This window comes from Ornithorhynchus anatinus, chromosome X5, assembly GCF_004115215.2.
Source record: "Ornithorhynchus anatinus isolate Pmale09 chromosome X5, mOrnAna1.pri.v4, whole genome shotgun sequence".
NCBI lineage: Eukaryota > Metazoa > Chordata > Mammalia > Monotremata > Ornithorhynchidae > Ornithorhynchus > Ornithorhynchus anatinus.
This window is the reverse complement of record NC_041753.1, coordinates 11,574,766-11,718,944: the sequence shown is the minus strand read 5'-3', so window position 1 is coordinate 11,718,944 and position 144,179 is coordinate 11,574,766. Positions and strand designations below refer to the sequence as shown.

General features: G+C 44.2%; 3 protein-coding genes and 1 non-coding gene across 6 annotated transcripts in view; 2 read left to right on the top strand and 2 right to left on the bottom strand.

Moving 5' to 3' along the window:
• Positions 1–12,149: 12,149 nt before the first annotated feature.
• ALDH1B1 (aldehyde dehydrogenase 1 family member B1) lies at positions 12,150–18,577 on the top strand. 2 transcript variants are annotated; one of them, XM_001519372.6, is made up of 2 exons: positions 12,150–12,267; positions 16,569–18,577. In XM_001519372.6, exon 2 carries the CDS (start codon positions 16,574–16,576, stop codon positions 18,125–18,127), a length of 1,554 nt encoding a protein of 517 aa, XP_001519422.1. In that variant the 5' UTR covers positions 12,150–12,267; positions 16,569–16,573; the 3' UTR covers positions 18,128–18,577. The 2 variants fall into 2 exon arrangements, with proteins under 2 accessions (XP_001519422.1, XP_028911832.1); XM_029055999.2 differs by lacking the exon at positions 12,150–12,267 and adding an exon at positions 15,954–16,024.
• A 16,343-nt stretch (positions 18,578–34,920) lies between these two features.
• Positions 34,921–91,092, bottom strand: IGFBPL1 (insulin like growth factor binding protein like 1). 2 transcript variants are annotated; one of them, XM_029055745.2, is made up of 5 exons: positions 90,328–91,088; positions 52,352–52,461; positions 50,300–50,416; positions 40,429–40,582; positions 34,921–38,318 (listed from the first exon to the last, which is right to left on the bottom strand). In XM_029055745.2, the coding sequence occupies exons 1-4, from the start codon at positions 90,806–90,808 to the stop codon at positions 40,433–40,435; spliced, it is 858 nt and encodes a 285-aa protein (XP_028911578.1). In that variant the 5' UTR covers positions 90,809–91,088; the 3' UTR covers positions 34,921–38,318; positions 40,429–40,432. The 2 variants fall into 2 exon arrangements, with proteins under 2 accessions (XP_028911578.1, XP_039766834.1); XM_039910900.1 differs by lacking the exon at positions 50,300–50,416 and having other exon boundaries at positions 90,328–91,092.
• On the top strand, positions 52,917–53,053 carry LOC114808332. Its single transcript, XR_003756178.1, has one exon. It is a non-coding gene; the product is annotated as a small nucleolar RNA SNORA7 (small nucleolar RNA).
• Positions 91,093–142,296: 51,204 nt separating the features above from the next.
• Positions 142,297–144,179, bottom strand: part of LOC114808130 (perilipin-3-like) — a 12,648-nt gene continuing 10,765 nt past the window's right edge. Inside the window, exon 5 of the mRNA XM_029055746.1 lies at positions 142,297–142,834. Coding sequence (XP_028911579.1) covers positions 142,505–142,834 — 330 coding nt within the window. The 3' untranslated portion in view covers positions 142,297–142,504. The remainder of the gene's footprint in view (positions 142,835–144,179) is intronic.

Genomic DNA, 144,179 nt, shown 5'->3' with positions numbered 1-144,179 from the left:
TGATCATTGAGAGTGGGAAGAGAGGATAGGGAGGCAAGGTGGGGAGAGATGCTTTTGGAGAGACGAATGGGATCAAGAGAGTGGAGATCTCTGTGGGGAAGTAATACAGATTTGCAGGGGAGAAAGTGTGAGAGAGGAGGCAGGTGAGAAGGGTATGGTCTGAGAGAGGGATTTTAGAGTTGGTGAGGGTGGAGGTGATGATGAGATCTAGGGTGTGACCTAGTTGGTGAGTGGATGAGGTGTGGTGGAGCAGGAGGTTGGCAGAGTTAAGGAGTGTTAGGTGGGTGGCAGAGGGGTCACCGGGTACATCCATGTGGATGTTGAAGTCTCCGTGGATCAGAGTGGACAGAGAGAAGGAGAGAAGGAAGGTGAGAAACGGGTCAAGGTTGTTAAAGAAGTTGGAGGTGGGACCAGGGCGGCGGTAGATGACTGCTACAAATTTTGCTCTGCCGTCTGTCTCTCCCAATTAGACTGTGAGCCTGTCACTGGGCAGGGATTGTCTCTATCTGTTGCCAAATTGTACATTCCAAGCGCTTAGTACAGTGCTCTGCGCGTAGTAAGCGCTCAATAAATACTATTGAATGAATGAATGAGTGAATATTAGGTACTGAAAGTACTATTTACAAGTTGTGAAATGACACTTGTAGCAGCCTGTACTCATATTGCAGCCATAGATTTCATTTTCTGAACGTGCATTTATATTACTCTTGCATATAAATATAGTTTTCAACATTCTGTGGATTGCTCAAATGTTAGCTACTGAAATTAAAATTACATAGATGGGTTGCAGTCCATTTTTTGGTCAATTCAGGGGAAAAGCACCCAGTTGAAGTTATGATTAACTTTGCAAGAAAGAGCAAACACTTCATCCTTAAGCATAATAGAAATAAAATCTGAAAATATAATTTTGGTAATGGATAATAGCCAAACTTTCATGGGTGGAAATCATATACTTTTACAGTGGAAAAAAAAACACTACTTTAAAACCTTTGCATGTTAAATTGCAATTAAAATTGAAAATAAAATTTAAAATCACTTTTCCCCTCCCTGAGACAGCCTAACAAGCTTCTGTTTTAGAAGTTGAACATTAGACTAAAAGAGATGATTTAGATTAGATTTATAGGCTGGCCTGTAGCTGAACTTTCCCATTTTTGATTGAGGCTTGGTCTCAGCATCTTTCAGGTAGCAAAAAAGTGGCTCCTGAGGGCCTTCTCAATCTTGCCCAAATCAAACCTTTGTCCATTCTGATAACTATTCTGTATCTACCCCAATGCTTAGAATAGTGCTTAGAACATAGTAAATGCTTAACAAATACCATAAAAAAGCACACAGAACCTAGGTGACTTGCCCAAGGTCACACAACAGACAAGATATTTATTATATCTATTATTTATTTATATTAACATCTGTCTCCCCCACTAGACTATAAGCTCACTGTGGGCAGGGAATGTGCCTGTTATATTTTTATATTATACTCTCCCAAGAGCTTAGTACAGTGTTCTGCATATAGTAAGTGCTCAATAAATATAATAAATGATAATGATGGCATTCGTTAAGGGCTTACTACGTGCAAAGCACTATTCTAAGTGCTAGGGAGGATACAAGGTGATCAGGTTGTCCCACATGGGGCTCACAGTCTTAATCCCCATTTTACAGTTGAGGGAACTGCGGCACAGAGAAGTTGTGACTTGCCCAAAGTCACACAGCTGACAAGCAGCGGAGCCAGGATTAGAACCCATGACCTCTGAGTCCTCAGCCCATGCTCTTTCCACTGAATATGATTGACTGACTAACTGGTGGAGACAGAATTAGAATACCCATCCTCTGACTCCCAGGTCTGGGCTATTTGCAACTAGGCCATGCTGCTTCTCCAAGTAACTTTAGAAATTAGACCTGGTATAAGGGGTGACTGCTCTCTTGTGGTGAGTTGACTTGACTGAGCCCTTTCTCAGAATCAATCAAACAATGGTATTTATTGAGCACTTAAATATGTGCAGACCACTGCACTAAACGTTTGGGAGAGTACAGTGTAGCAGAGTTGGTAGACACATTCCCTTTTCACAAGGAGCTTACAGTCTAAAGATAATCTATGGCCTATCTATTTCTAATTTGCGCTATTGGCCAAAATATAATCTCTCAGATTCCCCATTCAAAAAATATAATTAAAAAATATTAAAAAATTGGAGAAGCTTCAGAAGAAAGCAGAGAAAATGCTGGATAGATTGATAAATTGGCTTTATGGGGAACTGGGAATTGATTTTAGAGAACTGTTTCTTTATTTGGTGTTATGAAATTCTTCCATTAAAAAGAGTTCATACCAACAAGATTAGATTAATAAACTGTTGAAAGCCTTAACAATGCTCCTTTATTCTCCTGTCTTCTTTGCTAACTTGTTATTGCCCTCTTTGTCACCTGCTGTACATCCTCAGGCCTGCCTTGAAAAAATGTCTTTATTTCTACTCTACCATAAACTAGAAGGACAAGGAAGGGACTTAATAATAGTCTTCATGAATTCAAAAAGCTATTATATGGGTGGATGAGTTGGTATTCTCTGGTTCCCTTTAGAACAGAACAAAAATAATTAAATTACAATCCCCTCAACCACCTCAGAAACCATTCATTTTCTTCTGTAAATAACCGTTGAATATTTTAAAGACACACAATGAAACACAACCTCAAACTAGGATATATAGCTGTAACTGGTTGGAGACAGTGGTAGAAGCACAGGCTTGGGAGTCAGAGGACGTGGGTTCTAATCCCAGCTCTGCCACTTGTCTGCTGTGTGACCTTGGGCAAGGCACTTAACTTCTCTGTGCCTCAGTAACCTCATCTATAAAATGAGAATTAAGACTGTGAGCCCCATGTGGGACAACCTGATTACCTTGTATCTACCCCTGCACTTAGAACAGTGCTTGGCACATAGTAAGTGCTTAACAAATACTATCATCATCATCATCATCATCATCATGAGACAGGCCAGCTGAAAACTGAACAGCTTGGTATATAAATGCAATAGTGAGGACAATCTTTACCTGCTCACACAGCTAGATTGAAGGAAAATTATGTAGTGTCTTTTCCCACAAATCTCAAGTTTAGACCTTCCCTTTCACCTTGTATCCCCACCCCACGTCTCACTCTTATTCCAAGGACTTTAATAATCTTGCCTATTTTCTAATCACCTTATTTTTTTATTGCTTTTCATTTTTCTCCTACATGCCTGCAGTATATTTCCCCCTACTCTTCTGTTGTTAACCATGACATTCCTTCCCACTACTCTAACTTTTTACATGCTAAGTACAACACACATTTGGCCCCTAGAAATGGGGAACTTGGGAGATTGATATTTTATCAAAAAAGTTAAATGAACCTATGAAAATTCATCAAAATCCACTGACACACTGAAAACAACTCACATAGGAGAAACGGGGATGATGGCTGGAGGAGGCCCTTGATATTTCCCTGAAAAGCAGACATCTTCATGAAGGCCATCACACAAACATGGTTCATTCATTAAATTGTATTTATTGAGTGTTTACTTTGAACAAAGCATTGTACTAAGCGCTTGAGAGAGTACAGTATAACAACATACAGACACATTCCTGTCCACAACGAGCTCACAGTCTAGAGGGGGAGACAAACACTAATATAAATAAATACGTAAATAAATAAATTACAAATGTATACAGATACATACATATGTGCTGTTGGGATGGGAGGGAGGATGAACAAAGAAGCAAGTAGAAGCGGTGCAGAAAGAAGTAGGAGAAGAGGAGAGGAGGGCTTAGCCCAGGAAGGTTTCTTGGAGGAGATGTGCCTTCAATAAGGTTTTGAAGTGGGGGAGAGCAACTATCTGTCTGATATGAGTAGGGAGGGCATTCCAGGCCAGAGGTAGGATGTGGGGGAGAGGTCAGTGGTGAGATAGACAAGATTGAAGTACAGTGAGAGGTTAGCATTAAAGAAACAAAATGTGCAGGCTGGGTTGTAGTAGAAGAGTAGTCAGGTGAGGTAGGAGAGGGCAAGGTGATTAAGTGCTTTAAAGCCAATGGTGAGGAGGTTTTGTTTGATGCGGAGGTGGATGGGCAACCACTGGAGTTTCTTAAGGAGTGGGGAAACACTGAACACTTTTGAAGGAAAACGATTTGGGCAGAAGTGTGGAGTATGGACTGGAGTGGGGAGAGACAGGAGGCAGGGAGATCAGCAAGGAGGCTAATACAATGATCAAGGCAGGTTAGGACAAGTGCTTGCATTAATGTGGTAGCAGTATGGATGAAGAGGAAGGGACAGATTTTGGCGATGTTGTGAAGGTAGAATTGAGAGGATTTAGTGATGGCTTGAATATGTGGGTGGAACAAAAGAGAGGAGTCAAGGACAATGCCAGGATTCTGGGCTTGTGGGACAGGAAGAATGGTGGAGCCATAGACAGCGATAGGAAAGTGAGTGGCAGGACAGGATTTGGGTGGGAAGATAAGAACTTCAGTTTTAGCCATATTAAATTTGAGGAGATGGGAGGACATCCAAGTACAGATGTCTTGAAGGCAGGAGGAAATGTGAGACTGCAGAGAGGGAGAAAGATCGGGGCTGAAGATGGAGATTTGGGTGTCATCAGCGTTGAGGTGGAAGCTGAAGCCATGTGAGCCAATGAGTTTTCCAAGGGAGTGGGTGTAGATGGAGAAAAGAAGGGGACCCAGAACTGAACCTTGAGGGACACTCACAGTTAAGGGATGGGAGGCGAAGGAGGAGCCTATGAAAGAGACTGAGAACGAGTGGCCAGAGAGATAGCAGGAGAACCAGGAGAGGACAGTGTCAATTAAGCCAAGCTTGGATAATGTTTCCAGGAGAAGGGAGTGGTTAACAGTGTCAAAGGCAGTGTCAAGGAGGATTAGGATGGAGTATAGACCTTTGAGGGGATGGTTACTGTGGAGTGAAGAGGATGGAAGCCAAAGTGGAGGGGGTCAAGGAAATCTGCCTGATTTCCTGATTTCTAGATTTCCTGATTTCTAGATTTCGGCCAGCAACACTCTGCACACAGAAGCGAAGGAGGTGGACTGCAGAGGTGATCCAGGGCTGTAGGTTAGTGGTACAAGAGTGACGAAGGGATAGGGGAGCGAGTGAGTTGAGTTCAGTAGAGAGAATCAATCTGGTCATCAAGAGAAGGGAGTGTGGGTATGGAGGATAAATGGGGCATGATGACTTGAGAAAATTGGATGGGGTCAAAAGATTGGAGGTCTCTGTGGGAGAATAGCACAGATTTATGGAGAGGAGGTCTGTGGTAGAGAAAGCAGGTAAGGAGGTTGTGGTCAGATAGAGGGATTTCAGAGCTCTTGAGGGTAGAGATTGTGCAGTGGCTAGAGATGATATCTAGCGTGTGTCCAAGTTGGTGAGTGGGTGAGGTGGGGTGGAGCAGGAGGTCAGTGAAGTTGAGGAGTGATCGAATGCGGGCAGAGGAAGGACTATCAGGAATATCTATGTTGTTACTACAAAATTATATCATCTGATCTAAGAATGCAAAAAATGTCATTACCGGATCAGACCAATGTTCATCGATTACCAACTGAACACTATAAGAATCACAGTGTGCCTTCAGTTGACAATGTGACACAGTGGACATGATCTTTACTGCATGTCTGATATGGGAGAAAAGAAGGAAATACCACCAAGACGACGTTACTAGGTTTTCTTGGACCTTACAAAGGCATTTGATACCATCAGGAGATTTGGGCCCTGGAAATTCCATAACAAATTTAGCGCTCCTAAAAAGTTAATCAAGGTTCTGAGATGACTTCATGATGGCATGGCTGGCCATGTCAGAACCAAGGGTGCCCAGTCCAATCCACTATCAGTAGAATAAAGCAGGGATGCAGCGTGGCTCAGTGGAAAGAGTGCGGGCTTGGGAGTCAGAGGTCACGGTTTGTAATACCCGCTCTGCCGCTAGTCAGCTGTGTGACCTTGGGCAAGTCACTTAACTTCTTTGTGCCTCAGTGACCTCATCTGCCAAATGGGGATTAAAAACGGTGAGCCCCACGTGGGACAACCTGATCACCTTGTATCCCCCAGCGCTTAGAAAAGTGCTTTGCAAATAGTAAGCGCTTAACAAATACCACAATTTATTTATTTTTTTTATTTATAATAGGCCCAGCCATGTTCATTTTCTTCTACATAGTCAGGATGGAAGCTGCAACAAGAGATCTAAATTGTCTTGGAGACCCAGTGTCCAATTTCAGCTCATGTTTCGGCAGATGATTGGGTAGCCTACTGCCATCTATTCTCCCCAGATGCCCCACCCAATATATGGGGTTTCTACTGTGTACTGAGCTCTGTAATAAGCACTTGAGAGAGTACACTAGAATTAGAAGACACCATCCCTGCCCTCAAGGAATTTACAATCTCTAGCAGGAGAATCAAGCAATCAACCACTCAATCAGTGGTGCTTATTGAGCACTGAATGTGAGACAGATACTAAAATAAATTATGCATAGATAAATTATAAGAAGAAAATGGAAAGATAGATATGTAGATAAGTAAGTGCTTAAATAGTAGAGAATGTAAGTCAATAGTTCCCCAGGTCCTATGGATGGTTGTAAGATTGACTGATGGATCCGATTGTGGATGACCAGAAGAAGGTTGCCAAAGGGCAGCTTGACACCCCAGCTGACCCACAAATAAAAGGTGCCTTGTTATTGTGCTTCCCTTATTCGGATTGGAATACTTGTCTAATATATCTTTAAAATTGTTACTAAAGAATGTCTCCAGAAAAAAAAAAGTACAGATTCATAAACTTCTTCTGTAGAAGCATCAAGTCTATGCAACTAAACTAAAACAAATTAAAATTAACCTCCTCCCAATATAAAATTAACTTTTAAAGTAATCGGTATGTTTGGATAGAATTTTTGTATGTACCATGTGTCACACGACCTTAAGAACATAAGATATGACATTCCTGAGTCAGAACAATGGTCCATCCAATCCAACATTCTTTCTCCATTAGTGGCAAGAAAGTATACTTCCTTAAGTGTGTTAACTTCCTTGGACGGCAGGAAAAAAAACCTTGACATGCCACTCTAATGTGAGTGATAGGGGCTGTGCCCACTAAGAAGCAGCGTGGCCAAGTGGATAGAGCATGGGTCTGAGAGTCAGAATGGCCTGGGTTCTAATCCCAGCTCTGCCACTTTTCTGCTGTGTGACCTTGGGCAAGTCACTTAACCTTTCTCTGCCTCAGTTACCTCATCTGCAAAGTGGGGATTAAAGCTGTGAGCCCCATGTGGGACATGGACTGTGTCCATCCAGGTTAGCTTGTATCAACCCCCCGTGCTTAGTACAATGCCTGGCACATAGTAAGAGCTTAACAGATACTATTAAAAAAATAAATAAATAACAAAAAAAGATTCCTCTCCTCTCCCCCTTCCCATAATGTGCAGCCACTGACCAAGGTACTGTCAGAAATCCTCTTTGTTTTGAGATTGCTTCTGCAGCTACATCCCTTCGACACTGTCTAGCCTCCTATTATCAAGTGATTCTCTCCAGTTGGATGTAAATCCAGCTTAAGAGGAGCTGGGAAGAAGTGAAAGGTTCTCGGGAGAGTATAATCCCCATCTCCCCCTGTAGACTGTAAGCTCCTTGTGGGCAGGGTTCACAACTATCAACTCTACTGTACTGTATTTTCCCAAGTAATTAGTCCAGTGCTCTGCACACAGTAAACTCAATAAATACCATTGATCGATTATTGTATGGATGGCACCTTTTCCTCAAGGGGCTTACAATCTAATGGAAGAGAGGAAGAGATACGAATGTATGTTCAAAATTATCTACAAATAATGGGAGCAGGGGGAAAAACAGTAATAGATTTTGAAAACATTAATAAATATGAAAATGGTTAGGCCACTCCCAAGGTCACACCTGGAGAGTTTCCAGTACCCTGCCAGTCACGACGACAGGAAGCAGACTCAAACAGAGGCAGACCCATTCCATTTCCAGCTTGGGCAGTGGCTAGTGAGTGGAAGGCAAGCTGCTACAAGTCAAAACTCATCCGTGCTGGGCAGCAGGGGCAAGGGAGAGAGTCGAGGACAGAGACTCGTTTACTTCACGGAAGGAGACAGTGGTATACCATAATTTTACCAAGAAAACTCTATGGATACGCCACCGGAACAATTGCAGATGGAAGTGGGGTGTTCTGGGAGAGATGTGTCTATGGCATCACTATAGGTCAGACACAACGGTATAAAATGACAACAACAACAAATGGTTAGGTAAGTACAATGTGTGAATCACTACCTAAATAAGTGCTAAGGGAGGCTGTGGGAATGACCCAATTTGGGACGGGTGGAAATCAAATCAGAGACTGCTTCCTGAAGGATGTGGGAAGAGCTCCTGACTCCAGGCACCTTGGGTGGAAATGTCTGAACCCTCTTCCTTAAAGTGTTTTCGTACTTCCACTTGAACTTCTGATAAAAGGCAAACATTTTAAAAAGAATTATTAACAATGTTTTCAAACATTAAAGAAAGTTTGAGTTTAGGGCAAAGGTTCAGGTCAGTTTTGTTTTGTTCTTAGTTCAACACTTCAATCCTTTGATTTATCCCCTTTCCCAAAAGGTGTGTTTGTAAATGTTTTTCCCTGAGACTATCTTTGATTTCTTATTTTTTGGTTGAAGTTTGTTTATAGAACCGAAGTAGTAACCTTAACATTGTTAGGGAAATGCATGATTTTTACCTGACAATTTGTGTGAGCTGATTGATGCCATCTAAATTTAGTCTTTCTCCTTGTCTTTGCAGTTTTCTAAGACTCAAAAATGGTGATAGAGGAAAAGTAAACCTTGAGATCATCAGCAATAGTTAGTTAACATTCACTATAAACCCGAGTGCCTGACATATCCTTCTGTCCATTCTTTAAAAAGTCCAAAGTTATCTCATTGTTTTCTCTCTCAGTCATTTTAATCCAAACATTTGCAGAGGCTATTCACCGATTTTGATAACACAAACCAGGTGTTTCTTACAGATTAAAGTGTATTTCTCAAAATACAAAAAGGCCAACCTATAAAAAGGATTACTGAATAGCTTAATTCATCATGCAGTAAATATATCCTTGTCTTCTAATTTCAAGGTTTGCTTTTTTTAGATGCATGCATAAAGGCCTTAAACACATTACTCTGGTATCAATCAGTCGATCAATGGCATTTATTGAGTGCTTACTATGTGCAGAGCACTGTACTAAGCACTTGGGAGAGTACAACAGAATTAGCAGACATGTTTCTTCCCATAATGAGTTTACAATCTAGAGGGCAGTAGTATTACTATTACTCAAGGTTTATGCATTGAGCAGAGCATAGCTTTACCCACTGCATTTAATCTGATTTATTTTGTTTCTAAAGGTCAGAATTAGAGCTTATTTTTGGAGAAGCATGCATTACTCCGAGAGTATTACAACATTTGCCCAATCTTCTCTTTATTCCTTTGTCATCTTGCTCTCCTGGATTCAATATTTCATTTCCTTCTTCCTCAGACTGCCATTCCTTTACTCTGAAACTGCTTTTTTTTCTTTGAGTTTGTTCATTCTGTATTCCCTGGTGATTGATGCTGCAGTTTTTGAGAATTGATACTTTGTATTCTTTTAATTCTAGGCTGACTATATTGTCTCTGAACACTGATACATTGTGAATTGGGCAAGTCACTTAACTTCTCTGTGCCTCAGTTCCCTCAACTGTAAACTGGGGATTAAGACTGTGAGCCCCATGTGGGACAACCTGATTACCTTGTATCTACCCCAGTGCTTAGAACAGTGCTTGGCACATAGTAAGCACTTAACAAATGCCACCATTATTATTATTATTGTTATTACTTTGTGCCAGTCACTCTACTAAGCACTGGGGTGGATACAAGCAAATTGGGTTGGACCCAGTCCCTGTCCCACATGGGGCTCACAGACTCAAATCCCCATTTTACAGATGAGGGAGCTGAAACAGAGAGAATAATAATAATTATGGTATTTGCTATGTGCTCACGATGTGCCAGGCACTGTTCTAAGCAATGGAGAAGATACGAAGTAAACAGATTGCTCCACATGGAGCTCACAGTCTTAATGCCCATTTTACAGATGAGAGAACTGAGGCACAGAGAAGTTAAGTGGCTTGCCCAAGGTCACACAGCAAACAAGTGATAGAGCTGGCATTAGAAAACACATCCTCTGACTCCCAAGCCTGTGCCCTTTCCACTAAGCCAAGCTGCTTTTCTTTGCCCATCACGCAGCAGACAAGTAACAGAGCCGGGACAAGAACCCAGGTTATTCTGACTCCCAGGTCTTTGCTCTATCCACTAGGCTCTGCTGCCTCTAATTTAAGAACTCAGTTATTGAGTTTTTGCTGTGTGCCAAACACTGTACTAAGCACTTGGGAGAATATAATACACTTGGTAGACACAATCCCTCTCTGCAAGGAGATTACAATCTAGTAGGGGAGATAAGACATTGAAATAAATTATAAGTAGGGGAAGGAACCTAGTATAAGGATAGGCACATGGGGGTGGGGTGAGTCTCTCTTCCCCTTTTCAAAGCCCTTCTGAGAGCTCACCTCCTCCAAGAGGCCTTCCCAGACTGAGCCCCCCTTTTCCTCTGCTCCTCCTCCCCTCCCCATCACCCCAACACCCTCCCTCTGCTCTACCCCTTTCCCCTCTCCTCAGCACTTGTGTATATTTGTATATATTATGACTATTTTATTGATGATGTGTATATATCTATGATTCTATTTATCTTGATGGTATTCATGCCTGACTACTTATTTTGTTCCACTGTCTGTCTCCCCCTTTTAGACTGTGAGCCCGTTGTCGGGCAGAGGTGATCTCTATCTGCTGCCGAATTGTACATTCCAAGGGTGTAGTACAGTGCTCTGCACAGGGTAAGTGCTCAGTAAATACGATTGAATGAAAGAATGAAAGTGCTTAGGGGAGACAGAGTCAAGTACATAGTCGGCAGAGAAGGGAGGGGAAATAGGGTAGGGAGATGAGAGGGGTTAGTCAGGGAAGGCTCTGTGGAGATGAGATTTTACTGGGGCTTTGAAGGTGGAAACTGTGGTCATTGTACTCTCCAAGTGCTCAGTACAGTGCTCAGGCACACAGTAAGCACTCAATAAATAGGATTGAATGAATCTGTCAGACATGCAAGGCGGAGAGAAGACGTGAGCAAAGGGGTCGACAGAGAGAAAGACGAGATGGAGACCTATATAGTGTATTCTTTTCTTTCCAGCTCTTTTCTTCTGGACCCAACTGCACAACTCTGTGGGCTCAAAGGGAGGATTTCGTTGGTGTTGGCATCAGTTTTGGTGGTAACAATTTAATGCTATTTCTCCCGTCTCGATCCGATTCTTTAGGGAAAGGAGAATGCCCTCGGGAATGGTTCTGGCTTATCACAGACTTTAATATTAATAATAATAATGGTGGTATTTTTTAAGGGCTTACTAGGTGCCGAGCACCGTTCTATGCGCTGGGGGAGATACAAGGTAATCGGGTTGTCCCATGTGGGGCTCAAGTCTTCATCCCCATTTTCATTCATTCATTCAATCGAATTTATTGAGCGCTTACTGTGTGCAGAGCACTGTGCTGAGCGCTTGGAATGTACAATTCGGCAACAGAGACAGTCCCTGCCCAACAACGGGATGAGGGATCTGAGGGTCAGAGAAGTGAAGTGACTCGCCCAAGGTCACCCAGCAGACAAGCGGCGGGGTCGGGATTAGAACCCAAGACCTCTGACTCCCCACCCCGAGCTCTTTCTGCTCCACGCTGCTTCGCTACTTCTTTCATTCGTTTGTTCAATCGTATTTATTGAGCGCTTACTATGTGCAAGCGCTTACTACAGTGCTCAAGCGCTTAGTACAGTGCTCTGTACATAGTAAGCGCTCAATAAATACTATTGAATGAATAAATGAATGTGCACAACATTGTACTAAGCGCTTGAGCACTGTACTACTTGTTGCCCTTAGTGGGAGGGTGGGAGGGGAGGAGGGGAGGAGGGACGCCGTGACTTGGATGTGACGATAAGGCACCAGGAAAACGTTCCGGACTTCCCTGTTCCGGGGGAGGGGAGGGAAAGAGAGGGAGAATCCATTAAACGCGGAGTCCAGGGGGAGGGAAGAGATGGGGGTTGGAGGAATTGACGATAAGGGGAGGAGATCCAAGGAGATACGCTCATTGACCGCGCTATAAAAGGCTTGGGGCGGAGCCGAAGCCGTTGATTGCTGGTGCTGCTCGAGCCGATCCAGCCCATCTCTGGCCTCGCTCCGGTGGAAGGTAACGTCCCTTTGCCCGGCCATTCCCCCTTCCTCCGCTCCCCGCGGCGCTCACCCTTATCTGCCAGCGCACGCTGCTAATTATGGCATTTGTCAAGCGCGTACTACGTGCTAGGCACTGTTCTAAGCGCTGCAAAGTAATCCTAACACTATAGCTGCTGCTTCGATTCCCCGCCCAAACCCGCTGGGGGCGGGGGAGGGGCAGCGCAGCTGGAAAGGGAATGTTGGACCTTAGCCGAGAGTCCCTGCCCTCGCTTGGAGGAGGGGAGGGAGATGAGCTGGAGGAGGAATAGCCGAGGCGCAAGTGTCCTGTCCTGAAACCAGAAAAAAGAAAAAAAAAACTCAATAATAATGCTGGTATTTGTTAAGTGCTTACTATGTGCCAAGCACTGTTCTAAGCGCTGGGGTAGATACAAGGTAAATCAGGTTGTCCCTCGTGGGGCTCACAGTCTTCATCCCCCTTTTACAGATGAGTTCACTGAGGCACAGAGAAGTTAAGTGGCCCAAAGTCTCACAGCTGACAGGTGGCAGAGCCGGGATTAGAACCTGCAACCTCTGACTCCCAAGCCCGGGCTTTTTCCACTAAGCCACGCTGCAATGATGTCATTTGTTAAGCACTTACTATGTGTGAAGCACTGTTCTAAGCGCGGGGGGGGGGCGGGGGGGAATACAAGGTGATCAGGTTGTCCCACATGGGGCTCACAGTCTTCATCCCCATTTTACAGATGAAGTAACTGAGGCCCAGAGGATAATAATGTTGGTATTTGTTAAGTGCTTACTATGTGCTGAGCACTGTTCTAAGCACTGGGGTAGATACAGGGTAATCAGGTTGTCCCACGTGAGGCTCACAGTCTTCATCCCCATTTTACAGATGAGGTAACTGAGGCACAGAGAAGTGAAGTGACTTGCCCAAAGTCACACAGCTGACAAGTGGCAGAGCCGGGATTTGAACCCATGACCTCTGACTCCCAAGTCCGTGCTCTTTCCACTGAGCCCCGCTGCATCTATCCTTAGAGAATCAGTGGTACTAATTGAGCACCTGCTGGGGGCGGAGGACTGTGTTAAGAACTCGGGGATGAGTACAACAGTCAGGGGATCATATTTTTGAGTGCTTACTGGGTGCAGAACACTGTAATAATAATAATGATAATGGTATTTGCTAAGCACTTACTAGGTGCCAGGCACTGTTCTAAGCGCTGGGGTAGATACAGGGTAATCAGGTAGTCCCACGTGGGGCTCACAGTTTTAATTTCCATTTTACAGATGAGGTAACTGAGGCACAGAGAAGTTAACTAGTTTGCCCAAGGTCACAAAGCAGACAAGTGGTAGACCCACATCCTCTGACTCCCAAGCCTCGGGTCTTTCCACTAAGCCATGCTGCTTCTCTGTCCTAAGTGCTTATGAGAGTACAATATAACAAACATATTTCTTGCCCACAACCAGAAGCAAAAGACATCATCCTCATCCTCAAGGTGCTCAATCTTTGCGAGAAACAGAGCTACAAAAAGACAAGTCAGTTATGCCTGATGACTGTCTTCGAGATGATGTTGAGTATCTTTGACAGCTAAGGTCTGAGAACCTTTGAGCTCAGCAGGTAAAACCTCTTTCTTCCAGGACCAATTAGGCACTGGAAATAGCAGTAAAGGTATGAGTGGAAAATGACGAATAACATTCTGACCTACTGTTTCCTAGTTGTTTTGGGTTTTTTTTGGTTGTTCTTTCAATCATAAGCATTTATTGAACACCTACTGTCTGCAGAACATTGTACAGGAGGCTTTGGAGCATGCAAGAGATAGAACCTGATAAACTTGTATCTACCCCGAGGCTGAGAACAGTGCTTGGTACATAATACATGCTTAACAAGTACTATCATTATTATTACCCTAATTATTAGAAGACATGACCTCTGCCCTCAGGGAGTTTACAGTCTAGCAGGGAGACAGACACTTAAAATTACAGTTACAGTATGCTGAATAAATACCACTGATTGATAGGAGCAGTAATGGAGTTTATAAGATATGTATATAACTGTTTTAAGAGTTGTGGTAAGTGCTTATGTGGCAGGAAGTGCTTAAATGCCAGTTGGGGGGATACAGGGTGGGGAGAGGAAAGATTAATGGGGGAAGGCCCACTATAGATATGGTTTCAGAAGGGCTCTGAAGATCGGGAGAATGGTGGTCAGCCTTCTGTGAAGAGGGAGGGAGTTTCAAGCAGGGGAGAGGACAGTATAGAGACGGTCTTCTGCCTTCTTTCAAAATCCACCCCGCTTCACTTGCTCATCAGACCCCATTCCTTTGCACCTTATCAAAACACTTTGCCCCCTCCCATCTTCCCTCCCTAACAGTAATCTTCAACTGTTCACTCTCCACTGGCTTTTCCCCTACTGCTTCGTGAGAAATTGTCTCCTGACTGCTTTCTGCATTATCCTTTGTTTCCAGTTCTGTAAGTGTTTCTGGTCAGTTTCTTAGTTAATTATGTTCAAAGGCTGGGATACAATTAGAGGAGAAAATTCCATTTAGGCAGTTCCTAGAGTTTCAGGAGTGCTCCCACAGAGTTAAATCCTACTGGAATTCCCTCACCCACACCTTTTCCCTCCTGGTCCTTCTAGGGCTTTGTAAGGGTGCCACTTCCCAGCTGGGCAGAAGTATTTTTGGAGCAGGGAGAGGAAGAAGGTGGTGCTGACATAACCAATACACATACACCAGATCCACCTGGTGTGGGGCCCCTTCTTTGGGCTTGCTTGGGGATAAGCCCTGTGGGAACAACACCAGAAAATATAACCGGAGTATTCTTCTGCTTAACTGTCTTCATACATCGGATTAAGAACACAAGCACTCTTCAATTTTCAACAGCCTCCTTGTAAAGAAGACCAATCCTCCTTTCAACTGTAGATGTTTTCAGATATCCTATTTCTGATAGCATAGTTTGTTGTTGGTTTTGTTTTCCTTTTGTTTTTTAAATCCTCTTAAAGGCTTTAAACCCTTGCAAATTACCACTAGAAAAATCTATAGTTCTCTAGCACTGTGCAAGGTACTATTATTTCAAGAATTTGAGCATGTTTACAAATTGATAGGGGTGAAAAAACAAAGTTTAAAACAAGATCACATAAGTCGTAGTGATGAGGCCTCATCCTGAATTTTAACATTATTTAACATGATTCACCCAGCTCCATTAATGGGATCAGAAGCAGAGCCTTCCCAGTGAACACTGGCCAGATCAGTTAGTGTGACAGGACTTTCTCTTACCTTATTTTCTCCCTTTCCCAGTTACACTCACCAAGAGTAAAATTGTTCACATCTTGTGGTCGCCTTTGTTCCGATCTACCTCCCTCCTAATTTCCACCCCCACTTTGGTTGGAAGGAAATCTCCAGAAATCACTCACGAATGACAATCTTTTTTTTTTTCCTTCTGAGTGGACTATTTGGCTCCTCACTGGACAAACAAAACTGATCTGAAAACAAGATCTGTTGCCTTTGGGTAAAAGTTTCCGGGGAAGGAGGGCTGAGGGTACTTGATTAGCAACTTCTGCTGCTCTCTTCTTTCCATCTCCCTTTGACTTGGAGAGAAATACGATTGGGGTGGTGGGGGGAGTTGAAGTGTCTTTGGTATATCTCTATGCTCTGCTTTCCCTTTCTTTTGTTCATCAGCATTGCCAAAATACTTACTGAGTGTCCACCGGGGAGAGCACTGGGATAGGTTCCACTTCAAGGGAACACTTGAATCCCCTGGATCAATGGCACCATATTCACTCCAGCACGGTGAGGAAGGAGGCAGCATCAAAATGATACAGATCTCTCTCTCTCTCATGACACCTCCAAAGATAGATTATCCTGGAGAACGTTCACGAATCTTCCCAGGGCCCTCTGAGTGTCCCACACATTTTTAGGAGGGAAGCGAAGGGGCAGTAGAGGTTGGCTGGTTGTTCCTAAGCACCACCTCTCTCATCTCACACACCCCCTTGTGTCATCATGCAAGGTGTCACCCATCCCTGGTGACCTTGGAAATCATTTCCTTCCTTCCCCATCCAGAAGTTCTGCCCAGTGGCCAAGTAGCATGAGAATTTGCCTGGCCTGCTTGGAAGACCCCAATTTTAAATTTCCCGGTTTACAAGGCACACCTACCCCCGACTCTGGCCCACTATAACAAGAGAAAAATAAAATAACCAAAATCTTACACGTCATGCAGTGGCAAAACACTGTAGTAAGACTGAAAATCTTACATATTTAATTGTGCTTTCTAGTCCTCCTACACTTTAATCATGAACATGAAAAGTCATGACTATTTGTGGTCTTTCCTTTGAAGGCATCATGCTTCGTCTTCTTACCCCACGATTCTTCAGCCTCTGGGCCATGACTTCCTCCTACTCCTCTTCAGCTAACCTCCCAAACCCCATGCTGAAGCCAGACATTCACTACGACAAGCTCTTCATCAACAATGAATGGAGAGATGCAGTCAGCAAGAAAACGTTTCCGACAGTCAATCCCTCCACGGGAGAGGTCATCACCCACGTAGCCGAAGGAGATAAGGCGGATGTGGATCTGGCAGTGAAAGCAGCCAGGGAAGCCTTCCAACTGGGGTCACCATGGCGTCGGATGGATGCCTCCGAGCGGGGCCGCTTACTCTACCGCCTGGCTGACCTTGTGGAGAGAGATCGCGTCTACCTGGCCTCGCTGGAGACTCTGGATAACGGCAAACCCTTCCAAGAATCCTACGGCCTGGACCTAGATGAAGTGATTAAAGTCTACCGCTATTTTGCAGGCTGGGCCGACAAGTGGCATGGGAAGACTATCCCCATGGATGGGGAGCATTTCTGCTATACCAGGCATGAGCCCGTCGGGGTCTGTGGCCAAATCATTCCCTGGAACTTCCCCTTGGTCATGCAGGGTTGGAAACTGGCCCCAGCCCTGGCCACTGGCAACACTGTGGTCATGAAGGTCGCAGAGCAGACCCCACTCTCTGCCTTGTACTTTGCCTCCTTGGTCAAAGAGGCCGGCTTCCCCCCCGGGGTCGTGAACATCATCACGGGCTATGGGCCAACTGCAGGGGCAGCCGTGGCCCACCACATGGATGTTGACAAAGTGGCCTTCACAGGCTCCACCGAAGTGGGGCATCTGATCCAGAAGGCAGCTGGTGAAAGCAACCTCAAGCGGGTCACCCTGGAGCTGGGAGGCAAAAGCCCCAGCATCGTCTTGGCCGACGCAGACATGGAGCACGCGGTGGAACAGTGCCACGAAGCCTTATTCTTCAACATGGGCCAGTGCTGCTGTGCGGGGTCTCGGACCTATGTGGAGGAGTCCATTTACCAGGAGTTCCTCGAGCGAACCGTGGAGAAGGCCAAACAGAGGAAAGTTGGAAACCCCTTTGAGCTGAACACCCAGCAGGGGCCACAGGTGGACAGAGAGCAGTTTGAAAAAATCCTCGGCTACATCCAGATTGGCCAGAAGGAAGGTGCCCAACTGATGTGTGGGGGGGAGCGCTTTGGAGAGCGAGGCTTCTTCATCAAGCCCACTGTCTTTGGGGACGTGCAAGACAGTATGCGGATTGCCAAGGAAGAAATCTTCGGACCTGTGCAGCCTGTCTTCAGATTCAAGAAGATTGAAGAGGTGATCAAGAGAGCCAATAACACAAGATATGGGCTAGCAGCTGCAGTCTTTACCAGAGACCTAGACAAGGCCATGTATGTTACTCAAGCATTGCAGGCTGGGACAGTGTGGGTCAACACCTACAATATTGTCACCTGTCACACCCCTTTCGGAGGCTTCAAGGAGTCTGGAAATGGAAGAGAACTGGGGGAAGATGGTCTCAAAGATTACACAGAAGTGAAGACAGTGACAATCAAGATTCCTCAGAAGAATTCTTAGGGAATCACTATCCCCATTTGTCCAATTCCAGTTTGGGCCAATTCTGGAACCACCCAGCAGTGGGAGTTTTCTTTTCCATAACCCATGCAGACTGCATTCTCATCCCTCATGCTAACTTTCAAAATGACCCCAGGAAGGTCTGCAAATTATAGGCTGGCATACGGCTCTGCATGTATCTAGCAGTCGTCGCAACCTAAATCTCAACAGATCTCCACACTGTCAAGCTCTTTGCTTTAAACAGAAATATGCTTGCTGTTTGTAGATGTAGTCTGTTTTTGTCTTTTGATCATGTAGTGATTTGTATCTCATTTTCCACTGCTACTCCTAGCCCTTTACTATTCTCTCTTTTTTTGAAAAAAAAACAGTAATTTCTATTGACTTTCTGGACTTGGAGTTCAGCCATCTTTGTAAGTGAAGTTTATTAAATAAACTGATAGAATGTGAAACTGACTACCAAGTTGCTGTAATTGCCTTAGAGTATTTCAAGTTCATATTTTGACTGTGGGAAAGAACACCAAAAAAGTAAAAAAAAGTGTACTTTAAGATACTTACAGGAATAGCGTTTTGTTGAAGTTGTAAATCAAGTCTCATTTCAATTTTGGCACAATGGAAAAGTGCCAGGCTCTTTATTTTCCCTCCCCATTTCTTTCCTTTCTTCTGCCTGCCCCATAGCTCCAGAATAACAAATTACATTCTGAATCCTCTCTTATCTTTGTTCCTCTTTCACTCCCTTTAGACTTGTCCTGAATAATTGACCTCTGAGAAGAACCCAGCCAGAGGGGACACCCTCTCCCCCACTCTATATCCATCACCTCACCTTCAGGCACATAAACACTCCCCTTTGGGTCTCAACCTCAACCCTTCTTTGTAATACTTGGGGCTGTCTTCTATTCTGGCTTCAGTTCCTGGTGTGAGCAGAGCCATTACTCAGGGCTGTGTAAAGCGAGCTTTCCTTGGGTTTTAACAAGGAAATGGATGGAGCTAAAAAAGTTTTCTCCATGGAATAAGAGGGTTTTTCCTGAAGAGCCACAGACAAAGAGGGAAATACACAAGCATGACACAGTTCCCTTCTCTGTGTTCTACCTATTCAAGAAAATTCCTCCCTCTCACTAGGAGTGACAAGTTATACTTCAGGCAAGACCACATTTTACTATGAAAAATGAGTTTGCAGCTTAATTTCCTGGTTAGACTACAAACAAATGCACCCAAACAGCAATTCATCCCATGTTTTTCTCATCTTTTGCCCAGATATTGCTATTACTTACTAATTACTCAAGTTATAAAACATAAATGAAAGCCAAAGGTTTCAGAATTGGATTTTCCTCAGGAAGGGGCAGCAATGAAAAATTAATTTTGTACTAGGCTGAGTTAGAGGTACTATTATCACCTAATCATTATACAGACTTCCTGAACCGACGCTTCCAAATCCAAGGCTGAATACTCTTTGCACAATGTTACGGGGAGTAACAGAACTAGAGAAAATCCATTGAAGCTTGAAGGTTAACACAACTCTTCTTCACAGAGAGGGGTAAGTGGAATTAAGTCCTACAGGACTCTGTGCAGGCAGAAACTATCAATAAATTCAAAAAAGGGTTCAGATAAATTATGGGATGATAGGTCTATACTGGGAGAAGAAGCGAGAAAGGGATACTAGAAGGAACATCCATATCCTTGAGGCTGGATGCCAAGGATGGAAACCACTACATTGCCCCTCCAGAATCCTGGGCTGGATTGACCTTTGATTTTACCTGAAAAGACATGTCCTAAACGGTTAGGCGCTCAAAAGAAGTACACACTGAATCCACATCTACTCTAGCAACTAGCAAAGTAGAGTAGAGAATTGATATGCCTCAGTTACCTCATCTGTAAAATGGGGATTAAGACTGTGAGTCTCTTGTGGGACAGGGACTGTGTCCAACCTGATTAGCTTGTATCCCCCCAGGGCTTAGAATGGTGCTTGACACATAGTAAGTGCTTAACAAATACCATCATTATTATACAGTTGATTCAGGCTCCCCAAAAGCCTTCACCTGAAATGATCAGGTAATGCAGAAAAAAGTATGTGGGAGCTTTATGCCTGAATTATTTTTCTCTTTTGCTAGGCTAGACCTGCCCCTTAGGAAAAAAAAACACCAGATGAGGTGAAAAAAAATCAGTAGCCATCAGTAGAGGGGAAGATATAGATCTCTCTTTAGGAATTCAATATATGTTTCCATCTTAATATCATTTTTAAGAAGGAGGGGGGCAAACCAGCCTAAGGATTTAAACTCAAGGATTTAAACTCAATGACTATATCCACTTTTCTTCTTTGCAACTCTTGGGCAAACTTCTCAACCTAATAGCTCCTGGAGAGCCAAGTGCAGTGAAAATCTGTCCCTTTGAGGATTTGATGGAACAAGAATAATTGGGTGATTTATTCTTTCCCATTAATTGTGATCGACATGAAGGTAATTAGACTGTCATTTGCACTGGACTGAGGGTATGGATCATTTGTGCCCTTTATTCCCCTTCACAATAAAACTCCTACATGCCAATCATTCTAGCCTAGTCATACTAATTGTGAAAGCCAGTCACTGTCTTGATGGCTCAAGATAACTTTGCCGGAGAGGAAATCAGATTAGAATCAGCATTAAAAATTCAGAAGGCACCTAGAATCTTCCCTTGGATCCACCAGCCCCTCATCAAATATCCTAACTTCTATTCAACAGCAGATTGTTCACAAGGACATGTGAGGCTGTGAAGATGATCTCTAGTGAAGATTATCCACTGGTTATCTAGTGGTTGCCTATCAACCTTCACATGAAGCAAAAACTCTTCATTATTGGCTTCAAAGCTCTCCATCACCTTGCCCCCTCCTACCTCACCTCCCTTTTCTCCTTCTCCAGCCCACCCTGTACACTCCGCTCCTCTGCCGCTAACCTCCTCACTGTGCCTTGTTCTCATCTGTCCCGCCATCGACCCCTGGCCCACGTCCTACCTCTGACCTGGAATGCCTTCCCTCCTCACATCCACCAAACTAACTCTCCTCCCCTCTTCAAAGCCCTACTGAGAGCTCACCTCCTCCAGGCTTTTTCAGACTGAGCCCTCCCTTTCCCTCTATTCCTCCTCCCCTCCCCATCACCCCTACTTCCTCCCTCTGTTCTACCCGCTTTCCCTCCCCACAGCACTTATGTATATTTGTACATAATTATTACTCTATTTCATTAATGATGGATATACATCTATGTTTCTATTTATTTTGATGGTATTGATGTCTCTCCACTTGTTTTGTTTTGTTGAGTGTCTCCCCTTTCTAGACTGTGAGCCCCTTCTTGGGTAGGGATTGTCTCTATCTGTTGTCGAATTGTACTTTCCAGGCACTTAGTACAGTGCTGTGCACACAGTAAGCGCTCAATAAATACAAATGAACGAATGAATGAATAGTGAAGGCTTCATAGAATGAAACAGTTTTGGTGGTGGGGTTGAGATGAGGCAGTTGTGATTATACAAAGTGCTTCCCCAATTTGAGGAACAGGCACTCTATCCAAAATTAAGCAGTTTGACTTAGTGGAAAGAGCACGGGCTTGGGAGTCAGAGGTCTTGGGTTCTAATCCCAGCTGCACCACTTGTCAGCTGTGTGACTTTGGCCAAGTCACTTCACTTCTCTGTGCCTCAGTTACCTCATTTGTAAAATGGGGATTAAGACTGTGAGCCCCACGTGGGACAACCCAATTACCTTGTATTCACCCCAGCTCTTAGAATAGTGCTTGGCACATAGTAAGCACTTAACAAAGTCATCATCATCATTATTATTATTTAAGATGCTCAGAGGGTTCACAACAATGTAGTTAAATCAGTTGTAAAGCTTTTAAAAAGTGCTCTTAGAATGATTAACTAATCAGACTTTTGTTTACATCACAGAGCCTTCTGTTCAAGGATAAGACACACTGGTAGAGCGGTATGCTCTGTGTGGGCAGGGATCTTGTCTTCTAATTCAATTGTAATCTCCCAAGCACTTATTACAAGGCTCTGCACAAAGTAGATGCTCAAAAAATACTATTGATTGATTGGCTGAATGTGAAGCTTCTGTTTCTGACCTCACACTGTGTTGTGAGGGCAACACTTTTTTTTTTTAAATGGTATTTGTTAAATGCTTACTACGTGCCAGGCACTATGCTAAGCATTGGAATAGATACAGAGTAATCAGGTTGGACACAGTTCTTGTCCCATGTGGGGCTCACAGTCTTAATCCCCATTTTACAGATGAGGGAACTGAGGCATAGAGAAGCGAAGTGACTTGACCCAGGTCACACAGCAGGCAAATGGCATAGACAGGATTAGAACTCAGGTCCTTCTGACTCCCAGACCCATGCTCTATCTACTAGATCGCACTGCTGCTTAACATTTTCTGAAGGGACCAAACATGGCGATCCGGGTTCACAACTGGTCTTTCTGTACTGAAGCTTCCTACTGGTTCCTGACTAGTCGCTGAGGCACATTCCAGGAGGCAGAACCCTGACGAAGTGAGGATCATCAATCACTCAATCAATCAATGATATTTATTGAGTTTTTATTGTGTGTCAAGCACTGTAATAATGATAATATTGGTATTTGTTAAGCGCTTACTATGTGCAGAGCACTGTTCTAAGCGCTGGGGTAGATACAGGGTAATCAGGTTGTCCCACGTGAGGCTCACAGTCTTCATTCCCATTTTACAGATGAGGTAACTGAGGCACAGAGAAGTTAAGTGACTTGCCCACAGTCACCCAGCTGACAAGCGACAGAGCCGGGATTCAAACCCATGACCTCTGACTCCCAAGCCCGGGCTCTTTCTGCTGAGCCACACTGAGAGCACAATCCAGTAGAGTTTTGTAGATGCATTCTCTGCCAACAAGGAGCTCACAGTCTGGAGGGGGAGACAGATAATACAATTAATTACTGATGGAGGAAGGGCGAGTATAAAGATATGTATTTAAGTGCTGTGGTTGGGATGAGCATCGAGTACTTAAGTGTTCAGATCCAAGGCAACGTAGAAGGGAGGATGAATGGGAGAAATGAGGAGCATATCCCTTTATTAGCTACAAACCCATCACAACCAAGAAACTTCTCCCAATAATGAACATAATCCCCTCCCCGATTTACACATTTTCCCCTCCCCCACCCCAATTTAGGGTCTTCTCAGTGCTTGTCCAGATCCCTCATGGCAACAAACCACCCCCATCCCTTGCCCATTGCTTGGGATACTCAAGTGCTGTAGCTGCCGAGATTAAACAAAGTTCCCCAAAGTGGAGAACACCTTGGTCCATCAGTCAACTAATTATTAGTGAATGCTCACAGGATGCATAGATCCGTGGTAATAATAATAATAATAATAAAGTTGGTATTTGTTAAGCGCTTACTATGTGCAGAGCACTGTTCTAAGTGCTGGGGTAGATACAGGGTAATCAGGTTGTCATTCATTGATTCAATTCATTCAATAGTATTTATTGAGCGCTTACTATGTGCAGAGCACTGTACTAAGCGCATCTGAGCTCCCCAAAGTCACCCCTCCCCCTCTCCCCTCCTCCCCACCAACCCTCTCCCCTACTTTTCCATCCTTCCCTCCAGTATCTCCAGAGGAGATCTCCTCCCTCCTCGCAAGTGCCACCCCCTCCACCTGCGCCTTGGACCCCATTCCCGCTCACCTTTTAAAAAACATCACCCCTGCCCCCCTCCCTTCCTTAACTTCTATTTTTAACCACTCAATCTCCAATGGCTCCTTCCCCTCTGCCTTCAAACATGCCCACGTCTCCCCCATCCTAAAAAAACCCTCTCTCGACCCCACTTCCCCTTCCAGTTATCGTCCTATCTCCCTACTACCCTTCCTTTCCAAAATCCTAGAACGAGTCGTCTACAATCGATGCTTAGAATTCCTTAACTCCCATTCTCTCCTGGACCACCTCCAATCTGGCTTCCGTCCCCTCCACTCTACCGAGACTGCTCTCTCTAAGGTCACCCATGACCTCCTTCTTGCCAAATCCAATGGCTCCTACTCCATTCTAATCCTCCTTGACCTCTCTGCTGCCTTTGACACTGTCGACCATCCCGTCCTCCTCCACACCTTATCTCACCTTGGCTTCACAGACTCCGTCCTCTCCTGGTTCTCCTCATCTCTCTGGCCGGTCATTCTCGGTCTCCTTCGCAGGCGCCTCCTCCCCCTCCCATCCTCTAACTGTTGGAGTTCCTCAAGGGTCAGTTCTTGGCCCTCTTCTGTTCTCCATTTACATTCACTCCCTCGGTGAACTCATTCGCTCTCACGGCTTTGACTACCATCTCTACACAGATGACACTCAGATCTACATCTCTGCCCCTGTCCTCCCCACCTCCCTTCAGGTTCGCATCTCCTCCTGCCTCCAGGATGTCTCCACCTGGATGTCGGCCTGCCGCCTAAAACTCAACATGAGCAAGACTGAGCTCCTCATCTTCCCTCCCGAGCCCGGTCCTCTCCCAGACTTCCCTATCACCATGGATGGCCATCCTTCCCGTCTCTCAGGCCTGCAATCTCGGTGTCATCTTTGACTCCTCTCTCTCGTTCACCCCACACATCCTATCCGTTACTGAGACCTGCTGGTTTCACCTTTCCAATATCTCCAAGATCCGCCCTTTCCTCTCCACCCAAACGGCTACCTTACTGCTACAGGCTCTTGTTATATCCTGGCTAGACTACTGTGTCAGCCTGCTCTCTGATCTCCCTTCCTCCTCTCTCGCCCCGCTCCAGTCTATTCTTCACTCCGCTGCCCGGCTCATCTTCCTGCAGAAACGATCTGGCATGTCACTCCCCTTCTTAAACACCTCCAATGGTTGCCTATCAACCTCCGCTCCAAACAAAAACTCCTCACTCTAGGCTTCAAGGCTGTCCATCACCTTGCCCCTTCCTACCTCTCCTCCCTTCTCTCTTTCTACCACCCACCTCCTCACCGTCCCTCGGTCTCGCCTATCCCGCCGTCGACCCCCGGGCCACGTCCTCCCGCGGTCCTGGAATGCCCTCCCTCCTCACCTCTTCCAAACTAATTCTCTTCCCCTCTTCAAAACCCTACTTAAAACTCACCTCCTCCAAGAGGCATTCCCAGACTGAGCTCCTGTTCTCCCTCTACTCCCTCTACCGCCCCCCTTCACCTCTCCGCAGCTTAACCCTCTTTTCCCCCCATTTCCCTCTGCTCCTCCCCCTCTCCCTTCCCATCCCCTCAGCACTGTACTCCTCCGCTCAACTGTATATATTTTCATTACCCTATTTATTTTGTTAATGAAATGTACATCGCCTTGATTCTATTTAGTAGCCACTGTTTTACGAGATGTTCTTCCCCTTGACTCTATTTATTGCCATTGTTCTTGTCTGTCTCTCTCCCCCGATTAGACTGTAAACCCGTCAAACGGCAGGGACTGTCTCTATCTGTTGCCGACTTGTTCATTGCTTAGTACAGTGCTCTGCACATAGTAAGCGCTCAATAAATACTATTGAATGTACAAATCTGCAACAGATAGAGACAGTCCCCGCCCACTGACAGGCTCACAGTCTAATCAGGGGAGACAGACAGACAAAAGCAATAGCAATAAATAGAATCAAGGGGATATACATCTCATTAACAAAATGAATAGGGTAATAAAAATATATACAAATGAGCAGATGAGCACAGTGCTGAGGGGAGGGGAAGGGAGGGGGGAGGAGCAGAGGGAAAGGGGGGGAAAAGGGGGCTTAGCTGAGGGGAGGTGAAGGGAGGGGCAGAGAGGCAGCAGGGGGAGCAGAGGGAAAAGTGGAAGCTCAGTCTGGGAAGGCCTCTTGGAGGAGGTGAGCTCTAAGTAGGGCTTTGAAGAGGGGAAGAGAATTAGTTTGGCGGAGGTGAGGAGGGAGGGCATTCCAGGACAGCGGGAGGATGTGGCCCAGGGGTCAACGGCGGTATAGGCGAGAACGGGGCAGTGAGGAGGTGGACGGCAGAGGTGCGGAGCATGCGGGGTGGGCAGTAGAAAGAGAGAAGGGAGGAGAGGTAGGAGGGGGCCAGGTGAAGGAGAGCCTTGTAGCCTAGAGTGAGAAGTTTTTGTTTCGTGCGGAGGTTGATAGACAACCACTGGAGGTTTTTAAGAAGGGGAGTGATATGCCCAGAGCGTTTCTGCAGGAAGATGAGTCGGGCAGCGGAATGAAGAATAGAATGGAGCGGGGAGAGACAGGAGGAAGGGAGATCAGAGAGAAAGCTGACACAATAATCCAGCCAGGATATTATGAGAGCCTGTACCAGTAAGATAGCCGTTTGGGTGGAGAGGAGAGGGCGGATCTTGGTGATATTATAAAGGTGAGACCGTCAGGTCTTGGTGACAGATTGGATGTGTGGGGTGAATGAGAGAGCCGAGTCAAAGATGACACTGAGGTTGCGGGCTTGAGAGACGGGAAGGATGGTCGTACCATCCACAGTGATAGGGAAGTCAGGAAGAGGACAGGGCTTGGGAGGGAAGATAAGGAGCTCACTTATGCCTTAGACCTACTTATGCATTACACTCACTTATGCATTACACTCACTTATGCGTTAAACTCACATATGTGTTACCCACTTATGCATTGAAGTCACATATGCTTCACCTTCTTATGCACTAAACTCACATATGCATTACCCACTTATGCATTAAACCCACTTATGCGTTACACTCACTTATGCGTTACACTCACCTGTCCCCGGCCCTTGTCTCTGTGCCTTGGTCCTGGTGGCAGAATGGCATCTGGTGCTCTGGGCAGAGAAAGACATGTGGGTGCCTGTTGTTACCGCTGCGATCCCATGAGGCTCACAGTTAATCCCCATTTTACAGATGAAGTAACTGAGGCACAGATAAGTTAAGTGATTTGCCCACAGTCACACAGCTGACAATATGTTGGTATTTGTTAAGAGCTTACTATGTGCACAGCACTGTTCTAAGCGCTGGGGTAGATACAGGGTAATCAGATTGTTGTCCCACATGAGGTTCACAGTCTTAATCCCCATTTTACATATGAGGTAACTGAGGCACAGAGAAGTTAAGTGACTTGCCCACAGTCATACAGCTGACAAGTGACAGAGTCGGGATGCGAACCCATGACCTCTGACTCCCAAGCCCATGCTCTTTCTAGAGTCAAGGTTAAAAAACAGACATATTCTCTGCCATCAAGTAGCTTACAGTTTTCTAGGGGAGGCGGAATGGAGAAGTATACCATTAATATGAATATAGCAATACATCCTATATATTGAGCAGGTACTCTGTGTATTTCTAGGCATTTGAAAAAGTACAATATAACAGAGTTGGTAGACACATTCCCTGCCCACAACAAGCTTACAGTCTAGAGGGGGAGGGACACATTAATGTAAGTAAATAAATTACAGATATATTATAGATACAGTCATTATAAGAATTAGTTTTTGAAAGGGAGTAAGGATTACGGATTTTGCAGGCTTGTTGGAGAATGGGTGAGGTTCATAAGGAAAATTTTCCTGGCAGAAGTAGGATTTATACTAAACATGCAGGTGGGAGGCGATATGAAAGAAAGGACCAAGGAAGTTGTTTTAAGTAGAAAAGATGGTATGGTGCTACAAACAGGTAAACTTAGTTGGAGTTATAATGAGTTGGGGGTAAAATGAGTGATGAATACTAGACAGAGTGGTGTCAGCCAGCATGGAACCCTCTTTAGACAGCAACCAGATCAAAGCCTTACTGAAAGCTCACCTCCTCCAGAAGGCCTTGCCAGACTGAGCCCCCCTTTTCCTCTGCTCCACTCCCATCCCCACCCCACAGCACTAGTGTATATATGTACATATTTATTCTATTTATTTTATTAATGATGTGTATATATCTATAATTCTATTTATTTTGATGTTACTGATGCCTGTCTACTTGCTTTGTTGTCTCTCTCCCCCCTTCTAGACTGTGAGCCCATTGCTGGGTAGGGATTGTCTCTATCTGTTGCCGAATTGTACTTTCCAAGCGCTTAGTACAGTGCTCTGCACACAGTAAGCATTCAATAAATACGATTGAATGAATTTGATCTGTTCAATGGCGGCCTGGGACCAAACTTCCACAAAGGCAACTGAACTGATTGACTTGAGGCCTTTGTGATTGAAGTCTAGGGGGCTTTAGGTGCCACTTTACCGGGGCTATGGGGGACCAATGCCCTCATGGCATCTGACTGTTGGATAAAAGTCAGCTCATCCCAGATCCTCCAAACTAGTCAGAAGAAGACCCCCAAATCAATCTTCTTGACCACTTAGTTCTAAGATGCCTTCCTGCCCACCCCCACCCCAAGCCCTATCTTGTCTTGTCTTATGCTGTCAAGTCATCTCCGACTCATAGCGACTCCATGAACACATCTCTCCCAGAACGCCCCACCTCCATCTTTAATTGTTCTGTTAGTGTATCCATAGAGTTTTCTTGGTAAAAATATGGAAGTCTTTTACCATTGTCCTCTTCCACCTAATAAACTTGAGTCTCTGTCCTCGACTCTCTTCTATGCCTCTGCTGCCCAGTTTTGACTTGTAGCAGATCGCCTTCCACTCGCTAGCCACTGCTAAGAATGGAATGGGTAGGCCTTTGTTTGACTCTCCCTCCCATAACTGAGACTGGTAAAGTACTGGAAACTCTCCAGGTGCCATCCTGAGAGGGGAAGCCCTAACTACTGGGATTAAAATGGGAAGGAGAAACATTTTTCTCCGTGGACTGAATTCAGGGATACTTTGCTGTTTACTATCAAACTAGGGATAAAAGGATTGACCAACCCAAGCTCGACAGCACCCAAGGCAGGTATGGAGTTAAGGCCTCCCACCAGCTACCCCTAACTAAGGTCATATTGGTCCCAGAGCTGCATTCCCAAACAAAAATAACTATATGGGATGTAATTTGGAACACAGAGAGAAACATAGAATATTGGGGGAGAATTTTTGCAAATAGGCATCTACAGCTCCCATAGGTTTTTCAGATGAACAGATAACCTACCTAGAAATCAGTCCTAAAGTAGAAATAAATTTGAAATCAGACCATGTAGTGCCCAGGTTTAACTGTTTGAGGGAGTCCTGAAAACCCCCATTTAGACTGAAATTATTCCCCAATAGCATTAATAACCAAGTTGACTCACACTACCCTTACTTTTTATCCCAGCTATAACTTGAAGGGAGGGAAGTATCTTACCACAGGAAGTGGTTCCGGCTAAGTTTCTCGGGGGAGGAATCAGGCCTTCCACTCAACTCAAACCAAGAAACTCTTTTCTTTCTCTCATTATCACTTGAGCTCAGATGTGTTCTCTCCACCAGTATGGTGGTGGTGGTGGGGGGGGGGGTTACCCTATTGGCTGAGAGCCAATTCCTCCTCTGATCATTCCAAACATCCTGGAAAGGTTGCAGGAGGGAAAGACTGAACCAATCTGATGATGACATCTGTGACCTGGCTAACAACTTGCTCCTTTCTTAAAAGCCCTGTCCCCTTTATGTCCCCATACTCAAAATGAAAAGTTGGCAACTATGGTTACTTCAAGACAGTTGTGCCCATAGCCACAGCAGCTCCCAAGTTGCCCAGACTTACAGGTATGAAGCTTGAAGCAGGTGAATTCAGAGTGTGGGTAGCTCCTAATGCATAGGTCTTAAAAACCAGTCTATAAACACAAGGATAGCCTCATGGCTTAAGCCCTTTTTAAATTCTTCTTCCTCTCCATATTTGTGATATCTTGGCAGAAGGGATAGCCCTGGGCTGCAGCTCTACAGGGGGTGAACTGTCCTATTACTGATGATGGAATCAATGGGGAGCTGCCAGGATGAAATGACATGGATGAAGCGGAGAGCCTGGAAAATTACTTCAGCTGCAGTGGACAGAATGCCTTAAATGTGGGAAAAGTCTGGAGACTAGGAAATTCAGTGAGAAGGAGGTTATGGTAGACAATAACCAGGAACTGTACATAGAATTGAGTGGCTGTGACAGATAAATGAGTGATGGAACCAGTATTGCTAGGAAGGAAGCAGCAAGGTTTGAAAACTGATAGTCCTGAATATTGCTAACTTCTCTCTTCCCCTCCTTCCCCTTTTCTTCACTCCCAATCCTTTAGACAATGTTTTTGTGTAAAAGAACTAAACAAAATGAAACATTTGAGCAGTTGGTATGCAGAGCCAATAAAACAATTTAAACACAATTACTATATTAGTTACAATTTTATAGTTCTCTCAACTGCAAAATGGGAATTCAAAACCTGTTCTCCCTCCTACTTTAGAATGTAAGCCCCATGTGGGACAGGAGCAGTGTCCAACCTGATTAGCTTTTATCTATCCCAGTGCTTAGAAGAGTGCTTGACACATAGGAAGCAGCATGGCCTAGTGGGCAGAGCACGGGCCTGGGAGTCAGAAGGACCTGGGTTCTAATCATAGGTCTTCCACTTGTCTGCTGTGACCTTGGGCAAGTCAATTCACTTCTCTGCACCTCAGTTACCTCATTTGTAAAATGAGGATTAGGACAGTGAACCCCATGTGGGACAGGGACTTTGTCCAATCTGATAAGCTTGAATCTACCCAAGCACTTAGAACAGTGCCTGGCACATAGTAAGTGTTTAACAAATATTATAAATAAATAGTATTTGAGTACTTATTGTGAACCTAGCACTGTATTAAGCACATGGGAGTTAATATTAATACTTAGTACTTATTAAGTGCTCACTGTGTGTACTAAGTGCTGGGAAAGAATGCATAGGTGGGAATTAGACATGTCTTCTGCCCTCGAGGAGCTTTTAATCTAGTGGGGAAGACAGATGCTAAAATAAATTACAGGTAGGGGGAAGCAATAGTATTTAAAGATCCGTACCTAAATCTTACTGGAAGGGAGTAACTGAGTTCTTACAGGGTGAGTACCCTCCTGTGTAGGTGACACAAAAATGCTGAAGCAGCAGTGGAGGAAATGAGCGTAATTCCAAAACAATAATAATTTAAAGTTAACTTTGTCAGCTTGCTGTTTCTAAATGGAATTTAGGGAGAGAGAAAAAAACAGGGAGATTAAAGAATGAAAGAGAAAAGGGGAAGAAGAAATAAGAAGAGGAAAGAAAACAGTAGAAAAGATAAATGGAGAGAGTGTGAGGACAAAATTTAATGTTCTTTCTTTTCATTTGAAAAGTAAGGGGAACGAGGGTGTTAGAGTGCCAATGCAGCAAACCTGATGTTGCTGTCATCTCACATATAATAATGATGGTATTTGTTAAGCACTTACTATGTGCCAGGCATTGTACTACACACTGGTCTGGATACAAGCAAATCGAGTTGGACACAGCCCCCGTCCCACGTGGGGCTCACAGTCTCCATCCCCATTTTCCAGATGAGGTAACTGAGGCACAGAGAAGTGAAGTGATTCACCCAAGGTCATACAGCAGACAAGTGGCAGAGACAGGATTAGAACCCCTGACCTTCTGACTCCAAGGCCTGTGCTCTATCCACTATGCCATGCTGCTTCATCTCCTCCTCTGCTTTCACGTATCACCTCCTCTTCGACTGGCACCACCATTTAGCTGCTTCAGACCAGGAACTCAGGAGGGTGACACTTCTTCCCCAACCTCTATGGGGATGGCAGTGTTATGCGAACTCTAATGGTTCCCTGGCCAAGTGGGGCTGCATTCTGCTTGGCAGAGAGCGAGTGGAGCTGTAATCTTCACTCCACCATGGGCCCCCTTTTCAGAAAAAGGAGAGAGACAGACAGTGACTCTCCTCCCCCCCTTTCAAAGCCTTATCGAAGGCACAGCTCCTCCAAAAAGCCATCCCCGACTAAGCCCTCCCTTCCTCCTCTCCCCCTCCCTTCTGCATCACCCTGACTGGCTCCCTTTATTCATCCCTTCTCCCAGCCCCACAGCATTTATGTACATATCTGAAATATATTTATTTCTATTAAAGTCTGTCTCCCCCTCTAGACTGTAAGCTCATTGTGGGCAGGGAATGTGTCTATTTATTGTTGTATTGTACTCTCTAAGACCTTAGTATAGGACTCTGTACACAGTAAGCACTCAATAAATGTGATTGAATGAAGACAGGCCAGCTACTTCTTGCCCCAAAAGCTGTGACTGCAAAGCTAAATAGCTTTACCCTCACAGTGCCAAGTCTGAAGGGCTTCATGATTAGGAGATGCATTTGGTATCAAGCAGAGACAGAAAACTATGACTCTCAAATTGTAGCCATCTACAGTTCAAGAGTTTGCTCACTTGTGCTGTAGGGGAAGCTCCAAGCTTCTCACGAATAAATAGCTATCAGGTATTTCACAGAGTAACATGTAATCCTGAACAGACTTTGTTTTCTTTTTAAAAATGCTGAAACTCCATAGTCTCCTTTGGAGACTGATTACCTGGTCACCAGCCTTTTCTCTGTCAGTCTCCAAACAGCCCTAAAGCTAAAGAAGGTACTGACATCTGATGGCCAGTCTGTTAAATGACCATTAGGCTCAGCAAGTTACTACCCACTACTAGTCTACGCACGACCTCTACTGGATTTTTATTTTTTTTTACAAATGATTCCTCTGGCTAACAGCTTTACTTTGGCTTAAGTGAATTGGATCCCACCCCTTACTTCCAAATCAAATCCGGAAATCTATTATTCCATGGGTAAAATACAAGTGGTCAGTGCTTGTTCCACCCTCCACATCCACACCATATGCCCTATCCAAATGAGAAGAAACTATAGTGGTAGAGCCTTCACAACCCCTTGGCAGGATAATCTTCCAGTAATATATAATTGCAAATCACATTTACACATATAAAATATTTGCTAAAGTATATCCCACAAATTGGACTTATACATAAAGCTATTTTTGATAATTAAATAAAATTTTAGCACTTACTACATGCCAGTCACTGTACTAAGCACTGGGGTAGATACAAGTTAGGTTAGAAACAGTCCATGTCCCAAGTAAGATTCACATTCTTAATCCCCACTTTATAGATGAGGAAACTGAGGTCCAGAGAAATGAACTGACTTGCCCAAGGTCATACAGCAGACAAGTGGCAGAGCCGGAATTTGACCCATGTCCTTCTGACTCCCAGGCTTGTGTTCTATCCATTAGGCCACATTGCTTTTCCAAATACAACCTATTGGTATTTTAGCTCACTTTGAAATAATTTACATTTACTGACTAGTGAGAAGAATGATTCCTATATATATATATTTGTTTTTTTTTACATATTCTGCTGTCTTTTTGTCCTCCCAAAGTTAACAACCTCAACTACCTGCAGCTTCCCACTTGGAAAAACTGGTGTGGGTTAATAAAACATGTGTTTTCAGAAATGCTATGAAGATGAATTTTTTTATATATAAAATTCAGTGCCATGATCTTTTTTAAAAGATGGTATCCAGGAGAGAAGGAAAGACAGAGTAGGAGAAATATTCACATGGAACCACCCCATATGGGCTTCCTTTCAAGAAACCCCAAACAGGCTGCCTCTCAAACCATCCCAAATGGGCTTCCTTTCAAGTTCCTGGGTCAAGTTTCTAGAATACTCACTCCTCCTAGCTCTAGCTAGAAGGTCCAATCAGTCTCTTCGCACCACGCAAGGTCTGACAGAGGGGGTGTCCCCAACTCTGGGTAGAGGAGACATTCAGAGAAGCAGCGTGGCTCAGTGGAAAGAACATGGGCTTGGGAGTCAGAGATCATGGGTTTTAATCCCAGCTCTGCCACTTGTCAGCTGTGTGACTTTGGGCAAATCACTTAACTTCTCTGTGCCTCAGTTACCTCATCTGTAAAATGGGGATTAAGACTGTAAGCCCCACCTGGGACAACCTGATCACCTTGTATTCCCCCCCCCCCCAGTGCTTAGAACAGTGCTTCACACATAGTAAGCACTTAACAAATACCATTATTATTATTATTATTATTATTCCACATCAGCATAACAGAGTTCCAACCTACAAAGTGTTTGTGAAGACTCTTTCCCAGATAAACCTTGTTACTTACCAATCCTCTTCCCTTCAGTTGGCCACATTTAGGGTGAAAAAAGATCATGTGACAAGACCCATTGCAATTTTCTCACTCTGGATCTAATTCTTCTGCCTTATTGCTCACCCAGGCCCTCAGAGGTCAGTAGTTACGGGAGGTAGGGGAAGTGTTAATGCTTGCTATCACTCCCTGCTAGCCCCCCAACCTCCCAGAGCTAGCGAGCTAAGCTTCTTAGCCTGGCCAGCATGTGACTGATCACACATGGACAAATCTTTCTCTAGGAAATAGATTTTCCTGAAATATTACATCACTCTATTGCAACCTAAACTGTAATGAAGTCACTATTCTTATCTTAGCAAGACCTCTCTGCTGTCTGTAGCTTAGTGTACCCCTGAATTCTGGATTCAACCAGTATATGGATGACAGAAGGCAGGAAGTGTTCACATTCTGAAACTACAAAAATTTAGGAGGATTCATCAGTTATATTTATTAAGTACTTATTGTGTGCAAAGCACAACAGAATTGGTAGACACGATTCCTGCTCACAAGAAGCTTATAGTCTACAGTCAGATGATTAAATCAAGAGGTGTATGAAGTAATTGAGGGGAAACGGAGCAAAGGAGTGAGGGTGCAGAAATTAATGCTCTGAAAAGCCAGCATCCAGTATCAATATAGAGAACTGGCTAGAAATTGCTTGTGTCAAGTGAAACCACAGGTTTTGGCTCAGGTCGGTCTTTTCTCCCTCCAATGTCGTTTCCAATAAGTGAGAGAGCAGTCATTTTTCCAGCTTTAGCAGCGCTAGGGGCCAACCTTCATGGACCCATTGGCTGCAGCCAAGAAAATACCACTAGTTTGCCCATTAACACCACACAAAGACCATGAAGTCTGACTTTAAAATAGTTTATTTTTAGACTAATCTGACATCACAACATCTATGGAAAAAACAGCAAAATACAGGAATAGAAAATAGCTAGTTTTTGAAAGTATGCCAACAATTGTTTCACAAGCTTTCTTGACCCTCCCAGCTCTGTTCCACAGTGAAATCTTCATAATGACATTTGAAAACACCAGTTTCTAAGAATTACTACAACAAGCTAACAGCAAAGACTCCGGATTTCTTTTAATCACTTCAAATATTTCCTGTGTGTATGTGCATGAAAACTTTATCCTCACACACATACAATTTCTATAATGATATATCTTTATTTCACTACACTAAAATATTTCAGAAACAATGTTTGTGAAAACTTCAGAAACCATATTGCTGGGATAATTTAGGATGGTGAGACCAGGATCGGCTATTACAGCTATTCTTACCCCACCACAAAATTAGAGAAACTTCACAATTTTGAATACTGTGAGGAATCATGTTTACAATAACTGCACATTTCTTACCTATTCTTAGTTCTACCCAATAACATCTGGTAATCACGGGGTTTGAAATGACTATGTCAAGTAGTCTAGCCCATTTTTGGCTTCTACTTAGGGCTGCACCTAAACCATTTCAGGCAGTGAGTGATCTACTCAATTCCATAAAACTCTCTGAGGAGGTTCCACACCACTTTCCTTAAATTTGAATTTGATCCAGTTACTCTGGAGTTAGCCATACTATAAAAACTACCAAGGAAATTGCTTTGAATTCCAGATTGTAAAATGGATTAATTTTTGTGAAATGATCTTATTGGATTTAACTCCACTGCTTCATAATACTGAGCTGCTATTGTAAATGTTACATTGATCTGAATACTATTTCATTCAGTAGAATACAACACTAAAGAGTTCCAAGATACTAAATGCTGGGTTGTCTAGCAAGAAATCCCTGAAAATAGAAGAAACTAAGTCGACACCACCAAAAATTTACAAAGATCAAAAATCACTACCCTTGACAATTCATAAGCATGCTGAATGATAATTATGGTATTCATTAAGTGCTCACTTGGTGCCAGGCACTGGGCTAAGCACTAGGGTAGATAAAAGATAATCAGAACCGACAGTCAACAAAATCACCCCCTGACCCTTTCCATACAAGTAGAAAAGGCTTTGCCCAGACCAGCTGCCTTCAGAACAGAGATTCTTCAGCCAGATGGAAACCCATTTTTTATTTCACAGAGTAATAATTGTGGTCTTTGTTAAATGCTTACTTTGTGCCAAGCTCTGTTCTAAGTGCTGGGGTAGATACAAGACAATCAAATCAAAAATAGTCTCTGTCCTACATGGGGCTCACAAACTAACAGGGAGGGAGAAATCCAAAATGACTGATGATATACTGTAAAAATAACCACAAACATACACATGCTTTAGAAATATTTTGGTAGGTCACATGCCTAATAGCCCAATATCTACTCCAGGTATGGCTAAGTATACTCAAACAGAAATACCCACAGAAAGTTATCAAGCATTTCTAAAATTTTATGTCAAAATCACATCACCAAACTGTCTAAACTTCAAGAAGGCCAATTTTAAGAGAGCAAGGACATCACTGGATCTAGATGCTTGAATGTGACTGGCAAGAGGGTTGTTAGAAAGGGAGTATGGACTACAAACCCCTAGTTCAAAGGGGCTGCCAGTGACTACACTTCTCAGAATCTCTTGGGACCTTCTGAGAGGAGACTGGCTCAGCCAGTAGTGGGAAAACCCCACCCTCTCTTGAGGGCAGAGCTGAGTTTCCCTCAGGAACAACTAAGGGAAAGGATTTGGTTTTTGCCCTCCTGTGGTGTGCTGTGCCTGCCTGCCTAATCCCCTGAAACCTAGCCAGGAGAGGTCTGTCTCCATGTGGTAAAATACAACCTGACATAAATGGGAAGCGAAGGCAATTTAATTTTGGAGTTATTTTAGACTAAACCCTATTTCCGGTCATTTCCCCAAGTAAGGTCTCAGGCAGCTGCATAGCCAAAATACAGGTGTCTGGCTTCTGTTATTCAGACAATCAGCTTGACCCTGGCAATCCTGAACTACAGTGGCTTAAAATACTATTTTGTAAACCTAAAATGTGGCATTTTCTGTTGTTACTCTTTCCAATTTGTGATACTGATTAAATCCTAGCTTTGATCATGATCTCATTTGGGAATCCATGGTCACTGGGGCCTTTATAAGAACGGTCAACTGGGTCCTGGCTGGAGTTTTTAATCCCATACTTTTCTTGGATTGCACTAAATACTAGATGACTTATTTTGGTTCTAATTTGGGGTCATATAGCTAACCAGCCCCAATTGTGATCTCCTAAGGGAAAAAAAAGCCTCAATCTAATATTAAAGTTATTTTTGTGTATATATAAAATTCATTTATAAGTAAAGAAATCCCTTGGATTTCCTGATGGGTTCTATGGTTAAATTCTTGAGAAACTTGAAGGAGATGGCTTGATTTTAAAATACTACCTAATTCTAGAATGAATCTCTCAAAACTGAATTTGCCCATCCTTAGAAAGGGACCAGATTCTCAGTCCAGAGTTTAAGCCACATTGGGCTACTGTTTATAGTCCAGATTTTTTTCTATTTTAAATAGGCTTATATCCTTGGAAATGTAAGAGCATTAAAACATGAAATCCACACAGTGTCCAACAACAGCAGCCACTACACACATTTACCATCTAACAACATAATTCTAAATCGATGGTCACAAAACCAAGTAGCAAACAACTGTGTGAAAAAGTAGACAACTCCATTAGGTGACATTCAAGACCAACCCAGGCAGACTTTTTAGGCTTTTTCCCATCACCACTTAACCTAATATTTTAAGCTTTTTAGAGGGCAAAAATGGCATCCACCCCACTATGGAAAGGTTTGTGGAAATCCAGAACCTTTCCTGTTTTTTTTTTTTCATTTTAACTTTCTTCCACATTGGTACATTCCAGATGACAGAAAAAAAAATCACTTGCTAAATTATAATTAATCTGCAGTGGATTTTCATGGTATAAACCCTCTCCTTTTAAATCCTTTAGTACTGTAAAAATCCTACAGGGTGGGTTTTTTTTTTCCTTTATGACACAAATACTGTCCTAGCAGTACAGAAGATCACAGTTAAAAAAAATCACACACAGCAAGTTTCTCAAATCTTTAAAAACACAACTTTCTTTTTGGCTTTTATTGCTCATTATTATTCCCAGATAAAAACTACACAACTGAATATCAATCTAGTTGTTCTCTAAATTGTAAAACATACAAAAAGGTCATTAAAAAACATGTGTTTTCTAGCTCTCATCACTAAACAATGTAAACCACTACTGACATTTTCATCTATAATCAATTTTCCTGGCTGACTTGGATGAAAGGCCAATTGGTCCACCCTAAGGAAAAAAAGAAAAAGCATTAGAGAAAAATTAAAATTATCAACAAATGACTGTGCCAAGTTCTTTCTCTTTAAAACATTTAAGCGTTCTGGAGATTTTCACCCTGCAGTGAGACTATATATATATATATATAAGATCTTTGAACAATTAAAATGAAAAGCCAAGTTGCCAGAATATGAAACTAGATCATTATTCTATGTAAATCTTCAGGAAATGTTTTCTTAATTTGATTTGCAACCTAACCCTTCCTGCCCAATATTTTGAGAAAACTCTACTTCACCACCCTCCCACCATATCAAATTCCTCTGCCATTAATTGTGTTACCTCTTTGAGATTGCCCAACTTGTAGCTTCCAGTGGCTTTTCAGGCATCCTTTAAAGGCATAAGGCCACCTGCTACGGTAGTTCAGGGTAAGTAAATGCTATTTGATAGGAAATGCTCACTGAACTCTTCAGGGTCTGGCGGGGGAGGTAATTACTTTATTTTGCCCCATATTTCTGGACATATACCAATTAAAAAAAAAAGGAAATGGTAGCAATTACAGCAAAATAATTTGCCATGCTCAACCTCCACCTGTCGTAGTTGTTAAACGGGGATGAGATTGCCATTGACACCACGGTAAAAGTAAGTACAATTATATATTTTGGGGAAATAATTTTCAGCATAGCTTTTGCTTTCTCCATTCTGATAGAGACATTCATTCACTAGCATAGTGAATGAATTCATTAGTGGTTCTTCCCTGAGAGTTTCACCTGGTCCCTCTCTTTAACTAGGCTTCAAGATAAGTGCAAGAGGAGAGTGTGAGAGGAGAGAAAACCTGGATAACAATAATCGATCAGTGGCATTCACCGAGCACTGTGTGTGGAACATTTTACTAAGCGCTTGGGAGAATACAATAGAACAGGTTTGGTAGGAATGACACTGCCCTCATAATTCCCATCTTCTCTGGCTGTCTAAATCAAGCCGTTAAGGTTTCAAGGTGACTTAGAACAAGGAACTAGGGAGCATGGTTCTAAGGTTCCGGGTGCTAGTTTCAGGATCTGAGATTCCTCCACTCTTGCTGTCTCAGAATCAATGCCTTAAGCAAGTTAACTGGATACCCTTTTGAGACACAAGGAACTGGAAGAATAAAAGGTCATTTGTTAAATAGTGCCCATGACCTGGAAATATTCACTTGCCTCAAAAGAATGAGACATTTTTATGTTCCCATAGAGAAATGTACTGATCAAGACTCAAGCTAGGGGATCAAATCTTTCAAAGGCACAAATGGAAAAATGCCTTTGATCTCTTTAGGAAGACTAGAGCTGAAAAACATTTCAGTTCTGGTGCTATCTCTAGATTGATCTGAGAAGCAGCATGGCTCAGTGGAAAGAGCATGGGCTTGGGAGTCAGAGGTCATGGGTTCTAATCCCACCTCTGCCACTTATCAACTGTGTGACTTTGGGCAAGTCACTTAACTTCTCTGTGCCTCAGTTACCTCAACTATAAAATGGGGATTAAGACTGTGAGCCCCACGTGGGACAACCTGATTACCTTGTACCCCCCACAAGCACTTAGAACAGCACATGGCACATAGTAAGTGCTTAACAAATGCCATCATTATTATTATTCTATATTCACATTTGAAATACATACACACACATGTATGTAATGTCTACGTACTACCTTTATGAGATCTTTAAAAAGCCAGCATTTATTCTCATGCAGAGCAATAAACTCAGATTTGCATTTTGATTGTTCTCATAAACTGATTTATCCATAAACAGGCGTTTATCTTATGCAGAATCCAATTTTGAAGCTGCAGGGCACTGAGGGAATACAGCATCCTCTTATTAAATGATAATATTTTCAAAGAGCTGCAAATGGCTGTATAAATTTTAAGCAGCCAGACTAATATCTGATTTTACAGCTGGGGCTTCAATCCCTAGAGACCCATCAGTGGAAATACAAGCACAATGGCTCCAGCCTTTCCCCCATCACCCCACTTCTACACCTGCTTCATTTACGCATGGCTCTTTCAGACCTACTCTAGCCACAAAAGGACTTTTTTAAAAAAGGATATTAATTATTCTGAGCATTTAAATGGATTACAAATATTGATATTTACCTCACTATATGTCATCATCTGTGTCTATGAAATTAGTTCTTTTGTATTTACTCTGATCCATGACCTTTATAGCTCCTTCAGACTGTGTTTCCCCCTCCATGTTGGTAGCATGGCACTGGTAAACACCTTCATCTTCCTTGGTCAGTGGGTTTATCTAATAAAAAGATAAGGGAAAGCATTTTAGTATCTTCAAAGATAGAAACCTGCAGAACCATGTCCATAGTCCACTCTTAATGGTCAGAATTCAAAAACGTTTCCTTTCTTTCAAGAATCTTTGGGAAGATTTGGCCATGGAGTCTTCCCTTGCTCTTGGAATGTACTTTTATCAATTTCTTCTTTGCCATTTCTTTCCAGTAGCATTTTCTTTCTCCCAAATAGGCAAATTAAAAGAAAAAAAAACATATCCACTGGAGTATTTTGCCTTTCTTCTTCACCACCCATTGAAATTTTCAGGGGCAGCAGTATAAGTGCTCTGGATGAAGTAGCTCTGTGGTTGACACCATCACATGACTGTTCTTATTCTCTCTTGCAGTGCATGATAGGGCTCATCACTCCACATGTCAGACATTTCCATGATGGCCTTTCAGACTAGTGTGTCTTCTCTTTTCTTTCCTGCAGGCTCAAAGGAAGTCCTGAACGTACTTGAAAATGCATATATCTACTTCTAAATAATATCTCTGTGTGTTCCTTCACAGATCCTGTCCATACATATTAAATCCAGTGGCATAAAAAGGAGTGTAAAGAAAGAGTCACAAAATCCTCAGTGTTAGTGTATTTGTGAAGGTGTTCTTGATAGTGAAGTGCGGCAGAGGGCAAGCTCCAGTTTGTCAAATTACACTGTTAATATGCCTCGCTCGGGTCCAGGGAAAAAGAGAGTTTGATTATGTATTTAGCATTCAAAATCCAATCTGGGTAAAATGGAGGGGGTAGCTCAATCATAATGCACAAGGGCTGGCAACCTGAATACTCTATAGCAAAAACTACCCAGAATGTCACGTAAAGTAGTATAACCTGGAGCAGACTCCTTCATCAGCCTGAGCAACACCTAGCAGGGTCCGCACCACATAGGATGGATAAAGCCCAGTGAAACTATATCTAGCAAGCCACACTATAAGGAATGTAAATGCCAAGCTCAGAGGAACTAAGATTTAAAGAGAACATTGTTGAGGATGTCCAAAAAGTTTGCTTCTAGGGAATCAATCAACTGTCCTTGAGTAGAAATAGTAATGATAATAATGATGAGGATGGTCAAGTGCTTACTATGTGCTAAGCCCTGTACTAAGCACTGGGGGTAAATACAAGACAATCAGGTCAGACTCAGTCCCTGTCCCACATGGGGCTCATAGTCTCGGTAGGAGAGAAGAACAGGTTTTGAATCCCCATTTTACAGATGAGGAAACTGAGGCCCAAAAAAGTTAAGTGATTTGCCCAAGGTCACACAGCAGGCAAGTGGCAGAGCCAAAATTTGAACTCAGGTCCTCTGACTCACAGGCCCATGGTCTTTCCACTAGGCCAACCAACTAACACGATATTGGGTGTGTTGGGGTGCAGAACAGAATATTGTTGGTAGAAAGTGTGATACCATTTCTCAGTGCAGCAATACATCTCATGCATTAGACACAACAGCAGTTTAAAAAAGGACTAATGCATAAGTTTATCAGTGAGGATGAGGAAACTAGAAGATTCTATGACGAAATATGCTGAGCAGTGTCTGAGAGTCAGAAGACCTGAGCTCAAATCCTGGCTCTAATTGCCTACTGTATGACTTTGGGCAAGTCACTTAACTTCTCTGTGCCTCAGTTTCCTCATTTGTAAAATGGGGATTCAAAGCCTGTCATCCCTCCTATTGAGACTCTGAGCCCCAGGTGGGACAGGGCCTGGGTTCAGTGGGATTAACTTGTATCTACCCCGGCATTTAGAACAGTGTTTGACACATAGAAAGTGCTTAACAAATACTTCTACTATTATTACTATATTATAAGAGGACTTTAATGCTGTCCAAGGACAGAAAAAGAGTGGCCAAGAATGCATCACTGGCAAGTTTGGATAAGGATAGTGAAGTGAGGAACACAATCAGTCACTTTTGCCATTGTTATCTGTATGTCACCATCATAAAGAAACTACCAAGCATTGAACTTGTCAAAGACCCAACTGCCTCACCAAGAGCAAGATCCAAAAAGAATCTTCTCTGATGTCCTGAAAATAGAGTAAAGCATCCTTTGCATTAGCTCAGACTAACAGATGCTGCAAATGAAGTTGAAACTGATGCTGACCAAGATCAAATTCAAAGAGTTCACAAGTTTATCAAAAGTGAAATGTTTGCAAGTCAATTAATTGCATACATTAAGTTAGGAATATAACTCAGCCTGAGAACTTAAAAACATATTGTTGGATTCCTTACACAAAAAGCCATGTCAGCAATTAAGGTAAAAGTGAAAATGGCCAGTAAAGAAATGAGGGTCAAGGAGGAGAAGATGAAAGTGATGACAAGAAGTACATACATGAAAGCCAAGGGAAAAAATAATTAGGAATGCAAAACATTTTGCAAGGACATTCCCAAAATAATTGAGGCAGCCAATGAACATTTTAGAAAGAAGTTCAGCAAAACAGCAGATTAAAAAGTGATGCAAAAATGTAGTACTGATATAAAGCTGAAACCGCATTAACTTCTGTGTTAATAAATGGGAAAATTAGAGGGAGGATGACAAAATCAATATGGAAGAAAGGTGCACAAAATTCTACCCATCTAAGTCATAAGAAGCCACATTTGGTCAAGAATAAAGCCAGAACAAGTTTTGGAAAGATTTTGGGAAGACAGTGAATCCACAATTCATGCATTAATTCATTTAATCGTATTTGTTGAGCCCTTACTGTGAACAGAGCACTGTACTAAGCACTTAGGAGAGTATAATACAACAATAAACAGACATTCCCTGCCTACAGTGAACTTACGGTCTAAAGCCGGGGAAGACAGACATCAATATAAATAAATAAAATGACAAATATGTACATCAGTATTGTTGGGCTGGGAGAGGGGACGAGCAAAGGGAAAAAGTCAAGGCGATGCAGAAGGGAGTGGGAGATGAAGAAAAGTGGGTCTTAGTCTGGGAAGGCCTCTTGGAGGAGATGTGCCTTCGATAAGGTTTTGAAGGAGGGGACAGTAATAGTCTGTCAGATTTGAAGAAGAAGGGAGTTCCAGGCCAGAGGCAGGACATGAGCCAAGGGTTGGCGGAGAGATAGGTGACACTGAGGCACAGTGAGAAGGTTAGCACTAGAGGAACAAAGTGTGTGGGCTGGGTTGTAGAAGGAGAGATGCTAGGTGAGATAGGAGGGGGCAAGAGGGTGGAGTGCATTAAAGACGATGGTGAGGAGTTTTATGGTGGAGTTCATTAAAGACAATAGTGAGTTTTTGTTTGATGCAGAGGTGGATGGGCAACCACTGGAGTTTTCTGAGGAGTAGGATGACATGTCCTTAATGTTTCCATAGAAAAATGATCCGGGCAGCAGAGTGAAGTATGGACTGGAATGGGGTTGAGACAGGAAGCTGATGCAGTAATCCAGGCAGGATAGGATGAGTGATTGTATTAACATGGTAGCAGTTTGGTGGAGGGGAAAGGGTGGATTTTAACAATGTTGTGAAGGGGGACCGCAGGATTTAGTGATGGACTGAATTCACAATGTTTAAAGAAGAAAGCACCCAAACTGAAATAATAGATATCTGGAATATCTATAACAGGAGCTACACTTCTTGAAAGATAACTATCAATATCGTAAATGTGCACATTCCAAATATCTGGAAACGGACAAGCACAGACCTAATAATGAAGAAAGAAGACTGTTGATCAAAAAAAATAACTTACTACTCAATATCTTGCTTCTCATAATTACAATTTTCACTTTAGTCACACTAAAAGGAATCACAAGTTACACTGAACAATAAATATATCATTAGAGTATAAACTGGATTCGGCTCTAGAAACTCAACTACTGACCACAATCACTTCCTCCACCAGCTATCAAAAAGATTCTGCAATACCATATCCTAGCTTGTTCCTTGTTCAATGCCTGAAAGCATTTAATTGAAGGAAATTCAGTCCTGCTTGCAATACATTCAGTGACACTGTAATACACTGACATACAGAGAAACAGAGGGGCATAGAGCACGGGTCTGGTAGCCAGAAGGACCTGGGTTCCCATCCTGGCTCCACTTGTCTGCTGTATGACCTTGGACAAATCACTTAATTTCTCTGGGCTGCAGTTACCTCATCTGTAAAATGGGGATTACTATTGGGATCCCCATGGGACATGGACCGTGTCCAACCTTGTATCTAACCCAGCACTTAGTACAGTGCCTGGCACATAGTAAACACTTAAATACCACAATTATTATTATTACAATGTAGATCTAAGGGGGAAGATGGACTACAATTGATAAGAAAAATCACAATGTTCCATATCCCAAAGCATATAAATGTAAATAAAGTCGTAAAGAACACAATCTTGCCAAAGGTATTTACAGATAATTCTGCTCAACAATTTCAACTGTGAAGCGGGGGATTAAGTATTTATGGCTTCATTATATTTGCAAGCAACAGATCAGAATTGTAAAGGAATGTGTAACTGAATTTGTGGTGTCACATACTGGGCTACAAATGAGTACCCTCAAGACCAAACAGATGCACAATGAATACTGCCCAGAAACATTCATTTAAGAAGCATTTAGTAAAGTGTCCTGCATACAGTTGGCACTAAATAAATAGACTTTAGGGGCTGATTTAAGTAAATGGTGAAGGAATTGAAGAAATGGAAAGCTATGTGAACCTCGGCAAGGAAATAAATACGGCAAATACGGCAGAGAATGCAACAAGAGGAGGAAGAGAATATGGATCAGATTCTAGCAAATCAGAATTTCACTGATGGTTAATGAGCTGCTCTTGAAGAAGAAAAGAGAACTTTTCAATGCCACGATTGTGTCATAAATGAGAATACAGATTAGATTGCTGATCTACAACATGAGTCAAGGTAAAGATGGCTAACACAAAAAGGTCTGAATCAATCAATGGTATTTATTTAGTGACTACTGTATTCAGAGTACTGTACTAAGCATTGGGGAGAGTACAACAGAGTTGGTAGACATGATCCCTGACCTCAAGGAGCCTACAGTCTAGTGGGGGAGACAGACATTGAAATAAATTATAGATAAAGGAAGTGACAGAGGATAAGGATACTTAGATAAGTGCAGTGGGGCTGCAGGTAGGGTGAGTATCAAGTGCTTAAAGGGTAGAAATCTGAGTACATAGGTGAGGCAGAGGGGGAATAGGGTACGGAAAAGAGGCTAATCCGGAAAGATCTCTTGGAGGAGATATGATCTTAGTAGTGTTTTGAAGATGAGGAGAATGGCAGTTTGTTGGATATGAATAGGGAGGGAGTTCCAGGCCTGAAGGAGGATTTGGGCAAGGAGTTGGCAGTGAGATAGAGGTACATACATTAGGTTTGTTTTTCGTACGCTATTTGACAAAAGCTATTTGTCAAATAGTGCCAGGCACTATTCTAAGCTCTGAGGTATAGATACAAAGTAATCGGGTTGGACACAGTCCCTATCCCACATGGGGCTCATAGTCTTAATCTCCATTTTACAGATGAGGTCACTGAGGCACAGAAAACTGAAACGACTTGCCCAAGGTCACACAGCAGACAAGTGGGAGAGCCAGGATTAGAATCCAGGTCCTTCTGATTACCAGGCCCATGCTGCTTCACTAGGTTAATATTAGAGAAGTGAAGTGTGTGGGCTGGGTTATAGTAGAAGAGCAGCAAACTTTCATCCACTTCCTCTCTTACTGCCATCTTCAATCACTCATCATCTTTCTCCTCCTTCTACTTTTCCTTCAAACAATCCCTAGTCTCCAATCAATCTGAAAACACTATTATTTATGGACAATCCCACTTTACAGGCAGGCTATTCAACCCTTTTGCTCTGGTCCCATAAACTGATAATGTGCTTAATAGCTTCTGGTTAACACCCAGGTTTCAGGTGGCTGAAAGAAAGGAATAAGCCTAATTGGAAGCAGGAGAGATTTTGGTTGGATGGAAGGAAGAATTACTTGATTAAGTATGACAAAGCTCTGAAATGGATTTCTCAGGGAGGCTGTAGTATTCCCCACACTTGGGAATCTCTAGGGACAGAGTGGACCACTGTCTGACTTGAATGGCTTAATTATTTATCTATCTTGAGGGAGGGGGCTGGACCAGCTGATCTTTTGAGATCCTTTCCAGTTCTATGATGCCTTAGGTCAATTTGTCCCAGAGTCTCTGACAATCTAAATAAATCTAACATTATTAATAACACTACACAATCATGAGAAAAGGATAAGTAATTCAGTAAGGAAGTTGAGATTATGAATATTCAGCTGTCTAGTACTTTTATCTTCAGGGTTGTGGAGTGGGAATGTTGTGCTTTCAGAATGAATTAATTGTGCACATTTTTTATCTGCAAATTACATCTAGAGAATGACTATTAACTGCTTCCATTTTTTTTTTAACTTCCTAAGCTATTGAGCTCCTCGAGGAATAAGGACAATGTCTAATACCCACCTGTGTATTCTCTCCCAGTACTTAGTACAGTGTTCTGCACACAGTAAGCACTTAATAAATACTATTACTTCTACTAAGACTGGGAAAGTTCTTTGAATGCCTTCAAGTCTATGGTAAGGAGTTTCTGTTTGATGCAAAGATGGATATGTGATCACTGAAGTTTCTCTGAGAGGGGAGATGTGCACAGAACATTTTTTTAGAAAAATTATCTGGACAGCAGAGTGAAGTATGGACTGCAGTTGGGAGAGAAAAGAGTCTGGGAGGTCAGCAAGGAAGCTGATGCAGTAATCGAGGCAGGATAGTGAAGCCAAGTAAATCCAATTCTATAATGGAAGTGTTGCATTCTTCGGTAACTGTGTGAAGGGAAGTCCATTCTGTAGTATTTACCCATTCCGTGAACACAAGCAGATTCTTTGAGGATGTTGTGTGCCAAGCCCAAATAAGCACACAATGTCAAAAGAATGTTGCCTAATTGAGTTTTATCCAAGACTTGTATTAAAGACTGGCATTTGGGCAGAACTAAGTATAAGGACCTAGCTTCACCTCGAGACTACACAATAATTGATGGTAGGGAGTGTGCTGGTATCAAAAATGCAGGGCAAACTATAAAGGAAGCCGAATGAACTCTCAACTTCCACCCTCTCTATTCATCTCGACTCTCTCGCCCCCCTTTCCCTCCGCCGCTCACGCTCCACTAACCCACAGCCCTGGATCACCTCCTCTGTCCGCCTCCTACGCTCCTATGCTCGAGCTGCCGAGCGCTGCTGGCGAAAGTCCAAGCACCAAGCCGACCTCACACACTTCAAATTTATCCTTTCCTGCCTTAACTCTGCCCTCTCCTCCGCCAGGCAAAACTTCTTCTCCTCCCTCATCAACACCCATGCCCGTCACCCCCGCCAATTGTTCCGGACCTTTAACTCTCTCCTTAGGCCCCCTGTTCTTCCCCCTCCCCTATCTCTCACCCCCAATGATCTGGCCACCTACTTCATCACAAAAATCAACACAATCAGGTCTGAGCTCCCCAAAGTCACCCCTCCGCCTTTCCCCTCCCCCCCACCAACCCTCTCCCCTACTTTCCCATCCTTCCCTGCAGTATCCTCAGAGGAGATCTCCTCACTGCTCGCAAGTGCCACCCCCTCCACCTGCGCCTTGGACCCCATTCCCTCTCACCTTATTAAAAACATCGCCCCTGCCCTCCTCCCTTCCTTAACTTCTATTTTTAACCACTCAATCTCCAATGGCTCCTTCCCCTCTGCCTTCAAACATGCCCACGTCTCCCCCATCCTAAAGAAACCCGCTCTTGACCCCACTTCCTCTTCCAGTTATCACCCTATCTCCCTACTACCCTTCCTTTCCCAAATCCTAGAACGAGTCGCCTACAATCACTGCTTAGAATTCCTTAACTCCCATTCTCTCCTGGACCCCTTCCAATCTGGCTTCCGTCCACTCCACTCTACCGAGACTGCTCTTTCTAAGGTCACCCATGACCTCCTTCTTGCCAAATCCAATGGCTCCTACTCCATTCTAATCCTCCTTGACCTCTCTGGTGCCTTTGACACTGTCGACCATCCCCTCCTCCTCCATACCTTATCTCACCTCGGCTTCACGGACTCCGTCCTCTCCTGGTTCTCCTCTTATCTCTCTGGCCGGTCATTCTCGGTCTCCTTCGCAGGCGCCTCCTCCCCCTCCCATCCTCCAACTGTTGGAGTTCTTCAAGGGTCAGTTCTTGGCCCTCTTCTGTTCTCCATTTACACTCACTCCCTTGGTGAACTCATTCGCTCTCACAGCTTTGACTACCAACTCTACGCAGATGACACACAGATCTACATCTCTGCCCCGTCCTCTCCCCCTCCCTTCAGGCTCGCATCTCCTCCTGCCTCCAGGATGTCTCCACCTGGATGTCGGCCCGCCACCTAAAACTCAACATGAGCTAGACTGAGCTCCTCATCTTCCCTCCCAAGCCCGGTCCTCTCCCAGACTTCCCTATCACCGTGGATGGCACGACCATCCTTCCCATCTCTCAGGCCCACAATCTCGGTGTCATCTTTGACACATCTCTCTTGTTCACCCCACACATCCTATCCATTACCGAGACCTGCCGGTTTCACCTTTCCAATATCGCCAAGATCCGCCCTACCTTACTGCTACAGGCTCTTGTTATATCCCGGCTAGACTACTGTGTCAGCCTGCTCTCTGATCTCCCTTCCTCCTCTCTCGCCCCGCTCCAGTCTATTCTTTACTCCGCTGCCCGGCTCATCTTCCTGCAGAAACGCTCTGGGCATGTCACTCCCCTTCTTAAACACCTCCAGTGGTTACCTATCAACCTCCGCTCCAAACAAAAGCTCCTCACTCTAGGCTTCAAGGCTCTCCATCACCTTGCCCCTTCCTACCTCTCCTCCCTTCTCTCTTTCTACCGCCCACCCCGCACTCTCCGCTTCTCTGCCGCCCACCTCCTCACCGTCCCTCAGTCTCACCTATCCCGCCGTTGACCCCTGGGCCACGTCCTCCTGTGGTTCTGGAATGCCCTCCCTCCTCACTTCTGCCAAACTAATTCTCTTCCCCTCTTCAAAGCCCTACTTAAAACTCACCTCCTCCAAGAGGCCTTCCCAGACTGAGCTCCCCTTCTCCCTCTACTCCCTCTACCACCCCCCCTTCACCTCTCCGCAGCTTAACCCTCTTTTCCTCCCATTTCCCTCTGCTCCTCCCCCTCTCCCTTCCCATCCCCTCAGCACTGTACTCGTCTGCTCAACTGTATATATTTTTCATTACTCTATTTATTTTGTTAATGAAATGTACATCGCCTTGATTCTATTTAGTTGCCGTTGCTTTTACGAGATGTTCTTCCCCTTGACTCTATTTATTGCCATTGTTCTTGTCTGTCCGTCTCCCCCGATTAGACTGTAAGCCCGTCAAACGGCAGGGACTGTCTCTATCTGTTGCTGACTTGTTCATTCCAAGCGCTTAGTACAGTGCTCTGCATATAGTAAGCGCTCAATAAATACTATTGAATGAATGAATGAATGAAGATGGGAAGACCACACAGCTCTTGGGACGAACAAGTGGGTCTCCTGCCTATGAAACTTGACCTTAAGAAGCAAAAAGATCTATGGAGAAAACTGTAAATGTGCTGGGCTAATCTGACACAAAACACATTGGTCAGAGGAGAGATGTAACATATTTGAGATAGGCTAAATAGTTTGTCACACACTTGCATTTGTGAGAAAATCGCATAAGTCAGGTAAAAAGATAAAAAGGTTATGAAGTGAAATGTGACACTCACCAAAACCCAGCCTGTGCTTTCATGTTTGGAAGGGCCTCCACGGACCTGGACAGCCATGTTAACTCGGTCTCCAGGCAATTCCTCCAGCAGTTTGACTCCCTTGGGGGATTCTGTAATCTTTAGAGTTAGAGAATAGTTATAGAGAAGTGTGATCTAGTGGATGGAGCATGGGCCTAAGAGTCAGGAGGACCTGGGTTCTAATTCCAGCTCTACCACTTGTCTGCTATGGGACCTTGGAGGAGTCATCTCACTTCTCTGTGCCTAAATTACCTCATCTGTAAAATGGGGATTAAGACTGTAAGCCTCATGAGGGACATGAACTGTGTCCAACCTGATTAGCTTGTACCTACCCCAGCACTTAGTACAGTACATAAGAAGTGCTTAACAAATACATTATAATAATAATTACCATAGATTTGCAGAGGAGACTTTTTGGAGTTAATCATCCAATATTTTCCCCATCCTTCCCACACGACAGAACTGCTCACTGAAATAAGAGGAATTGTCAGGAACCTAAAATACTACAATACTCCTGCCAAGGGTCATATTTTCAAATTTCTTACTCACTCAAAGCTTTTGGTTGAATTTATTGTTTCTTGGTTATAGTCCAGGGATTGTCAAAATGCAGCCCACAAACATTTATAAAAATAAAATAATGATACAGCTTGTTACCAAATCTGTTATACTGTCCTCTCCCCTCAGTGCTTAGTACAGTGCTTGGGATACAACATTCAATAAATACCACTGATCGATTGACATGTCTAAACAAGAGGAAACTGTTTACAAAATATCACAGCTACCAGCTGAAAAGTGATAAGTGGGAGTGTATAAAGATGTAGCTATTGTTCTTAGATGCTTTATGATTAGTTGGCGGGCCACACAATCAAACTTCATCTGTGTCCCATTATTAGGTGACCCTCCTCAGCTGAAATGAAGCATTAGAAACACCACCAGCTCTAAACCCATGCTAATCTGCAGAGATGGATAAGTAGAAGCAGCACAGCCTAGTGGAAAAGTCATGAGACTGGGAATCAGAGAACCTGAACTCTAATCCCAGCTCTGCCAGTGGTCTGCTGTAGGACCTTGGGCAAGTAACTTAACTGCTCTGGGCCTCATTTTCCTCATCTGTAAAATGGGGGTTAAAGCCTACTCACTCTTGTTAGAAGGTGAGCCCCAAGGAGGACAGGTACTCTGAGTTCCCTGATTACCTTGTATCTATCTACCCCAGAAGATAGTCTGGGGAAAATGCATTTAACATCACAGAATCTCTTTACTAAACAAATCCCCCTCTCACATTTTTAACTATGAATGGTATTAACTGCCAGTTAACTGCCAGGCTACACTGCTGCACAATTCCAATAATAATAATAATAATAATGTTGGTATTTGTTAAGCGCTCACTATGTGCCGAGCACTGTTCTAAGCGCTGGGGGAGATACAGGGTAATCAGGTTGTCCCACGTGAGGCTCACAGTTAATCCCCATTTTACATATGAGGTAACTGAGGCACAGAGAAGTTAAGTGACTTGCCCACAGTCACACAGCTGACAAGTGGCAGAGCTGGGATTCGAACTCATGACCTCTGACTCCCAAGCCCGTGCTCTTTCCACTGAGCCACGCTCCACTAACTGCTACTCTGCTACACAATTCCATAACCATATTTTTGTTTCTCTAAACATCAGAAGAGCAATATAAACAGATCCTTGAGCAGACCGGGACACTGAAAAGGCTCCAAACCTGCCCACACCACCCCAACCCCCCATTTTCTAAAGTAAGCCAACCCAGAGAGGATCCCCAAGATTGGTTATGGACCAGACCCGCAGCCTGAAGGTCCCAAACACTTCAGAACTGGGCCAAGATTCAGGATTATCCATAGGTCTAAGATCATTAAAGAACTCTGTGCTACCTGGTTCTATCCCCAGTGCAGAGGAACTAATTAGAAGTTGGTGCCCCTGACTGCATTCCAATTGTCCTTCCAGGCTTCCAAAAATGATTCCCTAAAAAAACATCAATCACAGACAATTACACCACAGGTCTTGTGTTTCTGACATACCTTCCTCCAAGTAATGAGAGGGGTTGGTACGGCCTTCACTTCACAGGAAAGATAGACTTGGGCCCCAGTTACATTGTGAATCTTCTTGGGGGGCATCACGATCACAGGAGCTGGGACGAAATAATGAAAGCTTTCATCAATGGATGACTAGTTCTGAGCTCTCGGGGCCAACCTTAAAATGCTGAGCATCCACTCATTTAAGTACAGTGTGCTCAGTAGCCATTTGTTTGGATTCCTCTCTAAAGCAAAAACTGAAGTACAGGAGTACCCCCAAAATTAGGAGACAAAAGCAGAATCTGAGTATTATTTCACCATGGTAAGGCTCAAAAGCATTTTTCATTGGTATCAAACTTCACCTAACCAGTCAACAGGGATGAATCACACAACAGGGCTCATCATCTCAGGCAAAAGAAAATCACAAGGCTTTGTGTGGGCCAGATACTTGAGGTCTCAAAGGAGAAAAACATGTAGGAGTTTTACAGGGGGTTACTGGCTAATTCGTGTTCTTGGCCCTTGGCAGTGCAAACTGAAGTGGATCCAAATAAAGCAATACTATACTGTGGAATACCTCTCAGGGTCACACCTGGAGAGTTTCCATTACTCTACCAGTCTTGACTATGCGAGGGAGTGTCAAGCAGAGGCCTTCTATTCCATTCCTAGCTTGGGCGGTGGCTAGCGAGTGGAAGGCAATCTGCTACAAGTTAAAACTCACCTGTCCTGGGCAGCGGCGGCACAGGAGAGAGTCAAGGGTGGAGACTCAGGTTTACTGCACGAAAGGAGGCAATGGTAAACCGCTTCTGTATTTTTACCAAGAAAACTATGGATATGCTACCAGAACGATTGCAGATGGAGGTGGGCGTTCTGGGAAAGATGTGTCCATGGTGTCGCTATGTGTCGGACATAACTCGGCAGCATAAGACAACAACAACATGCTGTGGAAGCATAATCATTTTTCACCTAAGCTGCACTCCTGACGCTCATTCTCACATTAATGTTTTATAACAAAAGAGATACAAGCAGCACAGTTCACTATTATTTCAGATTTCTCCCCTTGCAATCACTCAAAACAGATTAAAGCTCATTTTTTGATATGGAGAAGACTGCCCTTAGGCTACGGCAAATCTGGACAACCACACTCAGCCCTGAGCTTTGGAGGTCTAATTATCCCACTGCAAAGGGTAGCAAGGCAGATAACAATATTTCACTTATAATTGTTGCCTAATAGGTGCTCCAAACTGACAGTCCACTAATTGCTGACCCATCTTTCAATAGCTGTTATTTTTATTCCTGAGACCAATTATATCTAACACATGTTTTGTTTTTTATCTTCTGGTGTCTGGTTCCTGTCCCTTTCCTCTCCCTGGGAGTGCCAGAAGAGAACAGCGCTCTTCCTCTAGATAGACCCATGCCCATGATACCCAAGGGAGCCTCGGCAAAGCTGTGGGGAGGATGTGTGGCATACAGAAGGCTCAGCTGACCCATGGGTATGAGATTAATGGGGTCCCAAATAAGCAGATTTTACCTGGGCTTCACACACACCCTTAAGAGTAGCCCTGGATCTGGGCATTTTACCTCTAGACTGTAAGCTTGTTGACAGCAAGGAATATATCTATCAATTCTGTTGTACTGGACTCTCCCAGGTGCTTAGTACAGTGTTCTGCACACAGTAAGTGCTCCAGAAACACAACTGACTAATTGATTGGATAGTGGGCAAGAGTTTCTCTCTCAGACATTCACCCTCACTGCAGTTTCAACCAATCAATTCAATTGTATTCATTGAGTGCTTACTATAGTAAGTGCACTATAGTAAGCACTTGCAAGAATTCAAGTGCAACACAACAGTATAACAGACACATTTCCTGCCCATAGCTTACAGCCTACTGTCTGCTCAAATTGGCAGCATCATCTTCGAACCAAAAGACAACTCTACTGAAGAGGTCCCACTTATGAGGCTTATTCTCTGTTCCTTTCTATTTCTGACTCTTTTGGTGTTGATTTTTTCCCCTTTCCTCCTGTTTTCCTCCTCTTTTCTTCCTGTTATTATTGCTTTACTCCTCTCCTCACAAGGAACTGCTTCCATTTTTATTAACCAACCTAATTTTGTAAACTCTTATCTTGCTTTCTCCCAACTGAAGGGGTCCCACTTATGAGGCTTATTCTCTGTTCCTTTCTGTTTCTAATCAATCATATTTATTCATTCATTCATTCAATAGTATTTATTGAGCACTTACTATGTGCAGAGCACTGCACTAAATGCTTGGAATGTACAATTCGGCAACAGATAGAGACAATCCCTGCCCATTGACGGGCTTACCGTCTAAATCGGGGGAGACAGACGGCAAAAACAAGACAACAATCACGATAAATAGAATCAAGGGGATGTACACCTCATTAACAAAATAAATAGAGTAATGAAAGTATATACAAATGAGCACAGTGCTGAGGGGAGGGGAAGGGAGAGGGGGCGGAGAAGAGGGAAAGGGGGGAAAGGGGGCTTAACTGAGGGGAGGTGAAGGGGGAGGGAGCAGAGGGCGGAGGGAGAACAGAGAGGGAGCAGAGGGAAAGGGGGAAGCTCAGTCTGGGAAGGCCTCTTGGAGTATGTGAGCTCTCAGTAGGGCTTTGAAGAGGGGAAGAGAGTTAGTTTGGTGGAGGTGAGGAGGAAGGGCATTCCAAGACAGCGGTAGGACATGGGCCAGAGGTCGACGGCAGGATAGGCGTGAACGGGGGACGGTGAGGAGGTGAGCAGCAGAGGAGAGGAGCGTGCAGGGTGGGCAGTGGAAAGAGAAAAGGGAGGTGAGGTAGGAGGGGGCAAGGTGATGGAGAGCCCTGAAGCCAAGAGTTAGGAGTTTTTGTTTCATGTGGAGGTTGAGAGGCAACCACTGGAGGTTTTTAAGGAGGGTAGTGACATGCCCAGAGTATTTATTGAATGCTTACCTTGCAGGGAGTGTGTACTAAGCACTTGGGAGAGTAAAACATAATAGAGTTTGTAGACACATTCCCTGCTCTCAACGAACTTACAGTTTAGCCATCAGTTGGTCAAAGTTCTCTGCTTCAGCTTCTTCAGGATACCAGCACCTTCTCAGTTTTGCTTTGTCCCTTCTCCCCCTGCCCCAGGTGAACTAGCCTCCAAGTGTTTTTCTTCTGGGTCCTTCAGAATTTGTTTGAGCTTTGAGATTCAAGCAGAAAAAAATGCAGAAAATGAAGTCATAGAGAATTTTCAAAAGCTCAAACTAATTCTGATAGAAAGATTTAAGAGTACAATTCAGGTTGGATAGAAGATCAAAACCCTAAGGGTCTCAGAGGGAAGGCATTTGAGAAGCTAGTTTGCTGGAAACCAGGGAGGCCAGCATATTATTAGGGGAAGTGTCAATAGAATGTGGTGGCAACAAGTTACTAGGCCTCACACCAGACTGAAGAGCTAAATACTTGATGTTATCCAATCTTCTCAGTGTTCCTGAGACCTGAACTCACCACAAGCACCACACCTGTTTCCTTGAGCAGTTTGTTCTCTTCGTGCCACTTCTGGGCCATATTCAACAACAAGGAGCAAGGCAGAACCACAAATAATAAAGTCCTGAGGCAAAGTCCGTCTCCCAGCCCTGAAGCAAAGTTCCCTGCAACGCAACTTCATTAGGTGGGATGTGTTAGGAGGAGAATGAATAACAGCAGAGTGCCTAACGGCTGCCAGATTGTAAACTGAAGTGGGGCAACCAAAAGCAAATCAGAGAGAGAAAATACTTTAAAGGACTCAGTAAATGTAGCCTTATAAAACACAGTATCATGGTTGGAAGGTGGTTGACAACTGCAGTAAACTAAACAGACCAACTTGACCTACTGTAATGAAAAAAGGAGCAGCTTTTTTCAAGCAGGAGCTTTGTGAGGTTGAGTAAAAGAGGGGAAGAACAGTGTGGAAAGCAGCATGGCCCAGTGGAAAGAGCATAGGCCTGGGATTCCAAGGACCCGGTTACTAATTCCATCTCTGCAATTGCCTGTGTGACCTAGGACAGTCATGTAACTTCTCTGTGCCTCAGTTTCCTCAACTGAAAAATGGGAATTCAAAACCTGTTTTCCCTCCTACTTGGACTGTGAAGCCCATGTGGGACAGGGATTATGTCCTACCTGATTAACCTACCTGTTTACGTGAGTGCTTAGAACAGTGCTTGACACAGAAAATGCTTAACAATACCATAAATAATAAAAACAAAAAGAGTGTCAGGAGCTACCAACAGCAAATACATCATCTCAGTGGGCAATCTGTGTGTGTGCATGGGACAGCTGGAATGATCAGTCTTTCCTTCATCGGTTTTTTCAGCCACTCGCACCCACACAAAAACTTCACGTCTAGAATCATCATCTTCAAATACAAAAGACAACAACTTTTCTGAATTGCAGAGTTTCTACCCACTTGGTCAGTATTCCTCCTTTCTATGCAGCATCAACAATTAACCCATATATGTACAATTCATCTCCTGCACAAGACACCACTGCCTAGTGGAAAGTGCCCAGGCCTGGGAGTCAGGAGAGCTGAGTTTTAATCCCAGCTCCCAGCTTTGGGCAAGTCACTTCACTTCTCCGTACCTTAGGTACCCCATCTGTAAAATGGGGATTAAGACTACGAGCCCCATGTGGGACAACAACTCTGTCCAACCCTATTAACTTGTATCTATCCCAGAGCTTAGTACAGTGCCTGGCACATAGTAAGTGCTTATAAATGCCATAAAAAAAAGAAAAAAGAAATCTCTTTCTCTGATCCTTGCTACCTCCTCTTGTCTGCTGAACCCAAAGAGTTTGGTGCACTGGAGACAGAAAAGCTTTAGGGATAAAAACTGTTTGCATTGCTTGTGTTTATATATCCTGTGCGTCCTTTACCCCTATGTTATTTGAAATATGTCTACCTATATTTATATATAATTTATATCGGCTCCTTGAGGGCAAGGATCAGTTCTTGTAGTCCACATTGTGGGCATCATGGGCAGGGATTGTCTCTCTTTGTTGCTGAATTGTACTTTCCAAGTGCTTAATACAGTTCTCTGCACACAGTAAATGCTCAGTAAATATGATTGAATGAATAAATAATTAGCTACAGCTCCCAGCGCAGGGCTCACCACACAGTGGGGCTTAATAAATACCAGTGAACGAATAAACAAAGGCTTACTGGGACTTCACTGGAGTAGTCTGCTTTACATAAATTCTTAAAATGCTTCATTATGATTTTTTTCCTCACAATGATACCACCACTACTACTAATGAAAACCAAGTATGGAGCTTCAGAAAAGGCATTAATAGTTCTAGAAATTCAATATTTCAAAAATCCAGACCAAAACCAGAGGAGTGGCAGGTCAAGTGAATGAGGCTTTAAAATGGGGCATTTAACAAAATGCATTTGACCCACTTATAGGTCCCAGCAGTCAATCAATAACAATGACGGTATTTGTGAAGTGCTTATTATGTGCCAAGCACTGTTTTAAGCGCTGGGGGAGATACAAGGTAATCAAGTTGTCCCACTTGGGGCTCACAGTCTTAATCCCCATTTTACAGATGAGTTAATTGAGGCACAGAGAAGTTAAGTGACTTGCCCAAAGTCACACAGCTGACAAGTGACAGAGCCGGAATTAGAACCCACAACCTCTGACTCCCAAGCCAGTGCTCTTTACACTGAACCACACTGCTTCTCTATCAAAACTTACTGAGTGCAGAGCACCAAACTAAGCATTTGGGAGAGTATAAGAGTAAACAATTCTGCCCTTGAAGCTCATACAGTCTAGAAAAAGGGTCTTATAGTTTGTTGGCCGGTTTAAAATCTAACAGTCTAGCAAATCATCCATCTAGTGATGTTCTGGAGGCATGCGTATTCTTCTTTTCCCTCTATTTCATCCCGCCGTTTTCAGTCTATTTTACTGAATCCTGGTGCATGCATACAACTGTTTCTCCCCACACCACCCAGATTGATGGATTTTGCTAGAAGAGCATTTAATAATAAATAATAATAATTATGGTATATATTAAGCACTTACTATGTCCCAAACGCTGTTCTAAGCACTGGGGTAGATACAGGGTAATCAGGTTGTCCCACGTGTGGCTCACACTTTTAATCCCCATTTTAGAGATGAGGTAACTGACGCACAGAAAAGTTAAGAGACTTGCCCAAAGTCACAGCAGTGGCTCAGTAGAAAGAGCACGGGCTTGGGAGTCAGAGGTCATGGGTTCTAATCCCAGCTCTGCCATTTGTCAGCTGTGTGATTTTGGGTAAGTCATTTAACTTCTCTGTGCCTCACTTCCCTCATCTGTAAAATGGGGATTAAGATTGTGAGCCCCACATGGAACAATCTGATCACCTTGTATCCCCCCAGTCCTTTGAACAGTGCTTTGTACTTAGTAAGCACTTAACAAATGCCATCATTATTATTAGACAAGTGGCATTGCCGGGATTAGAACCCATGTCCTCTGACTCACAAGCCCCTGCTCTTTCCACTAAGCCATGCTGCTTCTCCAGACTTCTCAAAAGTGTTCTACCCAAAATACATGTTATGGTAGAACTGGCAGTATGCAGGTTTTCTTCTATTTGACATTTTTCTTTCCTATAGGCTGCACTCTATCAGTAACCAAAATAACATCCAAATGCTATGTGATAGAGCCTAACTCGTGGAGTTGGCTATGACTAAATTAATCCAGTTTTTTCAGTGTATATCAGAGGTCATTTTGAAATGTTCTCCAGTCATTTTATTTTTATTATGTCTTCACCATCTCAAAAGTAATGAATTCCTGGGGGAGATTCCTTGGTGAGCATGTCAGCATCCTGAAATTCACTGTCACTTCCTCTGATTCAATTTCCAAATTAAGCAGAGCTCGTTAGAGAGCAAAGCACCAATTTTCTCAGCCAACCCGCCTGGCACCTGATACTCCCATTCATTGCTCTTTATTCAGTTCATGGATACAGACAGAATATTGAACAATCTGCAGGAGGGCTTCAACTTATGCACGATAAATATAGATCTGTTTCGGGTTGGGAGTGGAAAAGAGTTGGCACAAGATGCATTATTCTTTGAGAAAGAAGGCCATCTGTTGCAAGGTACTCCCATCTGTACAATTACCACTGAATATCTGCAGTAATGCCACTTAACTGAGTCGGCAAAAAGATTAAAAAAAATACCATGAAGGATCCAGAGTTCAGCCTGTTTGGATGGAAGGATTGATTCCTGCTGAGTTCCTTCCCGGTTCCAGCTATTCTGATGATCCAATAATCTAACGATTCACATCTGCTTTGAGGTACTATGTTACTCAGGTGTAAATGTTTAAGCTTTCTAAAGGGAAAACTGTACGTCGGAACTGCTTGCAGAAATGAATCTGAATTATTAGGAGACATAAATCTCTGGCTGTTTCCAAAAAAACTTGGAAAGTTTAAGCACCAAAATATACTTTAGTCTCAATTATCTGAGGTCTATTCAATGCATCTAGGGTTTGCTTTCCAGAGATTAATAGTCTGTGGTTCACAAAGCACTGAGGATTAAGGTAAAAATATCCTTGGGCAACATGGTGGTTACTCTTTAAATTATGTGCAAACCCCTCTGCAGCCAATGGAGAACAGCTAATTCAAGTAGGCAGGAAATAAATATACACTGTTTTCACAGACTACCATTTATCAGCCTACAACAACCAGTGTAAATGGGTCTAGCATCTCACAAGGCATCCTTATGGTGACTCCGTGGAGGCAGGAGTATCCTCTTTCCTTCTTTCATCCCCCATATTCAGTCATACATGTGCAGTCCATCCAGGTATACATGCCTGTCAGAAGAGCTTTTTTTAATTAAATCAGAATGGGTTAAGACCAAGTCCATGTCAATAAATGCATTTTCCAGAGAAAGAGAAGTCGATTTAAGCTCCCCTCTGGAACAGCTAGGGGAGGTCCTGCTTCTAAGCAGGAAGGAGTCACACACCCTCACCGAGGTAGTCTGCCTGCCAGGCAGCTTTCAGGAGGCTGTGGATGTAACTTTGGCTCAGGATATGGGTAAATAGTAGCCCCAGGACCAGAGCACAGGGAAAGCCCAGCAGCTATCCCACAGACTGCTTTCCAAAAAGAGGGATTTCCCAAAAAATAGAGATTTCTGGAAAGTGGAATTTTTCTAAAGCTGGCCATTTATTCATACCCAAATCATTTGCACTCTAAACAAAGGTAGGTAACTGCTAGGATTGAAGATTCTGTGCAGTTGCAGAAACACCAGTTTTGAGGAGATGAGCCTTGGATATTCTACAATCAAAAAAGAGGCCAGACAAATCATCACACCAGGGAGCAGAACCCTGCACTGTCTTCCCTAGGCAATGATTAACCCGGGCAGGAGCCAGGGATGGGATGTTGTCCCTAAGAAGGAGAAACTGTGACTTTCTAAATTTCAAATTTTCATAGGGATTTTTCTCTGTGAAGCAGCCATTTGGCAGGAAAAATCCCCCCGCAACTTTACATTTCTGTGGGATAGGGGGAGAGACAAAGAGCCACAATCCTCTCATCTCCTCTCTTAATCCCACTCCCTATTTTCCTCTTGGCCACTGCATGAGAACAATGGAGTGCTTCCAATGTTCCGGGCAACAAACTGTCATGACCCAAAGCAAAATAATTCATGTTTATAAGTGAAGAGTTCTTTCTGAAGGAAGGAAACTGACTAGTCACAAACTTACTGGACCCAGAATTTCCAAATGCTTCAAATAGGTCTCTGGTTTAACTGACTATATAGTCAATGAATTCCATTTACGTGTTAAAGGGATCACAGAACAAAAGAATGGAGTTTAATACACCATGACAGACTGAGCTTCAGATCTAGCCAGTGTTCTATTGACTGTGCATCCTTGTCTCCTGCTGATAACAAATTACACTGGATAATGTATTCAGACACCCACTCCTGAAGCTTTATTAGTAATTCAAGAACCTGCCAAGGTTTTGAGATTCAAACAAAATGTCACAGACTGTTTTTCAAACGATTCACCTTGGGGAAAACAGAGGCTTCACTTTACTCTGAATGTTTAAGTCCATCAATCAATGGTATTTATTGAGCACTTATAATGTGAAGAGGACTGTACTAAGCTCTTGGGAGAGTGCAGTATAACAGAGTTAGTTGATATGTTCCCTACCTACAACGAGCTTAAGTCTATGCATTTCCAGGGAAAGTTAATCAATATGTTCTGCTTCTTTCCATGTGTACACCATACCATTTTAAATAAACTAAAGGTGACCCTATGTCTGAGCCTCAAAGACTTTTTTTAAGTCAGTGATCAATAACCCAGTAAATTATGCTTCACTTCTTTCCCCTTTCATTCAACTAGAGTAATTGAGAAAAGCCTTAGTGGAAATTTTGTTCATAAAACCACCTTCCTGTCAGAAAAATAACTTCTCACAAGAAAAATATTTCCTAACCTGCTTGTTATGTTATAGATTTCAACAGGTTAAGTATGTCTATTTCATTTCAATCAACAATCGTATTGAGTGCTTAGTATGTTCAGAGCACTGTACTAAGTGCTTGGGAGAGTTCAGTACAACTCAATTAGCAGACATTTCCCTGCCCATAATGGGCTTACATTTGTGGTGTTATATTTGTTTTGTTTTGTTTGAAATAAATTACCTGTGCATATACAATATTAATTTAGAATATTTTAATCACTAAACAAATGGGGGTAAATTCCCAATTTCATCAACAACTAGGACTTAAGTATTCGCAGGCAAACAGTGGTGTGCCAGGCTCTAAAGAGAAGCAGTGTGGCTCAGTGGAAAGAGCACGGGCTTGGGTTCTAATCCTGGCTCTACTGCTGGCCAGCTGTGTGACTTTGGGCAAGTCACTTAACTTCTCTGGGCCTCAGTTCCCTTATATGTAAAATGGGGATTAAGACTGTGAGCCCCACGTGGGACAACCTGATCACCTTGTATCCCCCCTCCCAGTGCTTAGAATAGTGCTTTGCACATAGTAAGCACCAAAAAAATATCATGAGTATTATTATTATTAAAGAAATCCAGTTAGCATAGTCTCTGCCCTTAGGTAGTTACATTCTTAAAAAGGGCTAAATTTCAGGAATAAATTACAAATGTGCCCATCTACTGGAGGTTGACAGTAAGTATCTGACTCAAATTTTAGATACACTCAAAGGGAATTCTCGGCCCAGGCAGCTGAATGACAGCCCAGAAACAACCAAATCCATCTGGACTTCCAAGAGATGCTCCCAATCCTCACCAAGTTCCATTCCTTGTTTTAACTGAGCCCTTTGTCAATCCTGCTCAAGCCTCAACTTGACTCCTTTCAGCCTTGGGCCTGCTCTTGGCCCTATTATAAATTCTGAACCCACATCCAGCCCTACCCACAACCTTGGTCCTATCCCCCTCTCTATTCTGAATCTATCTCTGTCAAGTCACCCTTCTGTAACAAAACTGTCCACATGACTACAAATCATAAGGTAATGAATAAGGGAAATCCACAGTTGTCTTCCATCAGATCTAAGGCTCTTTAAAAACAAACAAAAACACAAGATTTCCTCGTGGTTGAATTCTAGTTACAAACATTTGTGAATTCAAATCCAGGAGATTTCCTCTAAGTGAAGCTCAAGGAGTGTAGATGATGGGAAGACATTTGTTCTACGTCTCTCCTGTATGATTCTACTTTAAGGGTACTTAAATCTTCCAATAGTCAGTATTCTAGAAATACCTCAGAAAATTGATGGAAAATCTACTGGGGGCTCTCAGTATGATGCTGTTGATGATGACGCATCAAACAAAAACTCCTTACCATTGGCTTTAAAGCACTCTACCACCTTACCCCCTCCTACTTCATCTCATTTCTCTCCTTCTACAAACCAGCCCGCACACTTGGCTCCTGTAGTGTTTTCTCATTGTGCCGTGATCTTGCCTATCTTGCCGATGAACCCTAGCCCATGTCCTGCCTGAAGGCACACCTCATCCAAGAGGCCTTCCCACTTTTGCTCATCTCCCACTCCTTCTGCTTCACCCTGACTTGCTCCCTTTGCTCTTCCTCCCTCCCAGCCCCACAACACTCATGTACTCATCTGTGTTTTTATTTATTTGGATCGATGTCTGCCTCCCCTACTCTAGACTATAAGCCTGTTGTGGGCAGGGAATGTGTTTATTGCTGTATTTTACTCTCCCTAATGCTTAGTACAGTTCTCTGCACAGAGTAAGTGCTCAAATACGATTGAATAAATGAATGCTATCTTTACAGCCACCCTTACAGAGTGATATGGGATAAAAGTCATTGAGCAACCAGGAGACTAGGACATTTCCCTTGACAGAACAGCAGAATGCCATGCACTCTGGAGGTGCTCAGTAACTGTCAGCTAGTCTAAAAGCTCCATCAAATGATAGAGGGTAGTAATTGTGGTGCGAGAAGTGAGGAGTTATGATGGATAGGTAGGAGAGGCAGCTGGAAAAACAGCCAGTCAAGAAGGGCTGGGAGGGAGAGAGGTAGGTGGGCCAGTGAGAGATCAGGTTGGGGGAACTCATCTTTGCTGACCCTTTGGCTTTCCTCAAAGCTCTCCAAAGATGGCTCTCTCCATGGCCTGCCTGGCAGGTCAGATATTGATCAGACACTCCTGACTCATGGGGACTAATCTTTGTAACAGCAATAATACATTGATGATAACCAGTCTTGATAGCTGCCTGATAGAGGGTGCTGTCGAGAAGTGCCTGTCGGGATCGGTGCAACACTCCGGAAGGAAATGAGAAAGTCGGAAGATAGACTTTTAAGTGCCCAACCAGAATGAAGTTTAATTAAGCAGCTATTAGCTTGGAACTGGGCCAATCAGAGGGAAGGACTGGGAAGGACCTGGTAAGGAGGGGGAGAGGGAAGGAAGGGGAAGGGCAAGTTGTTGGGGAAGAAGACTCTCAGTTATTTTGAGGTGAAAGATAGGAAGCCATGTCCCTGGGAGAGCAGGACTCAGAGAAAGCTCAGAGCAGTAACCCCAGAAGGACTCTGGACACAAGGAGGGATCAGAGCCATCCTGGAGATTTAGGGGTCCTGAGGGTAGGACTCTGGAGGAACAAGGGTTCCTGCCCCTGAGAGAGAGAAATGACACTGAGAAACCGTGACACCCAAAGACTCAGAGAGGGTCAGACTGGAATGTATGACATTCCCCAAGAGAAGAGAAAAAGGACTTCACACAAAAACTCCTCACCATTGGTTTTAAAGCACTCAATCACTTTGCCCCCTCCTACCTCACCTCACTACTCTAGGTCAGATGAGGTGAGATGAGAAGCAGCGTGGCTTAGTGCAAAGAGCACGGGTTTGGGAGTCAGGAGCCATGGGTTCTAATCCCAGCTCTGCCACTTATTGGCTGTGTGACTTTGGGCAAGTCACTTAACTTCTCTGTGCCTCAGTTACCTCATCTGTAAAATGGGGATTAAGACTGTGAGCCCCACGAGGGACAAACTGATGACCTTGTATCTACCCCAGCGCTGAGAACAGTGCTTAGCACTTAGTAAGTGCTTAAGAAATATCATCATCATTATTATTATTATTGTCCCACTACAACCCAGCCTGCACCCAGGTAGACTGGTACAAGGTAGTCAGGGTGGACACAGTCTCCGTCCCACATGGGGCTCACAGTCTTCCTCCCCATTTTACAGATGAGGTAATTAACTGAGACACAGAGAAGTTAATGACCTGCCCAAGGTCACAGAGCAGACAAAAGACCCGTGCTCTATCCATTAGGCCATGCCCCTTCTCAGTTTTAGCCTCAAACTCCCCTATAAGGTAGGAAGGGACAGGTATAATTATCCTTGTTCTACCTCTAGCCTGGAATGCCCTCCCTCCTCATATCCAACAGTGACTTGCCCCACCCACTTCAAAGCCTTAATGAAGGCACACTCCACCTCAGGTCACCTGGTCAGTTTTCCTGGGAATAGTCAGGGACCCTGAATAGTAATTGAAATTGAAATAGTAATTAGAATAGTAAATAGTAATAGTAATTGAAATAATGATGGTATTTGTTAAGTGCTTACTCTGTGCGAAGCTCTGTTCTAAGCGCTGGGGTAGCTACAAGGAAATCAGGTTGGACACAGTCCCTGTCTCACATGGGGCTCACACTCTTCATCCCTATTTTACAGATGAAGCAACTGAGGCACAGAGAAGTACAGTGACTTGCCTAGGGTCACAGATCTGGAATTGGAACCCAGGTCCTTCTGACTCCCATGCCCGTGCACTATCCACTAGGCCACACTGCTTCTCACATAAACACAGTGAGCAGCACTGAAGTTGATGGATGGACCCATCCTGGAAGAAACTCACATGAATTCATACACATTTAATATTGAAGCTTTTTCCTTTGGAAAATTACATCAATTAAAAATCCTTTGGCTATTTGGCAGTCCCAGGCATTGTCAACAATAATAATAATGATGATGATAATTATGTTTTTTAAGCACTTAGTATACGCTAAGTGCTGTACTAAGTCCGACAAGATAATCAGAGTAGACACAGTTCCCATCCACATGGGGCTCACAGTCTGAGGAGGAGGAAGAACAGGTATTGAGTCCCCACTTTACAGGTGAAGAAACTAAGGCACAGAGAAATTTTTATTAGTAGAACAATCTTGCTGGAAAAGTATTAATCCTCAGAATAAAAGATATATGGATTTGAAAATGATCACCCTTCAAGGCCAGCAGGGCACAGGGCAGTCCCAAGTCTCTCATGTGAAAGAAAAGTACCCTTGCAGTGGTGACACTAACAAAGGTCACCTAGCTTTGAGACTCTTGCATTTTAATCAACTAAAATATACATTAACCCTGTACATGTTATCATGGATGTCTAGCCACTGTTTAAGAAAGTACTTGTACAGATGAACCTGCAGCCACAGAATCAAAAAAGTTGTCCATATGACTGAATGAACGAATGTCCTAAAGGACTCCTGGAGCCATGAAAAGGGCCAATAGTAACTCATGGGGTTGGTGTCTTCCTCAAATATGCAGGACTTCAAAATGCCTAATGAACAACACATCCTCAAACGTTTGGGACAAAGCATTATCATCACCCCACTTTATACATGGGGAAGATGTACAGGGATCAGTCACCACAGAAAACAAGTAAATGGCAGAGCCATATCTGGACCCAAGCCTTCTTACTACCAAGCCTTCAACTGTACTTCACTTATGTTTGGGGTAAACTGCAAATTCAGAATGAAGAACAAAAATAAGGGAGTTTACAATCCAGTTATTTTTCCAATCATGTTATGCTACCTCCCCTCGATAATGTGCAAAATAGCCTGAAGGTTAGCACAGTAATTAGCGAAAACTGTGCCATGGTGAAGATTTTTGAATAATAATGTAACCTTCTGGGCCTGAATGCGTGCTTCCAACCATGAGCAAGATGCTATTGACCAATGCAATCCAATCAAATTAAAGAATTTGCTAATCTCCATATAGTGGAACTCAATATCCTGTTTTCAAGATGTTCTTTCAAAGGACAGTGAGTATAAGCATTTTAAAAAACTCAAATAGTAGCAGCCATTTAGGCTTTCTCTATGTACAGAGCCATGTAGAAACCATAAAGGTTTTCTATATCCATTACGATTAATAATACTAAGGGATCTGATCACTGCTTAATCCTACATGAATAACTAAGTAGTCTTTGTTCTGTTTCTCCTATACAGCTTTGTAGGAAAAGCCCAATAAGAGTGCAGTTGTCCTTGACTTCACACGGTTTCTTTGCATAATGATTTTCATTTATTGTCTTTTAGCATCTGAAACCTAACTCCTGCTTTTGGGTCCACACTATGCGGGTTCTACATTGGAAATGTGCCAAATTATTCCCTCCTTTTCCAGGGACAGTATTCTTTGAGCCCTCTATTCTAAACTCTTTCACAAAAATACTTCACAAAAAAAGCAGAAAATAATTTGGGTATCTAGGGATCAAATTTTTGTCTCTGATCTCTAGCTATCATAAGTATCTTTGAAAGCACTCTGAGGTTCTTGCTTTTAGCTAAAGTATGAATGTGCTTCTGTCTTTTGATCTGGAATTTAATCCTCCCTTTCACTCTGTAAAACTGGCTTCATTCTTCACTAGAGAGATGTTCCAAAAAAACTCAGTGCAACACGACTAAGTAATGTGAGGGACACCTATAACTAAGATGGCCATCGATAGCCACCAACAACCCATCTGAATTCCAGACAGGGAGACGTATATGATGTTATACACATTATGCCAGGCATGCACACTGAAATCATGAGCAGCATTTTGCAGAGTATATCACTTATGCATCATCCTAGAATCTTTCTCCTGAACTCCCTCTCCTCACACTGCTCCAGAACTTGTGTGTTCCCTTCCATGTCAGTGGGAAGTCTGGAACAGATCCAAGCTGCAGAACTTGGTGGCAGGAGCCATGACATAGGAAGGTTCAGCCCTGAGCATTAAAAACTAGATGGGGACAGAACAGCTGAAACCCAAGATGCCTAATATAAAACTGGATGACTGACCACCCTACCTGTAATTGAATATTGTTGTAAGGTGACCATGATTGCTGTGCAAAAGTTGGGTCCTCAGGGCAACGAAGGAAAAAGAAAGGGTTTTTTCAAGTTGTCAAATGTTTTGGCTTGTCTCTTCAGTTTCTTTCTCTCTCCACCTCTAACATTAACAAAGTAAAGAAATGGAAATTTCAAAGCAAAACAAACAAACCCACAGCCTTGTAAATTACCCTTGACTTGTTGAAATAGACCTAAAGACAATTAGGCCTTAAAGATCAGCCTAGTCATGCTGGCAAGCTGTGCCTGCATCTAAAGCCTGCAAGTCAACCATCTTGTGCCAGACAGTCTTTGAAAAATCTGGGGAGTCTGGCAAACTTGATCCAGAATTTTGGCCACATCAGGTCTGGCCCAAAAAACGTCACCCTCGTAAAGGTTTACCAAACATAGCAGAACACTCCACCTCCCTCTACCACCAAGTAAGAATTTTCACCGTTCCTTAGTCTCAAAGTTTCACATGAAATAGATACTTCCCTCTTATCCCTATCTGCCCTTACATATCCTCTCCTTTCGTCACATGCCCCTTTCCCACCCCCCACCCTCACACAACAAAAAGAGTCATTCTCATGTGAGCCCAGCTGTCCTTCTGAAGAGTAGAAACAGTGGAAGCAGGTGGCAAAGACCAAAAAGAGAAAGAAAAGAAGAAAAAAAAAAGCAGCTGCTGTATGCCTCAAAACCTGGATAGCTAAACAAGGCTCTCTTTCATCACCTGCTTCTGCCCTGCTGCTTCTTGCTGCCCACTCCATTATATGTCCCCATTGTCTGTCTATAGTGCTTTGAAGTACACTGAGGGGTCCCAATATCATTTGACAATCTTCCATAAAGCATGGGATGAGATTAATAACTAATGAACTGAGCAACACTAAGAAATTATGCTAATCACTAGTGAAGTTACAGTCTTAAAACACAAAATGGCTTAATTTCACTAACTCCAACACCGCATGTGCAATTGCTTCAGCATGAAAGCTTTCACGCCTAAGATCCCCATTTCTTTGTCCTTTTTCTAAAGTGGCATTCAAGCCACCCCCAGTTACTTAGTAACATGCTGCAAATGCAAATCAGTAGCATGCTTCTATTGGTGGAGAAATCCTGATTTGTTAGGCAGTTAGAATTTCTACCATGACAAATATTCAAAGACTTCAGTATTTAGAGAGCTTATTGGGGACATTTAATTCCCTTAGTTCAGAATCCAAAACACTTGATCAATATACTCTGGCTGCCTCTAGCCAGTGATATTACAAAACAGTAACATGAATGAATCAGCATTTTAAACAGAGATGCTATTTCTAACAATCACAGGAAACAATAGCATCTGAGAGGAGGGCAAGACAATATAAGGAGAGGACAATGCAAATCCTCTGTGCTTTTCTCTTCCCTTGCTCTTCCATTTCCATAGAAAAACAGAATTGAGAAATGAATGGAATAGAGAGCAAAAATTATGCATCTTTTTATTCAATTTACACCCATGGTTCCTTTCAAACAACATGTTCATAGAAAGTTACATTAAGAAAACCTTACAAACGCAGGATTCTATCCCAAGATTCTAAAGTAATACATTTCCATAAGTATGCCTTAGTTGCATTGTCATTATTGGGATGGGAAATTTTAAATTCCAAGCCTATTTCCCCATTCACCTCCATGTCCACATACTTGCATATGAGTGACAATCAAAGAATTTTTGTGGGCTGGTTTGAGTTAGGATTGGCTGCCCGATCATGCAATTTTATAATAATAATGACCATATTTGTTAAGCGCTTACTATGTGCCATGCACTGTTCTAAGCGCTGGGGTAGATACAAGGTAATCAGGTTGTCCCATGGGAGTGGGGGGGCTCCGTCTTAATCCCCATTTTACCAATGAGGGAACTGAGGCACAGAGAAGTTAAGTGACCTGGCCAAAGTCACACAGCTGACAAGTGGCGGAGCTGGGATTAGAACCCAAGCCCGTGCTCTTTCCACTAAGCCACGCTACTTCTTAGAAGCTGAAGAGCCTGCCTGAGGGGACACCAACTCAGAGGTGCAGGAGAATTTTATTCCCGATTGGCCAGGAAACCAGTGAGGACTGGCAAAGCCAGTACAGGGTGGGATTGACGCCCCTGATTTCAGAAAGACAGGGAGCACTCAAATATAGTTAAGACCACGAACCCTTAGGTCACCCAAGATGATGGGGATGCTCAAAGGAAAGTAGTGTATCAAAAACTTTGATTACAACCCAGAAAGCTGGGAAGAAAGGTAAAGGGGCCCATTTAAGGAGGGGCAAAGTAGGTCCTAAAGACTGAAGGGACCATGGGACACAAATCTCTCTCTCCCTCTCTCCATGATCTCATCGCCTCCTGCCTAAAAGACATCTCTACCTGGATGTGCTTCCGTCACCTCAAACTTAACATGTCCAAAACAGAGGTCCTTATTCATTCATTTATTCAATCATATTTACTGAGCACTTCCTTTGTGCAAAGAGCAGTACTAAGAGCTGGAGGAGTACAATATAACAGACACATTCCCTGACCACGAGTTCACTGTCTAGAAGGGGAGACAGACATTAATATAAATAAATGGATAAATAAATGAATAATGAATTATAGATATATACATATGTGCTGTAGGGAAATCCGGTCTGTCTCTCCTTCACAACATCACCAAGATCCGCCCTTTCCTTTCCATCCAAACCGCTAGCTACCACGATAGTACAGTCACTCATCCTATTCCACCAAGATTACTGCATCAGCCTCCTTTCTGAGCTCCCAACCTCCTGCCTCTCCCCACTTAAGTCCAAACTTCACTCTGCTGCCTGGATTATCTTTCTACAGAAACGTTCAGGACATGTCAACCCCCTCCTCAAAAATCTCCAGTGGTTGCCTGTCCTCCTCTGTATCAAAGAAAAACTCCTCACTATTGGCTTTAAAGCTCTCCATCACCTTGCCTCCTCCTACCTCACCTCCCTTCTCTCATCTATATCCAAGCCTGCACACTTTGCTCCTCTAGTACTAACCTTCTCACTGTGCCTTCATTTCACCTGTCTCGACTCAGACCCCTGGCCCACATCCTACCTCTGGTTTGGAACACCCTCCCTCCTCAAATCCTCCAAACAATCACTCCCCCACTTCAAAGCCCTATTGAAGGCACACCTCCTCCAGGAGGCCTTCCCAGACTAAGCCACACTTTTCCTCAGCTCCCACTCCCTTTCACGTCACCCTGACTTGTTCTCTTGGCTCTCCCCCCATTCCTGCCCCACAGCATTCGTGTATATGTATATATTTGTAATTCTATTATTTATATTGATGCTTGTTTGTTTGCACTGATCTGTCTCTCCCCGTCTAGACTGTGAGCCCGTTGTGGGTGACGATTGTCTCTCTATTTGCTGTATTGTACTTTCCAGGTGCTTAGTACAGTGCTCTGCACACAGTAAGCACTCAATAAATATGATTGAATGAATGACGGAGCAAGTAAGAGTGGCGCAGAAGAGAGTGGAAGAAGAGGAGAGGAAGGCTTAGTCAGGGAAGGCTTCGTGGAGAAGATGTGCATTTAATAAGGTTTTGAAGTGGGGGAGAGCAATTAAGTGTCTGATATGAGGAGGGAGGGCATTCCAGGCCAGAGGTAGGATGTGGGCGAGAGGTCAGTGGTGAGATAGATGAGATTGAGGTACGGTGAGAAGTTTAGCATTAGGGGAAGGTGTAGACTCCTAAGGATCTTGACCGGGTCCCCAGCCTCAAGGACCTGAACGAGTGAACCAACAGGAGAGTTTTCCCAGGCTGCCCTTGGGCAGCAGGGTCACAGCATGGTGATCCCAGGGAAGGGGACTGGCTTGGGGTTTGTCCTGCTGTAAAGGATCTATGTCAGAGAGGAAATGCATCTCATCTTATAGCTAAACTTAACATTGGTATAGCTGTCGTTTAAACTCATTAGCATTTCCTGGTAACAGTTTGGTTGTAAAGGAAGGGTAGTTCCAAAAACATGTCCAAGCCAATTTCTGCCCCCTTTCCTCCACTGAGAATACTTTCTCCAAGGTCCTAATCCTCCTCCACCTCTGAGATACTTCTGGTGTGGTGGACAACTCTCTTCTCCTGGAAACACTTCTTAACCTTGGTATTTCAATTCAATAATATTTATTGAGCACTTACCGTGTGCAGAGTACTGTACTAAGCGCTTGGGAGAGTAGGATATAACAATAAATGTGTCTACATTCCCTGCCCACAAGCTTACAGTCTAGAGGAGGGGAGACAGACATTAATGTAAAAAAAAAAATTACAGATATGTACATAAGTGCTATGGGGCTGGGAATGGGGAAGGACAAAGGGAGCAAGTCAGGACAATGCAGAAGGGAGTGGGAGGAGAGGAAAGGAGGGCGTAGTCAAGGAAGGCCTCTTGGAGGAGATGTGCCTTCAGATGTGCTTTGAAGGGGGCGAGAGAAATTGTCTATCGGATTTGAGGAGGGAGGGCATTCCAGGCCAGAGGAAGGATGTGGGCGAGGGGCCAGCGGCAAGATAGACAAGATCGAGGCACAGTGAGAAGGTTGGCATTAGAAGAGTGAAGTGTGCAGGCTGGGCTTTAGTAGGAGAGTAGAGAGGTGAGGAAGGAGGAGGCAAGGTGATTGAGTGCTTTAAAGCCAATTGTGAGGAATTTTTGTTTGATGCGGAGGTGGATGGGCAACCACTGGAATCTTTCAAGGATTGGGGAAACACGTCCTGAACGTTTTTTGTAGAAAAATTATCTAGGCAGCAGAATGAAGTATGGACTGGAGTGGGGAGACACAGGAGACTGAGGTCAGCAAGGAGGCTGATGCGGTAATCCAGGCAGGATAGGATGAGTGATTGTATTAACATGGTAGCAGTTTGAATGGGGAGGAAAGAGCAGATTTTAGTGTTGTTGTGAAGGTGGAAGAGAGAGGATTTGGTGACAGACTGAATATGTAGATTGAATGAGAGAGAGGAATCAAGGATAATGCCAAGGTTATTGGCTTGTGAGACAGGAAGGATGGTGGAGATTTCTACAGTGATGGGAAAGCCAAAGTCAGGAAGAGGACAGTGTTTGGGTGGGAAGATAAGGAGTTCTGTTTTGGACCTGTTAAGACTGAGGTGCCAGGAGGACATCCAAGTAGAGATATCTTGAAGGCAAGAGGAAATGTGAGACTGCAGAAGGGAAAGAAATAAGGGCTGGAGATGTAGATTTGGGTATCATCCACAAAGAGGTGGTAGTTGAAGCCATGGAAGCAAATGAGTTCTCCAAGGGAGAGGGTGTAGATGGAGAATAGAAGGGGACCCAGAACTGAACCTTGAGGAACCCCCACAGTTAAGGGGTGGGAGGCAGAGGAGGAGCCCACAAAGGAGACTGAGAACTAACGGCCAGAGAAACAAGAGTAGGACCAGGAGAGGACAGTTTCAGTGAAGCCAAGGTTTGATAATGTTTCCAGGAAAAGGGGACACTGTATTTCAGACAGCGACATCTCATGGTTCTTCTCTTACTCCTCTGGCTACTCCTTCACAGTCTCTTTCACTGGCTCTTAATCTCCCATCCACCACACTAGCTGTGGGTTTTCCTCAAAGCTCTCTTCTGGGATCCCAGAAGATATACAAGATAATAATATTACAGTCCCTTTCCTACACAGAGCTCATAATCTAAGAGGGAGGGAGAATAGGATATAAGATATGTACATACAGGCCATGGGTGAGGAGGAGTAAGTACCCAAATGCTTAGGTGATGCAGAAGGGCTGAAATGACAGTAGCTCATTCATGCATTCATTCAATCATATTTGAGCGTTTACTGTGTGCAGAGAACTGTCCTAAGCGCTTGGAAAGTACAATTCAACAACAGATAGAGACAATCTCTACCCAAAGGGCTCACAGTCTAGACAGACAACAAAACAAGTAGACAGGCATCACTAGCATCAAAATAAAGATAATTATCAGGATTATCTTCTAATGCCAACCTTCTCACTGTGCCTCGATCTTGTCTATCTTGCCGCTGGCCCCTCGCCCACATCCTTCCTCTGACCTGGAATGCCCTCCCTCCTCAAATCCGATAGACAATTTCTCTCGCCCCCTTCAAAGCACATCTGAGGGCACATCTCCTCCAAGATAATTAATGAGTAAATGAATGAACCACTATTCTCTCTATCCTGATAATGGATAATGGATAATTCATTCATTCACTCATTCATTCTTTCAGAGCACTGTACTAAGCGACTGGGAAAATATAACACAACAGTGAAGAGTAACAATCCCTGCCCACAATGAGCTCACAGTATAGGGCGACAGGTGTGGATAAATGGACATAAATATAAATAAAATTACAGATATATACACATAAGTGCCATGGGGCTGGGAGAGGGGGGAAGAGCAAAGGGAGCAAGTCGGGGTGACGTGGAAGGGAGTGGGAGATGAGGAAAAGTGGAGCTTAGTCTGGGAAGGCCTCCTGGAGGAGATGTGCCTTCAGTAAGGCTTTGAAGAAGGCAAGAGTAATTGTCTGTCGGATTTAAGAAGGGAGGGCATTCCAGGCCAGTGATAGGATGTGGGCTAGGGGTCGGCAGTGAGACAGGTGAAACTGAGGCACAGTGAAAAGGTTAGCACAAGAGGAGCGAAGTGTGCAGGCTGGGGTGTAGAAGGAGAGAAGGGAGGTGAGGTAGGAGGAGACAAGGTGATGGAGTGCTTTAAAGCCAGTGGTGAGGAGTTTTTGTTTGATAAGGAGGCGACTAGGCAACCACTGGAGATACTTGAGGAGGAGAGTGACATGTCCTGAATGTTTCTGTAGAAAGATGATCCAGGCAGCGTAGTGAAGTATGGACTGGAGTGGGGAGAGGCAAGAGGTTGGGAGGTCAGCAAGGAGGCTGATGCAGTAACCTAGGCAGGTTAGGATGAGTGATGGTATTAATAATAATAATATTGATGATGGTATTTGTTAAGCACTTACTATGTGTCAAGTACTGTTCTAAGTACCGGGGTAGATATAAAGTAATCAGGTTGTCCCACATGGTGTTCACAGATGAGGTAACTGAGGCATAGAGAAGTTAAGTGACTTCCCCATAGTCACCCAGCAGACAAGTGGCAGAGCTGGGATTAGAACCCCATTCTCTGACTCCCAAGCCTGTGCTCTTAACACTAGATCATGCTGCATGGAAGCAGTTTGGATAGAGAAAAAAGGGCAGATTTTAGGGATGTTGTCACGGTGGGACCGACAGGATGTGATGACAGATGGAATATGTGGGTTGAATGAGAGAGAGGACTCAAGGGTAACACCAAGGTCACGGGCTTGTGAGACAGGAAGGATGGCGGTGCCATCTATCGTGATGGGAAAGTCAGGGAGAGGACAGGGTTTGGGTGGGAAAATAAAGAGCTTTGTTTTGGACATGTTAAATTGGGAGGATGTTCCCTGAGGAAGGGAGGGTGGGAGCAAGGGGTCAGGGGTGAGAGAGATTGGAATGAAGTAGAGTGAGTAAGTTTGGCATCAGAGGAGCAAAGTGTGTGGGCTGGGTTGTAGTGGGAGAGGAAGGAGGATAAGTAATGGGGAGAGAGTTGATTGAGTGTTTTAAAGCTGATGGTAAGGAGTTTTGCTTGATGTGGAGAGAAATGGGTAACCAGGGAAGGTTTTTGAAGAGTGGGGAGATATGTACGGCAGGTTGTTGGGAAAAAAATGTTCTGGGCAGCGAAGTGAGGCATGGACTGGATAGACAAGAGTCTGCAGGCAGAGAGATCAGTGAGAAAGCTGACGCAGCAATCGATTTGGTGTAAACAAGTGCCTGGATCAGTATGGTGGATCCTAAGATGGAAGGATGGAGAGGAAGGATAGATTCTGGGCTAGCTGTGGAGGAAGTGTCTACTATCTGTGGTGACAGACTCAATATGAGGACTGAAAGAGAGTTCATGTCTCACATGGGGCTCATACTCTTAATCTCCATTTAATAGCTGAGGTAACGGAGGCTCAGAAAAGTTAAACGACTTGCCCAAAGTCACACCGTAGACAAATGGCAGAGCCTGGATTAGAACACAGATCTTCTGACCCCCAGGTCCACGCTCTTTTCACTAAGCCATGTTGCTTTCCTAACATATAGACACTACTTTGCTTTGGGTGCTAGGATATTTTTTTCCCCAAATATTACTATAAAATATTCAATAGAACCAAAACAAAATGTGTTCCCAGCTCTCTATTTACATTGCCAAGTCAATAGCCAGTATGGTTTGTATTTCTCTAAAAACGTAGTGGTTGCATTTAAGCAATGTATTTATGCTGCCCTGTAAATCCATCTGCTCATCTATTTTTGTATAACTGACACTCCACCTTAATTCACTCCAAATGAAAACATCAAACTATAAACAGAATAGGCTGAAGTTACTGGATAAAACTATGAATTCATAATATTTAACAGAAATCAATCAATGGTATTTATTGAATGCTTACTATGTGCAGAGTGCTGTACTAAGCCCTTGAAAGAGTACAATACAAAAGAATTAGCAGATAGGTTCCCTGTTCATAACAAGCTTACAGTCTAGAGGTCTAGAAATCTATGTAGTGTATTCCTCACAAAACTCCAGTGGATGTCCAAAATACTACCAAATCTAATTTTAGTGGGAGAGGCATAACTACTCTGAAAATCCCTGTTGTATTTTAAAGATTGTTGTGATTGACATCTATCAGATTATTAAGTCTATTTCAAGTTGAAATAAAATCACAATTCTATCATTAAACAAATGCTCTGTTTTATACACGTGAATCTGAAGGTCACACACTCTCTTTGCTGTTCTGCTCTACTTAGGGACAATCAAGGCAGAGTAGTAGAAGCAGCGTGGCTCAGTGGAAAGAGCCTGGGTTTGGGAGTCAGAGGTCATGGGTTCGACTCCCAGCTCTGCCACTTGTCAGCTGTGTGACTGTGGGCAAGTCACTTCACTTCTCTGTGCCTCAGTTACCTCATCTGTAAAATGGGGATTAACTGTGAGCCTCACATGGGACAAGCTGATCACCCTGTATCTACCCCAGCACTTAGAACAGTGCTCTGGATATCGTAAGCGCTTAACAACTACCAACATTATTATTATTATTATAGTCGTGATTGTTTTACAATTCATTTTTCACATTTCACCCTGAACTCATTAATATAATGAAAATTATTCTTCTTGAAAGAGTGGCAGGCTGTTTCAAAATGCAAATTTCCAGCAAGGGATCTACAATTTACCACAAAATTGTTGGTCATTTAGGCATATAAAGCAAATATCAATACTAATTACCATAGCACAAAACTGAACCTCTATTAGGTGAAGATCCTTCTAATAGAGAAATGGTTATGTAGTGGTACTTTGGTTTGATGATCACAAAACTGAAGAAAAAATTATCTTTCAAACTCTACAACTATCTACAAAGTGATTGAACAAAAATAGATTGGTATTCTGCATTTCCCACTGAGATGAATAGGTAAAACAGCCTAAGGAAAAATATGTCCTCTGAGCTACTTCTCCCTAATGACAGACTTTTTGAATTGCTATGCCACTGTTCAAGCCTTTATGGAGGATATTTAAAATACCACAAAAGAATATGTGTTCTATTTCAGATAAAATAAAACACTCTTGAAAAAACATTTCTTTGGTTTTCCACAAAACTATAAAATTGCCAACCCGGTATTTAGTTATAACTAGCAAAGTGAGAATTGAAATAACCATTAAACATGGAAAAGTCCTAAAACATCTTCTGTGGTGACATGAAAAGACTTGGACAATTACTAATGGATTTTGCCATAATACTCAGGATTACATCTTTTTTATCTAGTGAAAACAAGCTCTTTAAGAGGATGGTACTTCACTTTTATTTACCAAGTTCATTCATTCAATCATACTTACTAAGTGCTTACTGCATGCAGAACACTGTATTAAGCACTTGGAAAAGTACAATTACAAAAGTAGAGTGAGTTCTCCTCGTAATATTTTCTCTGCTTCAAGAACAGAATGTGGGGCTAGGAAAGATAATGATTTTTGTAGAAAGCCTCAAAGTAAAATAGCCTGTAGTACTGAAGATTAACAAAATCCTCTTTCCTAAACAAACTGATAAAGATTTCACAAAATTTCCTTTTTGAAGAAAAAAGCTAAGAATTACAAATCTGTATAGTATAACTGGGAGGTTTTTAAATGGGCATTATTATGCAATATTAACAGTATGCTGCTATTTGAAAGCCAGCCTTAAGAACTACAACAAAATATTATAAGTGCATGCCTCCCAAAACTTCTGAAAGGTTAGACAGTTCCTATGTATGGCATTTACTAAGAATTTTAATGCATATGAGAAATTACATTCTTAGCAAAAGGTCCATTTCTCATTTTGCTCCACATCCAAAGGCAGAGCTTGCTAACTTGAAATCTTGGTTAATCTCTAAGGGGCTCACGGTAAGAAGAGAAATAGAGAAATGAACCCAGAGAAGCTAAATGGAACAAAGGGGGTCTGAAGACAAGCCAAGATATAATAGAAAACAATCCCAGTATAAGGGGAGAAAAAATGACTGCTTTTTAAAAGGCCTGAAATGGGAGTTCTACATAAGCAATAGAGAGAGATGTGTTGGGATGGACAATAAACATGGAATGATGAAAGTGAAGACACATGAAGTAAAATTCTAGCAGACAAGATGAAGGAAGAAAACAAGGGAAAAAAAGACTGATTCTAGATAGCAACCAAATTTACTTGCATAGTTGCCTCACTTTTTGCATAATTTTGGCAACCCTAAAACGAGAGAGGGGCTATTACATGGGGAAATAAATCTAGCAACAAAGGGAACAGGAGATGCATGGCCCAGTGGATACAGTCCGGGGCTGGGAGTTGGCAAGACCTGCGTTCAAATGCCGGCTCAGCCACTTGTTTGCTATGTGATCTTGGGCAAGTACTTCACTGCTCTGTGCCTCAGTTACCTCATCTGTTAAATGGGGATTAAGACTGTCAGCCCCATGTGGGGCAGGGATCGTGTCCAACCTGACAACCTTGTATCTACCCCAGTGCTTAATACAGTGCCCGGCACATAGTATGCACTCAACAAATGCCATAGAAGAAAAGAAAAAAAAAAAGAAAAAAGAGAAAAAAAAAGAGGAAAGAAGGGAGAACCAGGGAAAGATAAGAGGATACTTGAGACATAACTTTTCTACTGCCCTTTCCCACTGCAATCTCTCAGGTGCTGCATAAAACAGGCATTCAATTAGTTGTCCCACCCCCAAAGGTCACAACTCTGGAGAGCCCTTTTATCCACATTCTGATGCTACTCCTCTCCCAACCCTGACATACATGCATGCATATTTCAAAGAAACTCAGGCAGCCTGTGCCCTACCTGATGCCATTCTGACCTTATTCCCTCTTCCTACCCTGGCAGGCAATGTCATAGCTCACAAAAATAATCTTCCATTTCCCCTTCAAAACTTAGAGTGGGGTGGGAATTGTGCGATGGAGGAAACTAGGCAAGGGAATACAGTAAATGACTGAAAACTGGCCCCCTTCAAATTGAGGTCAAAAGAATGTTTTTTTCAAAATTCTGAACATCAAAAAAAGCAGTTGTGGAAGCTAAACCGGAAAATATTTAAATCTGCAGATCAGATATATGGTCTTTTTATACTTGAAGCTGATGCCACAATAATAAAATTTGCCTGTGGGTATGAGTGCGGTAGAAAAGACCGATAAGGGATTAATGAGCCCAACCACCCCATGCACAAATTAAGATTGTTCCTTGTGTGCTACTGTGTTTGCACCCCTGCCCACCTACTCCATTGCTGCACTCCACAACCCAGTGGGAACATAACTGGCAGGAACAATAGAGTACATACCACCTGCTCTAAGAATCAATGCCTTCACAAGGGTTCACCCAGGTTCTTGGTCCTGAAGTCCAAGGCCAGCCTCAGGCAACAAGCAAGGTGTGGAACTGCAAGGTGAGCAGTGTGGTACCGGTAATGGTGGGAGAAAGAAGTTGCAAAGTGCCCACCCCGTGTCAGAAATGTCATGTCTGTTAATAGGAACTTGGAGGGGAACACAATGGCTCTGGAACAATGATGGCCGGTCAAGGGTCCCTCCCCCCACCAATTGTGGCAGAGGAGGGGTGTCGAGCATGCTTCTGCCTAACACCATATGTGCATTAGTGGTTGGGGGGTGACAGAGGACAGACACTATACACTCACAAAACTCTAGGACTGCAGAAAACAACTTACTATGTCTCATTTTGGAGGAATAGTCTAAGTTACCTTCAAACCCACCTTCTCAAAGAAAATCAAAACTTATTTGGCATTAAGGAAGATACTTTAGGCATGGAATGCATTAAGCTAGGGTTTGGTGATTAGAAACAGAATCTGATGACTTCATCAGTGTCAGCTATTATTCATTGGTGACCTTTGGGTTTATTCATTCTCCTTTCCTTCCTACACTTATACATTTTCTTATTTTCACTCAAATTGTTTCTCCTTCACTGATTCTGTTCAAGACGTGCCCTACACTCATTCATTCAATCGTATTTATTGAGTCCTTACTGAATGCAGAGCACATAAAAAGTAAATCATGTGGAGTCCCAACCAGGAACTGCAAACAGATTCCTCTGGAGCTATTCACATGGCTAAAGAAGGTCTCTCATTGAATCCCTCTGAACGAGGTGGTGGAACAAAACCAAAGTAGAAATTCCAGGAAAAAAGAACGAGCAGAATGACTTCAAAACAGCTTGTTGACAACACTGACTGTGCTAGTGATCCCTCTTCTGTTGCTGTTTCCATCCAGACATCTGCCAGCCCCCTTGCAGAAGGAAGATTGGTGGAGATACATCACTATTACATGAGGTACCTGCTTAGTATTCTGGAAACAGCTGGTGGAGCTCTAGAATATGGAGTAAGGGGGAGGAGGGGAATTAAGAATTCCTTGAACAGTACAGGGAGACTTCAAAGATCAGTGAGAATCAACACAAGGAGAAGGAAAAGAGGGGGTGAGGGGTACTTTAAAGTATGCTTTTCAAGAATGACTCCTGTGGTCTGACTCCATTCTTCCTGGTGTTTAGGGGAAGAGGAGGAGGGACTTTTTCCCCTGGGTATAACTGTCCTGAAGTTTTCCTTCCTGTATTTATTTTCCATATAAATTTAAAGGTGCTTCTCAGTGCTTTTCCCCAGGGCAGTGGTTCACAGAGAAAATACCCGAGAAATAGCTTTTAACTTTAAAAACGAAATAGAAAAAGCCATACCCATATTTTCCTCATTTCTCATCCTCTCTTCCTCTCTTCCCCACACCTCCCAGTTCACTGTGGCCAAGAAAAAAGTAATACACATAGACTACAGAAATTCTAGCTCAACATGCAGTGCTAAACAAATAAGCAGCAGGCACTAAATACCAGACTGAGAAAAACAGAAGGGCCAAGCCACGATTCAATCAATTGTATTTATTGAGCATTTCCTGTGTGCAGGGCCCTGCACTACGTACTTGGAAGACTAGAACATAACAATATAACAGACATATTCCCTGCCCACAGTCTAGATGGGGAGATTACGGATATGTACGGAAGTGCAGTGGGGACAGCAGGGATGGTGAATAAAGGGAGCAAGTCAGGGCAATGCAGAGGGGAGTGTGGAAAGGGGAAATGAGGGGTTAGTCAGCCTCTTGGAGGAGATGTGCCTTCGATAAGGCTTTTAAGGTGGGGAGAGTAATTGCCTGTCAGATATGAAAAGGGAAGGTGTTCCAGGCCAGAGGTAGGACCTGGGCAAGACATCAGTGGCAAGATAGACAAGATCGAGGTACATCAAGTGCGTTGGTAATACAGGAACAAAGTGTGAGGGCTGGGTTGCAGTAGGAGAGCAGCGAGGTGAGGTAGCAGGGGGCAAGGTGATTGGCTTTAAAGACGATGGTAAGGACTTTGTGTAGGATGTGTAGGTGGATGGGCAACCACTGGAGATTCTTGAGGAGTGGGGAAACATGGACTGTTTTTTTTTGTAAAAAAATGATCAGGGCAGTAGACTGAAGTATGATTTGGAGTGGGGAAGAGCCCGGAGGCAGAGAGGTGAATAAGGAGGCTGTATTAATGAAGTGTATATATCTATGATTTTATTTATCTTGATGGTATTGATGCCTATTTGTTTTGTTTTGCTGTGTCTCCCCCTTTTAGACTGTGAGCCCATTGTTGTGCAGGGATTGTCTCTATCTGTTGCCAAATTATACATTCCAAGCGCTTGGTACACAGTGCTCTGCACACAGTAAGCGCTCAATAAATACGATTGAATGAATGCAGTAGTCAAGGCGGGATAGGATAAATGCATGGCTTAACGTGGAAGCAGTTTGGATGGAGAGGAAAGGATGGATTTTAGTGACAGTCTGAAGGTTGAACCGACAAGATTTAGTGATAGATTATGTGGGTGGCATCAGAGAGAGGAGTCAAGGATAATGCCAAGGGTATAGGCGTGTGAGAATGGAAGGATGGTGGTGCTGACTACAGTGATGGGACAGTTAAGGGGAGGACAAGGTTTGGGTGGGAAGATTAAGGAGTTCTGTTTTGGACATGTTAAGTTTGAGCTGAAATGTTTGCAAGCAATGAAAGATCAGGGAAAATCAACAGGACCAATTGACTCAATCAATGGTGAATGACATGTTTATTGCGTGTTTGAGTGCTTACTTCATGCAAATTTGGTAGACACATTCCCCGCCCAATTGGAGATTTTAGCTAAAAGACCACAAATATTGTGATGGTCATACATACAGACACAGAACAGGGGGCAGGAAATATGTACCAACAAAGGGCTATAGCGGCTCAAAGGGAAATGGTTAGGTCCTTGAATTCGAGGCCAATGCCAGAAAGAACAAAAGCACCTTTTCTCTGTCAACAACATAGGGAGGAGGGGACAGAGAACCCAGCCCTGGCTTGAGGCCAGGGTCAGTAGAGCCATGACCCAGAGGCTTATCGTGGAGACAGCTTCCAACTCAAGAAGCAGCGTGGCCAAGGGGAGAGAGCATGGGCCTGGGAGTCAGAAGGACCTGGGTTCTAATTCCAACTCTTCCAATTGTCTGCTATGTGACCTTGGGCAAGTTACTTCACTTCTCTGGGCCTCAGTTACCCTATCTGTAAAGTGGGGATGAATACTGTGAGACCCATGTGGGACATGGGCTGTGTCCCACCTGATTAGGTTGCATCTACTCCAGCACTTAGTACAGTGCCTGGCACATGGTAAGCACTTAAATACCATAAGAAAAAGCACCTGGCCTCTTTCTTATCGAAAGGAGCAAGCTAGGCAGCTCAAATGCTGTTGGGGGAAAGCTGCTTCACTCCAAAGTCCATGAGGCTGATGATCCCCATCACCTTCCCCTGACTCCTCTTCCCTCCCCTTGTCCCCCCGGATTTGGCACCCCTAGAGAGACCAGTGGACCATTAAACCCAATATTTTGTCTCCAACTACAAACAGGATTCATGAAGAAACCGTGTGATGGTTGTCCTCCTTGACATCCACCCTAATGATTAGGAATGGACCATCTAACATTCCTAATTATCCCCCTAGTGGCTCGTTATGGACTGCTTATCCAATAATCTCTCCTAAAACACCTTAAACCTGCTGATATTATCAAGCTATAGAATTTCCTGAGGCAACAAATTTCATATGCGTTGCACAGCTGTTGAAAGAATTGGTTCCTTTTGTTTTTTGATCCTATAACCTCATTATTCAGTGAGAAATTTGAATAATTTTATGTCCCCTCTGTCCACACTCTTCACAATTATGTAAACTGCAACAGTGTCCCCTCTCAGCCTGCATTTTTCCAGACTGAAATGTCCAAGTTCTTTCACTTTAACCTAATCACATTGGCTCGCCTTCTCTGAACCTTGTACAGGTCTATTATATCTTTCCTAACATGCAGCAACAAGAACTGCATATGGTATTGCAAGTATGGGAGTACCATAGTTTTATCAAACACAGAACTGTGACCTTTGTTTCTTTATATAACCCCTTCCTGACACCCAACATGCAGTGGACCAATGATGAAAAAGAACAGTCAACAATGAATCCGAGATCTCTTCCATAAGTTGTGACTCATAGCCCTGAGTCCATCACCATGTAGTTGTAATTAGAATTATTTTTCTCCCAGTGATTTACCTTGGACTCGCTCATACTGATGCTTATCTGTCATTTTTCATTGGAATTATAACAATAATGATAATAGTGGTTTTTGTTAAGTGCTTAGTATGTCCCAAGCACTGTACTAACCACTGGGGTTGATACTATATAAGCAGATTGGACATAGTCTCTGTCCCACATGGGGCTCACAGTATAAGAGGAAGAACAACTATCCTATCCCCATTTTACAGATGAGGAAACTGAACACAGCTTTATTAGACTTTCCTGCAGTTTCTCCCCATCTTCAGTGTGGCCTAGTGGGAAAGAGCATGTTCCTAGGAGGCAGAAGACATGGGTTCTAATCTCAGCTCTTCCACTTGCCTGCTGTGTGACCCAGGGCAAGCCACTTGATTTATCTGCCTCAGTTTCCTCATCTGTAAAATGGGGATTAAACCTTACTCCCTCCTGTTTAGATTGTGAGCTCCATGTAGGACAAGGTCTGTGTCAAATCTGATTAGCTCCAGACCTTAGTATGGTGCTTGTCATATAATAAGTGCTTAATAAATATCGTTATTATTATTATTGTCTTCATGGCATTTCACTACCCAGAAGAGCTTAGGGTCATCTGTAAACGTGGAGATTTCACGGCACATGCACATGAAGACGTTAAACAAAACTGCCCTACCACAGGCCACTGAGGGGCACTGTTAGTACAATTCTTCACTCTCAAAAGTTGCCAATCATCCTTTCCCTTTGTTTCCCGTCTTTTAGCAGGTTTTCTAACCATGACCGAATCCCATGATTATTGGGGTTTTTAGGTCTGTGTTGTGGAACCTTACCTAAATATCTAAAAATTAAATTTAGGATTAGAGGGCATTTTGAAAAAAAAAAACTGTTAAGTGAAGCAGTGTGGCCTAGAGGGTAGAGGACAGGCCTGGGAGTCAGAAGGCCCTGGATTCTTATCCCAGCTCTGCCACCTGTCTGCTGTGTGACCTTGGGCAAGTCACTTCAATTCTGTGTGCCTCAGTTATTTCATCTTTAAAATGGGGATTAAGACGACTGTGAGCCCCATGTGGGATACGGACTGTGTCCAACCTGATTAGCTTGTATCTACTCCAGAGCTTAGCACGGGGCCTGGTACATAGTAAGAACTTAACAAATACCATAAAAAAAGAGGTCGATAAACATAAGCATAGAAGGGAACAAGCTCTCCAAGAAAGCCAGTTGTTGACCCATAGGAAGTACAGGGGTGGCTTAGGTGAGGTGGACCACAGGTATGAGGATAAGAACTTTGCAATTCCTTCTTCCTCCAAGCCCACAAGAAATTTGAAGTACCTGGGATGCAGGGTGAAATCTGAGCACTGTAGGTAGAATTATATAGGCTGTTGCTTGGGTGGGTGATATATCAATGGTGTTCATTAAAGAGCTAGGGTAGATACAACATAATCAGATTGGAAGCAGTCCCTGTCCCACATGGGGGCTACAATCTAAAACGTAGAGAGGGCTGGTATTTTACCTTCATTTTACAGATGAGGGAACAGGCACAGAGAGGTTAAGTGACTGCACTGTCATACAGCAAGCCAGTGGCAGGGCTGGGGCTGGAACCCAGGTCACCCGACTCCCAGACCCATGCTGTTTCCACTTGTCCACCGATAGTGACATAGTATCAAAGAGCCATACAATGCTCTGCACACAGTAAGTGCTCAATAAATACCCCTGATTGATAGAGCTACAATCAACCTCAAGAGATCATCTGGTCATGGAAATGACAGATTTTTGCTTAAAGATCACTGGCGAGTAAAAAAAAAAAAAGGGGGGGGGGGACAAGCTCCCTGAGTTAGAAGAGCGGAGAAGACCATAAAAATGTCACATCAGATGCACACAGGAAATTAGGCAGGCCAAAAAGGAGTTGGACAGGCACCTTCCAGGGATTTCAAAGATAATAAAAAATATTTTTAAGTACATTTACAAGTAGGAAGCCAGCTAGGGAATAAGTGGGAGCCATTTGCTGACTGATTCAATGAACCACTTAGTGTGGCCTTTACTGAGGAAGATATTATTGAGATTTTCAAGACCAAATGGATTTTTAGTAATAGTTCAGAGGAAATATAGCAAATTGCGGTGACCATAATTTTGGACCAAATTCATGAAACTAGATACAAAAGACTGACCAGCGGTGTGTCCCCACCGTGAGAATTATGAAGTAACACAGGCAGGAAATTATAGAACTCCTGGTAAAAGTGGCATAACCTTTTGTTACAGTTGGTCACTGTACCAGAGGACTGGTACAATAGGCTACAATTCTGCCCTCTTTTTTGCCCAATAAGTTTTCCCTTGACTCCCATGCCCAATAAATACTTGCACCAACCATTCCCTACTTTTAACTCCCTCCTTAAAACCCCCAGTGCCCCTGTCTCTCAAACTCTTGCCCCTGATGACTTAGTCATCTATTTCATTGAAAAAATTGAAAGGATCAGGTGTGAACTCCCCCAAATTTCTCCTTCACCTCTACAACTCACTCCCTCCTCTCTACCTGGCCATCTCTCAAAAGGAAATCTTTTCAAAATTTACCCCAACCCTTTACACTTTATTAAAACACTTGTGCCTCCTCTTCTTCCCTCCCTGACTGCCATCTACAGTCACTCACTCACCAGCGGTTATCCCTATCTCTTCATCTCCTATCATTCCTGTCCAAACTCCTTGAACAGGTTGTTCAGTTCTTTTCTCCAACTACCTTCTCCACCCTCTATAGTTTGGTTCTACCCTCTCCACTTCCCTGGTCACAGGTCACGAATGACCTCATCCTCACCCAATCTAACAGACTTTACTCCTTCCTAACCTGCCTTGTCCACTCAGCAGTCTTTGGTCCACACTGTGGACCACCCCTTCCTCCTGGAAACACTGGTAGTACCCTCGCCTGGTTCTCTTACCTCTCTGACTGCTCCTTCTCAGTCTCTTTCACTGGTGCCTCTGGCTTCCATCCTGTAAATATGGGATATCTTAATGCTCAGTTATGAACCCCCTTCTATTCTCCATCTCCACCTGTCCCTTTGGGGAGCTCATCTGCTCCCTTGGCTTCAATTACAAGGATGATTCCCAGATCTATCTCACTAGTCCTGACCTCTCTCCCTCTTTGCAATCTCACATTTCCTCCTGGACCTCAATCAGTGGTATTTATTGGGTGTCTATTGTGTGCAGAGCACTACCAAATACTTGGGAAAGTACAATATGATGGTGTTGGTAAACATGTTCCCTTACCCACAAGGATCTTATAATCTAGAGGGGGAGACAGAGTACTTGTACGTTGCACTGACACTTCAAGCTCAACGTGTCCAAAACCAAACTCCTTCACCTCTCCTACCATTCCTTCTCTTCTTGACTTTCCCGTTGCTGTTGACAACACCACTCTCCTCCCTGTCTCACAAGCCTGCAACCTTGGCATTATCCTGGAGTCCTCTGTCTTTCAACCTGCACATTCAGTTTGTGTCAAATTCTGTCTGGTTTATCCCCTGCAACATTTCTAAGATCCACCTCTTCCTCTTTCAAACTTCGATTTGCACACACATGAGACTTCCAACTGGACTAAAACACAGTCTATCTAGAGGACACAAAATTAAAAGGAAAAAATGGAGAAATTCAAGGTCACTGGAAAAAAGAGGCATGTTCAACTTAATTGATGCCAAACATACCACAAAAGACACAATTCAGTCTAATCTTCACTGGTGTAAATCTGCTTTGAATTAGCAAGGAGAGTGTATAAGACCGATGCAAATGAAAGGAAGTTATTCCTTAATGATGCAAAGAGAAGCACAATTCCCGAGGCTGAGAAACTCACAAGCTATTCAATACCCAAGCTGATGGGCAGTGATGGGGATAGGAATTATTTACTTTTAGAGTATGGAAAGTTTCATCATTAGTGTTCTGTGAAACCACTTGCCTATTGGCAGGGATGGGATATCTCAGAAGTACATACCATGAGTAGGTAGGTATATATATGCATATAGTGAGAGGTGCACTTGAGTTCTTAACATCTACTATATTTGAGATTCATACCTTTAAGCCCCAAACCCACTTAATCTATGGGTCCTGGAAACACTCAATGTTATGACAATTAAGCCATATAAAACCAAACTAATTTTCACTCAATATCTTTTTTTCTTAGAGACTTGTAGGACTCATTTCAGAAATGAGATGACTTGAAAGCACCGAAAGGATAGATTTATAACCAATAGTGAAGAAATAGCAGCTGCTACCCAGCGTTGGCTAGGTTCCCCCAATCCTCATCCCTTCCCGAAGGAGGCTGTTATTCGGTGACTGCATCTGAATAAGAGACTGCTCCAGGGGTCAGCACATAATGAGGTACTTCACTTGTCCATAAACCGACCCCTTATGTGGTTGCATTTTCATTTTTCACCAGCATGAGAGGATGAAGTACAATAAAAGGAGTCAGTGCTAAACACACACCTAAACTGTGTTAAGTTCTGAGGCTCAAATACGCAAAGACTGGAAACTCTAAATTCTGGTTGGTGTCACTCATTAGATACAGAAAACAAGTATAAAGGCCCCTATTACAACCTGATCTTTTAAACATCTCAAAAAGATATTGTCGGCATGACCATCATAGTATCATGGTATCACCAGGTACCCTCTGAATCTGTATAAATGGTCGGGTCTCGAACCCCATTTCAGAGGCTGACAATTAGTGGACTATTGATTCAAATAGCACAACTAGCCAGGTCCAAAATAGATGCCAACTTTTTCAGAAAGATCTGGAATATTAGGAGTGAGCAGGCCTGACAATGAAATACTTAACTGAAAAGCTTAGTAAGGACTGTGCAGTTCTTAACTGTTGATGAAAACCGGCTTTCCCTCAAGGAGGAATTACTTGCATTAGGTTATTAATGTTTTAATTGGTAGACAATGAACAGATGAAAATATCTTATCTAAATGAGTTGAAATCCTGAAAAGTGTCGTTTGCATTAAAGCAACCCTTAAGGATTAACCATTGAGGAATAATATTTGGAGGACAAGCAAAGGAACAAGATTGGAGGAAAAGCCAGTTGAAAAATGTGTCCGACAGTATCCTTACAGTTTGGCAACTCATAGCCAAATATTATCTTCTCATAAAAACTAAAATGAATAAGGCCCCTTTGCCCATTTCTTTTTCTAGTTTTTTCTATGTTCAACTGATTTAATATCTTTCCACCTAGAAAACTTTCTGTTTATGATCGCCCTAGTCAAATGTCTTCCAGTTCTCAAACACAGTCAAGTGGGGACATCTTTTGCAAAATTACTTGGGAATCCATTTTGAGGGGAGGGTGCTGCAAGCACTGGGGAAAGGGCCTGATCTGATACTTCCCCTTAGACTCTCAGCCCCGTGTAAGACAGAGACTGTGTCCGACCTGGTTACCTTGTATTTATCCCAGTACTTGGCGTACTGTAAGCACTTAACAGATCGATCAAAGTCAACATTCGGAGAGAAGAAGCAAGCAAAGGCTGAGACAAATTCCAAGTTGTCTCGGAGCTTCCCCCGAGTTGGGGATTCAGGGATCCGAGGCTGGGTGCATGGTTTCATTCATTCACTCAATCATATTTATTGAGCGCTTGCTGTGCGCAGAGCGCCGTACTAAGCGCCTGGAAAGTACGATTCGGCAACAAAGAGAGACAATCCCTTCCCACAACGGGCTCGTAGACTAGAAGGGGGAGGCGGACATCAAAGACCAGTAAAGAGGCATTCATGGCACCAATACGAATAAATAGAATCAGATATATATATATATATCAGAACAAGTCAAACAGGCATTAATATGGGTTGGAGGAGCCATATGCACCCCGTTCAAAGAAACCTACAAAATGGAAACTTGACTGGGCAAACAATAGTGACAGTGGAGGTATCTGTTAAGTGCTTCCTCTATGCCAAGCACTGTTCCAAACGCTGGGGGAGATACAATAATAATAATGATGATGGTATTTGTTAAGCGCTTACCACATGTGAAACGGTGTTCTAGGGGCTGGGGAGGATACAAGGTGATCAGGTTGTTCCATTTGGGGCTCACAGTCTTAATCCCCATTTTACAGTTGAGGGACCTGAGGTGCAGAGAAGTTAAGTGACTTGCCCAAAGTAGTGAGGTTGTCCCACGGGGGGTGCTCACAGCCTCAACCCCCATTTTACAAAGGAGGGAAGTGAGGCCCAGAGAAGTGAAGTGACCTACCCCAGGTCACACAGCAGGCAAGCGACTACTCCCAAGCCCGGGCTCTCACGCACACGCCCCCCGAAAAAGTAATTTCACAAAAGACGTGCCCGCTTTACCGCGTTGGAGAACGCTGTGCAGCCCCCCACACACATACACACACATGTTGTCTCCCCGGGGCCGCGAAGATCGTTTGCCCGGGCGTTCCGGCCGTCGGTGGCGAACGCCCCCCGGCCCCGGGGGGGTCTCGACAGCGGGGAGATCCGGACTCACCGAACTTGCATTCTCCGTCATGCACCTTGTGGATCCTGTCCCGGCCCGCCTCCCGGGCGAGCGCGCTGTGCAGGTGCAGGGCGCAGACGCTGCCATAGGAGCGCCCGTCCGAGCCGCACACGGCGCCCTCCTCCTCGCACACGCAGCGGCCGGTGCCCTCCAGCTCTGCGGGCGGCGGCACGGCCGCCCCCGGCCCGGGGCGGGACAGGCCGACGCACACCAGCCGGGGCCCGCAGCGGGCCCGGCGGCCGGCCCGCCCGCCGCAGCGCTCGCCTTCCGCGCCGAGGCAGCGCTCGCAGCAGCCACAGACGTCCCGCACCGTCAGCTCGGCCGCCGGGCAGGGCGCCGGCTCGCACCGGTCCGGGCGGCAGGGGCCGCACGGGACCCCGCCGGCGGCGCCCACCGAGCGGCGGGGCAACAGGCAGAGGGGCAACAGCAGGAGGAGCAAGAGGAGCGGGAGGGAACGGGCCGGGGGTGCCATGGGGAGACGGAGCGGGCCGGCTGGGTTTAAGCGGGCGCGGGCTGCGGCTGGGCGACGGGGGCACCCTTTGGGCGGCTCTTGGCGAGCCGAGCGGGCCCGGCACGGGGCTCCGCCCCTCTACCCTACTCGCTCCATCCTCCCTCGCTCTCCAGTCATCGCTAAAGCTACCCCGTTTGACCCCGATGATGGGATCCGCTAAACGCTTCCTCTGCGCCGAGCACGGTGCCAAGCGCTGATAGATCCCGCCTCTCGCGGACCAGTCCCTTCATAAGTCGCCCAGCCACCCGCCGTCCCCGCGCGACGGCACTTTGGCAAGTCCGCTCGCTCGGTTCTGGGCGGGCAGGCGAAATGGTCAGCTGTGCTAAGCGCCGAGCTTTCTGGAAGCAAAGAGCGGCAGAGAAACGGTACTAGCCGGCTCCCTACTTCACGTGAAGCAGAGAAAGCCCTGAAAGTCCCTTTCTCCTTCCCCGAGTTTATCTCAAATTGGCAACTAATGACAAAAAATAACACTTGGGAAAAACGCCTTATTAAAAACTGCATTGCCCGCACATCGCTGTTAAAGTACAGCTGTTGCAGATAGCCAGAACCAATTGGTGTAATTTCATTAAACCGATCAATTGTCCATAGACTCTTTGGATAGTTAGACTTTTTATAGACAGTCTATAACTTCAGTGTATTGGCGACATGAAGGAAGTTAGTATGGCTATTGATGTTTTTACACTAGGCGTATTCCCAAATTAGTAATGTTTCCAGAGTCGGCTAACGTGATTTAACAGGGCAGGAACTTTGCCGGGACAAGAGGAGGAGGAGGGGCACAAGCTAAAAAAGCCAGAATTAAAGGCTTGGGTTGGAAGGAACAGAGGCTAAGAGATCATCTACCTCAGTCAAGTCAGACACGGTCCCTAACAATCAATTAATCATTTTTATTGAGCACTTCCTGTGTGCAGAGCACTGTGCTAAGTGCTTGGGAGAGACAGAGTCGGTAGACACGTTCCCTGCCCACAGGAAGCTTACAGTGTAGAGGGGAAGACAGATATGAATATAAATTAATAAATTATGGATATGTACATAAGTACTGTGGGGCTGAGGGAGGTGTGAATAAAGGGAACAAATCCAAGTGCAAGGGTGATGCAGAAGGGAGTGGGAGAAGAGGAAATGAGGGTTTAGTCAGGGAAGGCCTCTTTGAGGAGATGTGCTTCAATAAGGCTTTAAAGGTGGGGAGAGTCATCGTTTGTTGGCTAGGAAGAGGGAGGGCATTCCAGGCCAGAGGCAGGACTTGGGCCTGAGGTTGGTGGCCAGATAGACAAGACTGAAGTACAGTGAGTGGTTTGGCATTAGAAGAGCAAAGTGTGCGGGCTGGGTTGACATAGGAGAGCAGGGAGGTGAGGGAGGAGGGGACAAGGTGATTGAGTGTTTTAAAGCCAATGGAAACTGTTTGCTGCAGTGGATGGGTAACCACTAGAGGTTCTTGAGGGGGAAACCGTGGACTGAACATTTTTGTAGAAAAATGATCTGGGTAGCAGAGGGATGTATGGCCTGGAGTGAGGGAAGACAGGAGGCAGGGAGGTCAGCAAGGAGGCTGATAAAGTAATCATGGCAGGCTGGGATAGGTGCATGGATTAACATGGTAGGAGTATGGATGGAGAGGAAAGGGCAGATTTTAGTGATGTTGTGAAGGCTGACTGACAAAATTTAGTGATGGATTGACTATGTGGGTTGAATGGGAGAGATGAATCGAGGATATCACCAAGGTTATGGCCTTGTGAAACAGTAAGGAGGGTGGCATTGTCTACACTGATGAGAAAATCCAGGGGCGGACAGGGTTTGGGTGGGAAGATAAGGAGTTCTGTTTTGGATGTGTTAAGGTGAGGTGTTGGTGGGACACCCAAGTATAGGTGTCCTGATGACAGGAGGAAGTGCAAGAAGGCAGAAGGAAACTGCAGAGGAGAGAGATAAGTGCTGGAGATGTAGATCTGGGAATCATCCACATAGAGATGGTAATTGAAGCCGTGGGAGTGAATGAGTTCTCCAAGGGAGTGGATGTAGATGGAGACCAGAAGGGGAACCAAGACTGAACCTTGAGGAACTCCCACAGTTAGAGGGTGGAAGGAAGAGACGGAGTCTGCAAGAAACTTCACTCCACTGCCAGGATTATCTTTCTACAGAAATGCTCTGCGCATGTCACTCCCCTCCTCAGAAACCTCCAGTGGTTGCCTATCAACCTTCACATGAAGCAAAAACTCCTCACCCTTGGCTTCAAAGCTCTCCATCACCTTGCCCCCTCCTACCTCACCTCCCTTCTCTCCTTCTACAGCCCACCCCATATCCTCCACTCCTCTGCCGCTCACCTCCTCACGGTGCCTCGTTCTCGCCTGTCCTGCTGTCGACCCCTGGTCCACATCCTACCACTGACCTGGAATGCCATCCCTCCTCACATCCACCAAACTAACTCTCTTCCCCTCTTCAAAGCCCTACTGAGAGCTCACCTCCTCCAGGAGGCCTTCCCAGACTGAGCCTTCCCTTTCCCTCCACCCCTCCTCCCCTCCCCATTCCCCCTCCTCACTCCCTCTGCTCTACCCCCTTGCCCTCCCCACAGCACTTGTGTATATTTATATATATTATTTATTACTCTACTTATTTTATTAATGATGTATCCGTATCTAAGATTCTATTTATCTATTTTGATGGTATTGATGCTTTATTTGTTTTGCTGTCTGTCTCCCCCTTTTAGAGTGTGTTGGGCAGGGATTGTCTCCATCTGTTGCTGAATTGTACATTCCAAACACTTAGTACAGTGCTCTGCACATAGTAAGCACTCAAAAAATATGATTGAATGAATGAATGAAGAAACTGGGAATGAGAGGCCAGAGAGAGAGGAGAACCAGGAGAAGACAGGGTCGGTGACACCAACGTTGGATCATATTTCCAGGAGAAGGGGGTAGTTGACAAGTCAAATGCAACTGAGAGATTGAGAAGGATTAGGATGGAATCTACAGATAGCTATAGGTAAATATTTTGGGGTCCCCACCCCTCCAGAAGCTGCAGAAAGCTAAGGACCTAAATTTCTTGATTAAAGGGACAGTTTGAGTGAGGGAGCAAGAAGGTCAGTGACCTGTAGTTTTTAGCAGCATTTAGGAAACTTGTTTTGTTTCTACATTAATATCCACTAGAATGGGGATGTTTTGTTTCCAATTTTGCCGGTGGACTGAATTTTTTCTCAGGAAAACTGTGAACTGGTTTGTGCTTAAAGTGTAGTGGAGAACGTGGGATGAGGAGGAAGGTTCCTAAACGCTTTCACTCTTTGTTCAGCCTTCTGAACATGGACACTCTCCCTCCCCAGTGCTTCAGTTACACTCTTCAAACAGAGTAGGATGTTCCACAAGCCCTGGGGAGGTAGGTGAGGTATAAGCGTCTTGGGGTGTTTGTGTGTGTGTTTATGTGTGTGTTTGCCCAGACAACATGCACGTACTGGAGCTATCAACTCAAGAGTGAAAATACCCAGCTCTCTCACTATATCAGCATCCCTTGAAATACTAGCTAGTCTACTAATATTTTCATAAGAAAATATCCCTTCCACCCCTTCCTTTGTTATCTCCTGTATTCTTCATCACCAACAGCAAAATATTTATTAAATGCCAAATCTGTGCCAGACACTATACTCTTCCATCTTGCTGCTGACCGCTGCCCCACATCCTCCCTCTGACCTGGAACTCCTTCCTCCTTCATTCATTCATTAAATCGCATTTATTGAGCACTTACTGTGTGCAGAGCACTGTACTAAGTGCTTGGAAAGTACCATTTGGCAACAGAGAGAGACAGTCCCTACCCAACACTGCCACTCTCTCCACCTTGAGAGCTTCATTAGCATCACATCTCCTCCAAGAGGCCTTGCCTCGCTAAGCCATCTTTTCCCCTAACCCGTCTCTTTTTTGTGTCGCCTATGCACTTGGATCTGTACCTTTAAGAGCCTGGTATTCACCTCACTCTCGGCCACACAACACTTATGCACATATCCATAATTTTTTATTTATACTAATGTCTGTATCCCCCTCTAGATTGTAAAAAAGAAGAAGAATGTTGGTATTTGTTAAGCGCTTACTATGTGCCAAGCACTGTTCTAAGCACTGGGGTGGATACAAGGTCATCAGGTTGTCCCACGTGGGGCTCACAGTCTTCATCCCCATTTTATAGATGAGGTAACTGAGGCTGAGAGAAGTGAAGTGACTTGCCCAACGTCACACAGCTGACAGTGGCAGAGTCAGGATTAGAACCCATGACCTCTGACTCCCAAGCCCGGGCTCTTTCCACTGAGCCACACTCCTCCTCAATTCTCTGTGGGCAAGGACCAAGTCTACCAATTGTGTTGTACTGTATTCTCCTAAGTGTTTAGTATAGTACTCCACACATGGTAAGTACTCAATAAATATCATTGATTGATTAATGTTTGAACCCTTAGGAATTAATCATGTTTATTGAGTGGGATGAATAATGGGTACAAGTCCAAGTGCAAGGGGGTCACGGAAGGGAGTGGGAGAAGAGGAAATGAAGGCTTAGTCAGGGAAGGTCCCTTGGAGGATAAGTGCTTTTAATAAGGCTTTGAAGGTGGGGAGACCGATCATCTGTCAGATATGAAAGGGGAAGGAATTCCAAGCCAGAGGCAGGATGTGGGCGAGGGGTCAGCAGTGAGGTAGATGGAATCGAGGTATGGTGAGTAGGTTGGCATTACGAGAGCAAAGCAAGCAGGCTGGGTTGTAGTAGGCAGTTGTATAGGTATGATCCTTATCCACGAGGATCATCTACTTCCCCTCAAAGCCCATCTTGCTACCCTAGCCTATATCATCATTCCAGGATACAGCTGGATACCCCCTCCCTCATAATGATTCCTTCCCTCTTCCTCTCAGCTTTTCTTGTCTTTTCTTCCCTTCCTCCTCTGATTTTCCCTTGGTCTTTTTTCCTGCCCTCACTCTCTTCCTTTCCTACATCCTTTCAGGAGTCCAGGCTTCTCCTGCAGCATACACCCCTAGCCCTAGCTCTCTGTCACTTTCTTCCACATATGCCACCAAACGAGGCTGGACCCGACCAGTTGCTTTCTCTGTGGTGAGAGGTCTCCACAGCTGTGTTGCAGAGAATGGTGACCTGTGAAGATCAAGCTTCTGTGGATCTTCAGGGGAAGGAGAACAGGATCGACATTAGCTCCACCATCGCCCATGCTCAAACTCCTGGTAGTCATGTAGAGCCTGGGTTTGTTGATACCTAGAATTAAACAATCAATCCATCATATTTATTGAGCGCTTTCTGTGTGCAGAGTATTGAACTAAGTGCTTGGGGGAGTGCAGAATAACAGCGTTGGTAAACACCTTCTCTGTCCACAAGGAGCTTACACTAAGGAAAAATGCATGACCTTGGGTGACTCGGGAGTAACCCAACAAAGACCACCATCCCGGAGGATAGAACAGAGCCTGGGATCAACCTTAAGGACTGTCATCTGTGCTGGGGGCAGGGAGGCTTTGATCAAACTTTGAGGAGTTCCTCGAGGCTGAGATGGTTGGCCTTCCTAAGGTGCTGTTTGATTTAGGAAGGTACTGGGGACCTCGTTAAGTGTGGACTCCCTGAAAGCCCATTACAGTCCCCTCCTGTCTGTACTAACCATCTCATTCATCCATTCAATCGTATTTATTGAGCATTTACTGTGTGCAGAGCACTGTGCTAAGTGCTTGGAAAGTACAATCTGGCAACAAATAGAGACAATCCCTGCCCACAACAGGCTCACAGTCTAGAAGCGGGGAGACAAGTATCAAAACAAGCAAAGTGTGCGGACTGGGTTGTAGTACAACAGTAGGGACGTGGGGGAGGGGGAATGAAGGTGTTTGAGTGCTTTGAAGATGGCATTCGTTAAGCACAATGGGCCAGACCCTATATTAAACCCTGAGGTGAATACAAACAAATCAGGTTAGACGGTCCCTGTCCCACATGGGGCTCACAGTCTCAATCCTCCTTTTACACACAAGGTAAGAGGCCCAGAGAAGTGAAGTGATTTACTCAAGATCACACAGCAGAGCAGTAACAGAGCTGGAATAAGAACCCAAACTCTATCCACTACATCTAGAGATGTAGAAAGTGAAAGGAAGTTAACTGCAGGGGTGAGATGTAAGAGGGGAGAGGTCAGAAAGATCCTCAATGTGACAATGTTACAACGATTAGATACAGTGAAAGGGAGAGGAAGAAAGAGGAAAGAAAGCATGCAAGTTACTCATCTGCAGGGGTTGGATCTCCTGTCTACTGTCAATGCAGACCTCAGTGGAGGAAGAACTATACACAATTTCACCCAAATGTGTATGCCCCCATCTCCCTGAAAGAGCCCAGAAAGGAAAAGTAAGAGCCTTTGATTATAGCTTCTCTAAGTGAGAGGGTAATATCAGCTCTTTGATCTGTGTCCCCACTTTAGCAGTTCCTACTGTCGATCATCCTATGAGTATGGCTCAGTAAATTTTATTTGAATTGAAGGAGGAGAAAGAGCACAGGGACGAGGCTTAAAAGCAGAATCGATTAATAATTTTTCCTTGCCACACAGCTCCGTTAAACAAATCTTTTATACATCCATTAAGCTTTTGCTTTCATCATTTGACAAGAGCCATAACTTCATGGTGGCAGGGAAGGGGGTGGAGGGGGAGTGATCATCCGCCTTGCATGTGATTCCTAAGGGGAGATAAGGCACTCACATGCTGGCCTGTTTCAGCACACCCTACCCGAACATATCTTGGCTGACCATATATTATTGCTTTCCTAAGTAACATAGATCACAAATATGGTCTTGGCTTATACTGACCAGCTCACTTTAAATGCTCTAAAGCAAAACCTAAGAGGGCATCTGGTTTGGGGACTTGTATCCCGTAACAGCTCTAGTCTGTGCTCAAAAATCAATGTGTGATTAATTAGCATATTATTAGCATGTAATTAGCTTTGGTAATCCTACCAAATAGCTAGTTAATGACGGTGGAGAAGTTCACAGCGACTGCCAAGGCAACCACCAACTGAGTTATCGGGCCACAGCAAAGTATAAGCACTATGCCGCGGTTGCTTTGGCCAAAAATGGATCCTGTACATTTGAGTGTGCTCTGCAATCTGCTGCACACCTTGCCCACTAACTCACTGGTGGCAATTTCTGTGCCAGCAGGAACACTACTGGCAGGGATGAGGGAGTGCGAGTGGCACGCACTAACCAAATTCACTCTAATCAGTTCCACCACGGAGGCTCTCGATCCTGAAGTCTCAGAATTGAGACTCATCCATCACTCTCAATGAGAGATTCCATCATCATTTAGTGTCAGGCTGAAATTAGCTTTTATCCCCCTAGCTAATGAGTCCTACCACCTTGAATTTATATGCTGCCCTCTGCCCAAAGAGCTCAAATCTCTTTGTGTATATTATATTATTCAACCCTAGAACCTAGGGCATATATGAGAAGTAGATTCCCAGACAAAAGTTCTAGTCACTAGAGAATGCTTAAATAATTGGACATTGGGTATTTCTTTATTAGAATGAGCATCTTGCATTGTGTAATTCAAGCCATAAAGAAGTATCGTTGCCATCGCCTGAGGATGACTCTCTCTCCTGAGGCTCAGCCTAATGACAAAAGCACTACATTGTCCTCAGATAAAATAGGTGACAGCTCTACAAAATATTATGGTGATTAATAAATACACATATAAAGTATATACCTATGCAAACACTAAACAAACATTAAATGAGTAAATCCTCTGGGTGTAATTATTATAGAAGATGGATCCATATTCATAACAAGATACCGAAGTACATTAAAAACTGATGCACATTTGTATGCGATCTACACTTTTTTTAAAAATTTACACAGCATACATTATGCATGGGTAATAAACCTTGGCTGGAGTTAAATTATGAAATTCATTTTAAAATATAAAATATTTGTAGTGTAGCATGGAGTCTGAGTGGAAGACATTACCTTGAATATTAAAGGTAATCATCAGTTTTTGTTTAAAAATTCAAAAGAAGGTCAGTCTGATGGATCCTTTTCTTCCCTCATTATGAACTCAGAGCTCTAATTAAAACTAGTGGGTAGTATAGATGTGATTTCTAGGGTAATAGAAATGTCTATGAGCGATGAGCTGAATGCATCCAACAAACAGGCTGGCGCGTTTCAACATCCTTGCTTATTACCCTGCAAACACTATCCCTGCCTACGGAACTCTCTGCCAGTCTGAAAAGAATCCAAGATGTTTTTGCTCTTACCTTCTTTGTTCACTTAGCAAAATCTTGACTTGCTGTGTTTGGAACCCTCAGAGAACAGCTATGTGGAAATACAGCAGGCCAAGAAGGTTACACACCATTTTCTACAGGCAAAAGGAGAATGATCAGAATCTGCTGGGCCACTTCTGCCCGTGAGGGCGTCCTGGGTACCACAAGTGGGGCATTTTCCAGAGGGGAGCCCTTCATTTTTCCTGTTCTTTCAAAGCACTTGTTGTTGACCTACTAGTTGTGGAGGTGGGGGGAACTACAACCCAAACAGTTCCCACGGTGAAGATGGATCCTCCAGAATCTAAAGCTGAGAATAGGGAAGTCTAGTTTCACTTCCCTCGCATCTCTGGATCTCATGCTCTTTTTCATATTTTCCTGCACAGCAGCAGCATGGGTGCTGACAATCTTGTCAGCTTCCCCTACCTCCCCTCTTCTGAGCACACTGAATAATGAGATTAAAAAAAAAAGCAACGTAAGTGGTTGAGGACAACTGCAATCTCTGATCTTAATGTCTTAGCTCTCAGAGAGCCCATTCATGTGGAAGCACTCAAAAGTATTCTAGGTACTTGGAATTTCTCCAATACCTTTCGTTAGATCAGAGGTCTCTCTAGCATCCTTTCTTGAAGAAGACAACGACGACCCGAAGAAAATGAAAGATGATAATTGTGGTATTTGTTTAGCACTTACTATGTTCCAAGTGCTGGAGTAGACAAAATACTACTTGAGCAGATGCAGTCACTGTCCCACCTGGGACTCAGAGTCTAAGGGGGAGGGAGAACAGGAATTTCATCCCCATTTTACAGATGAGGAAATTGAGGCACAAAGAAATTAAGGGGCTTGCCCAAGCCACACAGTAGGCAAGTGGCAGAGCCAAGATTAGAACTCAGGGATCCTGACTTCCAATCCTGTGCTCTTTCCATTAGGCAACACTGCTTCTCTGAAATTTTTGAGCAGCTGATGCTCAAAGAACCAGACAATTTATGGCCCCCACAAGACATGTAACACCATTACATCTTGGGGTGCATGGCACAATATGATGACATTCCCCTCCCCATGTGGCTGCTTTATTGAAACTGCTATTCCTCCCAGCTGGAATGAGATTGTGGAAGGAAAGGAGAGAAGAGGAAGTGAGGTGAGGGGAAAAGAGAAAAGACAGAAGAGGAGAAAGGAAAAAAGAGAAGAAGTAGGGAAAGGAGAGGAAAACAGATGGGAGAGCAGGGAATTGGAGGTAGAGAAGTGTGTGGAAGGGGAAAAGACGGGAGAGAAGGAAAGTGGAGGAGAGGAGTAGCATGAAAGACTAGCACTGGTACCTCAAGTATCCCTGAAGTGGGGGCCCATATATGAGGCCTTCTGGGATCGGTGCCAACCCACCATGCCCAGCAGGGCCCCAAGTGGGCTGCTTCTTGCTGACAGGCTCTCCAGATATATTAAACACTTGGGAGAGTATAATAGAGTTGGAAAGTATGGCTAGGAGGAAGGAGAAATGGCAATGTATATTAGTTGCAATGTACAGAAGGGCTTCAGGTGGTTGTGAGAATACAAGTGGATAACTGTTTCAGAATTGCTAAAGTAGTTTTATGTGTGTGTATGTGCATGTGTGTGTTTGGGGGGTGGTTAAAAATAGCCTAGAGTCTAGGGGAGATAAATTAAGTGAAGATGTGATTTCAGAAAGGCTTTAAAAATGAGTTATGATCTGGCCTCTCCACCTCAGCCAAGCGAATCCCCCAGGAACCTTCCTGCCTTCCCTCCAAGCCACCCAGGGCCCTGTTCTCAACATGTGCTGGGCTGCAGGGATTTTAGCTGCTGCACTGTGCCTTCAGCATCCCCCTATTAGACAGCCAGCCTCACTACCTCCTGGGAACCCTCATCAGTTCTCCTCTGTATCTCTGAGGAACTTCTCAACCCGACATGCTCCCCTACCACCCCAGCGGGACAGAGAAAAGTGACCACAGCCTGGCACTGCCCCCACAAGTAATAATAATAATTTGTGGTCTTAGTTAAGTGCTTAGTATGTACTAAGCGCTGGCCTAGATTCAAGATCATCAGGTCACATATGGGGCTCAGAGTCTAAGTAGGAGGGAGAACAAGTATTGAATCCCCATTTTGCAGACGAGGGAACTGAGGTACGAAGAAGTTAAGTGACTTGTCCCAGCCCACATAGAAGACAAGTGGCAGAGTCTGGATTAGAACCCAGGTCCTCTGATTCCCAGTCCTGTGTTCTTTCCACGAGGCCACACTGCTTCCCATGGAATGTGTCGATCAACTCTGTTATATTGTACTTTCGGTAAGACTGTGGCGGGGGCTGCTGGATTGCTCACTGTGGACATTGAGTCTTGAGCAGCCTGAAATTCTGCTTCTCAAGACCCCCAGTACCCTACTGATCTTTGTTTTTATTTTGTGCATTTACAGTGTGTATTGGTTTAGTATTTTATTATCTCATTGCTCCTTATGTGTCTGTTGCCTATCTCCCTGCTAGCTATTTTGTTAATGAGATGTACATCACCTTGATTCTATTTATTGCTATTATTTTAATGAGATGTACATCCCCTTGATTCTATTTATTGCTATTGTTTTTGTCTGTCTACCCTGATTAGACTGTAAGCCCGTTAATGGGCAGGGACTGTCTCTATCTGTTGCCAATTTGTACGTTCCAAGCGCTTAGTACAGTGCTTTGCACATAGTAAGCGCTCAATAAATACTATTGAATGAATGAATATTCTTAGACAGCCGGGGATTATGTCTTGATCCCACCTGTGTATTCTTTCCCAGTGTTTAGCAGTGTTCTGCACTCAGTAAGTGCTTAATTAACACAACTACTACAACTGGTGGATTTGAAGGGGGAGGGAGGTTAAAATGACATACCAGAAGCAATAACTAAAGCAGTAATAGAGTTGTTCTTTGGTTCAAAGATGATACTGCCAATAGGAAGTGTCTTTGAGAAAGAGTCTTCCACACTTCCACACTGTGACCATGAAAATGCCTTGGCATGCCCTTTCCCTACCCTGAAGCCCCTGCATCACACAGTGCAGCAGAACCATGGACCAATGCATGACAATGGCAGCGGACAGAACATTTTGCAGAAATCATCTTGTTTTACTGGGCCCAAACTCTGCACAGCCCATCAGAGGGAGAAGTAAGTAGAACACTAAGGAGAAGCCTTAGAAAAAGACCACAACTGTCATCAGCAGGACCGACAATCTGAGTGCCCAGGGTGGAAAGGATTGTAGATTTCTCTCTGAGCTTCTTAATCCATATTCGGGTAAATGCAAAAAAAAACAGTAATATGTCTTGGAGGGTCTCTGGAATTAAAATTGATCAATCGATTATATTCATTGAGCATTTACTGTGTGCAGAGCCCTGTACTAAACACTTGGGAAAGTACAATACAATAGAGCTGGTAGATACAATCCCTGTCCACAAGGAGATCACAGTCTAGTGTGCCACCCATGCTTACCCTCTCCCCTAAGCTGATCAAAGCTCATTTGGGAAACAGACCAGGGGTCCTGACCCTCAATAAGAAAGGAACAAGTCCGTCCTGTCTCGAGATGAACAGGCCAAATGCCTTGATAAGACAGGCATCTGAGCAGGATGTTCGGGGGGGGGGAAGGGTATGTGCATGAAAATGTGTGTTCTCCTCCTCTTTTGTGCCTAGGCCTGCAATCTTCTCAAGGACAGAAAAGCACCAACCAGACAGCCAAGCACCCTAAGGCTGTAATGGCAGAGCTCTGCCCTTTTGAAATCAGTGACAGGGTTAAAAAGGCCAGATTAGAAATAGCTTGGTATAGTTTGTCCCCAGTGGCCAACTGGTCTGGACCCACACATCTGCTGGGTGTGATGAGGACATTCACACTGTGACTCTCAGGGTCACTGAACGGGAGCCCACTGGAGTTGGACCTCAGAGCACATAAGTGTCCACTTACCCATTAGGCAAGTGAGCAATTATGCCAGTGAAACTAAGCTGGGTAACAATTAGAGGGCCTAGGCTTGAATAAAGCCGTTGTTAGTGACTAGGGTGTCTGTGTGGTTTTATCAACCCTCTTCCCTCCTGAATCAAAGGAACATCACCCTGGGCTATAATCTCCCCTCCTGGCCACAGTGGAGAGGAGTCTCTAGAACTGATATCTAGAAATCTAATAAATAATAAAATGAAATCATTATCTTGGATGAAACAGCCCATAGATTCTTTCATTCATTCATTCAATCATATTTATTGAGCACTTGAGTGCTATGTGCAAAGCACTGTACTAAGCACTTGGGAGAGTACAATATAACAACAGATGCAGTCCCTGCACACAATGAGCTCACAGTCTAGGGGGAAACAGATTTATTATAAATAAATAAATAAATAAATAACAGATATGTGCTGTGGGGATGGGAGGAAGTATGAATGAAGGAAGCAAGTTAGGGTGACACAGAAGGGAGTGGGAGAAGTTTCCCAGTTTCCCCCTCTAGACTGTGTGCTCACTGTAGGCAGGAATATGTCTATTTGATGTTGTACTTTCCCACACACTTAGTACAGTGCTTTGCACACAGTAAGCACTCAATAAATACAATTGAACGAGGACAGGAGGGTTTAGTCAGGAAAGGCTTCTTGGAGGAGATGTGCCTTCAATAAGGCTTTGAAATGGGGGAGAGCTGTCTGTCTGATGTGAGGAAGAAGGGTGCTCCAGGCCAGAGGTAGGATGTGGGTGAGAAGTCAGCGGCGAGGTAGATGAGATCAAGGTACAGTGAGAAGGTTAGCATTACTATTATTAATAATAGTAATAATATCTGTTAAGTGCTTATTATGTACTAAGCACTGGGGTAGATAAGATAATCAGGTTGGACAGAGTCCTTGTCGCATATGGGGCTCACAGTTTAAGCAGGAAGAAGAACAGATATTGAATCCCCATTCTATAAATGAGGAAACTGAGGTGTCTCATTCCCATCCTGCCTTGCGCCATCTCGGTGGGAATATCATTCAATAGTATTTATTGAGCGCTTACTATGTGCAGAGCACTGTACTAAGCGCTTGGAATGAACAAATCGGTAACAGATACAGTCCCTGCCCTATGACGGGCTTACAGTCTAATCGCAGTAGGTCTCCAAAAAGCACTGAACTTTAGGAAGTCTAAGTGAGTCCCTCCAGACCAATGTTCACCCCTTCCTGCCCTCCTTTGAGAAGGGGTCCAACCGATAATCTTCTGGGGCTATTTGTAGTGGAATACTGGGATGTGGGGCTTCAGCAGAATGCTTTGGAACTATCCTGACACTGGAGAGGCTCCCCTAATGGTAATATACTGCTCCTTTGGTCCAATGGTTGAAGGCCCTGGCTAAGTTCTTCAGTTCATAAAGAAATGTATTTTGTCACACTTCCCCCTGAATTATTATTGTTAGCAATAATAATTAAGAATAATAATGATATATTTGCTAGGTTCTCACTATGGGCCAAGCACTGTTTTAAGTACTGGGGTAGATACAAGATAATAAGGTGAGACACAGTCCCTGTCCCACATGGGCCTCACAGTGTAAAGGGAAGGGAGAATGGGTATTTCATCCCCATTTTACAGATGAAGAAACTGAGGCATAGGGAAGTTAGATGACTTGCCCAAGGCCACACAACGGGCAAAGGCAGAGCGGGGATTAGAACTCAGGTCCTCTGGCTCCTAGGCGTGCTCTTTTCACAATATAGTAGTGGTAAGGGAACTAAATGGGAAGCTCTGGTAGCCTAGCTAGGGTGGGAGAAATAGGCAGCTGCCCCCTTACACCTCTTTTCTGACTAAAAAGGCACAAGCCCACTTTGGAATTTGCAAACTTTTGGTTATAAGGAATTAGGTTTAAAAGTCCAAAAACCCTGCCCTACAGACTCGACCTTCCATTCTATGACTCTACGGCTGGCATATTCATTCATTCACTCAATTCATTCAATCGTATTTATTGTTTACTGTGTGTAGAGGACTGTACATACGTACATGGCATACAGGTTGTTGGGCAAACTGATAATTCCATCTAACCTGGAAAAGATCTGAGCGTTGTCCTGAAAAGTTTCTGTGCTTTGCAGATCTAGGTACAATCTTTCTTTATCCTCTGATTGGTTCTGGTAGACAGGAACTGAATGATCGGAAGATCTGCCAATCTTTCGACACAGTGAAATCATAGTGGGACAGAGAGAGAGAGAGGATACTTCTAAAATAATCAAACTCAGTATCTGTCCCCATCCCCACTGCCCAGTCACTACTGCCTCCACTGGCCCTCTAGGGGACAGAGCCGAGATGGAAGGGGGCAGAAAGGCTGCTTCAAGAGAGGTAAAATCCAGGCCATGACAGTGTCCCACCTCTTTCTTGCCCCGCTCCACCCCCATGTCATAGACTCACAGTTTAAATTACTTTAACAATGGATGAGATAGTGATGCAGCAGTTCATCAATTCATCTTGGAGGATTTTGCCTGTTTATTCAAAATAAGGATAATACTTTGTGGCACCCACATCTACAGAAGCTGGATGCTTTCCCTGCCTAGCCCAGAAGGGTGTGCCGAACTCCAGCTAGCCAATTTTCTTGTTTTCTTTTATGGCCCACACCCACCTGGCCCAGTTTCCTCACCTGTAAAATGGGAATTTAATTATTTTTTTAATGGTATTTGTTAAATGCTTACTACATGCCAGACACTGTACTAAGTGTTGGGGTAAATACAAGTTAATCAGGTTGGACACAATCTGTGTTCCACATGGGGCTCACAGTCTTAAGTCCCCTTTTTACAGATGAGGTAACTGAAGCACAGACAAGTAAAGTGACTTGCCCAAGGTTACACAGCAGACAGGTGACGGAGCCATGCTGCTTCTACCTGTTAATTAATTAATGTTGATATTTGTTAAGCATTTACTATGTGCAGAGCACTGTTCTAAGCACTGGGGTAGATACAGGGTAATCAGGTTGTCCCTCGTGAGACTCACAGTCTTAATCCCCATTTTACAGATGAGGTAACTGAGGCACAGAGAAGTTAAGTGACTTGCCCACAGTCACACAGCTGACAAGTGGCAGAGAGGGATTCGAACTCATGACCTCTGACTCCCAAACCCATGCTCTTTCCTCTGAGCCACGCTGCTGTTCTTCCTCCCACTTAGACTGTGAGCCCCATGTGGGGCAGGGACTGTATCCGTCCTGATTATCTTATATCTACCCCCAGGGCTTAGTGATGCAGCAGCTCATCAATTGATACAGAGTAAGCACTTAACAAATACCACAATTATTCTTTATTATTAGGCCCACACTTCTAAAGAAGTGTGATGGAAGGGGGGAAGTGAGGTGGAAGGGGGGACAAGGTCGATTAGCTCAGCCATCTTCTCCCAAGCTGAGGATACAGGGCAGGATAAGGAGGGCAGAAGCGTGCAATTCATGAAACTTATTCCAAGAGAAAATATGCCTAATTACAACTCTGAGTAGGGTTGGTATGGTATGTTGAAAAAAGTGAAGCAAATATAATTATAATATCTCTCCTCCCTGAAAAGATTTCCAATCTCTACAGCCACTTCACTTAACCTGGGACACTATGCCTCACTCAGATACCCCTCCATCAGTCTTGTACCACCAATCTCCAGATAACATGATCTCCTCCACATTATAATAGTAATAATAACAATGGCATTTGTTAAGCACTTACTATGTGCAAGGCACTGGTCTAAGCGCTGGGTGGGATACAAGGTGATCAGGTTGTCCCATGTGGGGCTCACAGTCTTAATCCCCATTTTACAGATGAGGTCACTGAGGCGCAGAAGAGTTACGTGACTTGCCCAAAGTCACACAGCTGACCAGCAGCAGAGTTAGGATTAGAATCCATGACCTCTGACTCCCAAGCCTGGGCTCTTTTCCACTGAGCCTCACTTCTTCCCTGCTTTCTCCACTCATGTGTCACAACATGGAGTGCTGGTCATAGAAAACCAGGTAGATGGACTTCAGCTTCATCAAAGTCATCCTCACCTACTATAACTCTGCCCTCTATTCCACTCAGCACTATTAACTCTCTTTAAAACAAAATGGTATTCGTTTAGCACTTACTATTTGCCAGGCACCCTGATAAACCCTAGGGAAGATACAAGCTAATCAGGTTGGACACGGTCCATGTCCCAAGCGGGGCTCACAGAAAGAAGTTAAGAGAAACAGTGTGGCCTAATGGATAGAGCTTGGTCTGGGAGTCAGAAGGACCTGGGTTCTAGTCCCACTTCTCATTACTCCCAGGCCTATGCTTTTTCCATTATACAACATTGCTTCTCTTTTGTCATCACCTCCCAAGCTCATTGTACCTATCATATATTCTGGACTTTTTAACTCCCTCCTGAAGCTCTTAGTGTTTCTACCTCCTACCTCTCTTGCCTCTGATAACCTAGGCAACTATTTTCTTGACAAACTTCAAACTAGCAGGCGGGAATGCCCCAAAGTCTCCCCATCATCTTACCAGCTCCCTCTTACCTCAACATCCACTCTTGCATCCTTCAAGAGGAAATCTCCTGACTTCTTTCAAAATCTACCCTTTTCCACTTCTGTCTCTGATCCCATCCCTTCACACCTTATAAAAACACTTGTGCCCACTCTTTTTTCCTCCTTGACCATCACCTTCAGATGCATATTCTCAGATGTCTCGTTTTCCTCTGCCTTCAAATATGCCCACATCACCCCTTGTCTAAAATAACCCTCTTTTGGCTCCACTGCACCATCCAACTATAGCCCCATCTTCCTCCTAATATTCCTGCCCAAACTCCTCAAACAAGGTTTATACATCTACTTTCTCCATTCCTCTTATCCAAGTACTTTCTTGACTCACTAAAATCCAGTTTCTGTTCCCTCTATTCCACTGTCAGCTCTCTCCAAGTTTCCTAATGAATCCATTTTGTTCTAATCTTCCTCAACCTTGCAACCACCTTCAACACTGTGGATCATCCCCTTCTTCTGAAAACATTATCTCACCACATTTCTTTCTGATGATTCTAATAATTATTATTATGGTATCTGTTAGGCACTTACTCTGTGTCAGGTACCGTTCTGAGCACTGGAGTCGTTACAAGTTAATCAGGTAAGACACAATCCCTGTCCCATATGGGCTCAGCATCTAAGTAGGAGGAAGAACACCTCTAAGTAGGAAGAATGTTATTAAATCACCATTTTACAGGTGAGGAAACTGAGGCACAGAGAAGTTAAGCGACTTGCCTAAGGTCACACAACAGGCAACTGGAAGAGCCGGAATAGAATCCAGGTCATCTTGCTCCCAGTCTTGTGCTCCTTTCACTAGGCCATGCTGCTCCTCAATTTTCTTCTGGTTCTTCCCTTACTTCTTTCAAACCTTCTCAGTCTCTTTCACTGGCTCTTCTCTCTCACTCCCTAACTTTATCTGTCCCGCAAGTCTCAGTTTGGGATCCCCTTCTATTCTCAATTTACATTCACTCCCTGGGGCAGCTCATGCACTCCCGCAGCTTCAACTATCATATCCCCATGGTTGACTTCCAAATCTACCTCACTAACCCCAATCATCTCTCCTTCTCTTTAGTCTTGCATTTCTTCCTGCCTCCAGAATATTTCTACATGGATATCTAGCTGACATATAAAGCTTAATACTTCTCAAACTGAACTCACCTTCCCTCCCAAAACCTCTCCTCCACCTAATTTTATATCATTTTTAACTGCTCCATCATCCTCAGTGTCTCTCAATCCCACAAATTTTAGCATTATCTTTGACTCCTCCCTCTATTTCAACCCCCATATCCAGTCAGCTGCAAAATCCTGTCAGTTCTTCCTCCAAAACATTTTTAGGCTGTGCCCCTTCTTCTCCAGCCCAACGGACCCCATGCTGGTCCAATCAATCAATCAACAGGATTTATTGAGCACTTACCATGTGCAGAGCACTGTACTAAGCACTTGGGAGAATACAATATAGCAGAGTTAGCAGGCATATTCCCTGTCCACAATGAGCTTACAGTCTAGAGAGGGAGGCAGACATTAATAAAAATAATCTAAAATCTATAATTCAAAGATATGTACATAATTGATGTGGGCCTGAGAGTGGAGTGAATATCGAATGCCCAAAGGTTACAGATCCAGTGGTCCAGACATTTGTAATATCCTGCCTTGACTACTGTATCAGCCTCCTCACTGACCTCCTTACCTCCAGCCTCTCCCCAATCCAGTCCACATTTTACTCTCCTGCCCAGATCATTTTTCTAAAAAAAACAACATTTAGTCTATGTTTCTCCACTCCTTAAAAAACTCCAATGGTTGTCCATCCACCTCCGCATCATAGAAAAACTCCTTACCATTGGCTTTAAGGCACTCAATCACTCTCCCTCTCCTACCTTGCCATGCTCCTCTCCTATGACATCCCATCCTGCACATTTGGCTCCTATAGCACTAATATACTTACTGTGCCTTTACCATTTTTCTCTCACCACTGATATCTTGCTCACTTCCTCCCTCCTGCCTGGCACTCCTTCCCCCTTCATATCCTCTGCCCATTCATTCATTCATTCATTCATTCATTCATTCATTCACATTTGTTGAGCGATTACTGTGCCTTCCTTCACTCATTTATCTTGTATCTACCCCAGTGTTTAGTACAGTGCTTGGCATGTAGTAAGTGCTTAACAAATACCACAACAATTATTATATTAAGCCCTATTAAAATCATTTCCTCCAGGAAGTTTTCTCCAGGAAGGAATCATTTCCTCCAGGAAGGAAGCTCTGCTCCTCTGCCACCCACCTCCTCACCGTCCCTCAGTCTCACCTATCCCGCCGTCGATCCCTGGGTCACGTCCTCCCGCGGTCCTGGAATGCCCTCCCTCCTCACCTCCGCCAAACTAATTCTCTTCCCCTCTTCAAATCCCTCCTTAAAGCTCACCTCCTCCAAGAGGCCTTCCCCGACTAAGCTCCCCCCTTTTCCCTCTGCTCCCTCTACCCCCCCTTCACCTCTCCACAGCTAAACCCTCTTCTCCCCACCTCCTTCTGCTCCTCCTCCTCTCCCGTCCCATCCCCTCAGCAGTGTACTCGTCCGCTCAACTGTATATATCTTCATCACCCTATTTATTTTGTTTAATGAGACGTACATCACCCTGATTCTATTTATTTACTATTGTTTTAATGAGATGTTCTTCCCCTTGACTCTATTTATTGCCATTGTTCTTGTCTGTCTGTCTCCCCCGATTAGACTGTAAGCCCATCAAAGGGCAGGGACCGTCTCTATCTGTTGCCGATTTGTACATTCCAAGCGCTTAGTACAGTGCTCTGTACATAGTAAGCACTCAATAAATACTATTGAATGAATGAAGTTTACCCTGACTAACGTCTCATTTCCCTACCCCATTCTTCCTCCCTTCTGCATAGTCTATGTACTTTAGTCAAAACTCCCTAACCACTTTGTTGCTTTACCCCAGTCCCACAGAACTTATTCACATATCCTTATACTCTGTTGCTTCCCCTATCTGCAATGTATTTTAATGCCTGAAACCCCCATTAAATTATTAGCTCCTTAAGAGCAGGGATCCTGTCTATAAACTCCATTGTACTCTCCAAGTGCTTAGTACAGTGTTCTGCACAAAGTAAGGGCTCAATAAATACCACTGACGGAATGCTTGACTGATATTCATTTGTCTCAGGCTAATGTATTCACTGTGCCTCATCTCTCATCTCTTCCCCCAACACTTGCTCATACGCCCAACTCCCACCTGGAACTTGCTTCCCTTTCATATCCACCAGATCACAGATCTCCCTATCTTCAATGCCCTGCTGAAAAACATATCTCTTACAGGAGGGTTTACTCTACGAACCTCTAATCACCCCACTTTACTTTCCCCAGCTGCCATTTCAGCCCTCCCATGCCACCTAAGAATTTTTAAGTACTCAACCCCTGTGACACTTATGTAGGCTACTTATATACTCTGTTGCTTCCTCCTATCTGTAATTTATTCAAGTATATGCCTCCCCCACTGTAAACTTCAGGACAGAGATCATGTCCTGTACTCTCCTAAGCACTTGTGCAGAACTCTGCACAGAGTAGGTGGTTGTTCAGTCAATCAGCAGAATGAATTAGTGCCTAATTCATTTATTCAATAGTATTTATTGATTACTTACTGTGTGCAGAATACTGTACTAAGTGCTTGGGAGAGTACAATACAAAAATAAACAGACACATTCCCTGTCCAAAACTAGCTTACAGTCTTGAGGGGTGGAGACAGATATTAATATAAAAAAATAAATTATAGCTATGTACATGAGTGCTGAAGGTCTGGGAGGGGGCGAAGAACAGAGGGAGCAAGTTAGGGTGATCCAGAAGGGAGTGGGAGAATAGGAAATTTGGGAGGCTTAGTCAGGGAAGTCATTCTCCTCCCTCTAGACTGCGAGCTCATTCTAGTCAGGGATTATCTCTCTCTATTGCTGAATTGTACTTTCCCAAGCGTTCAGTACAGTGTCCTGCACACAGTAAGCACCCAATAAATATGATTGAATGAATGAATGGAAGGCCTCCTGAAGGAGATGTGCCTTCAATAAGGCTCAGAAAGTGGGGAGAGTAACTGTCTGTTGGATTTGAGGAGGGAAGGAGTTTCAGGCCAGAGGCAGGATGTGGGCGAGGGGTCAGCGGTTAGATAGGCGAGATTGAGGCACAGTGAGAAGGTTAGCATTAAAGGAACAAAGTGTGCAGGCTGGGTTGTAGTAGGAAAGTAACGAGCTGAGGTAAGAGGGACCAAGGTGATGGAGTGTTTCAAAGCCAATGGTGAGGAGTTTTTGTTTGATGTGGTGGTGGATAGGCAACCACTAAATTTTTTTGAGGAGTGGGGACCATGTACTGAATGTTTTTGTAGAAAAATGATCCAGGCCAGCAGAGTGAAGTATGGACTGGAGTGGGGAGAGAGGAGGCTGGGAGGTCAACAAGGAGGCTGATACAGTAATCAAGGCGGGATAAGATAAGTGATTGGATTAACATAATAGCAGTTTGGATGGAAGCAGCAGTGAGAAGCAGCGTGGCTCACTGGAAAGAGCACTGATACAGTAATCAAGGCGGGATAAGATAAGTGATTGGATTAACATAATAGCAGTTTGGATGGAAGCAGCAGTGAGAAGCAGCGTGGCTCACTGGAAAGAGCACGGGCTTTGGAGTCAGAGGTCATGGGTTCGAACCCCGGCTCTACCACTTGTCAGCTGTGTGACTTTGGGCAAGTCACTTAACTTCTCGGTGCCTCAGTTACCTCATCTGTAAAATGGGGATTAAGACTGTGAGCCCCACGTGGGACAACCTGATTCCCCTGTGTCTACCCCAGCGCTTAGAACAGTGCTCGGCACATAGTAAGCGCTTAACAAATACCAACATTATTATTATTATTATTGTGGAAGGGAAAGGGCAGATTTTAGTGATGTGAAGGTCATACTGACAGGATATACGAATGGATTGAATATGTGGGTTGAATGAGAGAGAGGAGTCAAGGATAACACTGTTTACAGACTTTTAGTTCAAGAAGGATGGTGGTGCCATCTGTAGTGAAGGGGACAGAGTTTAGGTGGGAAGAAAAGGAGTTCTGTTTTGGACCTGTTAAGCTTAAGGTGATGGGAGGACCTCCAAGTAGAGATGTCTTGAAGGCAAGAAGAAATATGAGACTGCGGGGGAGCGAGGGGGAGGGAAGAAATAATGGCTGGAGATGTAGATTTGTGCAACATCTTCAAAGAGGTGGTAGTTGAAGCTATGGGAGTGAATGAGTTCTCCAAGGGAGTGGGGGTAGATAGAGAATAGAAGGGGACCCCCCACAGTTAGGGGGTGGGAGGCAGAAGAGGAACCCATGAAGGAGAATGAAAATGAACAGTCAGACATGAGAAGAACCAGAAGATAGAGTCACTAAAGCCAAGTTTGGATAACGTTTCCAGGAGAAGAGGGTGGTCCATAGTGTCGAAGGCAACTGAGAGGTAGAGAAGGATTAGGAGGCCACTGGATTTGGTGGAGAGGAGATCATTGGTGAACTCTGAGAGGATGGTTTCAGTGGAGTGAAGGGGATGGAAGCCAGATTGGAGGGGTTCAAGGAGAGAATTGGAAAAGAGGAATTTGAAACAGTGGGTGTAGACAACTTGCTCAAGGAGTTTGGAGAGAAATGGCAGGAGGGAGATGGGGTGATAAATGGAAGGAGCTGAGGGGTTAAGGGAGGGTTTTTTTAGGATAGGAGAGTCATGGGCATGTTTGAAAGCAGTGGGGAAGAAGTCACTGGAGAGTGAACAGTTGAAGATGGCTGATAGGGAGGGAAGAAGAGAGGGGGCAAGAGTTTTGGTAAGGTGCAAAGGAGGGTCAGATGTACAGGTGGAGGGGGTGGCTTTTGAGAGGAGGCAGGAGATCTCCTCTAGAGATACTACTGCAGATGGAATAGTTGAAGAAGGGGCTGGAAGGGGGAGGGACTGAGGAGGGGCAGGAGCGATTTTAAGGAGTTCTTATTGTCAATTTTCTAAATATTAGGTGGCCTGGTCATTGGGGGCAATGGATGGGAGAGGCAGGGTACTGGGGTGGACCACTCTTCTAAGGGCTTGAGATAGTACAGTGGAATTAGTAATTGAATCATTCATTCATTTTCTGAAATGAGTAGCATTTGAGAACTGTTAGGAATATCTAGAAAAAGAAAAATGGAACCAAGTCATTTACCATTTCCTATGGTCTCATATTTACTGGCTAAGTAGGACACACTCTTCTTTGGCTGATTTAGAAAACGGAGCTCTTCATCAGAATATATTTACACAAATCTGTTGATCTTTTAAGAGAAGCAGCGTGGCTCAGGGGAAGGAGCATGTGCTTGGGAGTCAGAGGTCATGGGTTCTAATCCCGGCTCCACCATTTGTCAGCTGTGTGACTTCGTGGAAGTCACTTAACTTCTCTGAGCCTCAGTTACCTCATCTGTGAAATGGGGATCAAGACTGTGAACTCCACGTGGGACAACCTGATCACCTTGTATCCCCCCAGCGCCTAGAACAGTGCTTTGCACTTAGTAAGCGCTTGACAAATGCCATTATTATTATTGAGGACTATTTTAACACCTTGCTTTTCATCACCTGCAGCCTGTCACCTACAAAATTTTACTCAGACTTAATTACAGACAATTTCATAACAGTCTCAATTGGCTATATTTGCATTTAATGATTTCCCACAGGTTTGCACGCAGAACCTCATTTAAAGGGATTCTTGACAGTGCCTTCCATTCTCTCTGGACAGCAGTTAACTCAGAATGGGATTGGGCAGGGAAGTGTCCATCAGGAATATTTTCCAGTCTGGAAGTAAAGTTCAAGTTGTTTCTCAGGGATTTTCAGCACAAAATCCCCACACAGGCATAATCACAGGAAAGATCTCCAAGGAAGCAATGATAAACTTATCCCCCAAACTGTGGCAAGCAATATTGCCCCAAACCCACATTTTTTGCTTGTCATGGAATATAAATTAAAGTATGTTACATCAGATGAATTCTACAAGACCAAGTGGGACAGGGAAATGACTCAAACAATGCTCTCTCTGTCAAATCCACACATCCAAACCATTGAAGTGTTTTGGATTGATGCCAAAGGTTTAGAAAGCATTTACCAGATTGTTTTCCAAATACAATTAGGTAGAACAAGAGTACTCTATAACCTATTAATTTATTATTACTACTCTATTAATCTATTCCTACTAATTTATCCATCCTTCTTATCTGGTATCAAACCTTAACAGCAGATTTGATGAATCAGGATTCTTTTTGGCCCATCTTGAATACCATTGGTTTAAAGCTGCACTATTTCATTACACATTCTGCCTTTTCAGTTTCTCAGCAGTCCTTGCCAAGCCATTATAGGCTGGATCCCAGTGCCTCTATGTTCTCATTTGCAGGAGAGTGTTTTTCCTAATCCTTTCCTTTTGTAGTGTGGGATTGTTTGTAGAGCTAACTACTGGGATTTAGCAGCGCTTATTGTATTGTGCAGATTCCCACAGTTCGTTGCTAGGGTGGATTAATATTTCAGCCTTGCATTTTTAAACAATTAGGCCCAGTGCACTGTAGAATACCCTGAATCAGATGTGACAATTTAAACACTTTCAAATAATTAATTTATTGCTTCTGAAAACCTTCAACATCTTCTCTTTCCAGACTGATCCTGGTTGATAAGAGGGGAGGACTTTCTTTATATTTAACCCAACCCCACCTAAGAACAGAGGGACAACTGCTGATTATTTTAATAGGACCGGAAATTCACTTGGCTCTTCAAGTGGAAGTAAGAGTATGTTGGAAATGTCTAAGGTAATAATAATAATAATTTTGGTATTTGTTAAGCGCTTACTATGTGCCATGCAACAAGTGCTAGGTAGATACAAGGTAATCAGGTTGTCCCATGTGGGGCTCACAGTCTTAATCCCCATTTTACAGATGAGGTAACTGAGGCACAGAGAAGTGAAGTGACTTGCCCAAAGTCACACAGCTGACAAGTGGCAGAGCTGGGATTAGAACCTACGAAGTCTGACTCCCAAGCCCAGGCTCTTTCCATTGAGCCACACTGCTTCAGAGATATCTGATGTGTTCTTAATCTATAAATACCCCTGTAGTCCCATACTAACCTCACCAGAGAAAAACAAAATAAAAAATTCCTTGACAAACTTAGTTTTGTCATGGCTCTACCCATATCTGCAGATCTTTCCCTTCCATAAGACCAGACATCAACAAGGCCTGCCATGTAGAAGGGAGACCACCCAGTACCGTGCCACCAGAAATCCTGTCAGCCCCTGCCTGGGAGCCTGGGAAAGGTGAGGAAACCCTTACAGCATGAGGTCTTCTTAACTTCTAGAACAGTGGGATGGTTGTGGCTGTGGCTGTTGAAATTTACAGCCATGAGGAATCTGAAACTCCGCTCCTCAAGCCACATGCCCGACCGTTCTTGTGGAACTTATTGTTGCTCGACCGTTCTTGTGGAACTTATTGTCATCCTTGTCTCTTACATTGTTTTCTTTGTTTATAGATTCATCTTCCCATGTGTCATTCATTCCTCCTCCCTTACTCTTAGATTGAGTCCATTGGGAACCAGGGACTGGGCCAAATTCTCATAATTGTATTTTTCCTAGTGGTAAGCACCTGGTAAGCGCTTAATAAATACTACTGTGAGTTCACTGTGGGCAGGGAATGTGTCTGTTTATAGTTATATTGTACTATCCCAAGCACTTAGTACAGTGTTTTGCACACAGAAAGTGCTCAATAAATATGATTGAATGAATGAATGAATGACTAATATTTCTCTACTTTCCCCCCTCCTTCCCTTCCTGTGGTAATCTAGGGCCTACTCAAGGTATTCATCCATCCTCATCCAAATCAGGTTTGCAACTCAACGTATTTCCAATGTCAGTTATGTAGAGGGAAGAGCCTTGCAGGAGGGAGATTTGTTACCAAAGGTATAAACCTGGACATAAAAGCAGTTGACACCTTGTTGGAATGGAAGAAGGGACCAGCCAGCTAAAAACCAGGCTGCCTGGTATAAATCTGGATGACTAGTGATCCTAGTGCAAATCTCTTGAGGGTGATGGGAGTGGAAGAGTGCTTTTCCCTACTTCAGATTGCCATAGTGTCATTAATGTGGCTTAGTGGGAAGAGCATGGGCTTGGGAGTCAGAGGACACAAGTTCTAATCCTGGCTCTGCCAAACTTGTCTGCTGTGTGACTTTGGGCAAATCCCTTAACTTCTCTGTGCCTCAGTTACCTCATCTGTAAAATGGGGATTAAGACTGTGAGCCCCACATGGGACAACCTAATTACCTTGTATCTACCCCAGCACTTAGGACAGTGCTTGGCACATAGTAAACGCTCAACACATACCATAATTATTATCATTACTATTATTATAGAGAAGCAGTGTGGTTCAATGGAAAGATCTAGGGCTTGGGAGTCAGAGGTCATGGGTTCTAATGCTGCCTCCACCACTTATCAGCTATGTGACTGTGGGCAAGTCACTTAACTTCTCTGTGCCTCAGTTACCTCATCTGTAAAATGGGGATTAACTGTGAGCCTCACATGGGACAACCTGATTACCCTGTATCTACCCCAGGGCTTAGAACAGTGCTCGGCACATAATAAGCGCTTAACAAATACCAACATTATTATTATTATCAGGTCCCAAGATGCCTATACGTATCTGGGTTTCCAGTCCTGCTTGTTGCAGAGCACAGATGAAGCTGTCTACTTTGACTCCAAACCTTCCTTCTTTCAATAAACTAATCTTCTAGACTGTAAACTCGTTGTGGGAAGCTCTGTAAATCAACTCTTTTATATTGTACTCTCTCAAGTGCTTAGTACAGTGTTCTGCAAACAGTGAGCACTCAAGAGATATAATTGATTGATCGCCCACTACGCACAAAAAGAGCAAGAACCAGAAATGACTTTTGTTCAGAAATAGCACAACCAGAAGCCTTTTATTTAAATGCAGCTTTCTCATTAAATAGTAACTAAAGATTTTAAATTTGGTGGAGTCAGTAGGCCAAACAAGTTGTGATTTGTTTGTTTTTTTTAAGGCATTTACTGTGTCAAACACTGTTCGAGGCAAGTTAATTAGGTTGGACACAGTCCCTGTCCTAAATGGGGCTCACAGTCTAGTAGGAGGGAGAACAGGCAAAATGAGGTACAGGTCATACAGCAAGCATTTGGCAGAGCTGGGATTAGAACTCAGGTCCTCTGACTCTCAGGCTTGTGCTGTTTCTACTAGGCTATGCAGCTTTAGTTGTTTTAACAAGATTGTCATGACCAACAGCTACACAGCAGTTTCTAGGAAGTGCAGTTCAAATTAATCATCCCTCTGACTTGTTAGGTTGGTTTGTGGTCATTTAAACAGGCATAGGTTTCTTTTAAGTGTCAGAAGCAGAGTCCAACCACACTAATGTGGAAAGTTCACAAACCTTAGGTGTGTTTGCATTGAGAATTGAACTCTGGACATAGACACAAACTATCCACATAATTTGATAATAAACACCCCAAAAAACTCCTAGCTGCCAAGAGATCTGGGAATTTGAAAATTCAGAGTTTCAAGCACATGAGAACAAATCTTTTGGGCTTTCCACCTTATCTACTGGCCCTTCGAAGGTAGTGAAGGAACCCTCAACACACAAGGAGAATCTTATGGCCAGTAAAATCCAGGAGTTCATCTATAGATTTCTGAGCTTTGGCAACCGTCTCGTGGCTCTGTTTTAGGTTACCTTCTCTTGGCTCTGGCTAGAATCTGGAAAAGGAATGGACCTCACCATCTAGTCTGTAAACTCTTTGTGGAAAGGGAACACATCTACCAATTCTGGTACACTGTACTCTCCCAATCACCTAGAACAGTGCTCTGCAAACAGAGCTCATGAAATATGACTGATTGATCTTAGAGAAGAAACCAAGTAGCTCCCTCATACTTAGATGAGACTGACTGATACTGTTCCAGAACTCTGGTTGGGAGGATAATAATAATAATAATGTTGGTATTTGTTAAGTGCTTACTATGTGCAGAGCACTGTTATAAGCACTGGGGTAGATACAGGGTAATCAGGTTGTCCCATGTGAGGCTCACAGTTAATCCCCATTTTACAGATGAGGTAACTGAGGCACAGAGAAGTTAAGTGACTTGCCCACAGTCACACAGCTGACAAGTGGCAGAGCCGGGAGTCGAACCCATGACTCTTTCCACTGAGCCACACGGCTCGAATAAGCAGTCTGCAGTTGCTAAATGCTGCCCTAGGACGTGGTTAAAGCCTGAAACTAGATAATGTGAAAAAGTGAAAGGGACCTATAAGTTTAGTAAGGGGGTCTCAGAATATTCAACAGACTTGAAGTGCATACCTCTGTAATAGACTGAACCTTGGTCATCAGCTTCTTCTAGTTGCCTCTGGCTCCAGGGAAGCCACATCTGGTGCAGGTATGCCAGGTCAGTGGCCTGTTTGGAGTGCTCTGTCTGGGAAGGTATTCAAAATAGATGAGAAACACTCCCCAGACAATAGCATGGGAGAGAAATACAGAGGGGATTTTTGAATCCCTATCTATTCTCTCTAGCTAAATTGGTATGAAGAAAGAACTATGGACCCAGACTGTGCGATGCCACTAGAATATGGGGGTTGACCAGAGGACACTGACAGCTATAGTCACCTAACTCTTGGTTACCAGTCAAAGCAATTCTTTCCTGTTTTTTCTGACTTGTATCTTCCTTGAACCAAGAGAAAGACTTGTGCTCTTCTAGGGGGAAGATCCAGGAGAAGACAAGTAGTTCCTAAAACACAGGCAGGTCTAGTATCTGCTGCAGAGCCATGCTGATAGCATAGTCAAGGATTTATGAAACAAGAAAAAAGTCTATGGGAATAAGGCAGCTTAGAAGTGTAATAGAAAGTAACTGTTTGTATGTGATTTATCACATGCGTACAACTGCTTGTCGAGCCACTTACTCATCTGTGGGAAGCACTGTGGCCTAGTGGAAAGAGTATGGGCCAGGGTTTTAATTCTGGCTCCACCACTTTCCTGCCCTGTAACCTTGGGCAAATCACTTAACTTCTTTGTGCCTCAGTTTCCATAACTGTAAAAAATGGGTATTCAATACCTGTTCTCCTACTTAAGACTGTGAGTAAGCCCCATGTTGGACAGGGATTCAGTCTGACCTGATTAACCTGAATCCAACCCATCACTTAGAACAGTGCTTGACACTACATCTAAGAATAATAATAATAATGTCACCAACAGCTCCGATTCTCCTGTAACCTATACTGCTCATAGGAGTCCTTGACTATTCATGCTTTTGGTTACTACAGATCTGGTATTCTTTGTACTGCCCTAGTTGGCTCCTTTGGTCATATCCATCACTTCGATCTTGTTTTATTAAATGTCAGCCACTGTACTAAACGCTGGGTAGATACAAGCTAATCAGGTCAAATATGGTCCATGTCCCACATGGAGCTCACAGTCTTAATCCCCATTTTACAGATGAGTTAACTGAGGCCCAGAAAAGTTAAGTGACTTGCCCAAGGTCACACAGCAGTCAGACAAGTGGTGCATTCAGGATTAAAACCCAGGTTCTCTGACTCCCAGTGCTCTATCCCCTAGACTACACTGTTCATCACTGACTGCTTATCCCTCCTCCCTTCCCTTTCATTTTGGTAAACACCAGTGTCTGAAATGACATAATTTTTGAAAAGGAGGGGGGCAAAGATGGTTTTAGAATTAGCCTTCTGCTCTGGAGTGCTGGCCCAGAGAAGCAGCGTGGCTCAGTGGAAAGAGCATGGTCATGGGTTCAAATCCCGGCTCGGCCACTTGTCAGCTGTGTGACTGTGGGCAAGTCACTTAACTTCTCTGTGCCTCAGTTACCTCATCTGTAAAATGGGGATTAACTGTGAGCCCCACGGGGGACAACCTGATTACCCCGTATCCACCCCAGCACTTAGAACAGTGCTCTGCACATAGTAAATGCTTAACAAATACCAACATTATTATTATTGTTATATATTATACACTACCAATTGACCAGATTCCAGCCTAGTGCCTTGAACAGGTGGATTCTTAAATATGCGATGCTGTAAATGCCTCCCAGTGGCAGGAATGAATTCAGCTAAGGGAAGAAGCAAAGGCAACCCACCCAATTATCTTCCATTTAAGGGAGCTAACCACAGCTGTAACTGGTGGCTGCTACTCATCAAAATCATCTCTCATTTCAGAAAAGTCATATCCTTCATTCAGAGCCTTACTAAAATCACATCTCCTCCAAGAGGACTTCCCTGACTAACCCCTCAGTTCCCCACCCTATTCTCCTGAAGTGCTTTTGGTCTCACACCTCCCACAGCCCCACAGCACTTATGTACATATTTTTGTACTCTGGGCTTCCCTGATCTGTAATTTCTTTAAATGCCTGTTTCTCCTTCTAAGGCCCCTGTAAACAACTCTCTGTACCCCTCCAGGAAATCCTGCCATTTCCCTTCCGCCCTCGGTCCTGAGTGCAGCATTAGCAGCAGTAGTGTCAGCTCTCTGTACCCCACTGAGAATCCCACCTGACTCCCTCCCATCCCACAGTCCAGACTGCGGCAATGGCAGGAGCTTTCTGTGCCCTGCTCATTGCGACGGCGGGGGTCAGCTCTGGGTTCACCGACAACCGCTTCAATTTCAGAGGAAATCATGTACCTCGCATCCCTGGCTTGGGTTCCTTCCTCCTAAACTTCACAGAGTCCCTCTTCTCTGGCATCATCCCCTACTTCGAAGATCGGGTGACCTAGTAAGTCAAAATATGAAGTCAATCCATCAGTAGCCGTTTAAAATTGCCCATTTGTTGTATCGCTTTGGAGGGTTTCATCTGAATAACATTTCATAGAGCAAAATGTGCCAAAGCATCATGGAACCACCTCCTTTCTTCTAGCTCTGAGCATGTACTTTCTGGCACAGATGTTCTTCCATTACCAGTAGTGGGCCTTGGTACTGCACTCCTGCCAACTTTTTCTGATTAAAAAAAATTCCTACAGGCTTACTCTGAGGTTCCAGCTTCCTTAGAATAGATTGCTTGCTGCTGGCAATCAGAGCAACCATCATCCTCACCCCACTCTCTGCCATATCACACATGGATTTGAACATGGGCTGACTCTCCTTGGTTGTACAGGAAGAATAAATCAGGTCACAGACAGATCCAAACAAAGTCGGGCCAGTCATCCAAATCACTAAGTTCTAAAAAGAGGGAATGAAATAAAGAATAAATCCTCCCAAAGTCTGAGTGACTGGGTTACAGAAGACATGACTTCTGCAGTGTCAGAACCAGCTACCTTCCTCTCCAAGACTCCAGAATCACATGAAGCTTGGTTCTTGAGCTCCTACTCAGTTTGGACTAGACTTAAGCCCTGCTCTCTGTTGGAAGGTTCCCTGTAGCTCAAAAAGCAGAGAAGAAGAAGAACTAGCAGATTAACTTCAGTCACTCCACAGGGAGTTAGTATTTTTTATCATCTATTCCTTTACTTCTGGAGGCTGGGTTTAAGTTATCATTTTCATCTGCCTTATAATGTTCTTTGTTTTACATTTTGTCTTGTTCCATCATTTAGTGACTCTCTTAATTAAGCATATTCTCAGTTCCCCAAAGTCAGTATCAGCTGAACCATGAGCCTGTTAACCATCTGCCTGGTACTGTAGGAGATCAAAAGGAAAAAAAAAAACTGCCTCCTTCAGTTATTCTTAAGAGGAAGAATTCTGTACATTACATTTTAAGGAATCAAGATTGAGAATCAGTGTTGTCTAGTGGAAAGAGCATGGACCTGACAGTCAGAAGACTTGGATTCTGATCCACGCTCTGTCTCTTCTTTGCTGTGTGAACTTGGGCAAGGTGCTTCACTTCTCTGGGCCTCAGTTAATTCATCTGAAGAGTGGGGATTGAGACTGTGAGCCCCACATGGGACAGGGACTGTGTCCAACCTGATCTGCTTGTATCCACCCCAGCATTTAGTACAGTGCCTGGCACATAGTATTTGCTTGGATGAGATCTCTGGCAAAGTTTTAGCAGGCCACACAACTTCTAGGTTTTTCAATTATGTGGCAATCCCATCAGTTATGACTCTTGGGATTGTGTCTACAAATTTTATTTTATTGTACTTTCCCAAGTACTTGGTAAAGTGCTCTGCACACAGGAAGCTTTCAATCAATCAGTTGGGATTTATTGAATGCTTACTGTGTGCAGAACGGTGTACTTGGAGAGAGTACAAAGAGATGGTAGACACGTTTTCTGCACACCTGAACTTACAGTCTAGAGGGGGAGATAGACATTAATATACACAATTTATAATATGTATGACATAGATAATACCACTGATTGATTGATCAAGAGAAGAGGCAGATGGTGCCAAGAAGTTACACAATTGAAATGTGTTTCAGTCCTGAGAGATATAACTCAGCTTTTTCCCTAAAAGATCCCTAGGACATAAAGGGACAGTATCTCATTGAAAACTAGACCTGGTTCCCTGTTCAAGAAAATGCCCATACCAATTAGAGTCCTGCTAATCATCCTTTAGGTATAGGATGAGGAGACAAATTTTGATACCATCTGCTCGGGAAGTTGATCATTTTAAAGGAGGATGGCAAGAGTGGGCATACTTCAGAGATGGAATTACCTAGACTCAGGTCTGGAAACATTATGTAACCTTTTCAATCTGGGTCCTGGATTTCTTTTCCCCAGGGAAGGCAACCTATCACTGCCTTGTATCTCCAGCCTAGTGTAACAGCTGTGATTTTACTTATTAGTTTCTGAATTCTCTGTCTCAGGGTAGATATTGCCCTTCAACAGTTCTGGTAGACTCATCAGAAATTGAACAAAAGCAAAGAAGAGAGAAGGGACCACTGGAAGAAAGGCAGGGAGAGAGGAAGAAGCAGGAAGAGAGAAGGAACAAGAGAACCATGGAAAGAACAAATGTTTCTGCTAGATATCATTAGTAATCCTGTTCATCATGTGATTTTTTTATACCTGAGTTATTAAATTCGTCCTTTGGTTCTAAATTAATGTACTGATGCTCATTAAATTTTCTTGAAAATTTTTTTTACAGTGCTACTTTTGGGTGTAGCAGTTTTTAATAGAAGGTTTCAGTTGAGTCCCTAACCGTATTTAAACTGCTCCCTTTGATCATATGATTGTAAATTAATAATTTCTGGATGATTAAATTCTCAGTTGGCTAATACATCTCTGGACTTTGATATTTTTATTTCTGCTACCATAAAATTCATCTGAAAAGCCAGAATATTTTCTCTTCACCTGTATTTAATGGAAAATCTACATTTAAACAGTGTGTGGCTATTTAAAGATAGACACAGGATTAGATAGAAGGACAAAGACACAGATCGGGAGCTAGGTTAATCATTGGTATTTATTGAGAACTTACTGTGTACTGAGCTCTGTACTAAGCATTTGGGAGAGTACAATAAAACAGAGTTGATAGACACTTTCCCTGACCACAGTAAGATTGTGGTCTAGAGATTAAGAGGAACAATCAGGCAGGCAATGAGAGATAGCAAAGATATTAAAATACTGTAAATGTCACAAGATTCTGCTGGATTTTCATTAATAGCTTAATTTTTTTTTTTTAAAGCACAGCCAACATCAAAATTTGAGAACCTATTTTAGCCACATCAAAAATTTAGAAGTCAAACAACACCACCTTGTGGAATACTGAATTTTTACATCAATGGACATTCAATAGCTATTTGGCTGATTAATTGTGTGGTCAAATCTATTGTAGTCGGGGGCTCTTCCATGGCTAGAAGCAGAGATGAGAAGCAGCGTGGCTCAGTGGAAAGAGCACGGGCTTTGGAGTCAGAGGTCATGGGTTCAAATCCAGGCTCGGCCACTTGTCAGCTGTGTGACTTTGGGCAAGCCACTTAACTTCTCGGTGCCTCAGTTATCTCATCTGTAAAATGGGGATTAAGACTGTGAGGCCCCACGTGGGACAACCTGATTCCCCTATGTCTACCCCAGCGATTAGAACAGTGCTTGGCACATAGTAAGTGCTTAACAAATACCAACATTATTATTACAAATCTAAGTGAAAGGCAACACAGAAGGGAGAGGGAATAGGGAAAATGAGGGCTTAGGTGAAGAAGGCTTCTCGAAGAGCTGTGACTTTAATAAGATTTGCTTTGAAGGTGGGGAGAGTGATGGAGGAAGGAGGTACAGGCCAGAAGCAGGACATGGTCAAGGGATCGGAGGCAAGACATATGGGATTGAGGCACACTGAGTAGATTGGCATTATGGCAGTCAAGTGTGCAGGCTGAGCTGTAATAGATCCATGAGATAAGATAGGAGGGGGCAAGGAGATTGAGTGCTTTAAAGTGTTTCTGTTGGATGTGTAGGTGGATGGGCACCCAGTGGAGGTTCTTGAGGACTGAGGGAACAAGGACTAAATGTTTAAAAAAAAATGATTTGGGCAGCAGTGTAAAGTATGGACTGGAGTGGAGAGAGACAGGAAGCAGGGAGGTTAGCAAGGAGGTGGATATAGTAGTCACAGCAGGATAGGATAAGTGCTTGGATCAACATGGTAGCACTTTGGAGAAGAAAGGTGTTTCTTAGCAATGTTGTGAAGGTGGAATCAACAGGATTTGGTGACGTTGAATTTGTTGCCACCCTCCCACCTTGCACATTCTGTTTTATGCCATTAAGTTGTGCCATGCCTTTCCCCTTCCCTCCTCTGTCAGTCAATGGTATTTATTGAGCACTTATTGTGTGCAGAGCACTGTTCTAGGTGCTTGGGAGAGTACAATATAACAATAAACAGACATATTCACCCTGCTGCTTTCCTCCTGTGGACAGTTTTCTTCCCCTGAGCTTCTTGAATTGAACTCACCAACGTAGGCTGGGCTCTGGAACCCCTCTGGATGTAGGGTGAGGGGATGCCAACAGAATGTACCAAAGCAGCAACTATCAGGGGGAACAAGCTGTCTCAGGAAGGCTGAAATCCAGGTCAGCCTATGTTAGCCAGCACCATCCCTCCCTCCCTCCTCAAAACACTCCCTACCCAGGATTTTATATCCCCAGGCCCACCTTTGCCTCCTCCTCCCCTCTGCCTGGCTTTCTGTAGCTGGGAAGTGGCTGAGCCCTGGCACAGAATTAAGCAGTAGGGTCCTGAGTCAAGCTGGCCCCTCTGAGAGGACTCCCACACTGCCCAGGGTAGGGTGGCCCACAGGGGTTGGAGAGGGAGAGAGGAGGTGCTCAGAGGGAGAGAAAGCAGTAGCAGATACAAAGTCACCGGTCAAACATGCTCTCAGTAGCTGGCAGTAGCAAACCCAGACAGCGTGGAAGTCTGGGACCCACTGGGTGCCCTGGGCTGTGGCAGGGGGCCCAGTTAACAACAGAGGGCTGCAGTGCATGGAGAAGACTGGGATGCCCAAAGGGCAGAGAGGCTTCTCAGTGCTACTTCTGCCAGGGGCTGGATTAGGTCATGCCATCTCCAGCATTGCTGAGTCTTTTGAATTTTGATTAGTTTTGTTTTTAAATGGTACTTGTTCGTTCATTCAACCGTAATTATTGAGCACTTATTATGTGCAGAGCACTGTACTAAGCGCTTGGAATGTACAATTTGGCAACAGATAGCGACAATCCCTGCCCAAGAATGGGTTCACAGTCTAAATGGGGGAGATAGACAACAAAACAAAACAGAACGAGTAGTCTGGCGTCAATATCATCAACATAAATAGAATCATAGATATATACACATCATTAACAAAATAAATAGAGTAATAAATTATATATATATATGCACAAGTGCTGTGGGGAGGGGAAGGGGGAAGTATAGAAGGAGGGAGTAGGGGGAATGGGGAGGGGAGGAGGAGCAGAGGGAAAGGGAGGGCTCAGTCTGGGAAAGCCTCCTGGAGGAGGTGAGCTCTCAGTAGGGTTTGAAGAGGGGAAGAGAGTGTGTAGGTTCTTTGAGATATGAAATTTCTCTAGCAATCTCCTTCAAAATGAAGTCAAAAGGGAGAATATGCAGATAAAATAAATGAATCAAACAAATTTATTGAGTGCTTACTTTGTGCAGGTCACTGTACTGAGCTCTTGGGAGAATTACAAAAACTCAACCATGAATTCTTCTGAAAATACGAGTGTAGGACAGCATCAGCTGGCAAATGAGAACTTAAAGAGCAGAAATTCACAATGGCTATGTCTAAAACAATTCTGTCTTTATCAGCAGTTAATTTTCGGTTCGTTTTGGTAGCCTTTCCCTTTCAATAGCACTAGATCATTCTTCTGTAATGAAGATTTGCTTTGATCATCGTTTTCTACTCCAACAGCTAGATTTGGGTATTCACTATAAGCTCCTTTTGGGCAGTGATTGTGTCAACCAACTCTATTATATTGTTAAGTGCTCAATAAATGCCACTGATTGAATGACTGAAAAAAATGATTAGCAATGTATTCATTAAGGAGGTTTATTGGTTAGGAACTGCTTCTGACCACAAGGAACTCAAAGTTTAGAAGAGAATCTTACATCCTAACAAAGCTCCTTATTTTTCTCACCATCACAAAGCAGGTGTCTTTCTAGTAGTAAAATAATAATCGTCTGCCCCTTATAACTTATTGCTTCAATCTACATTAGCTTTAGCAACGAGACAGATTATTTTTTCAAAAGTTTCACTGAGTACTGACGAGGGCTGTTGAGAGGGTTAAATCTACTGAGAGGTAAACGAGTATAAAATGATACTTCAAGATTTTTAGTTGTTTTTCACCATTTTTAGATGGTTCCTTCATTCCTTGGTTTCAGGGAAGTCCCATTTCCCTGAAAATTAGAGTAGAGGTCATGGGTAGTCTATGTTCTCATGGTGATGTACGTTACTTTTCATTTATTCTAGAAAGGACCCAAGAACCTCCTGCTTATTTTAACCAGTTTATTTGCTTTCATTTCCACACCAAATCAATATAGACATTGCCACTCCACAAAATGAATCCCAGTAGTCTCCAGGTTTCCATTTCTAAAGTACAAAAGCGTGCAGCGGTCGCCCTCTTCTATAAAAATGAAGGGCCAGGGCTGCTTCAAACTTCTTGGTGGAGATTAGTTTTGCGATTTCAGATGGCGTGGCGCAGTGGAAAGAGCACGGGCTTTGGAGTCAGGGCTCATGAGTTCAAATCCCAGCTCTGCCACTTGTCAGCTGTGTGACTGTGGGCAAGTCACTCAACTTCTCTGTGCCTCAGTTCCCTCATCTGTAAAATGGGGATGAAGACTGTGAGCCCCACGTGGGACAACCTGATTCCCCTGTGTTAACCCCAGCGCTTAGAACAGTGCTCTGCACATAGTAAGCGCTTAACAAATACCAACATTAGATGGGCTTTCAAAGCTGAAAGCATCTTTCAGAATGCATTTGTGACCTACAGTTTTTAGATGATCCCCAAGGTCACACACAGCAGACAAGTGAAGCAATGTCAAGTGAAGTGAAGTGAAGACAAGTGAAGAGAAGCAGTGAGGCTTAGTGAAAAGAGCAAGGGCTTGAGAGTCAGAGGTTGTGGGTTCTAATCCTGGCTCCGCCACTTGTCTGCTCTGTGAAAGTGGGCAAGTCACTTCACTTCTCTGGACCTCAGTGACCTCATCGGATCTGCTGGGTGGTGATGGCGTTGCTGGTGTGGGCACGCAGAGCCACCAGGAAGAGGAGCCGCATGCTGCTGCCCCCCGCCACCCTTCTCCTCCTCTTCATCCTCATCCACGCCACTGCTGCCCACAGGGCTAGGCAGGCCGGGGACCTGCGGGCCCGGCACGGGAAGCCACCAGGGGACAGTGTGGGGCGCCGTGCCGAGACTGAGCCCACACCACCACAAGCATTAGAGACTGTTGAGAGACATCTGCCGGGCTCTTTTGACAATGTTAAATGGGGAAGGGAAGAAAGCACTTATTGTATGCCAGTACAGTGCTAAGTACCAGGGTAGAGGAAAGATAATCAGGTTGGACAAAGTCCAATCCCATTATATCCACATTTCACAGATGAGGTAAATGAGGCACGGAGAAGTTCATTCAATAGTATTTATTGAGCGCTTACTATGTGCAGAGCACTGTACTAAGCGCTTGGGATGAACAAGTCGGCAACAGATAGAGACAGTCCCTGCCGTTTGACGGGCTTACAGTCTAATCGAAGTTGTGACTTACCCAATATCACACAGCAGACAAGTGGCAGAGCTGGGATTAGAACCCAGGTCCACCAATTCCCAGGACCATACTCTTTCCCCTAGGCCATGCTGCTTCCTTGATGTTGCACCCACATGGCTGCTGTCTTTGGAAATTCTCATGGGGTGCAGCTGCCTACTCCCACCTGCTGTACAGTCCCTTGAATCGATGAGAAATGAAAGGTTGCAATCAATTGATCGTATTTACTGGGAATTGGTAAGATGCACCTAATTCAGACATGAAGATCCTGCATGTGAAAAGAGTTCTTGGAGGGAGGATCCTTAAGAACTGTGCCATGCCAGCTTACACTTCTTGGTTCAGTCTTGCCAACATTCTAGCAGTTCTACCCGTCGGGAAGGTAGGTTCTATTGGCTCTGCCTTTTCTGCACGGTCAGGGCTGGACCTCTCTGATGGTGGTGGGAGGGAGGTGGAGCTGTTCTGATCAGTGGGATGCCTTGACTCGTCTCTCTCGTTCACCCCACACATCCTATCCGTTACCAAGACCTGCCGGTTTCACCTCTACAATATCGCCAAGATCCGCCCTTTCCTCTCCACCCAAACGGCTACCTTACTGCTACAGGCTCTCGTTATATCCCGGCTAGACTACTGTGTCAGCCTTCTCTCTGACCTCCCTTCCTCCTCTCTCGCCCCGCTCCGGTCTATTCTTCACTCCACTGCCCGGCTCATCTTCCTGCAGAAACGATCTGGGCATGTCACTCCCCTTCTTAAACAACTCCAGTGGTTGCCTATCAACCTCTGCTCCAAACAAAAACTCCTCACTCTAGGCTTCAAGGCTCTACATCACCTTGCCCCTTCCTACCTCTCCTCCCTTCTCTCTTTCTACCACCCACCCCGCACGCTCCGCTCCTCTGCTGCCCACCTCCTCACCGCCCTTCGGTCTCGCCTATCCCGCCGTCGACCCCTGGGCCACGTCCTCCCACGGTCCTGGAATGCCCTCCCTCCTCACCTCCGCCAAACTGATTCTCTTCCCCTCTTCAAAACCCTACTTAAAACTCACCTCCTCCAAGAGGCCTTCCCAGACTGAGCTCCTCTTCTCCCTCTACTCCCTCTGCCACAACCCCTTTACCTCTCCGCAGCTAAACCCTCTTTTTCCCCTTTTCCCTCTGCTCCTCCACCTCTCCCTTCCCATCCCCACAGCACTGTACTCGTCCGCTCAACTGTATATATTTCCATTACCCTATTTATTTTGTTAATGAATTGTACATCGCCTTGATTCTATTTAGTTGCCATTGTTTTTACGAGATGTTCTTCCCCTTGACTCTATTTATTGCCATTGTTCTTGTCTGTCCGTCTCCCCCGATTAGACTGTAAGCCCGTCAAACGGCAGGGACTGTCTCTATCTGTTGCCGACTTGTTCATCCCAAGCGCTTAGTACAGTGCTCTGCACATAGTAAGCGCTCAATAAATACTACTGAATGAATGAATGAACATTACATTACAGAACATTATACAACATGATCTGATTTATAATGTATCGTAACATCAGGTTCACGGCTGTTCCCCCCGGCCTGGGGTGTTCCTTCTCCCCAACATCCACCAGACTTCAACCCTCCTCATCTTCAAACCTAACTCAGGTTACCTGGCCAAAAGGAGGGCTGGCTGACTTGCCAAATAGTGAGCCAGTCTGATAACTAAATATGGAACAAACCTACTTGATCAGTAAGTAAATGAATCAATGATATTTATTATTATTATTGTCAATAATAATGATAACTGTGGTATTTTTTAAGTGCTTACTATATGCCAGGCACTGTACTAAGCACTGGGGTGGATACAAGCAAATCAGGTAGGACAGAGCCTCTGTCCCACATGGGGCTGAACGCTTTAATCCCCATGTTACAGATAAGGTAACTGAAACACAGAAAAGTTAAGTGACTTGCCCAAGGACACACAGCAGACAAGTGGCAGAGCTGGGATTAGAATCCAGGTCTTTCTGACTCCCAGGCTCATGCTCTATCCACTAGGCCATGCTGCTTCTCTTCTTGAGCACTTAATGTGTGCAGAGCACTATACTAGCAAAGTACAGTACAACAGAGTTGGTAGACACATTCCCTGCCTTTATAAGGAGTTTTTAATTTAGAAGGGGAGACAGATATTAATATAAATTACAGATATGTACATAACTGCTCAAGAACTGATGGTTTGGCAATATTGAGAATCAGTATGTCCTAGCAAATAGAGAACAGGCTTGGGAGTCAGAAGGACTTGTGTTCTAATCCCAACTCTGCAACTTGTCTGCTGGGTGACCTAGGACAAGTGACTTCACTTCTCTCTGCCTCAGTTACCTCATCTGTAAAATGGGTATTAAGACTGAGTTCCATGCGTGACATAGACCTGATCCACCTGATTATCTTGTACCTCTCCAGCACCAGGTCCTGGCACAAAGTAAGCGCTTAACAAATACCATTTTTTAAAAAAAATCAAGTGCTTAAAGGGTACAGATCCAAATGCAAGAACACAGAATGGAGAGGGAGTAGGGGAAATGAGGGCTTAGGGAAGACAACTTGGAGGATATGAGACTTTTATAAGACTTTGAAGGTGGGGAGAGTAATTGTAAGTCAGATATGAAGGGGGAAGGAGTTGCAGAACAGAGGGAGACCAGGGGCAAGGCGCTGATAGTGAAAAGATGAGATCAAAGTACATCAAGTAAGTTGCATTAGAGGAGTGAAGTGTGCAGGCTAGGTTGTAGGAAGAAATCACTGAGAAGATCAGAGGGGGCAAGCTGATTTAGTGCCTTAAAATTGATGGTAAGGAGTTTCTGCTTGGTGTGGAGGTGGATGGGCAATGATTGAAGGTTCTTGAGGAATGGAGACACATGGACTGCACAGTTTTTTAGAAAACTGATTTGGGCAGCAGAGTGAAGTATGGATTGGAGTGGGGAGGGACAGGAGGCGGGGAGGTCAGAGAGCAGGCTGATGCAATATTCAAGGCAGGATATAAGTGCTTTGATCAGTATAGTAACAGTTTGGATGGAGAGGAAAGGGCAGATTTTAGCAATGTTGTGAAGATAGATCTGACAGAATTTGGTGACAGATTTAATATGTGGGTTGAATGAGAGAGGTGTTGAGAATAATGTCAAGGTTACAGGCTTGTGAGACAGGGAGGATGGTGGTGCCGTCTCCAGTGATGGGAAGGTTAAGGGGGAGGACAGGGTTTGGGCAGAAAGATGAGTTGTTTTGGACATGTTAACTTTGAGGTGTCAGTGGGACATCCAAGTAGAGATGTCCTGAAGGCAGGAAGAAATACAAGCCTGCAGAGTAGAAAGATCAGGGCTGGAAATGTAGATTTAGTAATCATCCACATAGAGATGGTAGTTGAAACCAAAGAAGTGAATGAGTTCTCCCAGGGAGAGGGTGTACATGGAAAATAGAAGGGGACACAGTACAGAGCTTTGAGGGACTCTCACAGTTAGGGGGTGGGAAGCAGAGGAAGAAAGAGCCCACAAAAGAGACTGAGAATGAGCTGAGAGGCCAAAGAGTTAGGAAGAGAACCAACATTGCCTAGTGGAAAGAGCATGGGCCTGGAAGTCAGAGGATTGGGTTCTAATCCTGGCTCTGCCAATTGCTTGTTGTGTAACTTTGGGCATGTCACTTAACTTATCTATGCCTCAGTTTCCTCAACTGTAAACAGAGGATTAAGTGCCCGTTTTCCCTCCTACTTGAGCCCCATGTAGGACAGGGACTGTTTCTAATCAAGTTAGACTCTAACTTGTATCTAGTCCAGCACTTAGAACAGTGCTTAACACATAGTAAGTACTGAAGAAATACCATAACTGTCAACCATGAGAGAACAGTTTCAGGAAAGCCAAATTAGATGGTGTTTCCAGGAGAATGAGGTTGTCCACATCGTTGAAGGCAGCTGTGAGGTCGAGGAGGATTAGGATGAAGAGGAGGCCAAGAAGCAGCATGGTCTAATGGTTACAGCATGGGCCTTGGAGTCAGAAGGACCTGGGTTTTAATTCCATCTCTGCCACATGTATGTTGTGTGAGCTTAGGCAAGTCACAACTTCTCAGTGACCTCATCTGAAAAATGCAGATTGAGACTGTGAGCCCTATCTGGGACAGGGACTGTGTCCAACCTGATTAGTGTGTATCTATCCCAGAGCTTAGAACAGTGCTTGATACACAGTAAGTGCTTAACAAATATCATCATCATCATTTGGCAAGAAGGAGATGATTGGTGAACTTTGAGAGGGCAGTTTCTGTGGAGTGAAGAGGGCAGAAGCTAGATTGGAGAGGGTCAAAGAGAGAACTGGAGGAGAAGAAGTGGAGGCAGAAGGTGTAGACAACTCGCTCAAGGAGTTTGGAGAAGAATGGTAGGAGGGAGATGGAGCAATAACATGGAGGGAGTTGTGGGGTCAAGCGAGGGGCTTTTTAGGATGAGGATATATGAGAATGTTTAAAAACAGAACAGAAGAAGTCATTGGAGAATGAACAGTTGAAAATTGTAGTCAGGAAGGGACGAAGGGAGAGGGCAAGCATTTTGATAAGGTAGGTGTACCCTTAATTCACCCCACCCTCAGCATTTACATACACACTGTAATTTATATTAAGGTTGATCTCCCCCTGAAGATTGTAAGCTCCTTGTGGGCAGGGAATGTGTCTACCAACTTTGTGGTCTTGTAGGCTCCCAAGCACTTAGTACAGTGCTCTGCACACAATAAATGCTCAATAAATACCATTGATTAACAAATAACTGGTGGAGTCTCTCATTGAGAAAAATGGATGAGCCTTGGTCCTGAAACATCAGGACCAAAAATCTGTGTTAATAAAGTGATTACGATGGGGTGGGGGTGAGGGGGAGGAGATGGTGTGCGGGTGTCACTTTCTCTCTTCCGTGGCAGTAATTTCCACTGAGACATGGAGTGTAATGAACAAATAGGGGTGCAGCATGCTGTAAAATGTATGCAATTTTTTATTTACACGCAGTGCCCATTTACAGCCAAAGCAACCACAGGATAGGGCTAATATGCCATGGCATCATAACCCAGGAGGCAGCTGCCCATTTTTAGCCAGCTAGTTTAAGATTCCTGCTGATTCCTTAGGTGGAAATTTTGACCACTGGAGACATAGCCCTAACAGGCAGAGCTAGGACTATAACTTGGTCTCTTGATTTCCGTAACAGTCTTCTTCCCACCAGACCACCACCAGGGCTAGTCTTCTCAACATAAGCAATTAGTAGATTGCTTTTAATAATAATAATACTAATAATGCTATTTTTATGCACTTACTATGTGTCAGGCACTATATTAAGCACTGGGGTGGATACAAGCAAATCGAGTTGGACACAGTCCCTGTCCCACATTCATTCATTCATTCAATAGTATTTATTGAGCGCTTACTATGTGCAGAGCACTGTACTAAGCGCTTGGGATGAACAGGTTGGCAACAGATAGAGACAGTCCCTGCCGTTTGACGGGCTTACAGTCTAATCGGGGGAGACGGACAGACAAGAACAATGGCACTAAACAGCGTCAAGGGGAAGAACATCTCGTAAAAACAATGGCAACTAAATAGAATCAAGGCGATGTACAATTCATTAACAAAATAAATAGGGTAACGAATATATATACAGTTGAGCGGACGAGTACAGTGCTGTGGGGATGGGAAGGGAGAGGTGGAGGAGCAGAGGGAAAAGGGGAAAATGAGGCTTTAGCTGCAGAGAGGTAAAGGGGGGATGGCAGAGGGAGTAGAGGGGGAAGAGGAGCTCAGTCTGGGAAGGCCTCTTGGAGGAGGTGATTTTTAAGTAAGGTTTTGAAGAGGGAAAGAGAATCAGTTTGGCGGAGGTGAGGAGGGAGGGCGTTCCAGGACCGCGGGAGGACGTGACCCAGGGGTCGACGGCGGGATAGGCGAGACCGAGGGACACATGGGGCTCACGGGCTCAATCCCCACTTCACAGAAGAGGGAACTGAGATACAGAGAAGTGAAGTGACTTGCCCAAGGTCACACAGCAGACAAGTGGTGGAGCCAGGATTAGAACCCATGACCTTCTGACTCCCAAGCCTGTGCTCTATCCATTAGGCCTTGCTGCTTTTCAAAAGAGGCATCTTAAAAGAGGCATCAAAAGTACTGAGAAAGGAAGGGTGAATGTGAAGCAAAGGCATGGATGTGAAGGAGAGGGGGAAAACTGAGCAAAAAAACAAGAAAAGCAGGTCCACCAGTTTCTGGTGGCCAGAGGCTCCCAGTGCAATAACTTGAACCAAGTTGGAGTAAAGACCACTGTGTTTTACTAACCCTCAACTCCCTCTCCTCCCATCATCCATTTGTAGAATCTCCACTAACGCAGCACAGATAGCCCTAGCTCTGAGAAAGAGTTAGCTGGGCTTCCTCTTCAAGGCCTTGGGAATTGCTAGCGTCTTTTACTAAGAGAGGTGAGATTCATTCATTCAATAGTATTTATTGAGCACTTACTATGTGCAGAGCACTGTACTAAGCGCTTGGAGATGACCCTACTCTATTACACAACTCAATATATTAAGAGTTTCCCCCCTATTCCTGAAGGGCAAGAAGAGTAGTCTAGGCCAGGGCTCACCAGCTTCCCACACCTTGACAGAAGGCATAATATTATCCCTCCTTTACCCAACCCTTGGACAAAAAAGATCAGCATTTTCTTTTTTTAATCATTCAGTAGCATTTGAGCACTTACCGTGTGCAGAACACTCTACTAAGCACTTGGAAAAGTACAGTACATTAAAGGTGGTCGACATGATCCCCGTCCACAAGATGCTTTCAGCCTGGAGAAGAAGACAGAAATTAAAGGATATGTACTTCACTGTTCTGGGGCTAGGGTATCAAAGTGTTTAAGTGGACCAGCTCCCAAGTTCATAAGTAACCTGGGATAGAGAAGAGAGTAGGGAAATGAGGGAAGGCCTCTTTGAGAAGGTATGATTTTAGTTAGAGACTTGAAGATGGAGGGAGATTGTGGGCAGGAGGTTGGTGGTGGTATAATCAAGATTGAGGTACACAGGGAGGCTAGTGATAGAGTGAAGTGTCTGGTTTGGGTTGTAGGAGATCAGTAAAGTAGGAGGGGTAGATCTGATTGAATGCCTTACAGTCAAAGGTAAAGCATTTGATGTGAAAATGGATGGGGAAGCATTTAAGGTATTTGATGAGTGGGGAAGACAGGGATTGAACAGCTTTTTCCACAACTTCTGTGCCACAGTTTGCTCATCTCTAAAATGGGGATTCAATAAACCTGTTCTCCCACTGAGCCTGGAAGCTTTGTGAGGGACAAAGACTGTGCCCAACCTGATTAACTTGTATCTGTACCAGTGATTGACACCTGAAAAACTGTTACCATGATTATAAAAGTGATCCAGGTAGCAGAGGGAAATACAGACTAGAGGGGATGGAAGCAGGGGAAGGACCGGGCCTTGGTGAGCAGATGATGGGGAATTCAGTGACAAAGGGAGTTCAGTGGCAGAGAGAAATGAAGTGGTCTCTTGTGATCTGCTGGAGCAGCAACATGAGGAGGAGGTAGAGGGGCATCAGGAGGAGGAGGAAGAGGAGGGGCAGGAGGAGGAGCAGGGAGAGGAGAATGAGGGGCAGGAGGAGGAGAAGGAGGAGGGGCAGAAGGAGGAAGTTTCAGAGAAAGATGTGGGGCAGGGGAGAGCAGGGCCTGGTGAGCCAGCGGAACAACAGGAGGGGGAGATGTTAAGTGGATGAGGGGAGCAGAAAGGGGTGGAGCAGGCCCTAGTGGGCAGGAGGAGGAAGAGTTCAATGACAGAGAGGGCAGGATCAGGCACTGGTGAAAAGAAGCAGCAGGAGGACGAGTTCAGTGGTCGAGAGGCAGAGTGGGCCTTCATGAGCAAAAGGACTAGAAGTTCAGAGGCAGAGGGGGTCCTGGTGAGCAGGAAGAGGAGAAGGAGTTTAATGGGAGAGAGGCAGAATCGGGGGAACAGGACCCTAGTTTACAGGAGGAGCAGCAGAGAGGGGTGGAGTAGACCTTGATGAGCAGGAGGAGTTCAGTGGCAGAGAGAGGGTGGGAGCCGGCCATGGTCAGCCAGAGGAGCAGCAGCAGGAGGAAGAGGAGGCAGCTCGCCCCCTCTTACTTCACCGCTGTCCTACAACAACCCTGCCTGCACACTTCACTCGTCTAATGCTTTAGCTTCTCACTGTACCTTGATCTCATCTATCTCACTGCCAACCTCTCACCCACATCCTGCCTCTGGCTTGGGATGCCCTCCCTCAACATATCTGACAATTACTCTCCCCGACTTCAAAGCCTTTTTGAAGGCACATCTCCTCTAAGAGGCTTTCCCTGAATAATCCTTTCCTCTTATCCCACTCCCTTCTGCATCATCCTGACCTGTTCCTTTTACTTACCGCCCCCCCACCCCCCTGCCCCACAGCACTCATGTACATATCTGTAATTTATACTGTCTACCCCTCTAGACTGTAAGCTTTCTGTGGGAAGGGAATGTGCCTGTTATATTACTGTTTTCTACTCTCCCAAGTGCTTAGTATAGTCCCCTGCTCATAGTAAGGATTGAATAAATCCTGTCAGTACCACTTTCACAACATTGCTAAAATCCACCCTTTCCTCTCCATCCAAACCACTACCACATTAATACAATCACTCATCCTATCCCACCTGGATTACTGCATTACTGTATCAGTCTCCTTGCTGATCTCCCAGCCTCCTGTCTTTCCCCTCTCCAACCCATAATTCACTCTGCTACCCGAATCAGTTTTCTACAGAAACGTTCAGGACATGTCAACACCCATCCTGCCCCCCCAAAAAACTCCAGTGGTTACCCATCCACCTCCATATCAAACAAATACCATTTGCTTTAAATCATTTGATCACCTTGCCCCCTCCTATTTCAACTCGCTATTCTCCTTCAATAACCCAGCCCACACACTTCACTCCTCTAATACTAACCCTCTCACTGTGCCTTGATCTCATCTATCTCACAGCTGACCCCTCTCCCAAGTATTTTCTCTGGCCAGGAATGCCTTCCCTCCTCAAATCTGCCAGACAATTACTCTCCCCACCTTGAAAGACTTTTTGAAGGAACAACTCCAAGAGGCCTTCTCTAAGCACCCCCTTTCCTCTCCTCCCACTCCCTTCTGCATCACCCTGACTTGCTCTCTTTGTCCTTCCCCCTCCCAGCCCCACATCACATATACATATATGTAATTTATTTATATTAATGTTTGTTTCCCCACCTCTAGACTGTAAGAATGTGTTTGTTATATCGTACTCTCCCAAGAGCTTAGTACAGTGGTCTGCACAAAGTAAGTGCTCAATAAATATGATTGACTGACTGAGTTTAGTGGAAGAGAGACAAAGAGGTAGAGCAGGTCCTGGTAAGCCACAGGAGCAGCAGGAGGAGGAAGAGGAGTTCAGTGGTAGAGATAAACAGAAAGGGGCCGAGCAGGCCCTGGTGGGGAGTAGGAAGAGTTCAGTGACAGAGAGGGGAAGAGCAGGTCCTGGTGAGCCAGATGAGCAGCAGCACCAGGAGGAGGAGGAAAAATTGAGGGGAGGAGCGGGCCCTGGTGAGCAGGAGGAGTTTAGTGGCAGAGAGGGAACTGGTGAGCAGGCCTACAAGTTCAAAACAGAGAGGGAGACAGGGCTGGAGTCAGCCCTGGTGAGCAGGAGAAGGAATACAGTGGCAGGGTGAGGCAGAGAGGGGTGGAGTTGATCCTAGTGAATAGGAGGAGGAGGAATTCAGTAGCAGAGAAGTTTATTAATAATAATAATAATGGCATTTGTTAAGTGCTGACTACGTGCAAAGCACTGTTCTAAGCACTGGGGAGGATACAAGTTGATCAGGTTGTCCCACATGGGGCTCACAGTCAATGCCCATTTTACAGATGAGGTAACTTCTCTGTGCCTCAGTTAAGTGACTTACCCAAAGTTACCCAGTTGACAACCAGTGGAGCCAGGATTTGAACCTATGATCTCTGACTCCCCAGCCCATGCTCTTTCCACTGAGCAATGCTATAGGCAGAGAGGGGTAAAGTGAGTCCCCGTTAGCCAGTGGAGCAGCAAGAGGAGGATGAGGATTTCAGTGGCACAGACTGGGGGGAAGCAGCCCTCATGAGCCAGAGAGGCAGCAGGAGGAGGGTGAATTCAGTGGCAGATAGGGGTGGAGAGGGCCCTGGGTAGCCCAAGGAGCAACTGAAGGAATAGTGTGAGTTCAGTGGCAGGGAGAGGGATGGAGTGGTCCCTGGTGAGCCAGAGAAGGAGTTGAGAGGTAGAGAGGGGTGGAGTGGGTTGTGGTGAGCCAAAGGAGCAGGAGGAGGAATTCAGTGGCAGAGTGAGGCAGAGAGGTGTGGAGTGGACCTTGGCAAGTCAGAGTAGCAGGAAGAGGAGTTCAGTAGCAGAGAAAGGCAGGGAAGGGGGGAGTGGGCCCTACTGATCCATAGGAGCAGCAGCAGGAGGAGGAAATGTTCAGTGGCAGAGACGGGGAGAAAGCAGCAGGAGGAAGAGGCAGCAGAGGTGGGAGCAGGCCCTGGTGAACCAGAGATTTTCAGTGCAGAAGGAGGCTGAGAGGAGTGGAGGAGGCCCTGGTGAGCCAGAGGAACAGTGAGGAGGAGGAAGAAGGTTTCAGTAGCACAGAGGGAGCGAACAGGCCCTTGAGCCAGAAGAGCCGGACAAGGAGGTCAGTGACAGAGGCAGAGAAGGGTGGAGCAGGCCCTGGTGAGCCAGAGGGGCAGCTGGAAGAGGAGTTCAGTGGTGGAGAGAAGAGAGGAGAAAGCTGTGATGAGCCAGAGGAGCAGCAGCAGCAGGAAAAGGAGGGGTTCAGAGGTGGAGGAAGTCCTGGTGAGCAGGAGGAGGAGTTCAGTAGCAGAGAGGCAGAGGTGGGTGGAGCAGGATCTGGTGAGCCAGAAGGAGCTGCAGCAGCAGGAGGAGGAATTCAGAGGCAGAGAGGAGTGGAGCAAGCCGTTGGGAGCCAGAGGAGCAGAAGCAGCACGGGCAGAGAGAGGCAGAGATGGGGAGGAGCTATTCATTCAATAGTATTTATTGAGCGCTTACTAAGTGCAGAGCACTGTACTAAGCGCTTGGGATGAACAAGTCGGCAACAGATAGAGACAGTCCCTGCCGTTTGACGGGCTTACAGTCTAATCACGGGCTTACAGTCTAATCCCTGGTAAACCTTCGAAGCAGGAGGAGGAGTTCAGTGGCAGAGAGGCGTGGAGCAGGCCTTGGTAAACAGGAGGAGGAGGAGGAGTTAAGTGGCAAAGAGAGGTAAAGAGGGGAGAGCAGAAGGAAGAAAGGTTGAGTGGCAGAAAGGCAGAGTGGGGCAGAATAGGCCCTGATGTGAAGGAGGAGCAGGATTTCAGGGGCAGAGAGGGGCTGAGCAGGCCCTGGTGAGCAGGAGGAAGAGGATTTCAGGGGTAGAGGTGCAGAGGAGCAAGGCCTGGTGAGCAGGATGACAATTACAAGGACAGAGAGGGTGGAATGGGCCCTGGTGAGCAGGAGGAGTTGAGGCACAGAAAGGGGGCAGGCTGGGCCTCTGTGAGGAAGAGTTTAATCAATGGTATTTATTGAGTGCTTACTGTATGCAGAGCACTGTACTAAGCTCTTGGATGAGTACAATATAACATATTTGGTAGGCATGTTCTCTGGCCACAACAAGCTTACAGTCTAGAGGGGAAGACAGATATTAATATAAATAATTTATAAATATATACATGGGTGCTCTGGGGCTAAGGCAAATATCAAATGTCCATAGGACACAGATCCAAGTGCATAGACAAACACAGAGGGAACCAAGGAAAAGAGGGTTTAAATCAGGGAAGGCCTCTTGGAGCAAGACCTTAATAAGGCTTTGGAGGTGGGGAGAGTAGTGGCCTGGCATATATAGGGGAAGAGGGAGTTCCAGGTCAGAGCGAGGAGTTGGGCAAGGGGTCAGTGAGAAATGACATGGAGCAAGCTGGCCCTCGAGAAGCAAAGTTTGCAGGCCAGGTTGTAGCAGGAAATTAGTGAGGTAAGGAATGAAGGGATGAGTTGATTGAGCACTTTAACAGAAAGGTAGAGAGGGGTGGGGCAGGCTCTGATGATAAAGAGAAGTGTCCAGTAACAAAGATAGGTAGAGAGAGGTGAAGCAGGCCCTTGTGAGCAGCAGGAGAAGTTCAGTGGCAGAGAGTTAGAGAGGGCTAGAGTGGGCCTTGGTGAGGAGGAGGAGGAGAAGGAGAAGGAGGAGTTTAGGGGCAGAGAGAGCTCTAGCAAGCAGCAGGAGGAGTTTGGTGGCAGAGGGGCAGATGGAGACTGGTGAGCAGGAGGAGCTCAGTGGCAGAGAAGAGTGGATTAAGCGTGGCTGAGGAAGAGTTCAGTGGCAGAGAGGGCCCTGGTGAACAGGGGAAGTTCAATTGCAGAGAGGGATGGAGCATCTGCAGCAGGAGGAGGATTTCAGTGGCAGAGACAGAGAGAGGCCTGGTGAGCAAGAAACGCAGCAGCAGGAAGAAGAGTAATTCACTGGCAGAGGGGGCCAAATGGGCACTGGTGAGCAGCAGGAGTTCAGTGGCAGAGAGAGGCAGAGGGTGGACCAGACCCTGGTGAGCAGCAGCTGGAGGAGGAGGTGGACTTCAGTGGCACAGTGAGTCAGAGAGGGAGGAAGGGTTAGAGAGAGCAGAAGGAGGAGGACTTCAGTCATAGTGTGAGGCAGGGGGGAAGGAGAGGACTTGAGGCCAAGAGATCCACAATGCTGAAGACTGAAAGTTTGAGGACGAAGAGGCCAATGCTAATTTTAAGAGGGTAGTTTGCATGGCATGGAGTTGACAGGAACCAGATTCCAGAAGGGAAGGTGGGTGTTAAGGGGAGGACTAGAAGCAGTGGACAGCAACAGTTTGCTTCAAATGTTTGAAAAGGAATGGTCATCCTTGGAGAATCCCTTCTATTCAAGCTGCTAGTGAAGGAAGGAGGGGTGGGGAAGGTGAAAGGGCTAGATGACTTGAAATACTTGCAGACAATAAGACAGTATTTGAACAGTATCTAAGTCAATAGTTATTTGCCCTACTACACAGTACCATTACTTGAGGCTGAATAGTCATTCCAATAAAATGGAGACAATATTCCTTGGTTGAAGGAACCCTAAACATGTAATTGCAATGTGCGCTGGTTTGGGGGTGGGGAAGGCAAGAAAACCCTCTAGTCAAACACTTATCACTTAGTTTAAGACCTGTACAAAGTTATAGATTGTTCAGGGTAAGAAGTTAGTCTTGTACTCATGTCTTAACTCTATTATACTTTTCCATGCACTGAATAGTTTCCTGTGCAGAGCTAGCACTCAAATACTATTGAATTTATCTGAAGTTAGAATAGCCACTGATACCAGGCCTGTGGATCATCACAAGTGCTTATTAGAGTGAGTGAATTAATTAATTAATTGCATGGAAGTCTGACCAAGCCACCCACATTGATTTAAACCTATTTGCTCTTTCTTTAGGCCAACCTCTCATTGATCCACTGTGCAGAACCAGTGATGCATCACAACTGGTAAGTTTAGGTAGTGTTTGAGAAACCTGTTCTTAAGCAAATTAGTTCTTGTTTTAGATCTGAGCCAAAGAAGATACCATTACATCTTAGGTCCAGTCGTGCTACCACTCTACAAAATAGCTATGTGTTACAAAGTAGGATCCAAGACCACCAGGCTGAATGCAATTAAATTTATTGTAGCTTGAGTTACTGCTAGATGAGAAACTTAATCCACTATTTAATTTCTCCTAGAAAAATCTTCTAAGTAGGACATGTCAGGAAGTAAATTAATGGTAGAATGCAGCTTTCAGCCTCCCATTTTGGTACAACTAAATGACTATATTAGGAACAGGAATTCTACAAAAGTCCAGGGTTTACATTAACCTAAGGAGAAGGAGAAAGAGGTCCCACAATCCAGTTAAGGGTAATGCTTGATTCCAGGTGGTCCAGCAGCTTAACCAAAGACTGTTGAACCACCCTAAAGAGCTCCTGACTCTCCATCAGGAGATCATTAGGTAGATCCTCAAAACTAGATGCTGCAGAGAAGGTGGTTTGAAGCTCTGCTGCACAGTCAGCTACCTGTTGGATGTCATCCTGGATGCTGGCATGGAGGCCATGAACTCTAAATACAAAGTTCAGGGCAGCAGCATGGAGTTGTTGAAGAAAGCCACGAGTCATAAAGAGACTACGGGTCAGGATTGTTTGAGTCTTAATCTGTGGGAGAGAAAGCAAATGTGAGTATGGGAGTTAGCCACAGCATTTAATTACAATAGTTCTAAGAGGTCACCATCAATTGCAATTGAGTGCTTTCGAGAGTACAGTGTATTTTGACAGTTGGTAAGCATTCTCTATCCACTTCACTAGGTTAGATTAAGGGGGTGTGTTGCTGACCTCTGCATTCATGCCAAGTTTATCCTTCTTAGTTTCCTCTAGGAGTGTGGGTATCTATGGGACAGTTGGCTGCAGAAAGTGTTTCCTTTTGAGTCTCCTCCTTCGTCAAAAGGAAGCTTCAGTCTAATGTTTTGTTTACTGTTAATTTTGCCCTAGAACATAGAACTACTGTATTTTAATACTCCATAATCTAGTAGTCTGAAGACATAATTAGTTTGGCACTTAACTGCACTATTAGTTCTGTCAAGCTCTAGTCCAACCCTGGTCTATGCATGGCTTAGTGGAAAGAGCACAGGCTTGGGAGTCAGAAGTCATGGGTTCTAATCCCGGCTCTGCCACTTGTCAGGTGTGTGACTGAGCAAGTCACTTAACTTCCCTATGCCTCAGTTACTTCATCTGTAAAATGGGGATTAAGATTGTGAGCACCACGTGGCATAACCTGATTACCTTGTATCAACCTCAGCACTTACAACAGTGCTGGACACATAGTAAGCACTTATATGCCAAGCACTGTTCTTTTAACTGAGACTCAGTTACACTGTTCAATTGCCTTAATGATACCTAGTGACTGTGGCTTCATCAAGCTGATAGTATTTGAGTGCCATGACTGCAATGGAGAGTTAGGCAGGAACCTAAAACCATCTTGAGCTTACAATCTATAGAGTCATGAGGTTACAACTAGGTCAGCGGCCAAGAGGCTAGATAAAATTAATGCCTCAATTCCTTGCTTAGTTTCCTGTACTCTACCAGTCTTGGCTACGGAAGGGAGAGTCAAGCAGAGGCATACCCATTCCATTCCTAGCTTGAACAGTAGCTAGCAAGAGGAAGGCAATCTGCTACAAGTCAAAACTCACCTGTGCTGGGCATTAGCGGCATGGGAGCAAGTCAAGGGCAGAGACTCAAGTTTACTGCACGGAAGAAGGCAAGGGTAAACCATTTCCATATTTTGACCAAGAAAACTCTGCAGATACACTATCGGAATGATTACAGATGGAGGTGAGGCGTTTTGGGAGAGGTGTGTCCATGGAGTTGCTATGGGTCAGAGATGACTTGAGAGCATAAGACAAGACCTTGCTTATAAAACTCAGGAGAGTTCATTCATTCAGTCATATTTATTGAGCATTTACTGTGTGCAGAGCACTGTACTAAGAGCTTGGAAAGTACAATT

Bases quoted from the DNA above. Each gene is read 5' to 3' on its own strand.
- ALDH1B1 (XM_029055999.2), top strand. From the start codon at position 16,000: ATGGCACCATATTCACTCCAGCACG. The intron at 16,025-16,568 runs GTGAGGAAGGAG...TTTCCTTTGAAG, and splicing joins ACCATATTCACTCCAGCACG to GCATCATGCTTCGTCTTCTT.
- IGFBPL1 (XM_029055745.2), bottom strand. From the start codon at position 90,808: ATGGCACCCCCGGCCCGTTCCCTCCCGCTCCTCTTGCTCCTCCTGCTG. The intron at 52,462-90,327 runs GTGAGTCCGGAT...ATTTCGTCCCAG, and splicing joins TGACGGAGAATGCAAGTTCG to CTCCTGTGATCGTGATGCCC. The intron at 50,417-52,351 runs GTATGTCAGAAA...CTAACTCTAAAG, and splicing joins CTCTCATTACTTGGAGGAAG to ATTACAGAATCCCCCAAGGG.